Consider the following 143,845-nt stretch of genomic DNA (forward strand, 5'->3'; position numbering starts at 1 on the left):
TTAGGACAATAGCAAATAGTTGCCTCAGTTTAGGATGGCAATAGAAGTTACCTATGTAAAGTCCCAAGTAAGAAGAAGTTGTTGAGTTTCAATCTCTTCTCTACCCATCATGAATTTGTCTATCAGTCCAGTGGTATGACCTCTGTTTCCTTTGTTTAACACCCTTGGTATGATCACTTGGGAAATAAGATGTATTGCACTGGGAAAATCTGCAGTTAGGGACATCTCTAAATTATTGAGAAGTAATGACATCTAAGGTGCATCTATTCAGGCTATGGTTGTTCCAATCATTTGCTATGCCTCTGAGAGCTGGACAATGAATTAGGATGACAGAAGAATTGACTCCTTTAAGCTGTGATGGCTTTGGGCAAGTCCACCCAGGTTGTGTTCTTCCAGGCTGCACCGTGTATGTACCTCAAAGGGCTGCGAGGGTGTTTTCAGCTGACCTTCATGCATGACTATGGCCCACCCTCACCCTGACTCCTCCAGTGACCAATGCAGGTACGCTGTCTGGTGAAGAAGGGAGCATCCCTGACCGACAGATCTCAGCAGTTCCACCCGCTCAGGGCAGCAAAGTTACTTCTTGAGCACACTCCTGTTCTCACTCTCAGATCCTAACACACCTGCTGGAGTACTAAAAGCTTCTGTGCATTTATCCAGATTCTAGGTCTCCCCAGACACCTTCCCCTGCTCCCCAAAAGTAGTACTTTATCTCCTTGTTTATTCCTGTACATATAAAAATAAGGAACCAAGATCTATGGAATCAGCCCAATGTATAGCAATTCTCCATCATTTTTTAAGGCTGTAAATAATTTTGGAAGAAGCTGCTCATCCTTCCCTTTCAGGGCATCTGGTGCATTAGAACTGCTAACCTTTCCATTATCAACCCAATGCATTTCACACTGTGCTACCAGGGTTCCTTCCCGTATGCATAAAAGCCCAATAAATGCTTGATGAATGTGAGAAATAGACTTAAGACCAGTCCATCTTCAGAGTTGTTGTTGTGTGATGTCAAGTCATAACAGACCCCATGGGAAGAACAAAAAACTGGGGTAGTGAGTCGCAAGCTGATCCAAAAGAAACACACTGTAGCCACAGAGCCTCTGGAATGTATGTGCAAACAAGGTAAGTGGGGAAGGGAGAAATGGGGGATTGTAAAAAAGGGGGAGAAATAAGATGTCCAAGAAAGGCAGCTCACCCCCAGAGTAGTCAGTTAGAGAGGCCTAAGGGAAGGGACCTGCAGCCAAGGAGGTCAAACCCTCCTCTGATTATTGAAGGTCTACCAGCCTACTTCTCTGTCAGGAATGGGGCACCCGATTTTGCAAAATGACTTAATAAAGCCACACTCTCACTGAACAGTTTGATGGGATTTCATGAACGCCTGTCAGGTCAACACTCTGGGTAACTTACTGGCAAACTTATCCCGGATAAAGGGGTCGGAATGCACCATCCGAGCTCGTTGGAGGGGTGGGAGGCAATCAGCAGAGGAGTGGGGACGGTGCCCTGGGAACTGACGTTTTTCATGAATAAATGCACAGTGATAGTTTGTGGGTGGGTTTTGGAAGTCAGCATATTAAACAAGCTCCCCCAGCAAGCAAATGTGGGAGTCAGCGTCCTGAATTCCCCACAAACCCCATAACCCAGGAGAGGAGGGACTTGGAGGCCCCAGAGTGACTCTTCTCTCCACTCTAGTGAGCTGAGGAGTCATGTAGTTACTAACTCATGCTGTGCTTAGGGCACCTGAGTCAGAACCATCTCATGGCTCACCCTCCAATGAGTGGCAGCAAGGACATGGCCCATCTTTCACCTGCAGAGCAGCATCAGAGCTCTCTAAAGTTACTAAACAGCTCTGAAATCCAGTGTGCTTCATAGGATCATTGAGAACAGCAAACAAGATGATGGATACCAGGCCCTTGATGCAAGGAAGGACTGCCCCGCACCAGATGAGCCTTACTGGGGTGGGTTTCCTCAGCCTCCACTGTAGCCGTCTTTTCTGTTGGCCTGGCAAGGCTGCTTCCACAAGGGACTTATCTCTCCTCCAGGGTCCCGACTGATGACCACAGGGGGAGTGATGAGCTCAGAGGAGCCAGGTGAGTGCATGAGGGTGCAGGGCAACAGGGAGAGGGCACTAAAGTGGCAGGAGAAACCCAGGGCTCTAAATGTGCCCCTCTCCTCTTGGCACTTTAGTGATACAGCAAAACCTCATCGCCACTGAATCAGAACAGTCATCCCAGCTGACCCATCCAGTGGGGCTCGGAGGCGATAAATCTCACAGGGGACTGACCATCTTTCTTGGAAGAGCTGCTGGTAGATTCAAACTGGTGCAGAGGCACAACTTTTGGGTTAGCAGCTCCGTTCCCTGGGGACTAAGCCCCAAGGTGCTCAGGTAATGAAAACATTCACCCTGACAGGTGACCAGAAACGAGGGAGTCAGGGCAGTGGATGAACAAGAGGCGCTGCTCTGGCTCTGTCATCCCAGGGACCACTCACCAAATCCGCTGCACGACTCCGTGTCACCTTCGTTTTCCAAATGAAGAAACTGGTACCGGGAGGTTAGTACCTCGCTCAGAGTCACATAGAAGTCAGCGGCAGACTTAAGCTTTAAGTTCATGCCTTCCTGCTTCCAGAGTCCTTCCCTGGGTTCCCTCAAAGGGGTTTGGGGTGGGAATGGGGAGTCACACAAACTCCTAGTTCTAAGACTGGAGCCCTGCAGGTTCACTCTCTTTTGTTTATCCAAGGTCTCCTACCATCAGGTGAGTAAACAATTCCATGATATCATGGCCATATCATAAAACCTCTATGGGTACAGGCAGCTTTCATCACCCCTGAATGGCCGCGTGCACGTGGAGACTCTGCCTTCTGGTACCTGTGCAGACACTGCCATCTTGTGGTCATTTCCTGTCAGGCAACACATTCAATAAGCAAGACCAAAGACTATGCCTTTGAACTGTAGAGTTGGAAACGAATCTTGACTACACCATGGACTGCTAAAATAACAAGCAAATCTGCCTTGGACGAAGTACAGCCAGTAATTCTCCTTGGAGGCCAGCATGGTTAGAGCATGTCTCACATACTTTGGCCATATTGTTAGGACAGGCCCGTCCCCGGAGAAGGACAACATGCTTAGAAAGGTGAAGGGTCATTGACACAATGGAATACTATGCAGCACTCAGGAGTAACAATTTTAAAAAATGTTACATAACTGGGGAGAGACTGGAGAGCATTATGCTGAGCGAACTAGCGCAGTCTCATAAAGACAAATATTGCATAACATCATTATTTTAGAAACAGAAAGATAACTAGTAAAACATGTCTGGGACCCAAGGTAGGAAGGGATGGGATTAGAGGGGTGAGGATGGGTAGGGGCAAAACCACAAAGTTGCACAGTTTGGTGGGTGGAGGGAGGTGGTGAAGGAAATGGGAAGGATCCGGGTGAAAAGGCAGGGTCCAACAGGGATTAATTTTATAAAACCTAATGCATGGGAATGATTGTATGAAACACAATGTGAATGAAGAGTATGAAGGGTCAACAAAAGAGAGGAAGACCCTCAGTGACAGGAATTGACACAGTGACTGCAGCAGTGGATTTAAACACAGGAGCCTGTGAGGGTGGCGTGAGATCGGCCAGGATTTAGTTGTTTTCCATGGGGTCACTGTGAGTGGGGGATGCCTTGATAGCACCTAACAACAACAAAAGGAGGGCACGCCGAGAAGTAAGGTATCATCTCTAACTGCTTACCCAGAACTTTTCCATTTCCACATCTAACCACCTCTCTTTATGGGTACTGGCTCAACCATCCCCCCTCATTGGAGCCCCCTTTGGGAACTCCCGCCCTTCATTGCTGCATCTCCACTCCATCCCTCAGGATCCTCTTTCCTCATACCTGAACACAGTTTAGATGCCCAGGCCCATCATCTCACTGTCACACTTACCAGTACTGTAAATCTCCTGGCACCACTGGCCAAACGCAGGTGAATTCATTCAGACCTGGGCAAGGGGACCTCACGGGAGAAAGTCACCATTACAGTCAGGAGGTCTACCCTGAGCTCATGGCTGCCAGCTCTTACAGAAAGAAGCCCTGGTGATGCAGGGGTTAAATAACCAATTGTTCCAAAGGAGAAAGATGGGACAATTAGCTTCTGTAAGAATTGGAAGCAGGAGCGGCATCCACTTCTGAAATAGCTTGCCTCCAGAAACTCTATAATTGTGGAGAAACGATGAAAGTTATACAAGTGTTCATTCAGGTCTTTCATTCATAGGGTCGCTATGAGTCATCTACGACTTGACAGCACTTAACAGCAACAACAAAAGATTTAAAGCCCTGGGATTCCTGTGGGCAGTTCTGTTCCACAAGGTCACTATGAGAAGGCATCGACTCAATGGCTGTGGAACAGTTACGGATTGAACTGTGTTCTTCCAAAATAGACATTGACATCCTAACTGACTGTGGCTAGAATCCCATTTGGGAATAAAGTTTTATTTGTTATGTTAATGTAACCATCTCAGTATAGAATGTGTCAAAACCTAATGATGTTTGAGTCGTGAAAAGAGTGTCTAAGAGGGCGAGGCAGACACAAATGGAGGGAAACAGGTGCCCGGAGATTGGCCAAGGAAGGTCAGTCAGGAGAGCAAAGCTGTTCTTGTCCTGGCTGTGCTTGGGCGCCTTCTGGTGGTCATCTATGTACTCTTTCTCCTGCGCAGTCACAGGAATCAGAGCTCCTGCGTCTGAGGTCTACCAGATAGCAGGTGAACATGAGGATCTTATCTGGGGCTCTATGAAGTCTGTGCCTTAAAGATGCAGTCTCAGTGTGTGTATGATGCCTTGGACTTATTTCTATAGGTTCCTGAAGGTAAAATAAGCTTCTACAGTGAAAGGCAAGCGGTTCAAAGTCACCAGCTGCTCCATGGGAGAAAGATGGGTTTACAGCCTCCCAAACCCCACAGGAGAGTCAGATGGAGTTCTGACTTGAAGGCAATGAGTTGAGAGTGAATTATGTTGTTGTTGTTTGTTGTGTACCATAGAGCCAGAACTGACCCATAGCCGAATCTCTGGCAGGTTTTCAGAGATAGTTAATCACATGGGAGGAGATTGCCCGTCCCTGTAGGGAGAAGCTGGTGGCCTCAAGCCACGTGCCTTCGGGATTGCAGTGTGGCTTCTTGCCACTAGACCACCAGAGCTCCTTGAGAGTGAAAAAAGTTTTAAAAAACAAAACCCCCCAAAAGCCATTGCCATCATTCAGTTCTGATTCATAGCAACCCTCCGTCAGGTTTCCGATCTTAAATGTACAACAAATGCCAGTTATTATCACAGAAGCCCTGGTGGTACAATTGTTAAGTGCTTATATGCTAATGAAGGTTGACCGCTCAAAAGTACCCATTGGCTATGTGGAAGAGAGGGCGGGCTTTTTGGTTTTCTGTGATGATTTCTGTCACAAGGGGTGGCTGTGAGTGGACATCCACTTAACACCACCACCACCACCACCACCACCACCACCACCACCACCACCACCATTTTTATTACAATTAGGAAGCTGTGAGGGACCCTGGCACAGTACTTAGCCGCTTGCACTGTTAATCCAGACTGAGTCTCCAGTGGTTCAAATCCACCAGCTGTTCTGAAGCAAAGCAATCTTCCCCCCATTGTGATTTACATCCAGAAACCTGGTGGAGGGGTGGGTTACTGGACATTGAAAATGACTTGATGGCAGGCAGTGGGGGGGCGGGGGCTGTTGTGGTTTTTTTGCTTGTGGTGTTGTTGGGTTGTTTGTTTGTTGTTTTCTTAAGCAAAAACTGGGCAGGCTCACATCTGGCCTTTTATCGTGGAGGTAAATCTGACATTTGGTGAGGATGGATTAGGTAGTGGCCATGTCTCCCACCTCTGTCACCCGAGGCGTGCACAGAAGGGTATCTGCAGTGATCAGGGGCCCCCTGTCTGGTGCACCCCTTAGGCAATGGCAATAGTTACTGGCATGGGTGCCATGCACCTGTCCCTGGGCAGCTGGTTGCTCACACACTGCTGTCAAGTCGGAACTGACTCCTAGCTTGCCCTTTCAGTGGATTTCCAATGCTGTAAATTGTCTGGGAGGAGATGGTCCGTCTTTCCTCTGGGGCTGTTGGTGGATTTGAACCAGCAGGGAGGTGCCACCCGTAGGTTGGCTGCACAATCCTGTGCACTATGCCAGCAGACTTCCCTGGGTGTTGGTAGCCAATGTGCTGTTGGGGCCCTGGGGCCTGTGGCAAATTCTGGGCTTGGTTTCATCAGGCAGAAGAAAAGGGCCTGCCGGCCACCATCCCACCGAGGGATGACGGGAGAAGCATCTGGGAAGGCCCTATGGTTCCTGATGTGACCAGGAGAAATAGTGCCGAGGCAGGGCCCTGAGTTGTCTGCAGAGAGGGCCTCTGGCAGCGGCCCCTGACCAGGGCAGCACTGAGCCTGGCCTTCCCCTGCTTCAGAGTCTCTGCAGCTCTTCAGTGGCCGTGGCTGAGTGGCTGGGTCTTCTTTTACCTATGCGGTATTTATGAAAGTTGAGCCAACAATTACAACTGAATGACTGTTTGTACTAAAGCAGGGTTCTAGTACACTCCAGAGCACACATTCCTGCCTGGCAGCCATGAGTGAAGCCAAGTGACAAGGCCCTTCCCCTCCAGCGGGCCATGGGGGCTCCGGTTGACCACAGTCTCCTCTTTTCCCTGTCATCATCCCTGACACTGAGCTCCAACATGAGAGGCCATTTCACAGAACATCAGCCTGTCTCACTCAAGCGGTCACACATTTCTTCATGTCCAAATTGCTAATAAAACCAAGAAATGAATGCTGCCCAGACACAGCTTTATGCTTCAAGAAATAGCCGAGAGGGGACACTTCTCTGTGAGGCATCAGTGTGCCTGTTTCTCTCATCCACGCCCAACTCATCCAGAGCCTGAGACGTCTGAGTCTCTGATCACTGGCCTGTGACCAAGCATATGGGGTCCTGGGTGAGGCAGTCCCACCAGCAAGAAGTGCATCTATATGCAGGACTCCTAGGGTTGCCAGGACAGTGGGCAGCTGTCAGAACATACACTTGTTGTCTCATGGCTCTGGGGACCAGAAGTCCAGTTCAGGATCAGCAAGGCCACACACACCTGTTTGCTCTACAGAAGGTCTTTCCATGTCTCTTTCTGGATGCTGGAAGCCCTAAGTGTTTTCTGGCTTCTAGATGCATCTTCACCTGGATGGCTCTTTCTCCTTATCCCTCTGTCTTTTCTCTTCCACAGGGAATCTGTCAGATGGGCTCAAGACCCACCCTACCCTAGGAAAGGTACTTGGGTGGCACAAAAGTCTTACCTGTGACTCTTGGCTTTGTGTGACATTGAGTTGGAATGGATTAATAGGTGACCCAATGGCAGGTTTTCAGAGGCAAAATGCCCATTCTTCCCCTATGGAGCAGCAGGTGGATTTGAACTGCTTGCCTCTGGGTTTGCAGCACAACTCCCTTTAAAGGAAGCTTACATTCACTGAACTCCCTGGCTGCTCAAATGGATAATGACGTTCAGCGTATCCAAAGCTGCCGGGACTGGGTATTGGCGGCCCCTTTGTCTGTCTGCCTTCCTCTAGAGACGTGAGCTGCCCCAGCCCAGTCCCCCGGGGGCCCTGAGATGTGTCTACCTAAAGATCGTTGAGCACAAGCCCAGACACTTCATTCTGCCCAGCCCCACCATTTGTGTTTTGAAAATCCAGGACTTGGAAGTTTCTGATGGCTGATTCCTTCTTTCTGTGGAGTTTTCCATGCAGTGTAGGGATGATGGCAGAAGCTGCGTCCCCTGAGAACCATCCTGCGATTCTAAGGGGCCTGGATTGTTGGTGGGTCCATTCCCCTGTTCAGAAGATGGAATTCACCTGACAGGAGCTCTTCCCATTGGGCAGCACAGGGGGAGGTCAGGTGGAGGAGAGTGACTGCTGTGGAGGGCAGGTGGAGTTGCATGAAGCATGAGGAGGCTGTGAAGAAGTGGGGGTACAGAGGGCAGGCAGCCCCCGCCCTAAAGTAACTTGTACGAGGGGCTCTGAGGTTCCAGATGAGGTTGGACTTCCAAGATGGATGGGCTTAGTAACCAAAGGACCTTCACAGAGACATTGTTAAGGGAGCCAGCAGGCCTGGGGAGGAGAATGCCGGCAAAATGGATTTCAAAGATGTTACTGGAAAAAGAAAACTCTTTCATATTCCTACTTCAAGGAGTTGAAACTTCTGGACTGAGTACATTGTATTTAAATATTTACATGTACAAATATATGTTTGTATAAACACGGGTATTCCTGCAGGATGAGTAAGAAGTGTAATGACTTGTGTATGAAACAGGGAACTTGGGTGGCTTAGTGGGTAAGGAGTTGCACTGCCAACCCAAAGGCAGCTGGTTCAAATCCACCAGCTGCTCGGAGGGAGAAAACTGGACAGTTTCCTATCCTGCAACTTACAGCCCCTGACAACCCACTGGACAGTCAGTAGTCAGCTGTGAGTAGATTCTGACTTGATGGCAAAGAGCAGAGCTGATTCTATGAGTTAGACTGGGGACAGAGGAAGGAGGGAGGGGTCACGACAGGACACGGAGGGCCTTTTCTATTTTTCACCTCTTTCTTTGTGCTTTTGTGCAATATGTGAACCATAGGCATGCATCATAATTTCAATTAGAAGAATTTACTACACAGATCTGAACAAGGTCTTCTTAATGTCTAACCTTTGGCCATTGGCTAGATTGGAGCTGAAGTTCTCGTCTTATCGGTGCCACAAATGGATAATCAGGCAGCTAAAATCTGAGAGGTTGGTGGTTCAAATGCACTCAGAGGCGCCTCGGTAGAAAGGACTGGTGATCTCCTTCCGGAAGGTCACAGTCCTTGTAAACACCACAGAGCACATGAGGGGTTGCCGTGAGTGGGAATTAACACGATGGCAACTGGTTTTAACTGGTTATGGCTCCCTAGTGGAGGAGTGGATAGCCAATTGCCCCTTCTCACCTTCATGAGCAATGCTGATGGCCCAAAATTTGCTCAGCCGTGGTAGGCCGGCCAGCTGCAGGCACGCGGACCCAGCAGTGTCCTCTCAACGCCCTGTTGCAACCGAACTAGAGCTGGGGCAGCACTGGGCAGCCACTGAACTGGATAGAGGCTTGGCCCAGCTCATTATTAACCTTCTCCTGACTCCCCCTGCTCCCCGTGCACAGACCAGGATCCAAGGGGTGGGGTTGCCACCCCCTGCCTAGAACCTGAACCCCCAACCTCAACATTTAGAGGTCCCTTGGAAAGCATCAGGCCCAAGCCCCATATTTCATGGATGAGAAAACTGGGGCTCAGCTCCCCTTGTCTTTCAGATCAGAATCCTTTGCACTCAATCAAGCTGGGTTCAAGTGAACGACCAGGGAGCAGGAGGCAGGGAGATGCCTTGTTGACTAAATAGGCAGGTAAGTGGGGGGATTTAAATGAGCATCCTGAATTCCTGGGGGGACAGTCTGCCATAGGTGGGTGCTGCTTGAATGAAGTAGCTGTCTCCATATGTGACTCTGCCACCCCCTCCCTGGGCCACTGCTGCCACCTTAGGTCACATCCCTGTCCCTTCCTACATACACACACATACACACACGTCCCCTTCCACTATCGCCTACACCCTGTTCCCTTTAATCCAGCTCCCATCCCCTTCCACGTGGCCACTCCACGTGTCCCCGGGGAGCGACAGAAACGGAGCCTGCTGAGTGTGGATATGTGTGTGTGTGTCCTGCCTGCCCCACTCCCACCCCCACTAAAGCCAGGAGCTTCCTGAGGACGTATGTCACAGTTCCAACGTCATGGAAATGAGAGCCATAGACTGATTTTATTAGAATACCGTTTGCTGCCATCTGCTGGAGTCATAAAACCAAACTTAACCCTGTGATGATGTTGTGTACTGTTAAGTCGGATCCGACCCATAGCTGACCCTCCAGCGGATTTTCAGAGGCAGTTAATCACATGGGAGGAGACTGCTCATCCTTCTTCTGGGGAGCAGCTGGTGGATTTGAACAATGTGCCTTTGGGTTAGCAGCACAGCGCCTTCCCACTAGGTCACCAGACTGCTACTGAGTGGATGCCAAGCCCTGGGGACCCTCCATCAGGTTTCTGAGGCTGTAAATCTTGATGTGGGGAGGAGACTGGCTATGCTTCTGTGTAGCTACAGATGGACCACAAACCTTTTTGTTAGCCATCTAACATGTAATGTACTATGCCACCATGGAGCCCAAGGAGGCACATCATAGTAAACACACAATCTACCAAATCTCACCCTCTGACACCCTAACGCCCCTTAGACGCTGGGCCCTTATCGCGTGCATAACCTGCTCAGCCGTGCAGCGCATCTTCAGGACCAGCCAGGGTGTATATACCTTTTAGAATTCCTTGGAAGGAGACAGGGATGCTGGAGGCTTCATCTCTGTACTGTCACCCACCCTCTCACCAAGCTCATGTGGACTCAAATGGCCCCCAATATCTCCTAACTGCTCATGCACCATGGCTCTAACTCCCTGGGTGCTCACGGGAGGACCTTTGTCCTCCGAGAGGTCCCCCTCTGTAAAATGAGGCAGTGGAGTGTGGCCATCCCCAGGGCCCACTGACAGTGACCGTCCACCCAAAGAACTCTGACAAGGAACAGAAGGCCATTCCTGATGGGAAGACAGCTAAAAACACAATGCAATCTGGGGCTTTTTAGACTAGGAAATATAATTTATTTCATAAAAATTAATTTTGTTACAATAGGAATGCTAAACGTTATTTACAGGTTGTAGTTTACAGAATAAACAGGTGGAGGTGAGGGCCATCCCCAGAGCCCCTGGACCTATGACCATGTCCCAGGCCCAGGCAGGGGTCAGCCCTTGAGCCTCAGGAGAGTTGCTCCCTGCACCCAAGCTCCTGACCACCTTCCCTCAAGGGCCTAAGAGACCCAGTTCAGCTGTCTGGAGCTGAGGGTCTAGATTTTCTAGGAGACAGGGAGGTTCCCCTATATTCTTGGGGGACTCCTATCCCTCAGTTCTGGAACTTGGGGCACCGTGAGAGGGAAGGTAGAGAGAGGCACGTAGAAGATACAATGACTGACCCTGTGGATCCAGAGGGCAGGGCACAAGCACGCCAACCTCCAGGCCCCCGAACCTGGGCACAACAGAGGCCACATGCCCCACACAGGTGGAGACACACCCATGGTCCTAGAGGTACATCTGGCATGCCCATGAGACAAGCACACACATAGCATGGCACGCACGTACACACACACACACATACGCATGAGCAAACACACTTCAGAGATCAGAGACCTAAGTCAGCAGCCCACACAACTCCAGCAGTGCGGAAATCACAGTCCTCACGCCCCACAATGGGGTGAACGGACTCCCAGGTCTGAGCAGACAAGGAATCGCTGACCGCACCACTGAGGAGGCAGGCAGCCTGAGGACGTACAACAGCAACCTCAGCAGATCGACAGAGCCAGGGAACCCTCTCAGGGCTTTTCGTATAAAGCTGGATGATCTGAGCCTCCCAGGAGGCTCCAGTCAATTGTTCTGTGCTCTGGGCCCTGGTAACATGATTTCCTGACATCACTGGGTGACTGACACTGTCTGGGTGGAGCTGGGAGGGCACAGGATAGCAGACTGGCGTCGACTCTTTGAAGGGAAGCAATTAGGGGTCCCTTCCGAAGCTAAAAATCACAGCATCCAAACCCAAGAGGGGCTCAGACAGCAGTCATGGGGTCTCCTCTGTAGACCTGAGGCTGGAGGAGGTGATGGCGTCCCCCAGGCCACACAGAGTGGTTTAATCAGTGGCAAAGCTGAACTCAGTCCTCATCTTCGGCCTCTTAAGACCACACTGCATCTTTAGCGAGTGATGAGAATGGCACCAGTAAAGACCCTCTCAGTGCAGCCCACACACTAGGTTAATGTGAACAGAGAGGGTGGACATGGAGGAGGGCTCTCTGTCTAAAGTGTGCCCACCAGGTTCTGGGAGAAAAGACCTTGTTCTTGGCCTCAGTGGCCCGAACAGGTCCCAGCCCTGCTGAAGGCCTGGCCGCTCCACACTCCTGACAGGAATATTTCCTCAAACCTTCTGGCAGGTGGCTCAGGCCAGCCCCCAACTCCCAGAGCTAAGGGCTAGTGAGAATCCTCATAAACTCTGGAGCATAGGGCAAGGAAGCCAAGCACTGGTTGGGACTGCAGCTTAAAACCTGCTCTCCTCTCACAAGCCAACTTTCAAAGGCAGGATGTGCCCAGGCTGGTCCCCAAAGCTGCTGAGGGATCTGCTGAGGCAAGCACTGGGGTCAGTGCCCAGACTGTGGGGAGCTGGCACCCGCCCTGCCCAGAAGCCAAGGAGAGGCCTTTGATGAGCTCCCTATACCAGCAATCAACCCAGAAAAGGGATAGAAACGGACAATCCTTACCCCCCATGTAAAACCCTACTGGCCTCTCAGAATATTCTAGAACAGGGTGGTCATGATGCCAGCTCTTCCACGCTGGCAAACCAGCTCAGTTGAGAAAGTTTCTTCAAAGCTTCCCAGCCCACAGAGGGAGGGTAGGGAGAGGATTAAAGAGTGGTGCCTGTGGAGATGAGAGCAGGAGAGTGGAGAAACAGCTCTCTACCCTTCCTCATCCAGGGCTGTAAATGCAGCCGGCCGCCCACTTCTCAGCCTCTCACACTGCAGGGCAGACAGGTCCTCAAAGCAAGGACTCTCCATCCTGCTTTACAGACACTGAGGGCCAGGAGAGGGGACCTGGGATCCCTGAGAAAAGGCTCTGACCTCCAGCCCACCTGGCCCAGAGGCTGCTGGGGGAGGGGTGTCCTGGCTCCAGTGGATCCCACGAGAGGATCCCATTTCTTCTCTCTGCTCCAGCCCCACTTATGGGCCACACTCCCTCCCCAGGGTCCAGCCTTGGGAACATTCTCCCAGGTTCAGAGTGGACCAGGCCCACCCACACCTTCCATTCCAGTCCTGGGCTTCTTAACCCGAGTTCCCACGTGTTTCTGGTGGAATCTGAGGGCCTCTGCCTGAGGTTACCGGAGGGACCCCACTCTAGCCCCAAACACTCCTTTGTTTTACAGATTCACAGTGTGTGCTTAAGATTTTAGAGGGAAATGTGCTACTATACTGAAAACCCAGTTGGGCCTACTCCCCATTAAACCAGGGAAACCAAGGCATGCCCAAACTGTAGTATGAGGACTTCTACAAGCAACAGTGTGTTCCCTGCTCAGTCTCCCCCTCCCTGACACACGTACACTCACGTGCACACTCACTCACTCGAGGCCAGAACCAAGTCCATCTCCATTCATTCAAGAAAAGAGTTTTCTAAAATTTTTGTGTGTGTTGTTTTTCATTGTCTTTTTTTTTTTTTCTTAAAAAGGACTTATCCAAATATCTGGATAATAAATCATTTGCGTTTCCTAGGAAACTGGGTTTTCTTTTCCCTTGTAGTTCGGTGTTTTTCTTCTTCTTCGAGCCTTACTAGTGGTGTGAAGCCTTCTTTCTTTTTTCTGTGCGGTTTTTTTTTCTTTTGGACAGGAGAAAGCAGTTTGTCTGTACTTAACTCTTCAAAGAGCAAAACTGTGTGAAGGAGGTGGGGAGGAGGAAGAAACGGGTAATGAAGGGAGAAAATGAAGAGGGAAAAGAAAACAGTGTGAAAGGAAGTCCCCGCAGAGGGTGGGGTGTGAAAAGGAGAGTGGCCTCTGTCCCCTATACCTGCCACCAGAGGCCTCTGTCTCAACCCTGTCCCCGCAGAGAGGGCTGAGGCCAGAGACGTGTCAGGGGACAGAGATGGTCAAGAGAGTACATGGATTTTTCTAAGGCTGGTCGTGGTCAGGGCTGGGCAGCGAGGAGAGAGCTGCTCCGCTGTGAGCTGGTGGCAGCAGAGGCTCAAGGTCCCCTTAGGAGGCTTCCCCAGGCCTCTCATGCCTGCCTCCTGCTGGTCCCGCTGGCCTGTGTCCGAAGGCAGCTCAGCAGTCCCCGTCAGTGGCCATGGCCACCAGCATCTCACTTTTGCCCATCTCCTCCAAGGCACTGGCCAGGCTATTGAGGTCCCCATCGTCCTGCTGCAGAGCTTCCCAGAGGTCCAGGATCACGCCCGTGGGGCTCGCTTTGGTGGCAAAGTAGTTCAGGTACCTGGCAGGGAGGAGGGAGAGTGATACTGGGTAATGAGAATACTGAGCACCTCTCGGGAGCCTGGAGGCAGAGGAAGGAATGGGAGTGGGGAAGACTGGTTCCTGGGGCCCTAAAGTCTTGGCTGTCAATCCTGGTGCTACTGTTTCCAGACTGTGTGGCCAGGACAAGGCTCTGAACTTCTCTGACCCTCAGTCTCTTCTTCTCTAGAAGAGGATGATGCTTCCAACTTTATAGACGGGGTCTAAGATCATTTAAAGTATACAAAGTAAGAGTCTACAACGGTCTCTAGACTCTAGGCCCTGTCCTGTTCATCTTCACTATTTTATGATCATCATAATTACCAGGAGAGACTGCCCAAGCCTAGCACGCCATTCTTTTCTCTTCCTCTCACTTCCATCCTCTGCCTGGTCCTACCCCACAAACTCCCCGGATGCAGGAACCAGGCCCCTGACAGCTCTGTAAATCCCAACCTATCTGTGTAAAGTGTCTACACATGGCACGCACACAATACATCCTGTTTTCCAAAAAGTGTAACACGTTCCCCAGGCTGTGCAAATGGCAAACACACTTGGCTGTTAACAAAAAGGTTGGCAGTTCAAGCCGACCCAAAAGCTCCGTGGAAGAAAAGTATTTGACAATACTCTGGCAACTTATTTTGACAGATCAGCCATTAAAAACCTAATGGGACACAGAACACTCTCACACGCGTGGGATCATCATGAGCTGGAGATGACTCAATGGCAATAGAGGTTTTTTAAGTCATAATTTCCATTTTATACGCAGTCTTCAATATGGATTGAAACAACATCAAGAAGACAAAGATTTTCACCACTAAGTCAATTGGTGAACCAACTGACAGCTTATGACAGATGGAGAAGAGATTGAAATTGTTCATTTCAGCTTGCCCGGCTCCATAATCAACACTCGTGGTACCAGCAACCAGGATACCAAAAGATGAACTGCATTAAGGAAACTGGCTGTCAGGAACCTCTCCAAAGTTCTAAAGAGCACTGTTATCAGTCTGGAGACTAAGGTGTGTCTAATCTGGGCCATCATCTTCACAAATTATTTGCTATGCATCAGAGAGCTGGACAATGAAGAAGAATGAGAGAAAAAGAATCAATGCCTTTGAGTTGTGGTGCTAGAGAAAAGTATTGAACATACTGGACTGCCAAGAGAACAAACAGGTCCCTCCTAGAGAGGGTGACACCAAGCTGCTCCTCAGACGCAAGGATTATGAAGTTTTGTTTGATATACTTTGGGCATGTTTCCAGGTGGGACCAGTCCTTGGAAAAGGACATCATGCTTGGAAGGATGGACAGACAGTGCAAGAGAGGAAAATCCTGGATGAGCTGGACTAACAGTAAATAGAGTAATGGGGGCAGGTATGTCAGAACAGTGAGATAGGCTTAGGATAGGGTATGGTTCAGAGCTATTGTGCATATGGAGTTGCATTTGACTTGATGGCACAAAACAGCACATAAGCATTTTGTCTAGCTAGCATTTTGAGTTCTATAAAAGAGCTGGCATTACTCTTTTATTCAGCAAGCACTTGTAGAGTTTACTGCTCTGTCCTGGCGCTGGTGGCAGATGTGGCGGCTCACAGTTAGTCTGGGCTTTATCTGACCCTCACACTGTCCGGATGTGGGAGGGTAAAGCATTACTCCCTTGGATTAAGGGGAGGGGACAGCCTGAGGAATGTGGCAGCCTCTCAAAGCTGATCTGACTGATGGCCACTGTGGTGAAATTATGTGGCCTTTTGCCTTCTCGCTCTCAAAAACTTTATGTGGCCTTTTGCTGTAGCTCTTCAGAAAAACAGCTAGAGAGATTTTCCCCGTAAACCCCGAAGAGTCACGTTTATCTTAATTTTCTAACCAGGGCTTCAAACCAATTCAAAATGGTTTCGTTATAGCCATGGCTATAGCTGCATATCTTGGAAGAGGAACTAAATGACATGTTCTTGGATTTTTGACACAGGTCACAAAGAGGTCTCGTTGCCACTTCCAACCATCTCTGAGCTGATTCAAGGCTGCTTCTAACCCAGAGGGTTTGTTACTTCTGTTCAGGTTGACTGACAATTGCTGTGTAAGCTATAAACAACCTGAGGTTTGATGAGCTCAATACAGCTTTTATCTGGTCCTTTGCTATAGCCTGTCCTGCTGCTGGTCTACTTAATGAACTTCACAGGGACTGGCCAAGAGATGTATGCAAATTCAGTGACTATTTCCTACCTTGCAAGTTCCATGAAGTTTCTGCAAAATACCAAGAGTATTTTGGTCAGTTCCTGATCCTGGTAGGCAGCCAGGCCATGCCTTAAAACTGACAAGGAGTTTGCTTATATGTTCAACAACCCCACAGAAGTTGGTAGAAAGGAAGAAAGGAGACAGAACAGTTTCAGCATGTTTTTTGAGGGCTGGGACATTGAAAAAGTGAGTGGTCCAGAAGGTGCTACACAGCAGAGCCTGAAGCAACAGGCCCCAAAGGGGTGGATGGTGACAGCAGAAGAATGGTGCGAGGAAGGCAACTGAGAGAGCCAGAGGAAATCACTACCCAGGCAATGAGCTGGGCCAGTCTGCAGCAGAGAGGCAAAGGACAGGGATGCTGAAGGCAGATGGGCCTGCAGAGGCGAGGGGCATGCACAGAGAGAAGGGCCTGACTGCTTGTACGGCCACAAGGAGTGGAGAGGGCTGTCTGAAGGGAGAGATTTGCTTTTCTCTACAGGGGACTGTATGCTTCCTGATCCTGGGTTCTATATTCTTTCTTCCTTAATAAACCACGTAACTACATGTACAGCCTGTGAGCTCTATGTGGCCACTGCAACAAATTACTGAAGCTAGCAGAGAACCACAAAGTCTTCTGCTGTCCCTCCAACACAGCAGGCTCACTTCTGCCCTAGGGCCTTTGAACTTACAGCTTCCTCTGTAAGACTTCTTCAGACATCTGCATGGGTCCCTCTTCTCACTCAATGCCCCTGATGTTTTAGTAATGTTACCTTCCCAGCGATGCACGTTCATTCACAACTGTAATCCTCCCATTTCCCATCCCTTCTCCCTGTGCTATTCTGCATGAAATCAAAAGACATACTGTATAGAGCAAACCTCCTATCAAGGTCCTCTGTAAAGTGCTAAAGAGCAAGGATGTCCCTTTAAGGAGTAATGTGCACCTGACCCAAGCCATTGCATCTTCAATGGTTCATAAACAGGTGAAAGCTGAGCAATGAAAGAAGACCAAAGAAGAGCATAAGCCTCTGAACTGTGTGCTGGTGAAGAGTTGTGTGTATCCCACAGACTGCCAAAAGAACACACACACCAGTCTTGAAAGTAGTGCAGTCACGGTGTTCCCTAGAGGCAAGGATGGTGACGTTTGTGTCTCACATATTTTGGGCATTTTGTCAGGAAGGACCAGGCCTTGGAAAAGGACATGATGCTTGGAAAAGTGGACGGTCAGCAAAGCAGAGAGATCCTCAAGGGGATGCACTGACACAGTGACTGAACAACAAGCGTAAGCATGGCAGAGATGTGAGGATGGCTCGGGACTGAGCTGGGTTGGGATCTGTTGGACACATGGTGGCTATGAACTGGAGTCAACGCCGGAGCAACCACCGCGACCACCACCACCACCACAACCACCACCACCACCAGTCCTCCCCACACCTTTATCTTCATCTGCCATGCTTATCACCTGTCTTCCTGCAGTGGGATGTGATGCCCACAAGAGTTAGAAATGGATCTCGTTTTTTCACTGCTGTAAACTCTGTGCTTAAAGCACTGAACGCACTGGAATGCAATGTCCACAGGACCTGGGAGAGGTTTCATTTGTTCACTGTGGTATCTTTCATGTCTACGGCTCTGCCTGGCACACGGTTAGTGCTCGGCAAATAATCTTCAGAGAAATGCCCTGCCCTCAGGGATGTAGCAATGAACACCCAAACTATAAACAAGACCATGAGAAGCACAGCCAGGACTCCTCAACCATGAGAGGCCTCAGAAATGAGAAGAGAGGCCAGCAGGGTTTGTTGTGGGTGGCCAATGTCCAAGAATACCTCTCAGCAATCAATAATGGTGGGCACAGGTGGGTTTTATGCATTATTATTTTTTGGAAAAAAAAAGAACATCTTAACATTGAGCCCACCTTTCTGCTGGGAATGAGAAGCAGCACCACTTTCAGATAGGGAGTAAATCCTGGCAGTCACCAGGACACCAGCTCCCAACAAGGACCCCCAACAGCTCTTTAGCTCCCCTGCCCTGCATGCAGACTTTGATGCTGGTGAACCTGTCATCCAATCTCAATGAAAGATTGGAGCCCAGCATGATGACAGCCACAGAGGCTAGCCAATCAGAAACCAAACTGGATCTGAACCTGGGCTCACTGGCTGCTCATCCCTGCCAGCCTGTGAGTGGGAAGGGAATGAGTGTGGTCTGTGGCATGGGAGGAGGCAGACACTCACCGGTCCATGGAAAGCTTCTGGGCCAGCAGTCGCCAATCGTTGCCCCGAGAGTTGGGGGCGTCAAGGCTGTTGCATATTTTCTGACGAATGGAGAGTGGGATCTTGAAGGCATAGGGTCCCAGTTGTGTGGTAACAGTACTATTGGGGGCAGAGCAGAGGGCATCCAGGGAGCCAGCAGCCGTCTGGAAGGGCAGAGCACATGAATGGGAGAGGAGAGCATTACCTGAGGTGGCTCTGGGCATCTTCCCTCCATCCTGGCTGCTCTGGAACCCTGAACTCACTGAAGCTCAGACACCCTCTTTACCTCTCCCAAGCAGCCTTCAGCATCTGCCCAGTTAAATTCCCTGAGGGATTTGCCCCAGGACCGGAGCCAGGGAAGGTTCCAAGGCTTGGGTCTGGAGGCGCCAAGAACACTGGTGCAAGCCCAAAGATGACAGAGCTCTGAAGCCTCAACCTGTCTCAAGAACATCAACCCATTTTAAACATGAAAAAATGGGGTCTAATTATTGTAAAAATAGAAGGCTAACTAGTAAAACACATACGGGGACCCAAGGAGGGAAGGGGTAGGAGCAGAGGGGTGAGGATGGGTAGGGGTGAAGCCACAGGGTTGCACAACTTGGTGGGTAAAGAGATGGGGTGAAGCAAGTGGGAAGGATCTGGTGACAACATGAAAATACAAGGTAATGATGGGCAAGGTCCAATGGTGATTAATGTTATAAAATATAATGCATGGGAATGATTGTATGAAACACAATGTGAATAAAGAATAGTGTGAAACACAATGTATATGAACTCAGTAAGCAAAAGAATATAAAATTTTAAAAAATGGGGTCTAGAAAGAGGAAGTGACCCAAGCCAGACACCAGGTTAAGGGCAGGGCTGGGCCTTGAACCTGTATCCAGTTCTTTACATTGCACGGCGGAGAGGGTGCAGCACTCGTACCTAAACCGCCTGGGCTCACAGGTCTCCACCTGTAAGGCTGCAGGCTCAGGCCTTACACCTGTCTCAGATCAAATGTGGGTCTTGTCACTCACTTGCCGTGTGACTCCAGACAGACCTGTCTTCCTTAGAACCCCCTTCTCATCTCCCAGCTGGGGATACTCATGTCTGCCTCCCTGGGTGGCTGCACTGATTCAGTGAGGTACAATAGTGCCAGGAACATGGCTGGCACTCAGTACCGGTCAGCCGGTCAGCCAGCTGCTATCAAGTCCATTCTAATTCATGGTGACCTTGTGTCATAGCAGAACTGTATGTCACAGGGTTTTCAGTGGTGACATTCTGGAAGGAGGTCACCTGGCCTTTCTTCTGAGGCACTTCTGGGTAGACTTGACCTTCCTTTCATTTAGCAGCCAAGTGCATTAACTATGTGCATGACCTAGGAACCAACAAATCATGGCTGGAAGGGAAGCATGCCCAAGTCCCAGTGCAGCCTTGTGAGAGGAGATGTGTTTGGAGAGGATATTTCTGTTAACCAGGCGAGAAGGCCAGTCAGTCGGCATGCTGCATTCACCCAGACCCCCAGTCAGAGCCTCTGGGCCTCACCTCGGCCAGCGTCGTGTGCAGCTGGAATATCTGGCCCTCCCCTTCCACCTGGCGCACACAGATCTTACAGGTGAGCTCTGTGGAGGCCAGGCTGAGGCGCTCCAGGGTGAAGGTGCAGTGAAGGGCCTTCTGGCTGCCGCTCCAGATGTGATAGAACGGGATCTCCTGTTGGGGGGAGCAGGCCAGGGACATGGAGGTGAGGTCCCTTCTGGAACCCACCCAGCATGCCCTGTCTCACAGGGAATGGAAAGGAAGCATGAGGACATCGTCAGGGAAGGCTGCAGCAGCCACTCACAGGGCCAGTTCAGACCTCTCCAACCAGAGGAACAGAAACATTGTTAAGGTCAAAGTCAAGGGCCCTTTCACTGGCTGACTGGGCTCATGACAGTCCCTCAGTTCCAGAAGGGAATTAGGGATGGGGTGAGTATGGAAGAGGAGAAGGCATGAGCCTGATCCCTTGTGTTTGGGTTGTGAAAGCCTCGTGGATACAGTGGTGTCACATGGACGGCTGGGCAGAGGGGCACCCCCATCCGAGCTCAGATCAGCCAGCCAGTGTACAATCTTAGAGATGGGAAGGCTTCTCTGAACATGTGGCCCCTGGTTTCTGTGCCCGAGACTGTGGCAGGGTGGGAGTGAAGACATGACCATTGGTGGCACTTAATTAAGAGATGTGCCTGAGGATGCCTGGAGCTGGGGAAACGGTGGGGGCATGAGACTGAGAGGTAAAGAGAGACTGCAGGCCAAACCCTAGGACAGAGGCAGAGGGCAGAGGCTGGGCACAGAGGGGAACTGGTGTGCCCTTCCACTCCTGCTCCTAGGCCCGGACCTCACCTGGTACTTGGCCAGCAGTTTGCTCCTCCAGTGGGCATGGGGGATGTCGTGGAGGGAGAGGCGAAGGTTGTGGTAACTGTCCTTAAACAGCAGGGGTTTGGGTTCCTCCACCAGGTAGCCACCCAGTGTCCGCTCCAGCTCTAGCACCTCCTGCAGGTCAGGGACAAATCAGAAGGGACAGGAAATTAAACAGATGGATGGATGGACAAATGGGCTTATTTTGTGTACTGTCAAGTCAGAACCAACCCATAGCAGACCCTCCAGTGGGTTTTCAGAGGCACAGGGGCAAACTGCCTATCTTTCTCCAGCAGGTGGATTTGAACCACAAGTTTTCATGTTAGAGGCGCAGTTCTTTACCTCTAAACCATCAGAGCTTGGAAATGATGAACAGGGAGAAGGGCAGATGAACTCAAGAATGCTTAGATGAACAGATGAGTGCACAGATAAATAGGAAGAGAGACGGATCTACAATGGATGGGTATACAAATAGATGGAGGTGGGGAAAAGGTGAGATAAATGGATGGACTGGTTATAGCTGAATGGACAAAAGGACTACTGACTGAATTAGTATATGGACAAATGGATATAAAGTTGGATGAACGGTTAAGTGGCTGCATGGGGGGGGGGCTGAATAAACACAGATACCAAAAAACTAAAATACGGCACTCAGTTTTGAGGCCAAGTCCACACTTGGGCCAATGCCTTCGTACCAAGCGATCACAGCTGCATTTTGCAGGTGCCTGAAAGTCCCTGGGGGCGCCCTGGAATTCCAGGCCAGCCAATCCCTGCAGGAGACAGACTCTTACTCTCTCAATATGTCTTTTCACTCATGCTACATCAGCCTGTAACGTGGAGGTTGAGAAGCTATCTGAGACAGGGAGACAGAGCTGAGGGGCCACATGGCGTGAGTGGGAGGAGGAAGAACGGGGCAAGGGTCATGAGGCACGAGAGAAAGGATGGAAAAGAGGTTTAAACAAGCCCATGCGTTTGCACTCTCCCAGTATTAAGTTAGGATGGGCCTGTGATCCTGGGAATGGGCAGAGGGCGGAGGACGGGATGGGCAGGTGTTTGAGGCTGCGGTGTGGAGAACAGGTAAGGGTAGTTAGACTGGGTTCCACAGCCGGCCGTCATCAACTCTGGATGAAAACACTTTCCTTCCTCACTCCAGGACACAATTATCTTCCTCCTCTGCATACACAGGACCAGGACTCTGGCTGCCAGCTGGTCACTTCCCTCTTCCACGGCCCTTCCCACCAACCTCTGGTTGTGTCCATTATACTGTCAGCCCCTCTTCTCCTTGCCACCATCACTGTCTACTGGCCAGGGCCCACCCAACTTTCCACCTTGCCTCCCCACCACTTATCTCTCCACTCACAGGGGGCTCTCGAAAGGGCACCACCTGTGAGCAGGTCCCTTCTGATCCTTTCCCATTCAGCTAAGTACTGTGCAGCTGGAACCGACCCATAGCTGTCTCTTCAGAGGGTTTTCAGAGGCAGTTAATCGCATGGGAAGAGACTGCTCATTCTTCTCCCAGGATAGCTGATGGATTAGAACTGCGAGCCATTGGGATTGCAGCACAGTTTCTTACCACTAGGTCACCAGAACTCCCATTCCTTTTGGAAAGATCCAAAGGGCTTGGCTTGGTCACAAGGCTCTTAGGAATCTTAGGAATCTGAGTCCCTCCGCTCTCCCTGACTCTTTCTTCCCATATACGTTGCTCCATCTGCCAGAAATCTTCTCCTCTTTCTCTTCCTGGCCTCCTGCTGGCCCTTGAGGCTTAGGATAAAGGTCAGCTCCATTTGTGCTGGGTCAAGCTGTCTCCTGCCACCAGACACTGAAGGTCCCTCCCAGAGCATGTCCTTTCTTCCCACTCTTCAAGGAAGATCTTCATCAGAGCACCCATGATCCCCTGTTTCCCACACCCTTAGCTCCAGCTTAGAGAGGACAAGAGGCACTGATTCATCTATTGAGGAGCAGATTAGACTGGAAGAGATTACGAGCCTGGGCAGGGAGCGAGGGAGGGAGGATGGAAGGAACCACGCAGGTGTGGGTGTTGGAGTTGTAGGGCTCAGCCCTTCCTACCTTCAGTGCTACGGGGGTATCCTCCAGGCAGTAAACCCTGAGACTGTACTCGAGGGAGGTACAGAGGGCGGGGGCGAAGATGGCCAGCTGGAGCCTCTTGACCGCAGAGCGGGAGTAGGACTCTCCTGTGAACACGTAGGTACCCAGCTGGTCCAACAGGATGTGGCAGGACCTGGCCTCCAGCTGGCAGTAGCAGGGGGTGTTCAGGGTTTCTTCATCCAGGGTCACCACCTCCTGAAGGATGTGGGCGAGGAGGTTACAATTAAGGCCCAGGAGGGCCCCAGGCAGACTCCCTCTTCTGCCCGCCCTCCACCTCCTCATGCTGGTGGCAGGCCTGCTGTGTCCTGGGGCAGATTCTGACAGCTGGGCCTGGCCACCCCCACCCCCAGGAGAGCTGCCTGCTCCCCAGCCTTAGCCCTCACCTCCCAGTGGCCCTGGTGGGCTTGGGTCTTGAGCTGGAAGATCCAGTCACCAGCATTGACTTCTGCACAGTGAGGCACAGTGAGGATGACTGGGCGGCACAGGAGGAGGCCAGTGGGCCCACAGGTCACTGAGGGGCTCAATACTGTCTGGGTCCCTTCCGAAAGTGGGCTGTGGGTAGGGCAGAAGGGAGCAGTGAGGGGGTGTGATGTTGGCCAGTGGAGGCCAGCAGGGGCACAGGGCTACCGCTGGATCCCAAACTCAGAGCTAGGGTGCTGTGTGAAAGGCAGGCCCCTCAACTAGCCAGAAGTCCTGGGGACAAAGGGAGGCAAAGAAAATGGTGTAAACCTTGCATTTTCCTAACCTCTGTTATCACACAGCCATGCTCTCACAGCCCGATCTTCGCACACGTTGTTAAACACTCTGCACTTTCTGAATTCCGTCTCAATAGGTGTTGCTGAGCTGCCCTCCGGAAACGGCACCAATTTACACCCCACCCAGCATGCAAGGCCTCGAGATCCCACGCTGGCACCAAGGTATTATCATTTGACAAAGATCTTTGCAAATTTGCAAGCAAAAAAGTGCTGGTATCTCAGCTCTTTTAATTAGTAATTCTTTTGACTTTTAATCAGGTTGAACTTTCTTTTAAAACCTAGTAAGTCATAGTGTGTGGGGGGAATATGTGTGTGTGACTCACTTATTCATATCCCCTGCCTGCTTTCCTCCTGGGCTGTTGACTATTTTCTTATTGGCCTGTAAATCTCTTTTGAGGGGAAGGCTATTAACCCTTGGCCAGACTCAGTGTTGTTCTATTGTACTTGTTTTGCAAATTTTAAATATGGAGTTAGTGCAAACTCAGTATTTTCCTTTGCAGTCTACTTTGAGGCTTTAGATACAGGCTTAGCAGGCTGACCCAGCCAATCCACCTGCCACGGAGCTGACCGTGCCACAGTGACCGTGAAGAATGGCTTGTATGGTTTCCCAGGCTGCAAACATTTACGGAAGCAGACGGCCACTTAACTGCTTACCTGCATGTTAGCATTCAAATTCTTTAACTACCACACCACTAAGGCTCTTTGGCTTAGAGGAGACAGTAACATTAGAACCCAAGTGGACATGCCGGGGCTAGAACTCACAGAGGGAGCAGAGGGCTGAGCAGTCAGGAAGGAGAGAAGAGGGCGGGCAGAGTGGGACCTGTCTACTCACAGGGTGTTTTCTGCCTTGTTTATCAGCAGGTAGATCTCGTAGAACTTGCCCTGGGGAATGGCTCCATTGGGCACCAGCAGGCTGACCCCTACAGGAAGAAGGAGGTCAGCAGTTAGGAGCTAGAGGAAGTCTAGCTGCTTAGAACACGTGATGGGGAGGGCGTGACTGGCCCCAGCTGGGGCAGGGAGACAAAGGCATCTCCTGACCTCTAGGAGTCACCAGCAGGCTTTCCCAATAACACAGAAGTTTCGGATACTTCCATGGGACATTCTTGTTGGGTGCCATGATCCCATGTACACAATGGAAGGCAATGACGCCCAGAGACCATCCCTGACATGGGCTGTGGGTGGGACTATTGTGTTCCGCTGAGAAAAATCACATTGGAAACAGCTTGCTATACATTTCTTCCGAGTCTGCCTTAGACTAGAAACTGCTCTGAAGCCTGCTTCTCCCTCCTCAGAGCAAGCTGTAAGCCTCCAATGAGAGACGGTGGGGACTGTGCATGAGGTGGGTTGTCTGGGGACTGAAACTAGGTCTCTCTTGTGAAAGGCAAGAATTCTAGAGTCCCCATGTCCTTTCCTATGGGGCAAAGACCTCAAGTTTGATGAGCCCAGTGTTGGCTCCATGCATGACACTGGGAAGCTGTAAAGTGCTGACTTGGCTAAGCTGAGCTGGCCTATTCTCTCTGGACACTAGAACCTCATCTAGGACAGTGTACTGTATGTTGGCTGACCTGCACACTACTTCCCACTTAATAGATGGAGAAGCTACGACTGCAGGTGGTGGGCTTTCCTGCCCTAATGAGGGACAGGCTGAAATGAAGTTGCCTCGCCTCATTTTACCTCCTCCAAGAGTGAGAGTGTGTGTGTGGTGTTTGTGCACGTGCTATAGCTACGACGGAGTCATTCCCTGAATGGGATCAGCTATGAGCAACCAATGGGTCAAAGGAGCATTTCACCAGGTATGTGGCCTCTGTCGAACATAAGGAAATCTTGCTTCTGCATCAAGTGCTTCAGACTTGGACTTGAGCGAGCGGCCTGCCTTCCGTATTGACCTTGGATTCACCAGCTCCGCAGCTCCGTGAGTCAGAGGGAGCCTCTCTCCTGAGGTTTGACCCAGGGACCTGGGACCTACCCTCCTCTACAAAAGGGTGAATCACTTCCTTCACATAAACATTCAAACTCGCCGTGGAGTCGGCTCTGACTCATACAGACTCTTCATAAGGTTTCTGTGGCTGCAAATCATAGTGGACAGAAACTGCACATCTTTCTCCCAAGGAGCCAATAGTGGATGCTAAGGAAAGGGTCTGTGGGTTAGGAGGACAATTCACTATGGACTAGGCCACGAGAGCCTCCTTCCTCTACATAAATCTAAAGACACACATATATACACACATGTACAGCGTCATCATTCCTTATGAGCTACATCACCAGGGCTTTACACATACCCCTAAGCATGAATACTCCCGTACACGCCCATATACGTGCACAGCTTCACTGATTCTGTGTCTCTTACAGAACTCAGCCTGACACAGGGCACATGCTGAGATGAGGCTGCGGGGCCAGCAAGCGAGCACTCACCTGTGCCGGGGATGCTGAGTCTCCCACCCAAGCAGCCGAAGGTGCTGCTGACGCTGCTCCCCGGGTCCCGGGGCAGGCCTAGGAGCTGCTGGGAGCCGAGGCTGGCACTGCGCAGGTGCAGGAAGTGGGCATCTCGGGGGAAGTCTCCTGGGTAGGTGCCAGGTGGGAGGACCCCCAGCAGATCAGCCCCGTCAGGCAGGCCTGGTGCAGAGCTGGTGGTGTTGGAGTTGTAGACCTTGATTTTGAGGCTTGGCAGAGGGTCCAGCAGAGGTGAGTTCGTCATGGGGATCTTGTCAGCTGAGTCCTGCAGGGCATACACGGGCCCACGGTAGATGCCAGCGCTGGCCGTCAGGTCGGGGGGCACAGAGGGGTGAAGGAGCTGTGGGTTGTCTGTGAGGAGGGGCTACAATTAGACTCAGCCAAGTGCCACCAGCCTAGCCCCCACCCTCTGCTTCTATCGTGGGGTCTTCCTGTTGCAAAATCCCACCCACAGGTACAGCTGCCAAAGGCTCAGCTGCCACCTCTTGCAGGAAGCCTTTGGGGATTGATTCCTCCAGCCTGAGCTTCTCCTCATGTCTCATTTTTCTAATCCACAGACACACATGGTTACTTCCAGAACTACCACGTCCTAAGAGGGCCTCTGGCGCCTGGGCTCCGGCCTGACTGGCTGCCACACCTCTCTGGATGTCCCACAGCCACCCCAGGTGTTTGTGGTGCTTACTGGGCCTTGCAGTCTTGAAGTTGACAGGGTGGAAGCCACCAGTGAGGGCAGCAGATGAGTCAGTGATGTCAGTGTCGAAGTCGCGGCAGCTGCGGCGGTATACCACCACTCCCACCACCAGGAGGACCACCACGACCACGAAGACGGACACCACAAGGCCGGCGTACAGTGCCACGTCCCCAGAGGGCTCCAGGACTGCAGGGACATGGAAAGGCCATGAGGGACAGGCTCCAGGGAGCATTAACACATCCTGGGCTCTCCCAGACCTTTACCAGAGAACACCCAGCACAGACAGGAAGGTGGACAGAACACTAAGATGGCTCTATCCAAGCTCTGTGATGGTAGGTTGTGTAACCTCTGCCAAGGCTCGTACCTACTCTCACCTTTAGGATCTTTCTCAGTGAAATGGTCTCTACACCCCTGCCTTGCTTCTCTCCAGCATAGCAACAAGAAATAAATGAACAAACATCATGGCCCACATGATGAAACCTGTCACATTTTCAAATGTGATCCCTCTCGCGAGTTAACACCCTGAGACACAAGAAGCTTTAGCTCAGAGTCCCATGGGGACAGGCACTTTGTCCTTCTGAGAGCTGGATTTAACCTGCAGAGACTCATTGCTAGCCTGTAACCACTTTAGAGGCACCAAAAGCTCTAACAAAGGAAATCTTTGCCACGAGATGTTCTGAGCACTTTTTCTATTCTGTGCTCTGGGGTCTGAGATGGAGGTGGACAGGCACAGTGGAATGAGATACACAGTGATGGGGTGAAGAGAGGTGAGCAGGACAGGAGCAGAACAGGACCTGGAGGCAAGGCAACCCCAGCCTCGTGTGCTTCATCAGGCAGGCGGCTGCGCAGTGCGTGGGACTGTTAATGGCTGGTGGGGAAATGCCAGGACCAGAGGCAGGTCTAAATGACCGACTCACAGGGTTCTGTGACGATGGAGAGATTCTTTATCTGCACCAGCTAATATGACAGCCACTGGCACATGTGGCAACGTGGCTGGCGTGACTAAGAACTCGTGTTTTAAGTGGATTTAGTTTTAAATAACTTAAGGACAAATTTAAATAGCGATTGACTACCATGCTGGATGACTCTGATAAGAGCAAGATGGCAGCCATCAAACTCCTTCCTTTGCTTCTTTCAGGGCTCCAGGAAGTACCCATCCACTTCCTGGCAGCCCCCGGAGAGAGGCTGCTTCCAGTCTGGATTCCTCTAAGCTCCCACCCCTGTAGTTCAGCAGGGGCTGGGCATCAATTTTTTTTTTAAAAAAAAATTTATATTTGTTTGCTTACAAAGTTCATATACATTGTGTTTCACACTAGCCATCATTCACACTGTGTTTCATACAATCATTCCCATTCACTATGTTTTAGAAAATCAATCACCATCTGGGCATGGATTAGGACCACCTGACTGGTCCCCTCAGGCTGAGTGCCTGCCTCTGAGGGGACATAGTAAGGGCTCTCCTGGCCTCTGCACAGCCCCCTGACCTCCTCTACCACTGTGGCTACTTGCTGGATAATTTGCAATCTCTAAATAGTCATCAGCCGGCTCCCACCCCCACAAGCTCGGCCGAGGGCCCCACTGCTGATTTTATGGTTCTAGAATTATTGGGAAATTGTGGCTTCATTATCACAGGCCAATCTGCTGACGGCAGCTCTGCTGCTCTGGTGTCGCTGCGTTAACAGCAAGGTCTTCAGGGCTTGGAGAACAAGGACCCCCCCCCCCCCCCCGGGGGGAACACTGGGCAGAGGACATTCAGAGAGAATCTGGAGACTTCACCTCAGCCACAGAGTCCACTGAGGGGCCTGGGGCTGGGCCTGTGGGCTGACCCCGGCCCTGTCCTGGCAGAAATGATAAAAGGACGGGATTAAGAGCAACAGCTTTGGTCACAAAACCAGCTGGGTTCAAATCCTGGCTCTCCTACTTCTGAGGTTAGGGACTTGGGTAAGTCCTACGGCTTGAAATGAAATTTTCCTTCCTTGAGGGGAGGGTCAGGATGATGATGCTCAGGGCCTGTCTGTCTGTCTGTCTGTCAGTGTATGATGGAGGACACGAGGACAAGCAGCATTGGGTGCCAGGGTGGTTGGTGGGGCCCTCGGTTCTGCCCATCCCTTGCCAACCCTATACCTCAAACCCTGAAAAAGCCAGCTAAGGAAAAACCAGGGGTCCCAGAAAGAAAGGAGAAGAGCCGTGAAATGAGACTTACGGTGGCTTTTGGGGTCACTTAGAGTTTTCTTATCTGTCAGGGGAAATAAAGGAAAGACAATGACACAGGTGACAGGATGGCAGAGCATACGATGGGTAGATGAGATGACAATGCGGTGGCAGAGTCCCCCAAGGGAGAGCCCAGGAAGGCCGGCGCGAAGGCCTGTGGCTGGGCTGAGAGCCCCCCACTGTCACGGGGACTCACTCTGCATGCACAGCCCGTCGGTGCAGTTCTTGGAGTCAAGCAGCGTCCCACTACAGTCTCGACCGCCGTTCTGCGGCGGGGGCGCCATGCATTCACGGCTGCGCCAGTGGGCACACTCGGTGCTGCAGGCTGACCACTTGCTCCACTCGGTCCACGCTCCGTCCACTGTGGGGGCCACAACACACAGGGCCACACACGTCACACAGACGTGTGCACAGACCGAATTATGCATGAAGACAGGCAGTAAGTGAGCGAGTGCATGTGTGCACACACACACACAACACCATGCAAACCCACGTCGACACAGACACACACACACACACACACACGAGCTAGAAAGCACAGACAGTCCAGAGCGAAGACTACATAGTAGAGTAGACCTGAGGGGAGGGATTGTAAAACAATGAGGGAACTTTTCTTCTACTTTTCAAAGAGTGTACTGAGGGGGGAGGGGTGGGCAGGGAGAAAAGTGCAACAATGAATGAATGGAAATCCAAAGTCTCTGCAAATTCTCATTAAAATTAATAATAATAAAAAAAGAAAGCACAGACAGACACAGTCCAGTGGATGATTGCACATGCCAAGACATAAGTCAGGGAGGAAAAAACTCCACACCATTCACACAAACACGTAGTCACAGGAAAGAGACCACAGCTCAATGGCCAAGGGCACATAAGCAGATGGGACACACACAGTGAGATGAAGACAACAGGAGAGGAGAAAGTTTCAGGACTGGGGTTCATGACCAAGGCGTCAATAATCCTGTGCAAGCGTGCACACCCTCCCAGGCCCTGAGCAGCTGTGGGACCCTGGGCTGCAGAGCAGCAGGACCTGGACTGGGAGGTCAGTGAGCTCAGAGCCTCTGTCTCCAGCTCTCCAGTCACCAGGGCAGGACTGAGTGAGTGGAGGCCAGGGCTGAACATAAGGTCAGAAGAGGTCAAAGCATCTGGTCTTTGAGGATGAGGAAGTAGACTGGCTATGGGCACGTGTGCCCAGCAGCCTCCTTTACCTGGACACACTGTGGTGCAGGCGGTCTTCTGGAAGGCCTGGCCCTCACAGAATGCTCCTCCATTCAGGGGGGCTGGGTTGGTGCAGGTCCGCGTGCGCTTCTGCCAGCCTCGACCACAGCGGTTGGAGCAGGGTGACCACTCTGCCCAGCTGGACCAGCCACCGTTCACTGCAGGGGCAGTGGGCAGCCATCACCTGGCTGACCAGGCTCTTGGACTCTCCTTGCCTGGCCCCAGTCCCACCCTCTCCCTGGTGAAGCCCCCACTCAGACCCTGTACCACCAAGTTAGAAGCCTCCTGCTTACAGGACTGGGGATTCAGACACCAGAAGGCAGGGCAGACCTGGAGGTCACTCCTCCAACCCCTCTGCACAATGGAAACTGGAGGTGCAGGGAGGGTGTGAGACTCACCCACAGCCACCTGTCAGTCACGGGGGGACTGGGACCACAAGTGGAAAGTCATCTCAGGTGTGGCCCTGCCCAAGCACCCACAGGGCTCACAGCTCATGGGCCTGGGGCAGCTATCCCTAACTTTGCTAGGACAATGGGTAGGTATGGGCACTTCCCCAGTCTTCTGACTTTAAGGAGAATGCCATTTCTCCTTTAAAGAGAAGCAAGGGGCCTGGAGAAGGACTCGGAACTACTGGCTAGGGACTCAGGAGTGCCTGACCTGACCACTACTAGTTTTGCTTGAGCTGTCTCTCTAAACTGGTTCTCATGTTCCGCACCTGTTCACCAGGTGGCCAGGTTGCTGTGCCCCGCAGGGCAGGGCCAAGGGAGATGATCGCCTGGGGACACTCTTCTCCCCAGCTGACCCACCGAGCCCCTCTCACCATAGACGATGATGGTGGCTGTGGTGCTCCGGCGCTTGGCCACGATGTTCTTGGCCACGCAGGTGTAGTTGGCTGTATCCGACAGGCGGGCCTGGCGGATGATGAGGTTGTGGTCGATGGTGAGCAGGAAGTTGGTGTCCTGGGTAGGGTCGATGACATCCTCGTTCTTGAGCCATTCCACCTGCAGGAGTGGGTTTGGGAGGGACGCGGTGAGGGCCCTGTGCCTGCTCACCTGGAATCCCAGAGGGGAAGGGAGGAGCAGCTCTACCCATGTCCACCCACGGCAATTTGCAGGGAAGGGCACCGTGCTAGGCGAGTTTCCGCCCACAGTGTATCCACTACGCAGCTGTGCCACTTGGGAGGCGACGTAACTGTTCAGAGCCTCAGTTTCACCCACAGTAAAGTGGAATCTGAGGCCATCTAGCCCAAAGGCTGGGGAGAGCTGAATAAGAGCTGCCTGCTGGTACCAATTAAGCCGTGGTGCGTGCCTTTCTCGTTAACTTTCCAAATCAACTCCACCAGGCAAGGCTAGAGGCCCATTATGGTGATTAAGGACATGATCCCCGAGTGTGAGTCTGGCAACCGCGGATTCAAATATCAACTCCCCTATTCACTAGATGGGCCTCCCTGCATGGCCCCACCACCTTATCCAGTGCTGTCTGCCCAACACCTCAGGGCAGCTGTGGGCCAAATGCCTGGTGTATGTGGGGTTGCGAAGAAAAGCCTTGACGATATGGGATGTTGAACCCATTTTCCCACATAGAGTGTGGGCTGTGGGATGCAAAGTGAATAGTGTCAAGTTTCAAGTTTGGACATGGGGGCTCCTAAGCTGAAGCCCAGGATTTTGCTCAGAGGGTTCCATGAGCTTCTCAATGCCTTGTTCTTATTTCTGGATTCCCCAGTGCAGTCCCCTGAGTGGACAAGGGGTGAAGGTCTGGAATGGTGGGGAGAGGAGCAGTCACCACAGGCGGGGTCCACACACGTGAATTCCTCTGGCTTTCATACAGCCAAGGCTAGAGAGCCAGGTAGGGCAGGTTAAGATGGAGTGCACAGCCCATGGGCATTGCCCTGAGGATCCCAGCGCCTCCTATCCTAATCTTCCCTGACCCTAACATGCCTCTGGGAACTCCATGAACTTTGATAAATGACGACAGTTATAGAAAGGTTTCAGGCCCTTTGTTCACAGGGCTGCTATGAGCCGTACTCGACTCAACGGCAATCAACAGCAGCTGGGTTCTGCAGAGGTGGCAGTTCCCGTCTGCTCCCAAGCCTGATCTTCTGGTTGATGAAATGGAGGGCACTGGAAGGCTGTGGCACGGATCTCATGGAAATAAAAGGTCCAATCAGCCTCTGTGCCCAGCAGTCCACACACTTCACTCACCTCCGCTACAGGCACCCCCTCTGGTGGGCGGCACTGCAGGAGGACTTCATGGTCCAGGGGCACCTCCTTGCCCAGAGGCTCCTGATCAAAGTTCTTGCGCAGGTCTGGGAGGGGGGAAGAGGCCAAGGTGGTCAGGCAGCATAGTCGACAGCAGAGCGGGAGCCTGAAGGGCCCCTCTCTAGCCACTAGGTGGCAGTGCGCACCGATGGATCTTTCCATGGGGCCGCTTGTTCTCTTGGGCATTTCCCTTGCTCCAAATGAGAGGAGGGTTCACCAAGTAGAGTTGGGGTAACAAGGTTCCCTCCCTGTCACAGGTCAGGACTGGCGAGGAAGCTAAGGTAGGTTTAGAAATCCTGGGGCAAGAGGCAGTCTGTAGTCTGGAGCCACCTTCTGACCCAAGATGTCTCTGGGGGTTGACTTCATCCAGGGATGCTAGAGGCTCCTACAGATGTTAAACCTCATCACCAGGATGTGAGAGGAAATGGTCCCCCCCGGGGAGGGTGTCAGGGGCATACAGGCAATGCGGACGTAGGCCCGGCGACTCTTGGTGGTGCCCGCTGAGCTCCAGGCCACGCACTGGCACCAGTAATCCTCCAGCCCGAACAGCTCCTCCACCTGCTGCCGGGACACCTCAATCTGCACCTCTCGCAGCCTCAGGCCTGGAAAGAGAGGGTGGATGGCTTCAATGTCAACGCTGGGAGAGGATGGATGCTTTCAGTGTCAACTCTGGGGACAGGGCTGGGCACTGGCCCAGATGCTCGCTCCCTCCAACCTAACACCTCCTGAGCGATTGCTATAATTCCTCATCTCCACCTGGTCCAGGTGCTGTCTCTGCTCAAGCACTGTGGCCCTCCAATTTATTTTCCACCTGGTAGCACTTCTCAAAAGGTGTAGGTGCATACGATCCCCCAAGGCTCTCGACAGAGATCCAGACCCTCCAAGGGCCTCAAGCCATGTGAGCTCCTGAGTGGTAGGTATCTTGTACACATTGACTCCCTGTGGCCCTGCTGGCTGGCTGGTCACCTCTCAACACTTGCTGGAACCCTCTGGTAACATGCAGTTTCTCCCTCATCTATGCCTGGAACTAGCTTCATTGCCTTCTTTGTCCAGTGATCACCCCTCAACTCTCAGCTGGTCCCCACTTCCTGCGGGAAGCCTCCCCTGATCCCGTGCCCACCCCATCCATCTCCGAACCCTGCTCAGCACCGCTCAGCTGTGCGTCTGCATTTACACATCAACATCGCGGAGATCTTTCCCTTACTCAGCTTGCTTTCCTCACAACACTGGCCGTTACTGGGACTGTACTATTTAGTTATGTGTTAATTATCTAGTTCCTGCAGGAGAATGAGGTGGGTGGGTGGGGCTTTGCCACGTTTATTGCTGGGGCTCAGAGCCGGCACAGAAAAGTGACTCAACAGAACAGACTGTGGCAGAGGATAGAGCCAGCCTGTGTGGGGCAGGCCAGGGATCAACTTCCACAGAAAGGACCATCTCCTCCCCTCCCCTCTGCCTGCACAAAGTCCTCTGTTCAGAAAGAGTGAGCCGTCCTGCATTCAGGTCCTCATCTAAAGTTTCTTGCCAAAATTTGTGGGCACAAGGGGGCCTTGAGAATGCCTCCTCCAGGAAGCCCTAAGTGCCAGGTTTGCTTGCCTCAGAATTCATAAAGCTTTTCCTCTTTGCCACAAAGTGTTTCAAATCATCATCTCACAGTCACACACAGATTCTGTGAAGTAAACTGAGACCAGGACTGTCGACTGCACATGAGGCAGTAACATGGCACAATGGTTAAGAGTGGCTGAAGAAGTGAGTGAGTGAGTATGTTAATTATATATTGTTGGTAGATGCCATGGAGTTGGATCTGTCTTACAGTAACTCCATATACATATAAATTAGAATAAGATACTGCCTGCTCCAGCAGGAAAAAAAAAAGAGTGGGCTGAAGACCCAAACAAATTTCAATCATGACCCCATCCTGTGTGACCTTGGCTAAGTTACTCAGCCTCTCCAGGGAAGTCGTCAGGATTACTTCTCCTACTGCGTTTAGTCCAGGCTGCATATAAAACTACTCAGGCAGGTCAGCTGGACCTCATCAATCTCTTTAATCCACATTTGGAGAAACTGAGGCCCAGAGAGGAGAGGACTCAGGGCCTCACAGCACAATGCCAAAAAACTGACATCCACTATCTGGTGACCTGGGTTGACGTTCTGCCCCCTCAACCATGAGGCCTCTACTGCATCATTCTCAATGAAGCTACTGCCTTAATTCTCCTGCATCTGTGCATGCAGACCAACCTTGACAGCCAGGGATCTCAGCAGGGGTCCTGGGGGCTGCCACTGAGGAGGACTAAGATGAAGATGAAAGGAGCTGCTTCTGGGACAGAGCCCCTACCCATTCACAAGAGAGGGCCTCTCGAGGGGTGATGCCACCACAACCAGGAGAGGACAGCACTGGTCCCTGCCTTACTTCCCACTATGGGCCAGGATCTTCTAAGTGGCCCGACCATCTAAGGGGGTTTAAGCAGTAGCTGACCAGCTGGAGAAGGGGGAGGCCATTATCCCGGGAAGCCCAGCATCCTGTCACTGGTCACAAGCGCAAGGACATGCAAAGGATGAGGACGGATGACGTCCATCACCCACACCCAAGACGGGCTGCCTGTCCCAGACCTGGCATGAGCTGGCCCATCTTCTCCTCTATTGTTTATTCTCTGTTTTCAAGGTCTCAGTGGGTGCTGGAGAGGCCTGGGGATGGAGCAGGGCCAGTCTCATCCACTGCTGCCAAGGGAGTGGCCTGAAGACCCATTGTCCAAGGTTTGCCACCAACAGGGACAATAGTGCCCCAGTTTCTAGGGCTGGCAGGGCCTGTGTGCCTGTTGACGGGAGAGTCAGAAACATGCTGTTGCCATTACCACTAATCACAGGGCTATGAAGGGCACCAGCAGGGCACACTGTCCCCACACTCCCTGATACTTGGTTGAGACCAAGAAAAACCCAGAAAGAAGAAGGGAGGGTAGATGTGTACTGAGCACCTACTGGGCCCTGGAACTGGACTCGGGATACATACACCCCCTCATTGCTTCCTCTCCAGGGCTTTGTTAACAGGCCCCAGTTTACAAACAGGAACTGGGTTCTGAGAGGCTGCGTGGCTTCCCCATGGTGACACAGACAGAGAGGGGGCGGCAGGGGTTTGGCTTCAAGCCTAGGTAGGTCTGCAATCTGAGTTTTTCAAAGCAAAACAGAAAGAATGAAGCAAAGGCAAGAGAGTATGCAGGGAAATCAGAGAAAGAAGGAGAGAGAGAGGAGAACAAGAGATAAACTATGGAAAGAAAGAGATACGATGAGGGAGATGAGTGAACGGAAGAAGCAGGAAAGATGGAAGACAGGAAGAGAGGGCTGGGGAAAGAGGTGAAGAGGAGCAGGAGGAAGGAAAAGGGAAGCAATGATAAAAATAAAGTCACCCAACACAAGAAGGCAGGCTGAGGGGTGGAAGCCACTCTGAGACTGAAGGTCATCTGAGGTTCCCCCACACTCCCGCCATCAAATATTAAGGAACAGGTGGCCCTATCACCTGCCCTAAGCCCTAAACAAGGCTTGTGGTCCCTGTCAGTTCTTCCCTCAGGGCAGGTCCCCCGCACTCAGCCTCCCAGAGAGAAGGGCCTGAGCTGAAGAGACGGGACCTTCCTCTGGAGCTGACAGAAGGCCTAGCACCCTGAATAATCTGGACTTCCAGTCTCCAAAACTGTGAGGAAATATATTTGTTTATTCAGGTCAAACTGCGAGAAGATGAATTTGTTCAAGCTGTCTACCTGGTGTTTTCTATTACGTCAACACAAGATAACGAAGATCTTTTTCTTCTCTACCTTTTTCCAGTTCCACCCACCATCCACCCTCTCTCTCAGGCTTTACCTCAGCGTCATTGGTACTCATCTTTACTCAATAAATTTTATTTAACTCTTTTAAAAAACCCAAAACTATTTTTATTAAAGGAAATGCTGTATTATTATTGTGAATGGAAAACCATTTCCTTTCCACAAATAGAAGGAAATTATAAAAACAACAGCACTGAATTCTGGTGAGAGGGCACCACGGCAGTGTGGCTGGGGCTGGCCCTCTGTTAACACAGGAAGAGGAGCAGGTGGGGAGAGAGTGAAAGAATCCTAGCCCAGAACTAGAACTTTTCCCCTTAGAGGGAATGAAAGAAATGGAGGAAGGAATATTACGCAAAAGCTACATGTTTTCTACTGTGAGGGCACATGGGCACCCAGTCAGGCCAGGCCAGGGGCCACCACTATGGTTAGGGACCTCCAGTCAAGGACGACTCATAGTGACCCTATGAACAAAAGATCTGAACCCTGTCCCATCCTCTGCCGTCCTGATCATCTCTGACACACGTGAACACACTGCTGCTGTCACTGTGTCAATCCACCTCACTGAGGGCCTTGCTATCTTTCGTTGACCTTCCACCTTTCCAAACACAATGTCCCTCTCCAAGGAATAGCCTCTCCTAGCAACGTGCCCAAAGTATGTGAGACGAAGCTTTGCCATCCTTGACTCTGAGGAGCACTCTGGTCACATATGGTCCAGGGAAAATGCTAGAGGAAACTGAGGCCGGAGGGGTGCCATCGGTGTGGGAAGTCCCACACGGACAGAGCAGCAGAGCCAGGCTGGGGACCTGGTGTCTGGGGCACACAGTGCCGGGGGCCAGGCTCACCGGTGGCCTCGTCCAGGCCCTCCTGTGTGACGTGGTCATTCTGGCTGACCCACTCGCCATTGCACTTGAAGTAGATCTGGGTGGCGGGAAAGGCACGACAGCGCAGCTCCACAGGCTTGTTCTTCACGATGTAGGCGTCCTGCGGCTCCTGAAGGAAGTGGGGCAGCGGCTCAGCCGGTGCTGAGGGGAAGGAGTCGGGAAGCACCTCGCTGCCAGAATCAGGGCCTGTGGGAGACAAACGATGTGTAAGGGCCAGTGCATGTGGTACAGGACAGTGGGGCAGTACTGCAGTGATGCCCTCTCTGACCTGCTGGGCTTTGCAGACGTCCTGTCTGTGGGAGAGGGCAGAGGGGCCAGTCCCTGCTCCGTGATGACTCTCTACTGCTTTAAGCTAGGGAGGCCCAGAGAAGTGAGTCACCTGGAAGAGCAAGGATACCTCTGGGCCTCCCCAAAGGCCCCTGGCCTGGTCCCACCACTCCCTGCCCAGCCTTGCTCAAGTTCCCATGACGATGCTGAGGTATGTGGTGGGTGAGCTGGAGGCTAGGCTGAGGGTGCAATTCTGCACATGAGTCACCACTGTCCTCTGTAGCCTAGCTAGCCAGGTAGGTAGACAGAAGGGCCCACAGGCAGAGGCATGGGGTGGGGTTGAGGTGTAGCCCTCCAGGCCTGGGCTCCCTAGTGCTGGGCCCCTTCTTCAGGTAGCATTAAGGGTGGTGGAGATCACCAGGAGGAGCCGCTCCCCAGAACCTCCCACCTCTCCATCTAATGCTGTGCTCCATCTCTCGTCCTTCCTCGCTCCCTCTACATTGCATGCTCTGCAAAATACTATGTCACACAGCACCACACCACATACACAGCACAACACACTACCACACCACATAGCACTACACCACATATACCACACCACACAGTATACAACACCACACAGCATTACACCACACACACCACACAGCACAATACACAACACCACATAGCATTACACTACACAAACCACACCACACAGCACAATACACAACACCACATAGCATTTCACCACACACACCACACCACACAATATACAACACCACACAGCATTACACCACACAGCACAATACACCACAACACCACATAGCATTACACCACACATATCACACCACACAATATACAACACCACATAGCATTACACCACACACACCACACAGCACAATACACAAAACCACATAGTATTACACCACACAAACCACACCACACAGCACAATACACAACACCACATAGCATTACACCACAGCACAGCACACAGCACCACACCACATCACACAGCACCACACCACACACACAGCACAACGCACCACAACACACATCCCACAGCACAGCACAGCACAGCACACCACATAGCATTATACCACACAGCACCACACTACATCACACAGAGCATACTATGCCACCACACCACATAGCATTACATTACACGACACCACAACACACCACATCACATCACACAACATCACACCACACCATACAGGACTACAGCATACCACACAGCACCACACTACACCACACAGCAACACACTACATCATACTGCACGACACCACATACCACACTAGATCAAGACACTTTACAGTTTGGGAACACAAGGAGGCTCCACCCCAAAGCCGTTCCCCTCCCCACTGCTAAAAATAATAAAACCCCAAAGAAATTATTACACAGGGTTTATTTTGAGCAGTTAATCTGTAAGTACACTGGGACATCATCTTATTTCTAAAAACAAGTGGGCGGCTTGTAATTGTTAAAAAATAAACCTTTTAATTAGCTTGAAACAACAATGCACTATTTGATTGCTCTGCAATTTAAGAAATAATTTTCAAATTAGGGGAGTATACAGATCCTTTTAGGAAAAGAAAAGAAAAAAATGTTCTCAAGGTCCTGAGATTTTTTTTTTTCACTCTCTCACTCATTCTCACTACTGTGGAGTCAGAACTGACCCACAGCTGACCCTCCGGTGTGTTTTCTCACACAAGGGGAGACTAATCTTTTTCCCTTGGAGCTGTTGGTGGATTCGAACTGCCAACCTTTGGGTTTGCAGCACAGCTCCCTGTAAAGAAGCTTATCTGCATGCCCGGATCTCCATGAGTGGGAATCCACTCACTGGCAGCTAACACTGTTTTCGCAGTGACAATGTGCTCAGAAATTGTCTAGCTGGCATTTTAAAAAGTTGTCTCCAGAAAGTGTAGCCCTCAAACAGATATATCTTTGAGATAGTGTGGCCAGAGTGCTCCTTAGAGGCAAGGATGACGAAGCTTCACCTCACATACTCGTACATGGTGCTAGGAGAGGCTGTTCCTTGGAGAGGGGCAGTGTGCTTGGAAGGTCAGCGCAACAGAGAAGGAACCTCAACCAGGTGGACTGACACAGTGACTGCAGCAACGGGCTCAAGTGTGTCAGAGATGAGGACGGCACCGGGCAGGACAGGGTTCAGGTCTGTGGTTCACAGGGTCACTGTGAGTCATACATGACCTAATGGCACCTAACAACAACAACAACGACGACGACGACGACGACGATGACGACAACCTACGAGACCCAAGAAATGAAAATTAAAGAAGCACACAATCATTTTCACTAGATCGCACGGTAATCAGTTTGTTATTAACTACCCTTCCTGAGATAGAAAAGTCAAATTGACAATGTTACATCTCTTGGCTTTTTCTAAAAAAGTCAACAGTTGTGCAGTCTAGGCTAGGCTTTTATTCCTAAATGTGGGCTCTCGGGAAAGTAAACCCATGAAATCAAAGTAAGATGTCTGTAAATTTTTGACATCCCACAATGGGGTCAAATGGAAACTAGGGTCTGTGAGCCTCTCTGGAAAGAACAGCTCTCAGGAGGTGAGACAAACAGGAAGGGGGAGGGGTGGCCTCCCTCGTGCCAATGGGAGGGAAAGCAGGCCAGGCCACACAATCACTTAGGAAAATTGACTTTCCTATGCCAAACGATGGGGCAGCGGAGGACAAACAGTAGGGGCTCATCCTCCTCTGCTAACTGCTCCAGAGGAAACAAGGAATTAACCTGCAGGAGTGAGATGCCAGCCCAGCCCTTCCTGCTGGCCTCGACTCTGTCACCGCCTCCATGGCCCAGAACCTTAAGTGATGTTGGGGTCCTTGGGAGTCTGACATGGCACTGGGATCCTACACTAGCTTCTTGGGTCTGGGAGCCACAGTGGGGCACAGCGAGCCCTTGGGAGGATCCTTGTGGACAGAAGGGCCACGGACCCTGGTCTTCCAGGGGCTGAATGAACAAACATGCCTAACATGCTGAGGCTTCACCAGATCTTTTCTGTGCTGAGACTGGTATTGGGATTGGGGTGAGTGCTGAGGCCTGGTCTTTTCCAGCCCTGAGCTCTGGGCTGCCACCTAGGGAGATCAACAAGTGAGGGTGTGGATCCACCTCCATCCAGGATGGTCCTGAGTCCTTCACTCCGACCTTGATGCTTCATCCTCAAAGAAGGCAGCAGGCAGTTATTTTCCCTTCCTTCCTCTGACCTGTTTGAGGTTTATGTGACAAGGGTCTTTAGAATGGGGCCCAGCATTGGAGGGAGCATGGCATTTAAAAACCAACCAGTCAGCCAAGCAACCAAGCAACCAAGCAACCAACCAACCACACACATCTAATCTCCAGTAACCTAGTGGTAAGAAAGAACCTGTGATGCTATCCCAAAGGCACATGATTCGAATCCACCAGCTGCTCTGCAGCAGAAGGATGGCAATATCTTCTATGCTATTTACTCTCTCGGAAAAAGTACTGTTGGGTCAAAAATGAATTAATTGGTTCTGGCTCGACAGCACACAACAAAAACAATGCCTTCTTAAAATTTAAACCCGTTGCTGATTCTCCAGTGGGTTTTCGGAAGCTGTAAAATCGCACGAGAGAGACTGTATCTTTCTCCCAAAGAGCGGTTGGTGGATTCAAACCCCCAGAAGGTGCCACCTTTGGGTCAGTAGGGCAACTCCCTGTGGCTTAATTAAACCACTAGGACGCCCAACTTAAATCTAGGTGCTGTCTTTCAGTACTTTATTCAGCCCATCTATTTCTTGTAACAATCTTATATAGTGTATCTTTGTGTGTCCCTATTGTATTGACTGGAAAATTGTGCTGAAAATGTTAAAACACTTGCCCAAGATCATACCCCAAGAGAAGCAGCCATGGTTTGAACCCAAAGACAGACTGTGGAGTTCGAGATATGCTCAGGTTTCCACTCTGAATGTCACAGGTGGGTGTCTCCAGACCTCAGGATCCCAACAGTCCTAGGCTGGGACTCCAGCTTGCACGGGCTGGGAGGACTGAGGCTAGCCTCACCTCAATGCTGAAGACCAAGCAGGACAAGTGACTTGTCTAAGGCCACCTGGGAGTAAACCCCAAGACCAGGCGAAAGCTCTCCATCCCCACCTCTATGCCTGTCAAGGAGGCGTGTTCTCTGTGGGTAAATTGGCAGGCTCCTAGGATCCGGAAGACTGGGGACTTGGTGACTACTTGACCCCAACCTTGAGTGCTGGCTACAGAGTCCACTCTGGCCTAGCACTGTAGCCTCCTTGTCAAGCTGGGAAGCTCCAGGGAGAGCAGGGTGGGCCCAGGAGGGCATCTGGGCAGTAAAGAGCCAACCAGGCTCCATGCCTACTTCACTACCCCCAGCATGTCTTTCTGTCTCAACCCAGAAGGGGTGGGGCATAATCTAGTCTTAGTCTCCAAAAGCCCTGGACAGTGGCCTCTGTGAAATGGTGACAGAGGGCTTCCTGCAGGGCTAACGGCCATGATAGGAGACGCACAGTGCCAGGTATAAGAAACATGCACCCACCCCCACCTCCTGTCTACACCACTCCAGGCCCCAGGTAATACTCTGTGGTACTGCTGACTATATTGTGATGAAGACTGTTTTAAGAACAAAGATTATAGACTTCAGGATGGATTAGATCTCAATGTAAAGGAATAAAAAATCCTCCCAAGTAGCCTAAAAAGCAACAACAGGATGCCTGTTGAAGTAGAGTCAGTGAAAAGAAGAAGAACCTTAAGGAGACAGATGGAGACCATGGCTGCAGCAGTGAGCTCACAGACAGCTGAGCGTGAGGACAAGCAGGGTGGCGCAGTGCGTTATGCACAAGGTGGCACTGGGTCGGGACCAACTTGTTAGCACTTAACAGTAATGGGGCTCATTTATAAGCAGGCGGAGAGTTGACGGATGAAAGCAAATATGGAGCATCCCTTAGTGCCGCAAGGCTTGCTTCTGGCAATCCCTCGGCCCTGCTCTCAAACCAGTCCCTCCTCCCTGCCAGCCTGGGCCAAATATCCCAAGTGGTCCCTGTGGACCTCCCCGTGAGACAGGGCCAGCTGGCTCCTGATGCTGCTGTTGCCCCCTTGCCAGTGGCCCCGCACTTGTGGAGGCAGACGCTACAAGGGAACAAGGAAGAACTACTGAAGGCAGACCTGTGGATTCTCTGTAGAGGAGCCACGGGGCAGAGTCTGGCTGGCTGGCTGGCTGGCACGTAGTAGGTGCTTAATAAAGGAGAATTAAATCCGTGTGGGGTGCTGGGGGCATGTGGCGGCTGAGCTGTGTCCTAGTCACACACACATGCACACTTCTCAGCTTCTCCTTGGCCTGGACTTGAGCCTTCTGATGGAGGGAAGCTAGACAGGTGTAACTGAAAAGGGCCAACCATGCCAGGTCCTCTGGCACCAGCTTGGAGAGAGGAGAAAAGCAGAGTCCTGGGACTCCTGGGGGTTAACTCTGCCACGCAGTACTCAGAGGGCAGTCATCAACACATTTCACCCCGTAACAGTGTGAGCTCAGCAGAGGTTCCCAAATCTCTTTGGTCATTTGGTCTGGATGAAGGGTCTTCATGATACAGCGGTTAAAGAGCTTGGCTGCTGACCAAAAGGTGGGAGGTTTGAACCCATCAACAGCTCAGTATAGAAATCAGAAAAACCTACTCTGTAAATATGAAGCCTAGGAAACTCTGGAAAGTTTCTACTCTTATGAGTGGTCTCTGTGCATGGGATCCACTCAATACCATTCAGCAACAGCGATGACATGATTACAGTGCCTCAGTAATTATGGCCTCTCAAGGACAAAACTCCCCTCCCCCACAACCAAAAACCCAACAAAATCCTAATCGTTCTGTTTATCAAGCAGTTTGGTCTAAACAACTTAATAAATATTTATTCCCTCACAAATTGTTGTTTTTAGGTGCCATTAAGTCACTCATGACTCATAGTGACTCTGAACAACAAACCAGAACCAGGCCCAATCCTGCACCATCCTCAGGACTTCCACCACGTTCAAGTCCACTACCACAGTCACTGTGTCAGTCCATCTCATTGAGGGTCTTCTCTTTCTCTGATCCTCCTCCTTTCACAGCATAATGTCTTTTTTCCAAGGACTAGCCCTTTCTGCCAACATGCCCAAAGTATGTGCAGCGAAATTTCACCATCCTTGCCTCTAAGGAACAACCTTGTTGCATTTCCTCCAAGATGGACCTGTTTGCTGTTTGGCATTCTGTGGGATATTCAGTACTCTTCTCCAACACCACAATTCACAGGTAATGATTCTACTAGCGTTTAGAAAAGTAAATCACACACACAGATAGCCAAAATCTCCCAGGAGAAGGCCTCTGCTAGAGTGTATCTAGATTTCCCCTAGAAAGTGTTTTCTCTAATTATAGAACTCATTTGAACTTACTGTTGCAACAATTCAATGAGTCTCTAAATAAAGCATTATATAAGAGCCAGGGAGTTCTGGTGGAATCATTTGTAGAGAGCTGCATTGCTAACCCAAAGGCTATACCTCTCTGGGGGTTCGAATCCACCAGCTGCTCCCCTGGAGAACCATGGCTCCATTGGCAAAGTTCTCCCACATGACTGACAGCCTCGAACCCCAACAGAGGGTCAGCTGCAAGTCAGTCCCATTGATGTCAATGAGTGTGAGTTACACAAGATGGTATGGTCCTGGTATCCCAATGGAAAGTATGAAGAGGACAATGCCTACACAGCAGGAACTACAAGACAGTCAAATGCGACAGCAGTCCTGGGCTTCACCCCAGCTGGAGGCTGGCATGGCCATGTGGCCTCTTCTCTGAGTCCTCTAGGCCCCAGGAGGACGTTGGCAGAGACAATCTCTCCAGCCCCACTCTACTGCTAGGAGAGGTTTCAGGATGTTTTATGGAGAATATGGAAACTTAGCTAAGTGTTGTGTTGAGTATAGCTTCTTCTTCTTCAAAAAGTAAAATTGCTTAAGCTGAGGTCCCCTTTTACGCCCTAGCTATTGCTGGCTCCAAAATCCAACAGAGGTCAGGATCGTAAGGCCGTGTGTGGGTAGAGTCCAGGGAGAGAGGAGAAGAACCATTTGCAGCTGGACTGTTCTAACCAGGTCCAGCCACCTACCCCAGGCCTGAGACCAAAATGGCCTAAAGCCCCTGGACAGGGCCTCTTGTGGCACCATTAAAACCCTCACTCGTTCAGTTAGTCTATTTTCTCACTTGGATGCAGAGATCTGCAGGATAGGCCTTTACTTACAAGGTATTTCATTTTACTTTCCCCAACAATGCCCTCAACTCTCACTCGCATGCCTCCAGTGATGGGGAGCTCACCACTGCACTTCCCAATCAGGGTCTGCTTTGGGCAGACCTAACATAAAAGCTTCTCATGCTTCCTGCTGGAATGTGCTTTCTGAGGTCTGTTTATTGCTCTAATCCTAACCCCAAACCAAGTGCCCTTCCCTGTGACAGCTTTGCCTGCCCGCCTGGATCTTCTCTTCATCCTTTCAAACACCCTCCACATTGCAGTTTTGTAGCTGCTCGCCCCATCCTGGCTTCCTTGTGCGTGAGACCCATTTTGCTCCGAAGCCACTTTAAGTGCAGGAGGTGAGGTGAGCAGGGTTGGGCTTGTGGGCACCTCAGCTTCTGGGAAGTTTATTTCCAGTCAGGCAGCTCTCTGAGGCTCCTTAGTAATTTTGGTGGCTGCTTGTGGAAAGCAGGGAGCACACCACATCCTCCGTGGTGACCCCTACAGCATCTAGGACACGGGGCACCATTCTCTGGGAGGGGAGAAAAGCTTGCAGGGCTGGAAAGGGGCCTGATCTGCCTTCACCCCATCAACCAACAAAACTAAACTAAAAAGATGTCTGTTGTTTGTGGAGTCAATTTCAACTTATAGTGACCCACAGCACATGAGACGAGAGCCAAGCTCAGCAAAGGCTCAACGGCTAATTCTTCCTCCCAGGTGCCTCTGAGTGGTCTCAAACCGCCCACCTTTCAGTTACCAGTTGAATGTTTGTCTGATCCACCCTGGGAATCCTTTACACCCCATGACAGGACTCTATCAGCTCAACGTCTCTTGCCAGGGCAGAGCCCTTTGTGGAGACACAAGCTATCACTTGAGGTGGGGAGACCTCGTGGGGATGAAGCTGGGGTCCACAGATTTGTTCAGGAGTCCTACAGTCCCAGCAGGGAGCTCCAGTGGCTTAGTGGTAAGTATCTGTGCTGCAATCCTAAAGGCCTTCTGTTCAAATCTTCCAGCTGCTCCATAGGAGGATGGGCAATCTCCTCCCATGTGATTAAAGGCCTCAAAATCTGACAGAGGGTCGGCTATGGGTCAGTTTTGACTCAGTTGTACACACAACAACAGTCCCAGCAGATTTTCAGAGGCTGTAAACTGCACAGAAGTTTATCCATCTTTTTCCAGTAGAGAGGCTGGTGGACTGGAACTGTCTACAACTCCTTCTCCACTATGCCACCAGAGCTCCCTTGTTTTGTGGTTGTTTAAGAATCCACACGGGGTAGTGTTTTGTTCTTTTATCCACAGGATTGCTATGAGCAGAAGCAGACTTGACAGCGCTTAACAATAACAGAGTCCACGCACTGGAATGAACGGGAGCAGGAACAAGGGCCTTCAAGGAGCAGAGGGTTCAGGACAATGCAGAGACTCAGTTTGCCCTCAGTTGCCCTTCAAGGAAGTAGAAGGTTGGGCAGGAGACAGGAACTGGTTACTGGGGGAAGCCACAGAACTTGACCCTGAGACTGGGGTCCAGTCTACAATCAGGTTAAGGGGTTCGCTGTGCCCTATGAGACCTTGGGAAGACCACTCTACCACTTGGGACCATCCCCCTTATAAAAAAGGAGGTAGCTGATGCTACCCTGTTGACTTAGAGGTGGTGGTTTGAAGGTCAAAAGAGTAAAAGATGAAGATGTTTTCTTAAGTGGCCCATGGTGTGCCCAGGAAGAGGCCTGGCAGGAATCTGGGCCCCTGGAACTGAGCAGGGATTTGCTCTCTGGGTGAACTGTGTGGGGAGCCCTGAAGCCCCACACTGGCATGTCCCTTAGCCTCTAGTCACCTGAGACCCAATGGTGCAGAAAGCCAGTGCTCAGAGGGGCCTGGGCACCAGAGCAGCTCCCAAAGGGATGTGACTCATGCAGCATCACACAGGGTGGACAGCTGAAACACAGTTTGTGATTTAGGACTTTTGGGGGAGAGGGTGATGTCCCAGAAGGACAGTCAGCCCTAACAGGGCCACGAGGGAAGGCTCAGGGTTCCTATCCCCCTATTGGGGACAGGAACTCATTGCCAGCCATCCAGGTTTGACTGGTCAACCCTGGTTCCTAGGATAGAAGTCTCAGCCTGAGGCTGCCACAGGGTGGAGGTGAGAATCCAGTGTAGAGGGGAGAATCCAGCGTAACTGTTCCCACTGCTGACTTTAGTACCTACGTGGGTGATAAGGCCAGGGCTGGGATGTCCAGGCTCAGCACAGGGCAGGGGGTGTCTGGAGCCGGACAGGGTCTATGTGTCTAGGGCAGGCACTGGTGCGAGGCAGTATCCACACAGAGAGGCGGGATAGAGAGGGAAGAGGGCTGGTGGGAGGGGAGGGACAGAGAATCGCCCCACGCTGGGGACATTCATCATCAGCAATCACAGCCTTTTTCTAGTCCCTGGACACCGGCTAATTCTCACCAGACTTGACCTCCCACTGCATGGAAAATCTCTCCCATTCACCATGCGGCTGATGTGCGCAGTGGGAAGTGGAGGGAGTGGGGGGAGAGGAGCCCATTTATTATTATGTTTTTTAAAAATACTCAAACATCACATGGAAGGACCCTTTCCTGCACACAAAGCCCTTCTTCCATCTGGCCTCGGCGCCTGGCGGCTGGGGGTTCAGGCTGGGCCCCCCCTCAGAGACAGTCACAATGGCCGTTACTGATGACAAATGGGGGCTGGCAGGCTTGGGGGATGCCAAGTTACTCCTAACAAAGGAGGCCCCTTGCACAGCCCTTTTCCCATAGCCTCTGCAGACCGACCTGTGTCCATGACATCACTTCCTGTGTTGGCCATAGGAAGTGGTCTCCTCAAGTGACCAACTGGGCAGGAGTGTGTACTGTGAAGGGGGCGTCAGGCTGGGCCTGTGGAAGAGGGCCGGGGGTGGACACAGACCTTTTGGAGGGAGCCTACACTCTGTTTTATAGAGTCCCCTACACTCCCAGTGGCATGCAGGAGGACAGGGCTCAAGGGGAGCTGCAGGCCACCCTCCTAGGTCCAGGTTCTCTCTCTCTTTCTCTGTCCCTCCTCAGACTGCTGGGGTCACTCAGCTAAACCTGGGTGCCTCGAGGGCTAATTTCTTTTTGGCTTCTAAGTCCCAGGTCTGGGAGAGTGAGTGTCTAGATGCCCAGATCCTGAGGAGGGAGGCATTTTTTGTTGGGTTTTTTTTTTGAGAAGCTCAAAGCTGCCTCGCACATTTCACTTTGATAATGCTGTTTGTTGTTGTAATTAGGTGCCGTCAAGTCAAGTACATAGCAACCCTGTGAACAGCCAACCTGAACCCTGTCCTGTCCTGTACCATCCTCATCCTCTCTGATACACTAGAGCACATTGCCGAAGTCACTGTGTCACTTCATCTCATTGTGGGTCTTCCTCTCCTTCACTGACCCTCCCTTTTCCCAAGCATGACGTCCCTTTCCAAGGAATAGCTTCGCCTAGTTTTATGTCCAAAGTATGAAAGACGAGGCTTTGCCAGCTTTGCCTCCAAGGAGCACTCTGGCTGTACTTTCTCCAACACATATATCTGTTTGCTGTCTTGGCAGTCCACGGGGTATTCAGTGCTCCTCTCCAAGACCACAGCTCAAAGGCATCAGTTCTGCCATACTTATTCATTGCCCAGCTCTCTGATGCATAGCAGGTGACTGAGAAAACCATGGATAATAATCACTACAATTTATCCCAATCCCAAACCAAACCCATTGTCATAGTTAATTCTGACTCAAAGTGACCTTAAAGGACAGAGAAATGCCCCACAGGGTTTAGGAGGCTGTACCCTTTACAGAAGCCCCACATCATTCCCTTTGGTTTAAACCACCAAGCTTTCAGTTAGCAATGGAGCACCACTTGGGCTCCTTTCTCAGTGATCCAGCACCTGGTCAAGAAAAGGGTTTCTAAAGTGATAACACACTTCATCAGTCCACACAACGCTGCCAAGTACGTGTTCCATTTCAGATGAGAACACAGACTTAGAGCAGTGCGAGGATGTGCTTACAGTTGCTGCTACAGATAAACCCTTAATAAAGTTCTATTCAACCATGAAGACTCAACTTAGGTCCACAGTGCTCCTGAAGGGTCAGCAGAGTGACTACTTTCTTCCTTTGGAAGGAGTGGACCCATTTAACAGATGAGCAAATTTAGTCATTTAGGAATTTACAAGCTTGCTGGAGGGCAAAGGGCCAGGCATTCATAAGTTTCCCCTGGGGACCCTTTGAGCCCCAGATAGGATGCGCAGGACTGCTTTTCAGGGCTACTTATGTCAAAGCCATTGTCACCTTAAGGCAATGCCAGTCTCCTCACCTGCAGCTCAGCCTGTGTGACATCTGCTTTTTTGTTTGACTCTTTCTCTTCCCATCCAGAGTTGGGATGGGCAAGTTTCACCCGAAATTTCAGACTCCACCATCCATCTAGTTACTCGGCTCCTGGTACCTCTTTCCGCATCCCCTAGGCTATTCAAAGACATTGAAAAACGTTGAATGCTGCAGACAGAAAGAACTCCCTGACATGCCTCAGCCATGCAGATGACCACTCACCACCACCACCGCTCGCTGCTGCACTCCCAGGTCCTCCTGCCTGGACCCCTCCTCCCTGCACTACCAACTTTCCTCTCCCCTCAAATCCACTCTCCTCACTGTGGCCAGAGCAACCTGTTTAAATGCCAATCATTCCCCTGCTTACATCCTCTAAAGGCTTCCCTCTGCATGTGGAATGAAGTATGAATTCCTCCTAATTCTCAAACATCTCACATTCATCCAATCGTATGTTGTGTCCAAGTTACCTTTCCCCTGTCTCTTGAACATGACGTGCTTATTTCCATTTCAGGGCCTTTACTGCTTCTGGAATGTTCCCTCCCCCGAGGTCCCCAAATACCCTCTGGGGAAATCTCCGCTACCTCCCAAGGGAGGCCTGCCCACCCACCCAATGTATATTCATTATTCTTGACTCTCCCTCTACCCTAAAAACAACATCTTGTTTTTGTTCTGAATAGTCCTCACTTCCCTATGGAGTGACTCTGTTTATGAATTGGATATCTACTATCAGGTCAGACTTCCAGAAGGTGAGCCCTCAACAGCCTGGAAATCTTGTTTGTTTGTATACCTGGGCTAACTGGGGACAGAGGACTTTCTCTAGGATGCCACCAGTTCTTCCAGAAACAAGTGGCAGGTGGAAGCAGAAGGGGACAGCCAGAGGGTACAGAAACAGGTGGGGCTGATCTGGCTCCCAGTGCCCTGTGGCTGTCGCCAGCTGATGTGGCGGTTGTCATGAGCCATTGAATAGACTATGGCTCACAGTGACCCTGTGAGTAACAGAACCATGCCCTTATCGATGCCTTCGTCACAATCTCCATCATACTCAAGCCCACTGTTGCTGTAACTGTGCCCCTAATTTTGATGGAATCTCTAAAAAGACCAGTTGTCTTTTTCTGGACAGACATTCATAACGGGGCCAGGCCTGTCGGTGTGGAACTGTGTTCCAGAGCGTGTGGAATGGCTGGCTTTTGGGTAGCAGTCACCAGACTTTTCTTCTGAGGTGCCTCTGGGTGAACCTGAGCCTTCTGGTAAGTAGCTGAATGCACGGATAGTTGACTCAGAAACTACCCAACTCCTGGGGCAGAGACCAGAGAGGGTGTAGACCAGCCTTAGATCACACAGCACTGCATCCGAGCCATTAGCCAGGAAGAGAAACTGGGTGCCAACCTCCCTGAGTGTGACCTTGTTGAAAAGAATCTTCCTTCGCCTTCTAAGAGACATGAGCTTTCTTGTTTGGGGGTTTGTTTGGGGTTTTCTTCGTTGGTTTGTTTTGTTTTTTTTGGGGGGGGGAGAGTTCCTTTCTGATGATAAAGGGAAGGATCTTCATACTATAAACAATTTAGGAAAACAAACAAAGAGGATCTAATTCATCCCTTTCCTATCCCAGCTTCCCAGCACTAACCCTCCATGTGGGTGCTCTCTGACTTCCTCAGACCCACAGTATTTTACTGCTTTGACGGGGTTTTGTCAGACCCAGTTTTGCAGCCCAAGTTTTCCTTTCAAGGCTGTTAACTGAGGACAAACCACAAGGAAAATGCACCAGGCATCTCCCTCGCGCAACACACGTCAGACGGATGCGGGCCAGCTGGCCTTCCTGGCCCTGGCACGGCATCCGGGTCATCGGAGGGGCGCGGACGCCAAGCAGGTGCCTGGAGCCGGCGCAGGAGATGACATCAGGCTGGCTCGGCACGTTTGGCACTGGGCAGAAGGACGCCCAGTGTCCGCTCCCTTTCTCTCGGAAAAGTCAAAATGTCTCTGGGCACAGCTTTTGGCGCAGAGGATGCCCGGCCCAGCCAAACGGGTCAGTGGTTACGTCTTTGCTGCCCTCCCAGGCCAAGTGTCCCCATGCCGCCCTGCAAAGTCCACAGTCGCTGGTCCTCAGAGGCCCCAAGGAGCAAATATTTCCTGCCTTCCTCTCAGCATATATTTCCTTCTTCCTGCTCAGGGACTGAACAACCTTCCTAGCAGAAGACAGAGGAGACATACCACCAAATACATGCAAAATGGAAAGACTTCTGAGATCCTTGACTACTGCCATGTGCATGGCCTGGGCTGGACCCTGCCTGGGTGCTGGATGAGGGCCTCCTGGCCATCATTAGAGGCCACGCAGACCAAGGCCTTGTCAGGCGGGTCTGCAGGGGACCTTTAACTCTGAGTTTAGCTCTTCTGATTCCAGATGGGGAACCCTGAGGCCAGAGAAGGATGAAAACTTGGTCAAGAGTACAGAGCCAATCATGGCTGCAGTGTGTCACATCATGCTGGCATAAAAGGAGCCACTACAGGGAGATATCAGAGGATGCTTAGATTCCTGACTTTGCCAGTCTGTGAAATGGAGCACATTGTTATTGTCATGTGCCATCGAGACAACTACAACTCATAGTGACTCTATGAACAGCTCTGACCCTGCCCTGTCCTGAGCCAATCTCACCATCTCCAACACACCTGACCCCATTGCTCGAAGCAATCACTGTGTCTATTCATCTCATCAAGGGTCTTCCTCTCTTGGCCTGATCCTCCAACATTTACAAGCATGATGTCCTCCAAGGACTGGCTGCTTCTGATAATCTGCCCAAAATATACGAGACAGTTTCACAGACCTTGACTTCAAGGAGCACCCTGGATTCACTTATGAGGAAAGAACAAATATGAAGAGACAAATCCTCCAGAAAGCGCTTGGCAGTGGTGAGTGAGTGGAGGGGTTCTCGGGGCTACGTAAGGGCCTCTCCCTGGATTTTCTGAGCCTGGACTCTAGCTGAGTCCCTGCTTCATCCCTAGAGATGAGAGAGGAAGGCTTCCACCTATGGCCTTCATCCACATTTCTGCTCTACCTTCCTTCAAAGTGTAGGACAGGAGTGAAGGTGCATGGGCTCCATCGAGGACAGGTCATGTAGATGCAAGCTCTCAGGAATACCCTGGAGAACAGAGTCTGGAGTAACTTTCTGGAAGCAAAACTAAGGCCAGAATGTGGGCACCCTGGGACGCGACCCTGCACTCTAGGCCTGATCTCCCTCTTGCTCCAATGATGGGAGAGTTTTGATGGCCAGCTGACTTCTTAGCTGGTGGAAGGAGGGACAAAGGTGACAATGGTCAAAGCTGAGGGCTACAGGGCTGCTCCAGTGCACCACAAGGAGGCTGGGACTCAACTCCATTAGTTCACCCATTCATTCACTCATCAAACATCTCCTCTTGACTATGAATGTGTAGGATCTAAAGAGCAATGGATAAATCTCGGTCCTGCCAATGGGAAGTTCACAGCCAGGGTTCAAGGTCTGCAAGCATCTTGCCTCTCCCAATTCCTACTCCCTCTTACAATGATGGAATGGCTGGAATAACCACTGCCTGGTGGCCAGTTCAGTGCAGAAATCAATCTAGCCGTGAAGTCTGTAACTCTCTCTTCCCCACAGTCAAGGAGCCAGCACATCTCCTTGAGGAGACAGGATGTGACTACTCCCGCCTCCACCACTATGGGACTTTCACATTCTCCAGGTTCCCATAGTCTCATGTATTTCCTGGTCTGAAACCTGCATCATTATTACTGATTCACAAGGTGACTTGAGTGAGCCATTTCCCTCAGGGTCTCAATTCTCCCTTCTGAGAAAAGGGGTCACTTTTACTTGCTTTGCCCCTGGGGCTGTTGGGAAGACCAAGGTCTTAACTATGAAATGTTTTTGCCAACTGGGCAGCCTTGTGCAAACGGTCATTTTGTAAATGGTCATTTTTCTGACTGTGCATTTGTAATCAGAAATGGTGTTGTGCCAGGGGCAGTGGTCCACACCTTAGCTCTAGAGTTTTCTTCTAGAACTGTAGTGTCAGTAGGTGTCCCGGGTCCCCATCCACACCCTGCTCCAGCAGCAGCACCTGTCCCGGCCTCGCTGCTGCTGTCCTGGCCCACCTTGTGATGACAAGGAGCTGCAAAAGGCTGATGCAAGTCAGAAGGAGGGAATGAAACAGACTCGCGTGGGGCCGGATGGCCCTCCATCACCATTCCCTGGGGACCCTATGCCTGCTCTCACCTGCTTGTTTGCACCTGCTGATGTAATCACTGGGCCACCTTGGCTCAGGGCGAGGTGGCAGAGGAAGGGTGCAAGGGCAGGGAACAAGGAGGCTGGGGTATAAGCACCAGGAGAAGGTTCTTCTGCAGAGAGGAGCATATGGAACTCAGAAAGGGGTGCCTAGGGGATGAGAGAGCCTGGGAAGCTGCATAACGGGATGGGAAGAGCAGGTATCTCAGAGCTAGAGGGATCTGGGTTCACACCCAGCTCTGCTACTGTGTCACTTCCAGAGACTGTTCCTTATCTCTCTCCCTGCTTCCCCTTCACAGCTGCAGAAACCCCAAGGAACCTCAGGAGCACAGTGTCCTGCTCAGAGCGTAGGATGTAACAGACACTTATAATCCAGTTCCCTTCCAGGGAATTCTGGAGAGGAAATAAGGAAATGTTTCATGGTTCAGTGGGAGGAAAACCCTACAACAGTCCTGGCCAGCCACCAGCTCATGAGGTGACTCTGGGCTGCCTGCCTCATCTCCTCAGGTCTCAGTTTGTTTTTCTGCAGAGTGGGCAAGATGTCTGTTATGCCTCTGTTGCAAGACAACTATGGGAGTCAGAGATGTGAAAGTGTAGCCGGGCACTAAAGACCATAGTGGATCTGGGGATGCCATGCCAGGGGCCTGGGGCTCCCAGAGGCAGAGTGTGTCCTGCTCAGGTGCAGTACTAAGCAGCTGCTGCTGGGGAGGTGGGGCCTGTCAGTGGCTGTCTCTGCCTGGCCTGGCCCCAGGAGCCGCTGCCTGGTGAGGAAGGCCCGGAAGAGGAGTGCACAGCTCTCCAGAGGCCTGTAGAGCTGTCAAAAACATGCAAGTGGAGGAGTAGGCGGGCAGACCCGCATACAGGCTAGGATCTGAACCAAGAGCCCAGGGGCTAGAGACTGGCACGCCGGGGTCCCACTGACAATTCTCTAAAGAGAGCATGTACATGATTAGTCACTGCACCTCCGCCCTTCCTCAAGAGCTCTGTGGCCAGCATCAGCTCCGAGAAGGATAAACTAGGAGGCTGTGCTTGAAGGGACTGGCCAGGTGATGAGGAGATGCCATCTCATCCTGAGTAGGAGTGGGGTGACAGTCCCTCACTGCGCCCCAGTTCTGCGAGGCTGTTCTGGAGGAAGGTCTTCACTCCAGCTGGAGTTCATTCCTGGGCTTCCATGTGCACAACGACCCACTGTTCCCATTAGTACGACCTTCACTCCTAGCAGGTAAACCGGGCCCCACTACCAACCATAAGCACTGACTGCTCCCAGGCACGGCACTGGCAGCTGGCACACACTGCCTAACTGAATCCTCCCAGCAGCCTTTGAGGCAGGGGCCTGTTACCATCTGCCGTTAGCAGGCGAGGACACCGAGGCACAGGCGGGGTAAAAGCAACGTGCCTCCAGCCACAGCGGCAGAGATCTCGGCATCCCTGACTTTAAGCCTTTGCCTTTGGTGGTGGTTCTCAACAAGGAGCTCCGGTCGCCGGCTGCTAACGAAAGGTCAGCAGTTTGAATCCACCAGCTGCCCCTCGGGAGAGAGATGGGCCTTCTCCTCGCATAAAGACTTAGGTCTTGGGAATCTGATGGAAGCTCCTCTGAGCCAGCACCAACTTGATGGCAGTGGATTTGGAGTTATTCTTTAATTGTTTGGTGCTTCTCAACAGTAGCAAGCACCAGAATCGCCTGTTAGAGCTAAACCCATTACGTGCACTCCCCTCCCCTTCAGGCTGGGGCCTGAACGTGTACATTTCTAGCAAGTTCCCAAGTGTTGACATTGGTCTGCTGTGCTATGTTCTCCTGCCTCCTAACAGAAATATGAAACACTCACAGTACCTAACAATGTGTCAGCTCCCCTTCCCTGTGATGTCTGTGGGTCAGCTGGGGGGGGGGGGCTCTGCAAAAAGAAGCAGAGGAATTATGGCAGCATGGTGCCATGGACCCCCTAAGTCTGAATCAGGACCCGACATACGTTAACAGCACTAGTGATGGCATCACCTGTGTTCTTGCTACCTGCCCGGCAAATGACTACCCTCCCTGGGCCTCAGCTTCCTTATCTGCAAAGTGGGAGTAATCATAGTATTTATCATAAGGATTAAACCCACTATCACACATAACTAAAGAGCTAGGAACACTGTGTGGCACATTCAAAGGGCTTAATGAGTTAGGCCACATCATTATTGATGCTGTTATTGCCATCATTAATATTTGCAATGTCTATGCTATCTAATTTAACCTTCACAACAGCCCCGTGAGCTTGATATCACACCCACTTCCACTTAGCTAAAGTCACTCAGGGGAATGAGTTACTTGCCCAAGTCACATGGTTCCCAAGTGGCAGAGGAGAGAGTTTAAGCTGGTTGGCTAACCTGGGTAGGGACTGTGGGCCATCAGGAAAGAGACAGCTAGTTCTGTCACTTCCCCCGGGAAAGATGGGAAGTTATTTTCTTACCCGTTTCCTTTTAGAACCCCATGCTTAGCCCCAGGTACAATAATGTCACTGGTGAAGGGGAAGATGTCTCAAACGGGGAACCAGAGGCTACGTTAGCTACTGACACTTGTGGACTGTGGGCAGCCAGAATTCCTCCCTTCTGTCTGTCTGTCTGTCTGTCTGTCCTTGGCCTACTCCTCCTGACCAGGCACTATGCTCACAGGCTGGCCCTGTGCTAACTGTCCTGGCCCAGCCCCTGGGAAAGGGACAGTCACTTGCTTCTCTCGAGATCCCCTGCCCCCAAATCCCCAGGGTCCCCCAGTTCCAAACAATAGACACTTCAGGTTTGGAAGGTGGCTAATTTTAGCTGAGAACAACTCGGCATTTTCCCAGCCACCGTCACTGCACTGCCTGCCGCACTCCACACTGGACAAATGGCCTTGGTTTTCCTCCCTGATTGTTCATGGCTGGGGGCTGGGGCTGACTCCAGCAGAGGACAATTCCCTTTGTGTCTGCTTCCGGGTGGCTCTTAATAACTCCTCAAAGGGAACAGGCCAGCCTGGAGCGCCTGGTCCGCAGTACCAGCCCCACCCCCTGCCCCAGCTGTGCAGCCCCCATACTCCACAGAGGCAGAGAGGACTTGAAAAATGGCATTTGAATAGGATTTGGGGGACCACAGGCTCCTCCTTATACCCTGAGGGGTACAGACAGAGAGGGAGGGCTTGTGACCTTGAAGGAGCCTCTCTGTGGACAGATGGAGAAGATGATGCCCAGAGAGGGTGTGAGCTGGGTAAAGTCACACAGCACCGGGTGGCAGAACTGAGCGTGGAGTGTGTACTTCCAGAATCCCAGTCCAGTGCTCTCCTCACCATCTGCAAAAGAAAGCTCAGTCCATCCACCACTTCTGCTCTGGGTGGGAACACTGCACAGTTTGAAAGCTGGGACTGAAAGCTCCTATTCAACCTCAAGACACCTGGAGTATTGTCCTCACTCCCATTACCTTGTGTATTCCTGCTCCTTTTGGAGATGTCCTCTGAAGGTCACTCCCTTTGAGAGCCCTGCATGGCTACTAATCTAAAGGTCAGTGGTTACAGCCCACCAGTTCCAGCACAGGAGAAAAGACCAGCTGATATGTTCCTGGAAAGATTTCCTGGAAAGAAATCCTACGGTGGCTCTACTTGGACACACAGGACTAGGGGTTGGAAATAACTTTGACACACATGTAACAATTAAGTACTAACAGATGAAGGGGGCTCGGGGCAGGCCCTGGAGCCCCTGCAGGACTAAGCAGGCCAGGGAGCTCTTTCAGGAGAGATGGGTTTCTGGGATGACTTGGACAGTTTGAAGCTTCCAGACCTTTCTGACCACCAGCATGGTGGCCTGCCTGGTTCTTTCCACCTGCAGCCGGTCCAGGTTTGGACAGCATGCGTTTGTTCACTGCTGAACCCCGAGTGCCAGACTGGCACATAGCAGACACTTAGAAAGGCTTCCTGCACTTATGTGGTGTCCCCTGTCTCCCCTTCTTCCTGAGTAAGAGGCCTCAGTTTGACCCATGCCCCACCTTTCCCATAGATGATTCTAGAAGCAGGAGGAATGGGGCCTCAGCCCTACCCTGGAGGTGGCATACAGCCTCTCCACTCCTAGCTCTGCCCTTGGCCTTTCAGGAGCTTGGGGTCCCTCCCTGCCTCCACAGGCCTCCTCCCTGGTCTCCCTTGCACCAGCCTGAACCCAGTACACTATAATTAGAGTCCTCCTTCCAGGCTCTGGTAATGAGGGGGTGTCCACTGCCAGCCGTAATTACAGCCTGGTTAAAACGAACAGGAGCCGCCTCCAAGCCAAATTACAAAGTCTGCAGCCGGACTCCCTCTGCTCCGCTCCCTTTTTATGGGGCTTGTTAGAGGGAGGGACTGGGAGTTTATGGAAAAGTCAGCTTGGGCTGAAGCTGCAGTCTCAGGAGAGTTGAGGGCTAACAGTCTGGGCCTGTGCTGCTTTGAAATTGTCCTCCCACCACCCCATCCACACCCCCGTCAAAATTCCCATCCAAAGCCGAGGTCAGGGATGGGCAAGGAAACCCAGAACGTTCCCTTTCATGTTGTTCCCCAGAATCCCCGTCCTGGTGCTATGCTTCCTGGACCAGGCCAGGATCACAGGCTATTGAACTGACTGATGTTCAGCATTTAAGTAACTTTCCCAAATCACACAGACCTTGAGGGGCAGATGCAGGGCTCGGCCAATGTGTACACGGAGTTAGATTCCAGAGAGCAGGTACATTCTAGCTTGTACCTCTCAATGACTTGAACATAGCAGTTAATCCTGACAATTTTTAGGCCCCAGTGGCCTAGCTGAGTCCTTCTGTCCATTTTAGAGATGAAGACATTGAGGCTCAGATTTCAACTGGCGTCTCAGGGTCCACAGAGGCACAGCCAGGATGTGGGAGGCCTTTTCCACACCAGCCCAAGCCCTGCTGGCCACAGTCTGAGAGCACTGCAAGAGCTACAGGGAAAATCTAGTCTAGAAGAGCGGTTTCTTCCAAGACTGCCACAGACATCACGGATCAATCATGCCACGTCCGCAAAGGGCCTCACACTTCTCAGCACAGGATGACACTCAGTGACTACCACTCACGTGGTAAAGAAGAGATGGAACCATCTTTAGCTAATTAGAAATGTCCCGGTGACTTCGTGGTTAAAGCGTTCTGCAGGAGAAAGGTGTGGCTGTGTGCTTCTGTGATGAGCTACAGCCTTGGGACCCGGCGGGGTAGTTCTCTACCCTGTTCAATAAGGTTGCTAAGAATTAGAATCCACTCAGCATCAGGGGTGTTTTTTGGGTGTTATCTGATTAAAAGAGCCCTGGTGTCACAGTGGCTAAGTGTTTGACTATGAACCCAAGGGTCAATGGTTCGAACCCACCTGCTGCTCTGGGGCAGAGACGAGGTGCCAGTCTGCTGCCATGAAGGTTAGGGCACCGGGAACCACTGGGGCAGTTCTACTCTGCTCTACAGTGTTGCTATGAGTCAAGACTGACAAAACAGCAATAAGTTTAATTTTTTATTTTAGTGTCTGATTAATTATCCCAACCCACCATGACCTAATCCCAGGGGAGCTGGGGAGCCTGCCTTGGGAACTGAGTGGCCCTCACCCCTGGATGCCAACTTGCCACCCTCACTGCACTCCAGCCATCCCTGTCCACTTGGGCTCCCCTCATGACTGACGCCAGGGCCATCCCAGACACTCAACACTGAATGAACGAAGGTTCAGAAAGGGTCTGCTGGGCCACAGCTTGCTCATCAGCTGAGGGGTCCTTCAAGGTGACCTGCAGCCTCCTGCACGTGTGGCTCCGCACACCCCCCTCCAGAGGCCTCCTGGCCGGGCTCTCCTCCCAGCCTGGAAGCTGGCTCCAGCCACCCACTGCCCACTCACCACAACCGGTCATGGTGACTCACAGTCTTCACGCTCCCTCCTCCCCCCAACTCTGCCCCTGGCGTCCCCCTGGCTCTAACAAGCCTCTTCAATAGTGCTTTGATCCCAGCTCTTATGGCGCTTTAACAAGGATGCCCGCTGTCTTTACTGTGGGGTGTGGGTGAAGGGGGAGAGGTGTGTCTGGTGGACAGTGGAGAAGAGAGTGGGCACAGTCCCAAGGCTTCCCACCCCCATTCCACTCCCTGGCCCATCTCAGACTTGGAAGAGCAAAGGTCCCAGCCATGGGGCCTCCAGGGTAGGAACAGGCTGCGCAGAGAGTTCTGGGAGGTGCCTGCCTCACCCTGCAGAGCCAGGCTTGGACCAGAGGGCATTTTCAAAAGGACACTTTAATTAGGAAACAGGGCAGCCAGCCAGCGGGCTCATGGGCCACACCCGATGCCATCAGAGGCTGCTCTGCAGCCAGGCCCATGCAACCCCTTATGCTCACCCCTTGCACTTCCTCCTGGAGCTGAGAGGCAGGGGTCCCAAAGCACCCTGGTATATGCCCTCTCAGAGGGGAGCTCCTGGAGAGGAATAATAGTGTTTCTCAGGTATGGCTTCTTGGGCTGGGTCTGAATCTGAGGCCTGGAGATAGGCAGGTAGAGATAGTACATCAATGCTGAGAAGCTGTCCTCTAGGTAGGAGGGAAGCGACACGAGTCTGTGTGTCCTCCTCACCTCCCCAGGACAATCGTCCTTCCTGCTAGTAGGGTTGTTTATGTCCTAGGGGCTTTGACCCAAACCCACACGGTGCTGTCCCAAGATGGGCTGATCTGGAGCTGCCTTGAACTGCTTGTCCCCTAATGTCAGGCTATTGTTGTTAGGTGCTGTCGAGTGACCCTATGAACAAGAGATCTGAACCCTGTCCTATCCTCTGCCACCCTCTTCATCTGGGACATTCTTGAGCCCAAATATCAGGAGGGGACCAAAATGGGTCCCTGAGTTGTGATCAAGCTTGGAAGGGGGTCCTGAGCTGGAGAAGAGACTCTGTGCTCACCTCCCCTCCCTACACAACTCTGGACAAGTCACACGTCTCCGCGAGATGTCCTAATCTCCTCCTCTATAAGCTGGAGAGAGCTGTGCTAACTTCCCAGGACTGTAGTAAAAGGAGACAGAGTCATACATATATGAAAGTAATGCACACACGCCTGCCTGGGAAGCCTAGCAGACACACACTCATAAGCTAAGGGGCGATGTGACTTCTGGGTAGGTTACTTTTTAAGCTCCTCATTCAATCTATAGATGAGGTAAATGGTACTTTTAAAAAAATATTGGTTTGCATACAAAATTTATACTTTTTAAATGGACATGAAAGTGCTTCATACAAAGTAAAGAGCTGCCTAGGTCTAAGATTAATCATTATTATGTGTCCGATAAACAGCTACACTGGCCCTTAAGGTGAGGCTAGTCCATTTCCATCCCAGACCACCCTGGGGACTCCTTTCCCCAAAGAACGAAGCATCTAAAGTCCCACTTCCTCTCTTCTGCCAGGGTTCTTCCTGGTCAGGAGGCAGCTGGTGGATAACAGGGAGAACAGGCTGAGCCTCAGGGTGGGCTGCCCTGGTGAGCCAGGTAAACCCAAGGTCTCCAGACTCCTGAGAGACAAAACTTTCTATCTGAGAAGGGTTACTTGGGGTGACTTTGGATAAGTCCCTTCCCTTCCTCTACAAGGATCCTCTCCCAGAACTTGTCTAGGTCCTACAAAAGGCCCAAGGCAAGGGAGCTGGCTCCTCCACACAGCTTCCTAGAAATACTGCAGGGCTGGGTTTTCAAGAGCTTAGGGTGACCTGTGTACCCTCAAGAATCCTAGAGCATCACCTCACGGTCCCCAATCTGCAAGTCCTTCTCCTCCTCCCCTCCTGGGTTTGGCCAGCAGGCAGGCAGAGACAAGCATGGGGCAATGCAAAGATTCCACCAGCAAGGGCCAAGAGGTGGGAGCCCTCCCTGCTCGCCTTGCCCAGGGTTGACAGTACAACATGCCTCCCTGGAAGGGAAAAGGTGGCCTTGCTCTCAGTGACAAGAGTCTGGCACATTCGAGACAGATTCTTGGCATAAACAGCTGTGGACTTTAGGTAATAATTCTGCCTCTCTGAGCCTCAGTTTCTTCACCTGTGAAATGGAGCTATGAACAGTACCTAGCCCAGGTGTATCTGAGAGCTGGACAATGAATAAGATGCTTCTGAGCTCTGGTGTTGAAGAAGACTTACGGAATACCCAAAGAACAAACAGATACATCTTCAAGAAAGTGCAACCACAGTGCTCCTTAAAGGCAAGGATGGTAAAACTTCGTCTCACATATTTTGGGCATGTTGTGAGCAGATGTTATTCCTTGGAAAAGGACATCATGCTTGGGAAGGCGGAGGGACAGCAAAGAAGATCCTCAACCATGTGGACTTATACAGTGACTGCAGCAATGGGCTCAAGGGTGTGTGCAGATGGCACAAGATAGGTCAAGGTTCAGGTCTGTTATTCACAGGGTGGCTATGGGTCATACCCGCATCTATGACAACTAACACAATAACAACTACACTGATTTATACGGAAATTATTTTAGTGCCTTGTTGTTGTTATGTGCAGTTGAGTCGCTTGCTACTCATAGTAACCCTATACACAACAGTCCTAAACTCTGCTCTGACCTGTGCCAATCGCACTGTCACTGATACACCCATCACGATTACCCCAGTCACTAAATCAATCTACCTCATAGAGGCCCTTCCCCTCCCGCAGTGTCCCTCCATCCTCCCAAGCATGATGTCCTTCTCCAAGGACCAGTCTCTCCTTACAACATGTCCAAAGTATCTTAGACGGAGCCTCAGAATCCTTGCCTCCAGGGAGCCGTCCGTTTTAACTCTTTCCAGGATGAATCTGTTTGTTTTCTTAGCAGTCCGTGGTACTCTCAATACTCTTCTTCAGCAAGTGCAGCTAGAGCACTCCCAGAGGCAAAACCGGCAAAGCTTCGTCTCACACACTTTGGACGTGTTGCAAGGAGAGGCTATTCCTTGGAGAAGGTCATCATACTTGAAAGGTCAGTGAAAGAGAAGATGACCCTCAATGAGACAGAATGACAGTGACTGCTTCAATGGGCCCAGGTATGTCAGAGACTGTGAGGATGGCACAGGGTAGGACAGGGTTCTGATCTGTTGTTTCTAGGGTTGCGATGAGTCGTACATGCTTGGACAGTACCTAACAACAACAGTGAGAACAAAGCCAGAGATTATTGGGAGAAAGAAAGAGGGCCACACATGGAATACTCAGCTCCTGGCCCAGCACAAACGAAGCTGCAGAAGCAGATCCCTGTTAGAGCCGTCCGTAGGCATACCAGTTCAAGTCTCTGGGCCTCTGTTTTCTCATGCATAGAGTGGGTATCAGAGCACTGCCCACCTCCAGGAGAGGGCAAACATGAAAAGGTTTCAGCACAGGGCTGGTGCACGCTGGCACTCTAGGTGTTTGTGGAAGCTGCAATGACCTGCTGACCTGGCAGAGTGCCCGCACACCTGGCTGCAGCCTGCCCCAGTTCCCAGGGATGAGCCCAAACCTCATCTCTCCCTGCAACAGGCTCTGGCTGTTTCACACTCCTTGTCGGGCCCTGGATGGCTGCTGGGCCCTGGCCAGGGGCAACATCCTCCAAGCCCACGCAGCACCTCCACACAGCACCTGGTGTGAGGAGGAGGGAGCTCACCACAGAGTGGGGTGACTTCTCCTCCAAAGCCTTCCTGCCTGGGGAGGGGAGCCTGGAGAAGTGGGCTGGCTTCTGCCCATTTCACAGATAGAATAAGTCATGGAGGGATGGACTATCTATGTGGTTGAAAGGGGGCCAAAAGAAGTGCCAAGGGTCCCTTAGGTATTCTCACTGCCCAGACTTCCACAGTCACTGTCTTGTTGGTACCTCCCATTGCCCTTGAAGGTGGGCATATGATGTCCATTTAACAGATGAAGAAACAGAGGCTCGGGAGAGGTGGGTGGCTATCTTGACTCACCTGCTAGGCTGATGGAGGAGCTGGGGTTCACTGTCAGGAGGACACCCTGGTTGGCTGCTGACAGTGGAGGGGACAAAGTGAGACTGGGAGGTGATGCTGACTCTCCCTGTTCACCACAGAGCCTGGCAGAGGCCTGAGGGAGCCCCCACTGATGAGCAGTGGAAGCCCACTGGGAGGTGGGTTTCCATCTCTCCTGACTCCTCCCAAGATGACCTACAATGACAACTGGACCCCTTTCCTAATTGTGCTATTGGGCTGCCTCAATTCTCCTCCTTGGAAAACTGAGGAAGCTTTTCCTTAATCCCTGTGGCCCTCTTCCTCCCCAACACCACCCTCCTGGAGCTGCCCCCCAATATCCACTCTGCCCTTGTCGGGATCTATCCTCTGCCGCATGCTGGTCTCTGTGTCTGTGAAGGCAGAGAGGGACAGTTGATCTGGCTATGTCTCAGCTTAGTTACTGACATGCTGTGTGACCCTGGGCAAGTCTCTGACCCTCTCTGGGCTCCTGCTTTCCCATCTGTCAATGAGGAGCTGGATGAAAAGCCCCGATGTTCCATGAATAACAAAACCCACACGCCACTTGCACAGGCTGGTGTGCTGGCAGGCACACCTGGGATGGCAAGCTCCTGGCTCACCTCTCGGCTTCCTGCTGGGGCCCTGCAGACGCTGGTCTCAGGACTGGACTGCCAGGCGGAGCCACCTTCCACACCCTGAATTCCCTGCCCGGGCGCCATCTGTTCTCAAAGAGACTCCTGGACCTCTGGCTCTGGCTTCTTCCGAACTCCCTCTGTTCCCTAACCCATCCTTGCCCTGAGGCAGTGGTGGCAGCCCTGTCACTGGAGCAGCTCTTGGCAGAATGATTTCCCTCTGTGTTGTGTTTCCATTAGTCACTAAGTACATTGGTCCAGGCGGGGTGCTGGGGGGATGAGGTGGTCATATATCACCTGGACTGTCTTTCCCAGCCCTGCTGCTGACAGCCTGGGAGGTCTACAAGGAGCTGCTGGTTCAGCTTTGTCTCCTTTCCTGGGGAGCTGGGCCAGGCAGGGAGTATGTGAGAAACAGTGGCACCAGGGTGGGGCCGGTGCAAATCCACTCACCTGGTCACTTCTCAGGTAGATGTCACAGCAGCAGTGTCCCAGCTCCCTACACTGTGTCACCTTGCTGTTGTTAGAGAAGGCTTTGACTCAACATTGTGTACAACAGAACTAAGAGAGCGTGTAGGAACATTGGCAAGAAATTGGGACTGAGAGCCTCAGTTTCCTTATCTGTAAAATGGGTTAATTATACCAAAGATTCACAGAAGGATTTCTTGAGATGTCTTCCATGGCCCACCTCTCACCTATTCACCCCAAAATGACCCAAGGCAGTCCCTGCCTGCCACAGTGTACGACTCAGTAAACAATGGATTCCCTTCCCTCTGTGGGGGCCTGGAGTCAGCTATGGCCTGCTCAGCACTGGAGAAAGCTTCGCCTTTTACACCATACTTTTATACTGGGCAAGGACAGATGGCTTTTTGGCTTGGGATCCAGGTGGTCAAAGGTGACGGGAACCTCAGCAGAGCTTCCAGAAGGCCTCAGAGGCAGTTTGTAAAGACTAAGACTTGAGCCTGGCTGGGGAATGCAGGAGCCTTTGGCATCCTTGGTGAACAAAATTTGGTTGAGAAAATTAAATGAGATCACAGGAGTGATATTAAAAGAGCAAATTGCTTTAAAGGGCTTCCGCTCGTTCCAGATCTGACTGCAGATGGATGGCGCTAATTGCCAACGAGGAGTGGCCTGCTCAGTAAAGCGGGTCCCTCGGGGCCTCGGGTACTTCTAAGTTAAGGAGCGTGGACGTGAGAAACCTAGGCTCCTTCAGAAGCCAACTCACGTTAACGTCCCCTTGCTGCTGGGATGGAGAGAAGTCTGGAAATCCGTGCTGTCTGGAAAAGATTTTTCTACCGTATCTGGGGTACATGCCTGTCTGCTGGGGTGACTCTCACCATTAATCCACAAAGCAATCTGGTAACCCACCTCCAGACCCACACAGAAGGGTTTGCCTATGCACCTGCAGTGCTATCTTCCAGAGCATTCAGCACTGAGGGTGTAGCCCCCAGGGAGCTGTGCTAATTAACTCAAAGGCTCTGTCTCTGCTGGTTCGAGTCCACCAGTGTCTCCTAGGGAGAAAGACAGACAGCCTCCTCTTGTGTGATTTACAGTCTTTGAAATCCCACTGGAGGCACAGCTAAGCCTCCGTTCTGACTCATGGCAATGAGTTAGCTGTGTTTGGGTTTTTTTTTTTTTTTTAAATCCAGCATCAGAGGCACTGACTGAGTAAAATCAAAGTCTATCTGCAGGGTGGACTGTTCTGTCTGTTTCTAATATTGTGAGATCTTTGGTGGCATGGGACAGTTAAAGTAGCACCAAGTAAGAAAGGCCTGGAGACGTGCTTCTGTGATGACCACAGCCCACCAAGTAAGGAAGGCATGGAGGGGTGCTTCTGTAATACCACAGCCAAGAAACCCCCTGAAGCCATTCTGGCTCAGGTGGCTGTGATCCAGCTGGCTGGCGGCAACAGGTTTCGTTCTGGTTTTTATTGACAGGACTACTTACAAGGGCTAATCATGAGGTCTATGTAATTACGTGGGAAAGCTTCAGGAGCCCAAGGTGTAAAAGGAAACACAGAACTTGATTACAACATGAAACAAACCCAGGCCTGAATCTGAAAGGCTGTACGCTGTGAGATGCCGAAGCAGCAACTCCAACCCAGAGCAGCCTACGAACTGCACGATGCTCGGTATATTCCCCGAAACACCAAGCACGCTGGGGGCTAGCTGATATTCCGTGTTGTGGGCTCACTGAGGACTAGTTGATTCTGAGTTGTTGTGACCTTCCCCCAGGCAGCTGAGGCTATGTATCTTAGCGGGAGGAAACGGCCCATCTTTGTCCCATGGAGAGGCTAGTGGATTTGAGCTCCCAACCTTTTGGTTATCAGCCAAACACTTAACCTACTACACTGCCAGGTCCAGTTGGGTCCGACTGAGTGATTATTTCTTAGATATTTATTCTTCACTATCTGTGTAATGATGGAGAGAGAGATCAGCTGGCCCAGCGGACAGAAAGAGATGCTACCAAGCCAAAGGTGGGTGACTTTTAATCCGTGACCCTCGGGCCTGTCTTTCATTGTTTTTGTTCAGACATTCCTCTAGGTCGTATAGCTCTGGTGTACAAGTTGCCGTACCTTGTAGTTGCTGTGAGGATGAACATTGTGACACTGATGTGTCAAATGCGTTAATGGTTGGTTACCCAGTGTGGACAGAGGGTGGGGTGGAGCTCCCTGATTAAAACAAGCTTGGAAAGAGGAGTGGCGTCCACTTCCATAATAGCTTGCCTCTGGAAACCTTATGAACCTGGAAAGAGGATGAAAGGCACCCAAGAGTTGAGGACTCTCCTTCATAGGGTCGCTATGAGTCACCTGTGACTCGACGGCACTTAACAACAACAACATTTGGGTAATGTGACAACATAAACTGAGATGCCTAGTAAACAAAGAACACCTTCTGAACCCAGAATACTGGATCCCAGTACCATTTATTTCAAAGACTCCAGGGACCAGAGTCTGCTGGTCTGGCAGGAGGAAGCAGGCTTGGCTCATCAAGTGTATAACAGCCTCAGGCTGGGAGCGTGGGGGCCAGGGTGACCAGTCATCCTGCCCTGTGCACCTGTTGCCACTGGAAGGCCTCTCTGGGGATGTGTCATTGTTCTCTGGTCAGGAGGAAGGTGGGGGCAGGGAGAATGACTGGTTCCAAAGCCAGGAAATAAATCTTACCTCCTCCCATCCCAGGCTTTCCATTGAGGTCATTTTATGGATGGCGGCTCAGGGGGCCTGTTGAGAGGCAGCCTCCCGGCAGTGCATGAGAAACACTTGCCTGCAGTGGCCCCACACTGCCTGAGAGACTCTCTGGTGCTCAGCCCGGAAGCTTTCCTGAGGTGTTTCCTGGCATTGTGGGCTGTGTGCCCCCAACATGCACAGGATGCCAGGCGCCCACTGTCCCTGGGTCACCATGCAGTCTATCTCCCATCACCACAGCCAGGGGGGTACAACACATAGGTGTTAGGGTGGGTGAAATGATGCCCACTTTTCAGATATGATAGTCGCTAAAGATGGGAGACACCAGCAACTTTCCTAGGATATACCTCTTCCCTGACTGTAAGTGGGGGAAGCCATAATTGGCCTAGTGGTAAGGAGCTGCACTGGTAAGCCAAAGGCATGCGGATCGAATCCACCAGCTGCTCCATGAGAGAAAGATGGGCAATCTTGTTCCATGGGATTTACTGTGCTGGTGAGTTTCATCTCAATGACACATAATAACAATAACCCCTGATAGCAAGCTATGTTAACTCAAAGGCTGTGGCTATTTCTGCGATTTCAAATCCCCAAGAACTCCTTGGGAGAAAGATGGGTGGTCTCTTCCTTCTGTGATTTACAGCCTCTGAAATCCAACAGGGGAGGGTGTCACTGTGAGTTCTGAGTATGGGAAAAGAAGTATGGGGCTGGCCTTCTGTGCTGGGCAGGAAGGACACACCTGGGGTAGATGCTCCCCTCACGGGGGCCATCACTGACCCGGGTTCTCTGTCCTCGTGGAGCCTCCCAGCCCGGAGCTGCTGGAGCCCAGCTTTCCTGCTCCTCCACCCCTTGCCAGTTCTGGAGATGCCAGCAGCCTCCAACACCCTGGAAAGGTTTTCTGCAAGGTGCCAGGGAGCTGGCAGGGCCCCAGGGAGGGAGCAGCAAAGGCCCAGGTTATGTAGAGATCGGGTGGTCCCTGGACACCCTCACCCCAAGTGGCCCAAAGCAATGACTTGGGGGAGCAGTGACATCAAGTCCTGGTACACAGCACCTGCCCGTGGCCCTTCCTGCAAGCCTGCCTACCTGCTCAGGTATTTCCCCAGCAAGGAAAAAACAGGAGGTGGAAAGACAGCCTCATGCCTGAGACACTCGGCAGCAGCGTTGCGGCTCCTTGCATCAGGATCTCTAGGGCCCCATGCAGGGGGAGGGCAGGCAGCATGCCTGTAAGGCTGCCACAGTCACAGGTGCCTGGCCATGCAGGGGTGGCTACTGTGGCTGCCACCAGGTATGGGAGAAGAGCTGCAAAGACTTCACAGCAGGGCTGTATGCCACTTGCTCAGGGGCTAGGTCTCTGTAATTCTCTCTGAGCAAAATACAGGGTCCATAGTCCATATATGATGGGGAGGGGGGGAGATGTGAGGTAGAAAATTAGGGTAGGAGCTGCAAGAAAGCAGAGAGCTTAAAGGGAAAGGATGGGACTGGCCTTTAGATCCTGGGACTTTGCCCTCTCCCCTAGTACTCTTTGAGTTCTCCAGGGAGTCACCTCACCCCTCCCCATCTGCCCTGGGGACAAAGAGGCTGCCAGGCCCATGAGTCAGACCCTAGGAGTCTCTGGAACTCCCTCAGAGCCTCATCCTCCTCTCTGGAAACACACTTTCATGTCACCAATGCCTTCACTCTACCCATGGCTCACAGCGCTGCTTACAAGGCAAGTCCCTTCACCCCCTGAGCCTGTTTCCTCTGCTCTGAAAGAAACAGTGTTGAACTGTTGCAAGGCTTCAGGGAAGCAATGGAGAAAACCAGTTTAGCACAGGCCTGGCACCTAACAAAAGCCAACAAAGTGCTCATGGCTATTATTGTTAGTGCCTTCATTTCTTCTTTTGTACAATGCACAGGTTAATCACACCTTCACAAGGTAATAGTGAGATTAGAAAAAAAGATGACAGATAGGAACCTAGTCAGCAAACAAAAAAGAGTGGTGGAGTGCTGGGTGTGTGCTACTTTTATCAGCACTGCTTAGAGACTGGCTAGGGTCCAACCCTGCCCCACCCCTAATACACAGGCAAATGGGAGGCTCCCTCCATAAGCTGGTGTCTATCAAGGTGTCTATCTTCTGCTTGGGGCTCCAAATCTTCCCATTAGACAGATGAAAACACTGAGGCTCAATGGGCAAGCAACCAGTCTAAAGCCAGTGAGTAAATCTTGAGGGTAGCTGAAAAGCACAAACTCTCAAGACTCAGTCACCATCATAAAGGAAATTAATTTTCCCCCTGTTTTTTTTTCTCTTTTTTTTTTTTAAAGGCACAGATATTTGGAGAAATACCACATAATATACATGCATTTTGGGAGAAGATCAGTTACTCTTCATCCCCTATTTTCCAGGCCCTGGTAAGCACTAATGTACTTCTGTTTGTTTGCTGTGTATGGGTATTTCATGTAAAAGGGACCATAGAGTATTTGTCCCTCTCTGAATAATTTTATTTCACTAAGGAAAGTTTCAAGGTTCATCCAAGTGATAAGATATATTAAGACTTTGTCTTTATGGGTGAATCACAGTCCATTGTCTGAATAAATATGCTTTTGCTTAACTATTTGTTTTGTGTTTCTTAAAAATTTTTATACAGGTTTACTTACAAAGTTCATATACATTTATTTTTCACACTGGGTCTTTTCTATTTCTTTAACCACTCCACCCTCCACCCTATGATTATCCCCTGTCCATCTTCACCCCTCTGCTCCTACCCTCTCCACCTTGGATCCTCACACGTGTTTTGTTAGTTATCTTTCTATTTCTACAATAATGGTCTTATACAGTATACGTCCTTATGGGATAGAGTTACTTCACTTAGCAAAATGCTCTCCAGTCCCTCCCAAGTCAGGTAGTGATTTTCAGTCTTTGTTCCTGCATGCTGTGTAGTATTCCATCATGTGAATTTACCATAATTTCTCAATCCATTTGATTGTGGTTGGAGATTTGGGCTGTTTCCATGTTCTTGCGATAGTGAATAATGCTGCTATAAACACTGGTGTACAAATCTCTGTGCCTCAGTTCTCATTCTCCTGGGGTTTATTCGAAGCTGTGGAATGGCTGTGTCATATGGAATTTCTGTGTTCAGCTTTTAGAGGAAGTGCCAAACTGCCTTCCAGAGTGGTTGTACCATTTTACAATCCTACCAACAGGGTATAAGAGATCCTATCTCTGTTTATCTATTTGTTTTGTCCTTGATATTTACCTTAACACAGATCTGTGATCACTTTTATGCTGAGAGAGAAAAGCAAAAACCAAATAAAGCCACTATTTATCACTTTCTTTGCTTATGAAAAGGCAGATGGTTAAGCTCTCAACTATTAGACAAAAGGTTGGTGACAAACCCACCGGTGGCACCACGGAAGAAAGACCTGGCAGTCTGCACCCCTAAGGATTACAGAGAAGACTCCCCCCCAGAAGAGTTCTACTCTATAACACACAGACCAGTCACAGCCAGAACTGACTCACCAGCACTGGGTTCAGTTCCCTTGGGTCCACTTACAGATGCAAAGCCCCAGAAAAGTGAGGTTGATTTAAAAGAAAATGAAATAAGTGGCTGGAAATATACAACCCCAGGGTCATTAATTTTTTCAGGGGAGGAAAAAAATCCAAAACCTGCAAGGAAAAGAAATATCATTCCGAATCCCTCCCCTTCTGTGCCTGTGCTGCAGTGTGCAGCTGAGAGGCTCCCACAGGACAGGAGCTATTTCTCGGTTCATTCATTCCTTTCTCCACCCAGTACTGGCTGTGTGTCAGGGTTTCCAATAGAGACAGAGCTCAGGATCCTGAGGTGGACCATGTACACTCTAAAACTTTAATCACTTTGTCTGCAGGCATGAGCGAAACAATCTGGAGAGACAGAGAGCATTTAAAAGCAAACATTCAAGTGGAGGCCACCCTCCTGACACCATGCACGTAACAGGGTCTCATTTCCTAGCGGGGGACAAATGGAAAACGGCTCTCACGTGGCAAAATAACCTGTGCTCTGTGGCCTGGAAGTCTGCAGACCAGGGCAGCTGCCAGAAGAAAATCCAATTTGCCTTTAAATGTCATTTACTGATTGTTTCTATCACAGCGATGTACGCTCTTAAAGAGTAAAAGGTAAAAATCATAAAACTGCATGAGGACTTAAGAAGAGTATAGCTGTAGGGACCAGCTCAGTCAAACCAAGGAGCAGAGTGGTTTGTTCAAGCATCTTTTGAGTTCTGCTGTGTCTCACTGATTGACAGAGGATGGGTGAGGTTTACTAGGGGAGAAGGCAAAGTGGCATGGGAGTATGTGCGTGTGAGAGAGTGCGTGTGTACACATGTGCATGAGTGTGAGACCACAGTGTGTGTGCTAACAGAAAGCCTGCACGTTTGAATTCACCTCAAAACAAAGGCCTGGTGATCTACTTCTGAAAAACCAACCACTGAGACTCCATGGAGCACAGTTCTACTGGGACACACGTGGGGCCACCATGAACCACCTGATAAGAGCTTAAGCCCAAGTAAGAATTCATGAGCATGTGGTCAGGAGTTCCTAACTCCTTCCTAGGGCATGTCCCCTGGCAAGAACTGGGGTCATCCAATCATTCAACCACCAGCCCGTGATGGAGTGACCTTTGACCGATTACTCTTTCTGGGTCCTGGTTTCCACAGCAGTACATTTGAGAGACTGAAATAAAGCAGAGACGGCTATGCCATGGCTGAAGGCCTGCCGGGCAGACACCACTAATCGATCACCTTGCTCTTTCCAGTTGAGCTTAATCTTGGTCTCAAAATCAACACAGCTCCTGAAGTCATTACTGTTTGTTCGCAGTTGGGAGACAAGAGGAAACCAGAATTCAATTCTCCCAGAATTTCCTCAGCATCTAGCATGTAATCAGTATTCTTATGTATCTAGACCTGTGTTACAATCTATGGGTAACAGAGCAGTACATACTTGCTCACAAGGAAAGCTACCTATCTTGTGATGATGGTAGCTAGGTGGAGGGAACCCTCTGTGAAACTGCTAGGAAACAAAAAGAAAACTTCACTGATTTGGCCTTGGATCCGTGATGGCAAATACTTGGCATCGGTGCCACCAGGTCCTTATCCCATGCCCACAGCAGTTATCACTAATTAATGTTGACATTCTTTCCACACGAACCCAGATGCGGCCCTCAGAATTCATCTCAATCAGTAGTTGCTCTCAGGTTCTCAAAAGGAATGAACCATTGACCATCGCTCCCCCTGATATCAAGCCAGACTATACAGGCCCACAGAGGCTGAGGTTATCAGGAAAGACTTCCTAGAAGAGTCAGAAATTAAGGTAGAACTTAAAATTTCACCTAAATTGCCATGCCAACCCAGAGAGATAGGATAAGGAATAGGCTCGAACTGGCAGAGAGGCAATGGTGGGGATTCCCGGGCTGCGGGTCCAGAGCAAAGATCATCTTGCTTGTATTGAGAGTAGGTTTGGAGGTGTCCAGGTCATTCCTAGGAGTCCAGGGCACCCACACGATACGAGGCTTTCAGTAGCAGAATGGCCCAGGCTGGTGGGGTTTCACCTAGACCCCCAGTATCTCTGCCCTGGTCAAGGATGGTAGATACCTGTTGCCTGAGTGGGCTCATGAGGGGACAGGAAGATAAGAACATGTGTGTGACTTCCACACTTCCCACCTGGCTCCCCTGAGCTGTTCTCCTGAGCCCCAACACAAGCCTGGAGAGGGGAACATCATCACTCTGCCCAGGCAACAGGGTCACAGTCTGAACTCCAGAGTGGGGGCAGGGGGTGGGTGGGTGGATCTAGCCCCTGAGGAGTCCCTGTGGGCACTGGGACACATGGCCAGGGCCCCAGGAGGGAGTCTCTGGGCATTCTGTATTGTGGCCAAAACTTCTGAAGCCTTAGGTTTTTCTCTGTATAACAGACCCTCTGTAAAAGACGTGCTGCTGGGAACATCTGCTGTTAAATACCTCACCAAAGTGCTAAAAGAGCAAGGATGTCGATTTAAAGACTAAGGCTCACCTAATCTAAGCCATGGCATTTTCAATGACTTGCTATGTAGCTGAAAACTGGACAAAGAATAAGGATGATGAAGAAGAATCAATGCTGTTGAGATGCTGTGTTAGAGAATAGTCCTGAATTATCCCATGGACTGGCAAAGGAACAAACAGATCTGTTTTGGAGGAAGTACAAACACGGTGCTCGTTAGATGTAAGGACGGTGAAAGACTTCATCTCACATACTCTGGGCACGTTGGTAGGAGGGGTGAGTCCTTGGAAAAGGACATCATGCTGGGAAAGGTGGAGAGCCAGGGAAAGAGAGGAAGACCTTCCGGAGGACGGACTGATACAGTGACTGTAACAATGGGCTGGAGGGTTTATGAGACTGCAAGGACGGCTGGGAACAGAGCAAGGTTCAGATATGTTGTTCATAGGGTCGACTTGATGGCACACAACCACGTAACGGAGACAAGAGTCTAACCAGACAAGAGTGGTGAGTGGGGTCAAGGACTGCTCCAGGGAGCTTCCCTACATGTGAGACAGTAGCTGGGGCAGTTCTGACTCCAAAGCACTTTGCAAAGAAAACATAGTCTTGTACCTCATGGGGCCAGGGCCCAGCTCAGTTAAGCAAGCATGTGACTATGCACTCGCACATAGGGACATCACCGTCACTTTGTTCCCCCCACTCCACCCCGGGAAGCCCTCCAGTCCTTGGATGCTGGTGCTGGCTCAGCCAAGCTAGGATTTGAGGAGCAGCCAGGCACTGGTGAAATCGAGTGGGCCCCTTTGGCAGCCTTGTCTATCAGGGCAAGCGCTCAGGCTGTACCAGGCTGCTGGTGCCAGCAAGTGGCATTTGAGTGGGCTGGAGATCCGGCCATGTACATCTTCTCTTGTGTGTCTTCAACCCTGGGGTCGGCCAAGCGCCTGTGTGAGGTGGAACGAGAAAGAACTGAAAAAAAAAAAAAGAAAAAAACCCCGACCCATCTTAACACCATCCCACAGTCCCTTGCTGGAGGGAGCTCTATTCGAGACCACCTGGCTGGCCAGCCTATGCAAACTCTAGCAGATATGCCCGCCAGAGTGTGCAGTTCCATGAAGGGGTCTACAAACAGGAGTGAAGCTGGGGGGCTGAATAGGTGTGCATCTTTACATCATTCTGTTTATGTGATTGTGGAGAGGATGATAATAAAGAAAATTGCACCTGACAATGTTACCCAGGCAGGATCACTTAATTCCATGCAGTGGGGTATCTATGCCCATTGCCAACTGTACCTGCCAACGTGCCTGAGGCTGACAGGCACCCCAAGTGCACACATGCATGTGTGCATGGGTTTGCATAAGGGAGAATGTACAGGAACCACTTTTAAAACAAAGATCTTGGGCTGCAAAGAAAAATGATGAGATTCTTAAGAACATCGAGTGCAGGCAGATATTAGCTGGTCCACTGGGGGCTGTTACACTAACCCAGTGTCCATTCTGCCTAATACATAAATTACTAATGTAAATTAAAGGATAATTGAAGCCCTTTAGGCTTAAATATTTAAATTATTTAACAGGCAGTCAGGAATGGGAAAAAAAGGGGAGGAAGAGCTAAGTTTAACACCCAAAGAGCAAAGTGCCAACTCAGGAGAAGGAGGAGAAGGCAGGACCACCCCTCTCCCCTGCCTTCCACCAGGTTCAGTCCCTCATGGTTGGGAAGCCAGAGATCCAGACTTCCAAAGGAGCCCATGGGGAGGCAGAGGGGAGGGAACCCTGGTTTCCTGCCTCTTTTCTCTGGGGTCTGTCAGCGCTGCCTCTCTTCCTCTCTCCATTCCCCCTTCCCGCTGCACAGCCCCTCCCCCTCTCCACTCCTGCTACAGTAAGCACTGCTGAGGCCAGAGACAAGGCTGTTGGCCTGAGGCGTGGGAGTGGGAGCTGTGGTGGCCTAGTGCTGAGGAGTGGTGCTGCCAACACAAAGGCACAGTACAGGTTCAAATCCACCAGCTGTTCCATGGCGGCACAAACACCACCACTCTGTGAGTCAGAACTCAGAGAAGCCCCAGGGCTCTCCTACCGAGGCTGGAAGCTGGCACCACACACCTGGGGTCTCTGGCAGTTCCCAGGAGAAGCCAGTATCTCTCCTCTATGAGATCACAAGGCTGGCAAGGCAAAACTAGATGGGAAACTTTGAAGGGGTTGGTTGGTTCATGCCCATTATACAGAGGAGGCAAATAAAACCATGTAGGAGGAAGTCACTGGGAAACTGGCCAAAGCAGTGGATCTTCCCTCCCTCCATATCTCTCTCCCTCTGAGGACTCAAGATGGCTCTCCCAGTAGAGAAAGAGCCAAGGTTTGCTTAGCTATCCAGACCCCAAGACCAGACAAAAGAGTAAGTATGCCTTCTCTTAGGCTTCTCTGCTTCATTTCAATGCAACATGCTGCCTGGTTGATCCTGGACCTTTGGCATAAACTTTCAACCATGCAAATATCATGGCCTGGAGACACAGAGGTGAGGAAGGTCCTGTCTCAGATCTCTGCAACAACCCTGATGGGCTGGGCACAGGGACCAAGTTCAAAGTGCAGAGGGTCAGGCCTAGGAGCTCCCAGAGAGCACGGCCTCAAGCAGACAGCCTTTGTTGCTCCTGGGAGTTTGTCCAGGAGTGGAGCCATCAGTGGGTGAGACAGAAACAAGCCAGGCCTGTTGAGTCACCTCTCCTTGGCTGTATGTTACCAGGTGGAGGGCGGGGAGATGCCTCTGGATGGGCTGGCTCGAGAGGAAGGGGACAGCATCCTTTCCAAGGATCCTTCATACCGGTACAAAGGCACCGGCTCCAAGAAGCTTCCCCTACTGTGCTGAGGAAGTTCTCCCTGGCACCAGAGCTGCCCCTTGACCCCTCTGTTCTTATCACACAAGTGTTCGGGGCTGAGAGGGATCTACACCATCACCGTCCCAAGGAACCCTACCTACACTGCTTTGCCAAACAGCTGGTGCTCAAGAAGTTACACAAAAAGCTTCCTGGACAACCTTGCTGGACCCGGACACGCCACCAGTGGTCAATCAGGACAACTGCTTGTCTCTTTGGGTGTGTCCTGGACCCCCCCCCATGGGATCTGACCTCATTCCAACCATCACTACACACACCCCCCCACCCACACACCCTGCTCTGGCGAAGGCTGGAGGCTGGATGTGGCAGAAGCTGGTGGTCTCCCAGCAGGAGACAGAGTGCCCTGCTGGTGCGGGTCCCTGGTGACACAGTGTGAAGGATGCAGTGCCAAGCCCGACATGCTGGAGAGGACATTACTATGCTGCAGTGAGAAAAGCCAGCTCTTCAGATAAAGCCCTCTGGGTTCGGTGACATTGGGAGGCACTTGGTCAGCTTGGCCACTGATCCTTAGCATTCCTATAATCCTATACGGTAGCTTTATTCCCATCAGTGAGAGGGTATTGGGATCAAAAGGCTGATGGGCATGAAATGTGGGAAGTACTGATCCTTCACCCCTCCCTCCCACGTCTCTCCATCCATCCCTTCATTTGTCCTTTCCTCCTGCCACTCACACATTCATCAACTGATTTATCAATAAATCTTATGTACCTATTCCGACACATAACCTGGTCATCTTCTTGTGGAAAGAGCCCCGCACCAAGTGGGCATTTCTTCTCCATGGCCCTCACCCCTTGAGGACACCTCTCAGACCACTCAGACCATCTCTCCTCCATATTCCACCTTCCTCTGGGGGTGGACATCAGGAGTCACCCCTTTACAAGGAACTCATTAGAGGCTCTACTGGGGTCCTCCACACATGCCCCAGCTCCTCTCAGAATCTTCCCCCTCCCAACCCTGCAGAGCTCACCTTTATCCCTGAATGAACCCCACCAGCCCCATGCTCACGATATGCAGCGTTCACTGACTGGTGGTCTCCTGAATGGGGGTCTGAGTTTTATTTAACCTTCTTGGGCAGTAGCCCAGCTCCCCATCTAAGCCACCAGCTGCCCAAGGTCAAGTCTGGGTCTCCTTTCTCTCAAGGGCATCTACCGCTCTACATGAACCAGGAGTGCCAAGCCTTCTGCAAACCCTTCTTAGAGGAGAAGTGGAGAGGAGAGAGCACCCCAAATCCGGCTGCCTGTGTATAACACACACACAGAGCTCACGACTTCTTGGACCCCAACCAGGCACACAGCCTCTGCTGTTTTAACAGGAGGAAGGTGCACGGGCCATCAGATGCGGGCAGAGGACAAACTGTGGCCTCTTGGCAAAATGAGGCCACAGCAAACTTTAGAGGGCAGCTAGGGACAGGGCAGGGCCTCCAGGAGCCAAGAAGCAGAGGGCAAAGCTGACCCTGACCTCTAACACACAGTGTGGCTGTGCTGGTGACACCTCAACCTGGTTAACCAAGAGTGGACAGCAGGTTTTCAGAATCGGCCCACTCCCTCACCCCAATTAGGGGCTGGCTGTGTCATCCCTCAATTAATCCAGAAGGGAAGGTCAGCCTCCCAATCTCCCAAAGTTCAAGATTTGCTAGCAAGACCCCTCACCCCTGGATCAGCCCCATTATCCCATTAACCTGGCTGGTGGTGCCTGGACCAGCACTTCTCAAGCTTAAATGTGCATATGACTTTCCTGGGGTCCTGCTACAAAGCAAATTCTGATTCTGGAGACTCAGGGGTGTAATAACTGTAGAAATCGCATTTCAAACAAGGTCCCAAGACGCCAATGCTGCCCATCCATGGACCACATTCCAGTGGTCTCCCTACTCTGCCATCCAGCTCTCATCTAGCCTCACCCCACTCAGCAAAATACCCAGCCCCTGCTTCCCAGGGAGCGTGCAGCACAGAGAAGACATGTCCTGTAGGATGAAAGCATCTTTTCAAGAGCAGTCCCTAAGGCTGAGGGCTGGTGAGGGACAGAGAGAAGGGGGCGGGGGAGGAGGTCAGGGACAATAGTGAATAGAGTTGGGATTATTTCCTGAACTCTGACTCCTCGTGGGAACAGGGTTAAGAAAAGCTTTTCTTAAAATGGTTATTATTTAGTGGGCTGTCCAAGATAAACACACACACGCACTGGACGGAGCCAAGCAGGAAGTGAGAAACATCTGAGAGACATCTGGCTGCCCCAGAAAGGAGAAGTGGGATGGGGAGGGTCAATGAGAGCCGGGGAGTCTATGGGCAGTGACTGCACCAATGCGCTCTGCCACGGTGGCACAGAGCATGTAAGCACAAGGGATTAGGTGTGCATGCGCGCGCGCGCACACACACACATTTGCACAAGGGAGCTGGCGCATGTACACACAGGGAGCACGGGGAGGCGCACACACGCATGTACACACAAGGGAGCAGGCGCAAGCGCACACATGTACACGCGCATACATTTACACGGGAGTGCGCACCGCCCCCCAAGTCCAGAGAATGGGACATCCTTGCTCTTGGCATCCATTTGTCCCCTCCTTTGTCTCCTGCTCTTGGATTTCATATTTACAATTTCCCTGAGTTACGAAGGCTGAGTGTTCTCGTTCCACTCGCTTGCATGCTTGCTGTATGCAGAAAATCAGCACTCTGGATGGGAGAGCATCCTGGAGCAGGAGGAGTCAGGAGACTCAAGGGTCTACCAGCTCTGCCTCGAGGATAAGCACGGCCTCAGGACCCCCCAGGGATTCGCCTCCTCCTCAGTAAAATGGGATGAGCCTCTCCTGGGATAGACTCTTCTGGCTGCCTTGCCTGAGAAAGTTCATTCAAAGGATACCCAGGGCAAGCATTCCTCAGTGCCAGACAAGGTGCTAAATGCCAGGAGTCGCATTGAGAGAGACTGTGAGTCACACCTGAGCAAGCAGGTGTGCCAGGCAGCCATAACGCCGAGTGGTCTCAGGGGGCTGGCTCTCCCCTGCAGAGCGTGTTCTGGACCACTTACTATGGCCAGAGTTCAGAGGGCTGCTTGTGTTCTGGGGTCCCTTCACCCTTTCTGAATAGGGTGTAGCATATGTATGCGTGCTCCTTCATAGAGCCCTTCACCAGACAGGGACCTTTGTAGTACAATTTCATGTTCCCAAAGATGCCTAGTTCAGTATCAGGTCCAGCAAACTAGGTGGCTGTGGCCATAAATAAACAGAATTGACATGAAAATGTGCAAGGGACAGGGACATCCAGTGTAGATCCTGGGGCTTCTGCACATGAGCTGTGTAACCTTGGACAAGTCACTTCACCTCTCCGGGCCTTCATGTCCTCATCTGTAAAATGGGGAAGCCAATGCTTAACTCCAAGTGTTAATAGCATGACATATAAAGCTCTTTCCCTAGTACCTGGTGCTTGGACAACAAGTTTGTCCAACAAATGTTGGCAATAAATGCCATTTTGAGATGTAGAGATTTTAGAAGTAGTATGTGTTCACCAATGATTGTGCATGACCACTACTGTTGAGCTGTTATATCCCTTTGCTATTTCCCACTAACTAGGCCAGTCTGGACTCTCAGGCTTTGGCCCTGTAGTGAAGTGCGGTGAAGCAGGCTATGAAGAGGTGGGGAGAAGGTTTCCTGAGCCCTCAGGGGAGCATGGAAAGGAACTGACACCCGCCGAATGCTCTCTCTGTGCAGTACTTGATGGACAGTCTCCTTTCAGAAGCTTCTGAGCTTTGCTGCTTAAAATGGCAGGCACTAAGCACTTGTAAATGTTTAAACATAAATGAACAAAATGAAAAATTCCATTCCCTAGGTGCGTTTGCCATATCTCTAGTGTTTAGTAGTCATGTGGGCCTTGTGGCTACCGTATTGGAAAATGCAGGAACTCTGCATTCTCAACATCAGAGAGAGTTCCAGTGGACAGCACTGCTCTGAAGGAGGTATGATGTCCTCCCTGTAAAGACGTGGAAGCCATGCCCTACACCTTGATCCTCGGAGGGTCCAGGGGCCTCATCCACCTGCTGCTCTGTTGCTGGCAGAGCCAAGGCCAGGATGGAGCACGTGGTACACTTGCCTTCTACGGTCCCTGGGCGGCCACCTCCCAGTTCCCTCCTAGAGATGTGTGAGTGTGAATACAAGTGTATGTGTTTTCAAGTGCTCAGAAGCAGGGTCACACAACAGCATACATGGCATGAGGGGGCAATGGGTGCTGTTAGCCAGTGTAAGGAAAAAGACAAATTAAAAATGAGACATTGTAATTCTCCCACTTGAAAACTAAGGAAGGGGGTAACCTCTCTTCTTATTCTTTCAGATTCTATTTTAGAAACAACAATGTAACTGTAAATTCTTTGTCTCTTTGACAAATATGTAAATAATGGATGTTTCCTCAAGTGCTCGGGAACCATCCTTTTGAGTTTCCTGCAGGTTTACCGTAACTTCTGGTCACTCAAAATAATATTAGTGGCATTATCTTGAGAAAAGAAAAAGTAGCGAGCTGTATCTGATTAACTATAGAGAAGGTATGACGTTGTTCTCTTTAGTGGATTGGCTGTGATGCACCATACTGGTTTACTGCTCATTTACTAACAGAACTTTTCCATCGCTCCTATTTTTGTGGAGGTGCTAACTGGGTGGGGAGTACATTTTGTTTTCCTGGAGACCCGCCAGGCCAGAGGTCCAACCCCTGCAGGGCCCAGCCTGGGCCTCTCAGGGACTAACTGCTGCCTGAGGGCACAGAATCCAGCTGCAGAGCCGCCCGGTAGCTTGGCATCCACACTCCCTGGCTGTGGAAAGGCTTGAAGAGATAGACAGTAGCCCGCCCCTGCACACACTTGCAGGCAGAAAGGGGGAGGACCATAAGCCACAAGACATACAATCAGGTGAAGATTCTGCCCATTACTTGGGAGCCTCCTCTAGTCCAGCCTCTCTTCATGGGCTCCTGCCTGCAGTGGAACTAGCTCAGAGCTCTCAGCACCAGGACTCAACTAGTTCTTTTTGTATTGCTGTTGTTTAGATGCTGTCTGGTTGACTGAGAATCACAGAAATCCTATGAATGAATTACAGATTGGAACTGGACCCTACCCTGCACCATTCTCATGATTTCTGATTTGTTTGAGCCCATTGTTACAGCCACTAAGTCAATGTGTTTTGTTGAGTGTGGGTTTGTTTTTTTATTCTTTCTCTGACCCCCCAACTACTCAAGCATGATGCCTTTTCCCAAGGACTGGCCCCTCCTGACAACAGGCCCATAGTATGTGGGACCTTCCCTCTAAGGAGCATACTGGTTGCATTTCCTCTAAGACAGATTTGTTCATTCATTTTTGGCAGTCCATGTAGAGTTGGGCAGGTCAGTTAACCTCTCTGATCTTCAATTTCCTCATCTGCACACAACAGTGCATCACACCCACTGGCAGCACCAGGTGAGCTCATGTGTGATACAGCAAAGCATGAGGCTGGCACGTGGTCAACAGAAGCTACCAGGAGCGGGCATGGCAGGGGCCAGAACAAACCGGTCAACAGAACACCCCTTACCCATCCCACTCTATGGTCAGTGCTGTCGTTGGCCCAGGAAGGAGGGCTTCTCTCGCCAGGCCTCTCTGCAGCATCTCACAAAGCCGGAGCAGCAGACCAAGAGTCAGGCGCTCTGTGACAATTTTCACACCTTGCTCTGTGACCCTGAGCCTGGCTCACGGCCTCTCCGCGCTGCCACCTCCTCTGAGGTGATGCATGGGATAACAAGGCAGAGGCCTGGGCTGTTATTATCCCCATTGCGAGAAGTTTATTATTCTTATTCACGTTAACCTGGCCTTCACCCACACTAATGGCCGAGAAGCCCAGTCAGGATCTTGTGGCCTTGGGCGGCACTTAGCGGCTCCAGGCCTTGATTTTGGGCAGTGGTAATGGGAGGCTCCTTCTAGCTCCGACAGCCTGTGATTTAAAGATAGAGATCTCCTGGGGCCAGGCCAAAAAGAAGATGAGGCTGTCTTTCTGCCAGTTACTACTGTTATTGTTCAAGTCCAGCCCATTCTCCCAGGGCTAGAGCTAGATATGCCAGATAAGCACATTTGCTTTGCTTCTGCGTGCTCCCCTGCTCAGATAATACAGGGCTACCTGGGCAGAGCGCTGCAGGGCAAGGACAGCAAGGCCGCTCTCGGCTCTAAGGCTCAAGCACGCACTGTAGCCTCTGGCGTGTTCCCTGAGCCGGCCAGAAGCACAGGAGACAGACACCAACCTTAGATATGGCCGTCCAGCAAGTGCCATGATGCCAGCTGCCTCTAACTCCCAAGCGGCAGTGCAGAAATGGTGTCTTCCTGCAGCCCACCTAATGACAGGCTCCTCCCCTGAGGGAGGGGGGCCCTTCTAGAGTGTCTCTGACCCCTCCAGGTTTCTCAGGGCTGCCTGAGCAATTGTCCTTCAGCTGGAGTGAATCCGAGCTAACTCAGTTTTAGAGTAAAGGCTCAGATAACCATCTAGATAGTAAAAAACTCAAACTTGTTGCTGTGGCGTTGGAACCAGCTTACAGCTGACCTTCCAGTGGGTTTTTTGAAAGTTATAAACCGTATGGGGAGAGACTGCCCACCTTTCTCTTGCAGAGCCACTAGTGGATTCAAACCAGCAAAAGAGGCACAGTCTTTTTTGGGTGTGACTCCCAAAGACTACACCATCAGAACTCCAAATGGACAGTAGCCAGGCACAATGCAGGCTTCTCTGAGCCTTGGTTTCCTCATCTGTCAGACAGGGGGATACAGGTCTTCCCTAAGTGGCACTGGGGATCAACTAAGTCACTACAATAGCAGCACAGAACAGTTCTAGGCACACACAGAGCTGATGACTAGCAGATTCCAATTCATGGAGATGCCACAGTGTTAGAGCAGAACTGTGCCCACAAGGTTTCCAATACCTGATTTCTTGAAAGGGACCAGTCTTCCAAGGTGCCTCTGGTGGGACTCAAACCTTCAACCTTTTGGTTAACAGTGAAATGTGTTAACTGTCTCTACCACCCACCAAGAATTCCATTATAATGAAGGGATCTTAGAAACATCAAGTCCAGGGCGAGGGGAGGGAAATCATGGAATCTTGGATTTTCAGACTGTTAAATTTTAAAGCTGCCTTCAGAGGATATCCCACCAAGTAGCCAAAGTCTTCTTTTGGGTTGTATTACTTCTAGGAGCTATCAAGATGCCCTATTCTTGTTTCTCAGCCGGCACACAATGGCCAGAAACAACAGATGCACCTGCAACTTTCCCCTGCCCCTTCCCCTCCTCCTGGCCACTTAAAAACAAGACCAAGTGGAGAAGGGGTAGTGGCTGCGTGTATGAAGGGGAGGGTATCTGCCTTGGTCAAGAGGAGCAGGTGTCCACCGGGCAGGGAGGAAATCATTGCTGCTGGCCTCTGCTGAGCAGTGACCCCGACAGGAAATGACTCCAGGGGCTGGAGTCAGTGGGAACAGAAGGCAAGCCTCAAAGATGGAGGCTGGGCCTTTGAGGACTCACCACCCAGCCCCACCTCGTCTGCCTCAGATAAGCTACCCTCAGCCCCTCATGGCAGGGATCCCTGGTTCTCCCATCCATCCTGAGTCTGCCTTCCTTACAGGGTCCTGAGGGATGAGGAGGAAAGACTTAGGGAAGTTGCATCAGAAGAGGACTCCATGTGTTCTTGGTAGCGATGGCTGCTGGCCCAGGGCCAGGGGTGGAAGCCAGAGGAGGCAAATCTGGACTGGACTTTAGCAGCTTTCCAAGTCATCTAAATACGGCTCTGGCGGCCGAGTGGTAAGGAGTGGTGCTGTGGTTTGAATCCACCAGGTGCAGCTCAGGAGAGAGAAAAGGACTCTCCTGCTGTGTGATTCACAGCCTCCGAAAACTCACTGGAGGGTCACCTATGAGTCACTTCCAACTAGACAGCACATCCAAAGTGGGAACAGGTGGCACCGCAGCAGAGAAAGGGGAAGCTCAAGGCTGGGTGAGGCGCAGAGAGGGGCTCATGCCAGGGGACCCTTGATGGGTAGAGAAATGTGGCTCAGCCTCAGCGGGTCTTAACATGGAGCAGCTCCTGGAGGAGGGGACCCAGTGTGCAGGTGGAAGACAGGGATCTTGGTGAGAGTGGAAGAGGGAAGAAGTTTATGGGAGCCCAGCTCTTCCTGTCTCCAAACACCCCCAAATCCATTCTATCTCCATGCCTACTCTGTCCACAAGTCCAGGGCCATAAACCCCCCAAAAGGGCAGTTCCTGAGATCAGGCCTTGTTTATATTGTTAGGAGCTGTTGAGTCGAGCACGACTCATAGTAACCCTGTGAACAAACCCAAATTCTGTCCTATCCTGTGCCATCGTGATACACATCCACTGTCTCTGATACACCTAAGGTCAGGATGAGCAGCTTGTATATACAAGGTTGATATTTTTCACACCCCAAATCCAGGTGCATCATGTTTATGGAGATAAATGACAGAACCCTGTGATGCTGACCTTTACTAACAGCAGTCCAGGCACCTCACTCAGCAGGCACCTGGGCCCCCCATTGTCCCAGGGGGAGGCACCCTGCTCTCTCACTGCTGAGGAGAACTGGAGATGGAACAGGGTGACCAGGCTGAGACCATTCCCAGTTAGTACCAAACACTACTGCTGCTATTAACACCTCAAGGCAAGGCATGCATTCTTCTGAGCATTTCCAACTGACCAGAAAATGTTAGTGGTTCCAACCCACCAAAAAGACATGGCCGTCTGCTTCTGTAAAGAGTCAGAGCCTCAGACACCCTACAGGGTAGTGAGACTCTGACCCTGACAGCAGCAAGTGGGTTTTGTTTTTTGGGTTTGTGGTTTTTTTTTTTGGTGCTGAGCACCGCACAGGGGACCCTTACTGACCTTTACAGCCTTTATGTGAGAAGCACTAAGTGACATGGAAACTGAGGCTCAGTAAATTATCTTCTCAGTGATATAAGTGAGGGCAGCTGACAACTACTCAGGGATGTCTGAAGCCCACCTAGTCTTTTCCATCTGCCTTGAAAATGAGTAGGTCACTGCCCCACTCATTCCCCACAGGCAGGGCATCCCACAACTTCCGGGCTCTCTGTCTCATAATGCATCTCTCCCAAAGAAGCTGGTCTTCTTTTCTGGGGGTGAAGGTAGGGGTAGTAACTGTTAACCTTTTTTTCATGAATGATACTTTCCATTTCCTGGGTTTCTGTTAAAACCTACCCCTTCCTTTCCCTCTTCCCCCTAAAGCTTGTAAACTTGAGGCTGCTAGGTGCTTCCTAGGTGAGAGGAGTTTAGGATCCACTTCCAGGGAACAAGTCACAACACTTCACTTTACCTCACCTTCCCAACAGAGTGGACTTAGGGTGGCTGGAGGGCGGGCCACTGGAAAGCAAGCCTGCCCTCTCTTCAAACACCTCAGGGGGCTCAAAGGCAGGAAGATAGGGTTCTCAGGCTGGGTGCCTTAAGTCTGCCCCAAAAGTGGTCTGAATTCTCTCGCGAAAGCCTCTGAGAACATGGAGAGACAGAAAGAAAGAACAAAGTAGAAGTATCTACCCCTGGCAAAGCCAGCAGGCAAGCTGGAATGAAGACAGGAAGCAGATAAACAAGGAAGAGTATGACCAGAGGAGCCTGGGGTCATCAGAAGCCTTAGGAAGAAAATACCAGTGCTTGGACAGTGATCCAGGTACACATCTGTCTCTATGGTCCATGACAGGTGTCTTGTGGTGGATTCTGCTTGACTTTAATGCCCCCTTTCTTAATGGCCGGAACTTTCCAGAACAATCTATCCCTGAGTTCTATAAGCAATCCCTTCCTGGGCCTCCAAATCACCCAGAGGCTTGGGTTTCCAACAGAAAGCAAGCAGGCTTCCCACCTGGGGTGAGGGGCAGTGCAGTCAGCACCTTCTTATTTTTAATGATCAAACTACTATTTATTTAGTTTCTGAATGGTCCCAGATTTCTGCCTGAGGGAGTTACAGGCAGTCAGGCTATTTGTGGTGAAGTTAATGAGGCAACTCTGTGGAAGCCGCCTTCTCCACGCCCCCCTGTGGGAAGACAAGAGGCCCCGCTGTCCCCAATTACCTGCTAGGCCAGGGGGCCTCTCTCCATCTTCCCAGGTCCTTCCCAGCTCAGGTTACCACTCCTCCTCCCCCAGACCCACCCAGCCTGCCACTTGAGAATGGCTTGGGCTGGTGTTTCATTTGTTCTTACTTGCCTTAAAGTAAGTATTAAAAGTTTCTTATGGAAGGAAAAAAAAAAAGACTTAAGAAGTTCCAGTCAAGAGCAGGCCTACTCCTAATAAAAGGACCCTTTATGGATACTGAAGAGGCCCCAGGCTAAGGATGGAGGGAGCAGGCTGTCAGCACAACCCCAACTGTGCACCTAATGTGTGCCAGACGCCAATTAATAAATGCCACACAATAACTGTCTCTTAGTATGCGCCAGGCTTCCTGCTAAGGGATTCTCACGTATTCCCGCATTCAACCTTCTATCTATCGTCCTCATACAGATGAGGACACTGAGGTCTCAAGAGGTAAATGAATTATCCAAGGTCACGCCGTCCATGAGTAGGAGGGCTGAGGGCAGGCTCTAGGCTCCCTGACTCCACAGACCCAGCCCCTCTTGCTGATAAGTCCAGGATGACTCACAGGAGCCTCAGGAACAGGCGATCTGAACCCTGTCCTGCACCACTGTCACCGCCCCTGTGCTCTAGCCCACTCTTACAGTCGCTCTGTCAAACCATCTCCTTGAGGGTCTTCCTCTCTTTCACAGAACTTCTAACCCTTTCCAGCATCATGTCTGTTTTTCTTTTTAAATCAATTCCACTTATGGTTGAAATGCAAAGGCTCAGGTGGTCTGGTCGGGGGCTGGGTCACTTGTGAGGACACACACACTCACACACACACACACACACACACACACACACACACACACAGTGAGGGTGTGGGGAAAGAGAACTTGCCATTCAAGTCTGTTGCCCTAGCTTCGTCTCATGTGTACATGCCTCAGCCTCTAATCAGGAGGGTTCTTGGGGAAAGTTCTTTGGTCTGTAAGGGCATTTAAGATTTCCACATTCTCCTCTGGGCAAAATCACACACTTGGCCTGTGCTTGGAACCTGTACATCTCCCAGGTCCCCTAACCCCCCAGTCCTGGAACCCCAACCTTATCCTGCCTCACTGGGGAAGCCTTCCCTCACTGCACCCTTGGAGATACCAAATTTTTTTACTCTTTGGAGGGCATTCATCTCCTCTCCCATGAAACTTTGTGAGCTCTTTGGGGCAGTTCTAGGTCCTCCTTGGGCCGAAGGACCAGTTTTATAAATAATAAGAGTGAGGCTTAAGGTCCCTGGGTGGCATAAGTGGTCTGTTCTCAGTTTCTAGCCAAAAGTTCAGCAGTTCAATTCTACCCTGTGGCACAATGGCACTAGGCCTGGTGACCTACATCTGAAGATTACAATCACTGAAAACCACAGAGCTCAGCTCTACTCAGATACACGTGGGCTGCCAGAATTGGAAATGACTCAAAGACAATGGTTTTTCTTGTTTTTTCATCGCTCTCAGGGGAATTCTGGAGCAAGGTGCTCCCTTCCCCACCATGGTCTCTTCAGGTCTCCACCAGCTTCTAAGAACTACAGAGTCTTATGATCCAGGGTGAGCACCTCCTTCACCCAGGGGCATAAACCTTTGTACAGACGGGAAACCAAGGCACAGCTAACAGCTGGAGCCCGGAGGATTTCATGCAGGTGGTGGTGTGTATCAAGTCAGACCCATAGCTGACCCTCTAGTGGGTTTTCAGACGAAGTTATACATGGGAGGAGACTGCCTATCTTTCTCCTGCATAGCAGGTGGTAGATTAGAACCATGTTCCTTTGAATTGACAGTGTAACTCCTTACTATTACGCCAACAGAGCTCCTTCATGCAGGACTGTTGTTTTATACTGGTGAATCAAAACCAACTCATATCATAGCTGACCCTTCAGTAGGTTTTCTAAGGTAGTTAATCACACTGCTGATCCTTCTTCTATGAAGCAGCCGGTAGATTCGAGCCTTGTGCCTTTGAGATTGCGGCACAGCTTCTCAGCACTAGGTCAAAATAGCGGCTTGGACAGGGGAAGCCCAGCACCCATACGTGAGGAGGCCACGGATGGTCAGGTGGGGGTGGGAAAGCCCTGGGCCCAGCTCCGAGGAGCTCCGAGAAACGCTTTATGACTTTCTAAGTAGGAGCTCTGCTGACAGCTTAACAGCCGGCTCCTCCAGGGCTGGGCTTCATATTTACGAGCTGAAAGGCTCTGAGGGGGAGGCTCAGGAATCCGGCCCACACCGCCCAATCCTCAGCCCTCTGGCTCCAGGGCCAGGAAGCCATAAAAAATGATCTTGCATAGTTGCCCTTCCCCCAAATGGTTTCTGAAGGTGGGTGGAGGGTGGGAATGACAAACTGAGGTTGGGGTCAGGGGAGGTATAGGGGGTTTTTCAGAGTCTGTGCAAGCAAAACTACTGAACCCTCACAAAGAACTGCCCAAGCTACTTCAGGATCTGGGGTCCCTGGCCAAAGCTGCTAAGAGTCTCACATGCCCATTTATGAAGCTTCCACAAATCAGGACCTCATCTCCAACTTCTCGTTTAATCCTGACAAAACCCAAGAAAGTTTTAAAAGACTCAGAAAAGGTGGTGTCCCTGGGCTCTGGTCTCTGTTGTCCTCACCTGCCCTGTCAAGGGAAGACATCCTTCACCAGGCTATCCCGGGACCTGGCATACCTGTATTGTGCAGGACCCCTCAGCTTACAGCTGAAAAGCGTGAGACCCACTGGGAAAACAGAAGGAACTTGTCCAAGGTCAAACTGCCTGTAAGTGGCAAAGCACAGACTCATCAAATCTAGGCCTCCTAACTCCCAGTGTGACAGGGCCCAGGATGTACCAGGAAGAGAAGATCGTCGCAGGTGGGCCAGATGGAATGACCTTCATCTTTCTAGAACTGGGTCTCTATCTACACACTGACTACTGATTTGCTAGGAACAGATGCACCCCAGGGCCTCAGGCAGCTCTCACTCTAAGACGGTTCTATTACTGTGTCTGGTCAATGTCCCTTGTCCAGGCTCCCAAAGCCCCAGAAGCTGTTCCTCCTTTTTAGCCTGAGGTCAGGGGTCTATATCAGCCGTGGTCCTCTCAGACCACTGCCCAGAGCTGGAAGCTGGATCCTGGGAACTCTCTTGCACAAACTCCCCCTGCCCCTCCCACCCAAGTGTCCTCAGCCTGTCTGGCTTGGGAAGGGCCAGCGTCTCCAACAGGATGTGGCTGTCTGGCTGGCTGCAGCCTCTACCACATCCCCTCTGGGCACTGTCCAGTCCTGATGCTGAGGAACGCTGACCACGGAAGTGACCCTTCCCTGTGTCCCCAGCCTAGCTCTGTCATGAATGGCTTCCAGCCCACGTGGCCCTTGGTTCCTACTGAAGTGTGTCAGTCCCACCTGGAGAAGCCAGGCCTCGGTTCTCCACTGAGCTAGGCTGGGTTATCAGGCTATGAAGTTTAGTACATGGACCTCAAGCCATTCCAGGGTGAAGGGCTGCAGGAGCTCTGGGCAATGGGGCATGCTGGTGGCTGCAGGCCACCTGGTCTGCCCCCCTGGTGTCTCTGTGGGCTGGGCCCCTCCCTGGCAGCCCTCCTAGTGAGGGGCTGTCTGCAGATAATCAGGGAACAGATTCAGAAAGGAGGAGGGGGAAAAGCACTCAGGCGCCAGACAGGATCCTTATCTTCCAGGGCGGAATGTCAGAGGCAAGGCAGGCACTGGGGCAGGGTGTTCTGCAACCCAGACCCTGCATTTGCAGCTCAGGGTGGGGAGTGGGGCTGCAACCAGAGCTGGAGTGTGTGTAGGACCTGCCAGGGAGCTGTTGTGGGGTGGGGAGGTGGTCCTGAGGACCAATAGGAAATCACGCCTGATTGGGGAAGGAGCCTAACACCAAAATTCTCAAGACAGCCTCCCCCAACTTCCTAGCTATGAAGCAAGCCACACACACACACACACACACACACACACACACACACACACACACACACACACACACGGACAGCAGCCCAGGCACTTGGCTCTGCCTCTAGCTCACACACACACACACACACACACACACACACACACACACACACACACGGACAGCAGCCCAGGCACTTGGCTCTGCCTCTAGCTCAGCTCCATGATTCCTGGCTGCTCTGAGCCTCAGTGCTCTAGACTGTATAATGGGGCTAAAACTCCCACGTGGCCTCCTGCACAGACTCATGGAAGTCCTTGGAGAGAGACTAGCTGTGAAAATGACAACGTGCCAAGTAGGGGTGTGTTCTGAACTTCCTACCCCTCTGCTGGCTCTCAAAGAACTAGAGAAGGAATTCAAAGGAACCTGAAGAGGGCCATGCCAGGCTGGCCTGCCAGTGGCACCCCACGACATAAAACTGATCCCTTGAACCCTTGGATTTGTTTTTTCCCCTGAGGGGGTATGGAAATGGGATGAAACCCAAGATCAAGGTGTTCTCTTTGTGGGGGGGGCAATATCAAGTGGGGGCTAAGAGTCAAGACTCTAGGTCAGGCTCCCCCATTCTGACTGTAGAACTCTAGACAACTGATCTCCCTGGCTTGCCCTTGGCCTCAGTTTTCTCATCTCTAAAATGGAGATGCGTGTCCAGCTCTGACAACCTGCAATCTTACACTTGAACTGACTTGCAGCTGGGTCTTTTGGCCCCTGAGAAATGTGACCCGCAAGCACAGCAGAGGCTGGGAACACATTCACAAGCCCACATCAGTGAGAAAAACAGCAGACTAACCCTCAGACTCTGGTCTGCTCTCTTGGAGCACTGCTCCCTCGCTGAGGTTCACCTTCCCCGGAGGGAGGTGGAAGGGGAAATGCCCCGACAGCGTCTTGACAAAGAAGGAGGAGACTTGGGGCTGGGCTGGCGCTGGGGATTAAAGGCATGCTCCCCTGTGTCCCACTCCCAGAGCAGGCGGGCCTGGCTGGCCCGTCCCCCAGCTGTCATCTGCGGGCGCTGGTCCTCATTAGCAGCTCAGGCAGCTGAGCGGTGGGGGGGGGGGTGGCTGGGCTGCAGAGACTGGTATCTCTGTGAACTGAAGCCCAGTCTGGGGCAGTGCTGCCTTCTGGGACTGGAGGGATGGGCATTTTGGGGTGGCTGCAGGGAGGAGGTACAGAGGCCCGGTGTATGGGAGGGGACAAGGGAAGAGTGTGCTGGAGTCTTCAGCCTTTTCTGGGTTGTTATTCTGGGCAACTTTTTATCTATTCAGAGGCTTGGGATGCGGTTCAGCATCTGTCAGCTCAGTATTTATTACAAGAACGTTGGCCTGGGACTGTGGACACCACAGTGGGACCACTCCAGGGCCGTCCTCCCTTCATGGCCCGGGCAGAAGGCCTGTAAGGGCCCTTACCTCCCTGACCACCAAATTCAGTTCTTTCCATTTACAACTGGGAAACTCAAGGACGCGAACAAGGCACACTGGTACCTGAAAACCATCTTCTCAGCTTTCAAGGGCATCAACAAGACAAAGGGCACGGGGGCACAAATACCCTGAGCCAGGTTCAGAGATGGCACAAGAGCCTCTCCATTAACCCCTGCAAGCCAGGTGCAGACAGAGCTAACAGATATTCTAGGGTACGTGTGCAGCTCCATCACGAAAATGCAAGAGGCTTGGACACGGTACTCATACTCCCCTAGCCTAAGATTCCCCTTCTGCACAAACTCATCCAATAAGCAGAGATGCTGGAGGACAACTGGAGGACACCGGGAGACGGTTAACAGCCCTGGACAACGGGATTGTGTTGGCTTGTGTTGGTTTCATTACAGGCTACAAGGTAGGATGGGGGAGAATCACAGGCCAGACAGGATGGTCCTGGGAGGAGAGTGTTCCCAAGTCCCTTCTTCCTCTCAGCCTGGGAGGCAAGGCAGGAGCCGACGAATAAATGAGCAGCAAAAGCACCTTCTTAACCAACCGAAGACAAATGACCTGGAGGAACACTGGGGGTGCCAACTGGCGGAGCGTGAGGTGACATCACATTCCCGCCCAGCTCAGGCTGTCCAGCAGCCATGAGGTCAGCTGGCTGATCGGTGCCACCTCCCCCACCAGCCACATGCAGAGCCAAGAGGAGCAAGGCGCTGCCAGGACTCGGGCAGCGGGTGCCGGGCACCAGCTCCATCCAGCCGATGAGAGCCCTTCTCTCCCTCGGCACTCCTTCTGCAATCACTGCTCCCCCACGTGGCGTCTCAGAACTTCTCCCCCATGAACGCAAGATTGCAGCTTCTCATATAACACATGAGCGGTGGTGTGAACTTTTGGTAAATGAAGATCTTATTTAAAACTGTGTGCTATCAGGGGAGGAGAAGAGACAGGTTCTAACACAGCTTGGCTGTCTTGCCAGGAAATCCAGGAGGCGGTGGGGACAAGCAGCCTGTCTCACTGGGAAGTCAGCGGACAGCACCCTGCAGCAGCACTGGCTGCAGGCAAGTAACAGCCCTTTCTTTACCCATGGTTACTTACTTCCCTTTTGAGGCTCAGTTTGCCACATGGAACAGGGACTTAACCTCGCAGAACTTTGCAAGAAGGAGAGAACGCTGGCCCAGAAGAGGCCCCAGGGATCATCTGATTGTAGACTGGATTCTCTATTATAGCTACACAAATGAACCACCTAGGAACTTTGAAGAATTCCAACACCTAGACTCTTGATCAATAAAAGTGGAACCTCTAGGGTGGGACCCAAGGCAAAAGGGCATTGCAAACTCACCGGGTGATTCTTGTGTTTAGCCAAGATAGTTTCTTAAAGAGCCCTGGTGGCTTAATGCTTATCGTTTGGGGCTGCTCACAGCAAGGCTGTCAATTCGAATATCTCAGATGCTTAATGGGAGCAAGACTGGCAATCTCTTCCTGTAAAGATTTACTGCCTCAGAGACCTGATGGAAGGGTCACTCTGTCAGAGTCGACTCCAGAGAAGTGAGTTTGGGTTTGGGGTGCAGTAAAATCACCGGGGGTGATTTGATATAAAACCCATGCACTTGAGCTCCACACAGATTTACAACGAGAACCTCGTGTCATGAAGGCTTGAATGTGAATCCTGACATACTTCAGGAGAATATATACAACCCTGATTATTCCTTATTGAACATCAGTTTGAGGGCCCCATAATGGCAGCTGCTGTCAGCAATAGGTAGGGTGAGTGGCAGGCCCTGCTGGTATGAAGGTTACTTTCTAGTGGGATGATAATCTGACAAACACATCAATAGATACACAAGAATATTTCCAGATGGTGACAAGTGCTTTGAAAAGAGGTAGAGGGATCAGAGCAGACCACTCTGAGGACAGGACATTTGAACGAAAGCACTACCAGTCAATTGCGGGGGGCCGGGAGGGAGGAGCATTCCTTGTACAGGGCTTTGTGCTGACATGGGGACGATGACTGCAGAACCCACACTCTCGCCAGCCCCAGTCTGCACTTGACTATCCTATTGCCAACCCAAAGGTGTGAGGTTCTAATCCATTAGTTGCTCTGTGGGAGAAAAGTAGAATTTACTGCCTCTGAAAACCTGCTGGAGGCATGGGCTGGTTCCTATACAAAGCAACAACATTAACCTGAAGGTCAGTGGTCTCAGTTCTCCTAGTTGGACTGCAGGACAAAGGCCAGGTGATCTACTTCTAGAAAGATTAGAGCCAAGAAAACTCAGAGCTCAGTTCTGTTCTGTAACACAGGGGGTCGCCAGGAGTCGCAATCAACTGAACTGCAATGTTGTTGTTGTGTACCGCAGAGACAGAACCCAACCACAGTCGACCCTTGGGTTTTCAGAGGCAGTTAATCGTACAGAAGGAGACATCCCATCCTTGTCCCGTGGAGCAGCGAGTGACCTCAGACATGAAGTTGGTGGCCTCCAGGACTGCAGTGCAGTTCCTTGCCACTAGGCCACCAGAGCTCCCTAGATCTGGTTTTGTTTTGGGTTTGACATAGTCAAGAAAGGCCACTTGGAAAACTATACACACTACTGGGTTGAGAGGATGATGGAAAATGTCTGAGAGTTTAGTAAGGGATCCCAGAATTCAACCCTCTTATTTAAGAGATGAAGAAACTGAGGCTCAGAGTAAGAAAGTGATTTGCGCTGGAGAGCTCAGCTATGAAGGGGTAGGGGGGGCCAAGGTCCCTGTGGGCCTCGATGCTGTGGTTTAGTCCACAGTCTTCTCCCTTCTCCACCCCCTCTCCAGCACCCTGTTGCTTCTGTTCTCTGTCCACAAACATGAATGTTTCTGCTGCTGTCCATGCCTGCTGCCCCTACACACCCAGGGAGTTTAGGGGCTGTACAGTGGGAGACCCTCAAGCCCACAATCTCTCTGAGGGTGGAAAGGTCCTTCCTCCCATACCAGGAAGCCAATCAAGGGCAGACAGAATGGTGCCAGATAAGGCTGTGGAATTTGGAATTTGGTGAGATCTGGAATTTCCCTCATGGGGAATGTTAGCCCAGGTTGTCCATGCACTATTAGTACATAAAGGGAAGCATTACACACTCTTGGGATGGGGCCGCAGCCCAGGTACTCAGGGCCAGAGGCTGGGTATGGGAGGAGCAGAGAGTGGTTAGAAAGCATGGACTGTCCCTGTCCTGGAAAGGTAATCTGGGTCACTAGGTGACTTCACGGACGGGGCACTGGAACTGGTTTCCAGTTCTGTCACTGCCTTGCTCTTGTTCAGCCCCAGCCCTCAGGTCCACCTCTGACTGTGGTCTAGTTAGAGGTGGGGGTGCCCAGACATCACCTTGCCTGGCCCTGCTTTGCTACTCTTTCTGGGGATCAGCAGCTTCCCTTGCTGGGCCACAGAGTGTGGAGTGAGTTCCTGAACTGGAGAGTATCCTTACTCTCACAGCTAAGCTCTAATGGCCCCACCCTTATTCCCCATGGAGGTCTGAGAAGCTAAAGGTCTATAGGGCCCTTGACCGACAACCTAGGACATTCGCTGGAATACTTCCTGTCCTAATCTTCCTCAGCCACCAACCTGAAACTAAGAGTGGAAAGGGAGTGTTTTCTATCAGGCAGTGACAGAGCAAGTGGGGAGAATACTAGGGCGAGTTGCCTCCCCCTCTGCCTCATTTTCCATTTGCAAAAGGATGAGCACACTGGTTACATTCTGGTTACCTCCTAGGCTTGTTAAAAAGCTCAGAGTCATAATGTGAAAGCGCCTCTGGCATGTGAAGTGCTCCGAGCCTGATCAGCACCTTGACATGTGATGGGTCAGTAAAGCCAGAAATGGCACAGGGTTGCCCTTGTGACTGGCTCCTGCGCAGGCAGAGGAACACTGAGAGGCCCTGAGGACAGCCCATCCTCCCAATGCTCACAGTCCCTGGAAGGAGCCTTGGGAAGCATGTCCAGGGAAGAGAGGAGGCGCTGGGACTGTCCCAGAACCTCTTTTTTTTTTTTTTAATAATTATATTTTATTAATTTTCACAAACATTTACAGAGATTTTGGGTTTCCATTCATTCATTGTTGTACTATTCTCTCTACCCTCCTCCCAGTTTGTTCTTGTCCAAATGCCACAGTGCTTGTCAAAGCCAGTTCTGATTAATCTTCTTTGTCAGTGTGTCCTTTGCCATTCCCTATCACTCCTCCCTGAGAGAGACTTCACCCTGAGTCATAAGGAAAAGAGGATGGCATATTCTTTTAGCTACTTCCTGCTGAAAAGGGACACTGTGGGTTTCAGGGTGAAGATCTTCTGTCCCAGAACCTCTGGCCCACTTGTTTCTGCAGTGGCCAGGCCTCTAGGAGGACTGGGTCAGCGTGCCAGTCAGCAAGCCAAGACAGAAGGGCAGGGGAACTGGCTTGCTCCAGGCCAGTCAGCACAGGTGTCCAGCCATCTCTTCCAAGAGGCCAGACTCTCCACCGGCCCTGCCCTTCCCTCTGCTAGCTCTCTGAGTTCCAGGAGGAGGTGGATATGGAGGACACTGTCAAGGGTGTAATAAACGACTTAGTGACTGGTGAGCAGAGTTATCAGGGCTTGGAGCATGACCTTCCGGCAATTATGGCCTCCATCATCCCACCCAAGGCCCCTCCATCAGGGAGAGGCTGTGGCCTGGCCTAGCTTTCCCCTTACAGGCCTGCTGATCTGCAGAGACGTGGAGACCTCTGACAACTTCCTGTAGGACTCTGAGGGTGCCCCTAGGGCTGCCCATGCTCCTCTCTGGCTCCAACATAAACACACTTGCTCTCTGATGAATTCTTAAAACGGCAAAGTCTGGGCAGGGAAGACTGCCTGATGCTGGCTGTGACAGGCTTGGCGGAACAGCCTTGTCCAGTGCATCCCTCAGCAGCTATTTACTAAGACCAGAATTGTACCTTGAATTCGGCTTTTACAAAGCAGGTCCAAACTCTTGCACTTGTTCACAACCGCGCAACTACTGCATGTTACTGAGCAGCCCATTCACCTGGCATGGAAGCAAGTGCCCAGGGGAACAGTAGCCACCTGGTTCTGCCGGGGATGGGGGACTGGATTAGATGAGCTTGTAGAAGGAGCACTGATTCTGGAGTCTGGCGACAAGCACTAACCCCTGAAGTCACTTAGTTTCCTGAGTGCCAATCTGCTCCTCTGGTAAGACCTTCCTCCCAGGCCATTACAGGGAAGAAAGTCACTATCCAGTTGATCCAATGTGATAGCAAAGAGCTCCTGTATCTAATGTGTAAGTATATATTGTTGTTGTTGTTATGTGCCGTCGAGTTGTTTGCGACTCATAGCGACCCTATGCACAACAGCCCTAAACCGTGCTCTATCCGGTGCCAATCGCATTGCCTCTGACACACCCATCCCGAGTGCCCCAGTCACTGAATCAATCCACCTCATAGAGGGTCTTCCCCTCCTGCGTTGTCCCTCTACTCTACCCAGCATGATGTCCCTCTCCAAAGACCTGTCTCTCCTTGCTACATGTCCAAAGTATGTCAGACGAAGCCCCAGAATCTTTGCCTCCAAGGTGTAGCCTGCTTTAACCCTCTCTAGGATGAATCTGTTTGTTTTCTTGGCAGTCCATGGTACATTCAATACTCCTCTCCAGCACTGCAGCTCAAAGGCGTCAATTCTCCTTCTGTTCTCCCTAGTCGTTGTCTAGCTTTCTGATGCATAACAAGTGATTGCAAAGACCATGGCCTGTATCAGGCGCACCTTTGTTTCCAAAGAGACACCGTTGCTCTTTAGTACTTTAGAGAGGTCCCTAACAGCATATATATATATATGTATATGTATGCATATATATACACACATATATATGCACACACACACACACACACACACACACACACACACATGCACGCAGACTGGCCCCTCCTTACAACATGCCCAAAGTATGTAAAACAAAATTTCACCATCTTGCTTCTAAGAAGCATCCTGGGCAGCCATGCTCTATTACTAATCTTTGTAAACACATCTCTAATGTTTGTTTCTTTGTTAAATATACTGGCTTTAGGACCTTATGTCTTTTACTATGTTAAAAGTATTTCTTGTTTTCTATTTTGTTACATGTTTATACCATGAACGGAGCCTAGTGGTAAGAAGCTGTACTGCAATCACAAAGACACTCCGTCTTATCCACAAGCAGCTCTATGGGAGAAGGATGGACAATCTCCTCCCGTGTGATTAACTGCCTCTGAAAACCCACTGGAGGGTCAGGTATGGGTTGGTTCTGAGTCGACAGTACATAACACCGCCACCGCCATGAATGAGTGTTGAAATTTGTCCAAGGCTTTTTCAGTGTTTATGGAGCTAATAGTATGATTCTGTTTCGTTGACATCATAACTATGGCATATGATTCTAATAAGGGATATGTTATTAATATTAATGTAATAATTTTGAATTGACCTTACATTCTTGGAACAAATCTCATTTGGTCATGATGTACCAGGAAATTCAATACCAATGATCACAATTACCATGTGTTCGTATGTGTTCTTTCTCTGTCCTCTATATGCATTCATTGATTTAATTCTCAAGGCAGCTAAGTGAAGGTTCATTTTCCCATTCTATAGATAAGAACACTGAGGGAGCAGAGACAAAGCAGCCTGGTTAAAAAAAAAATCACACAAATTAACAGAGACAAGATTGCGTGTTGGGTCTTTGAGATTCCAAATGTCCTAGTGATGTGTGGGCTGTGCTGTCTGGCTATGACAGAGCCCTGGTGACACAGTGGTTAAGTTCCCGGCTGTTAACTGAAAAGTCAGCAGTTTGAACCTACTAGCTATAATGTAGTAATTCAGAATCACATTCATTGCCATGGAGTGAGAACTGACTCGCAGCAGGAACCCCTGTGGGTTTCTGAGGCTTGGGAGGAGCCTGCCCCTTTCTCCTGTGTAGTCACTGGAGTATCTGCGCTACCAGAGGTGTGGTGTCGTTGGGTCAGCAAATGCACCTCTCTACATATCAGGTCACCAGAGCTCAGTTCGGTTATTAAAAATGCTTCTTTTAACAGAAGATGCTAGAAAAGGAAGACTGGTACAGGAACTAGGAGCCTCTCTCCCTTCCCTTACTTCCCTGAAGCTTGAGCTGTCCTCTTCACCCACCTCATTCAAGCCTGGCACAGGGATGGAGTGAGGGCTGGCAAGGGGCAGCGTGACAGGTGTGCAGTCAGCAAGCCATCTGCAGGATGCCCAGGGTCGGCAAGGCAAGGTGGCCACATCTTCCAGGCCGGCCCCATCTCCTGCCTCGCTCAGCCTCACTCGGCCTTGGCATTTTTATTCTGGACTCTGGACAAGTGTGGGATCAACTCAGAGAATGAAGACTAGTCCCAGGGTGGTGGGTCTGAAGGGAGCAAAGTAGAGAGAAGACAAGTTCCTGCCCACTGCCCGCTGTCCTGCCTGCCCTGTTTTCTAAGAACGGGCAGCCGGCCGAGGGCTTATATAATTTCTGGTAAGCATGGCAGATGGTAAGCTAGCTCAGACAGCATCAAACTCAGCACTAACACTAACCTTCTCTGACATGGCGCCGTGGCCTTCTCTGTTCTGGGGCGTGGAGCACGTGGCAGGGACTGAGGCGCAGAGAGGGATGGGAAACGACCCAAACTCTTGTAATTTAGCTCAACAACAGCCATGGCTGGCTGGGACATGGGGAGATGCCAGGGTCCAACTAACCAACAGGCATGTTCCAGCCAGAGAAACACAAACGTGGGGGCTTCACCTCTCTGTACTACAGTGATCCTTCCTCAGGACACACCTCTAACCTGGCCCTGCCACCTGCCTGCTGCCTCAGAAGGGTGGCCCCAAGGAGTCTGGAGAAGTGTCCAGCATGCCACTTCAAGCATTTTCTTTCTTTTTTTTTAAATTCAAAACTCTTCTTTTTAATAAAGTTTTTATCTTATTGGTTTACTTACAGCTTGTACACACTGGATCTTTCCCATTTCCTTACCCACCACTCTCTCTAGCCATCAGACTGTGTGACCCTATGATTAACACCCCCACAACCCCACCCATCCTCATCCCTCTGCATTTTTGAACTTGGCCCTGTCTTGTTCTTTTCACTAAGGGGAGGCTCCAGGAGGGTGATGGCTGTGCCTGTCACATGGTGACAGAACTGAAGCTTTCTGACTCCTTATCCAATGCCCTTCAAATAGTACGACAATGCAAGTGACAACTCTCCTCCAGGGGGTCCCTCTATGGCCATGCTGAGTCACCCACAGAGTGGCCTGATAGACTTAAATGGCAGATGGAAATCTCAGAATTCATGGGACGACCCAGCCTATTTTACGCTGAAATCCTCTCTATGTCAAGGAGAGGGAGTATCAGAAAGAAAGGAGGAGAAGTAACCAGGAACCTGTGGATTAATTTCTTTCCAGGTGAGGAGAAAAGAATGTTGACCTTCAGTAACTATTTACTCTTGCCAACAAGCAATTAGGGATCTCATTTGCTAGGAAAGAGACAGACTCAGAGGATCCCAGGTAGTGATGGAGCCAGGTCATGAAGCCAGAATCTCTGATTCCAGAGTGACTCTTCAATTAATCAGGTGAAAGCACTGAGGCTCAAGAGGGAAGGGGGTTAGCCCAGCATCACACAGAGCATTGGCTTCATGGCTATGACTAGAATCCTGGCTTCCTGATGTCAGCTCAGGGTTGTGTGCTAGTGTTGCGTGTGTGTGTGTGTGTGTGTGTACACATGCATGTGCAAATGCTCACATGTGCACACAGAAGTGGGATGCCCAAGAAGAGAATACAGAGTCACACCACATTTGCAATCTTCAGGACTGGTGGAAGATCTATTAACAATCTGCATTATACAGATGACACAACCCTGCTTGGTGAAACTGAGGAGGACCTGAAACGCTTGCTGCAGAGGGTCAAGGACTGCAGCCTTCAGTATGGATTGAGGCTCAATGTCAAGAAGACAAAGATTCTCACCACTGGACCAATTGGCAGCATCAGGATGGATGGTGAAGAGATTGAGATTGTTCACAACTTCAGTCTGCTTGGCTCCACGGTCAACACTCTTGGCACCAGTAGCCAGGAAATAAAAAAAACGTATTGCCATGTGAAAGTCTGCTGTTAGGGACCTCTCCAGGGAACTGAAGAGCAATAGTGTCACTCTGGAGACTAAGGTGCGTCTGATACAGGCTATGGTCTTTGCAATCACTTGTTATGCATCAGAGAGTTGGACAATGACTAGGAAGGATAGAAGGAGAGTTGATGCCTTTGAGCTGTGGTGCCGGAGAAGAGTATTGAATGTACCATGGACTGCCAAGAAAACAGATTCATTCTGGAGAGGGTAAAACCAGGCTGCTCCTTGGAGGCAAGGATTCTGGGGCTTCGTCTTGACATAGTTTGGATATGTTGTAAGGAGGGACAGGTCCTTGGAGAGGGACATCATGCTTGGCAGGATGGAGGGACTGTGCAAGAAGGGAAGACCCTCTATGAGGTGGATTGATTCAGTGACTGGGGTAATTGGGATGGGTGTGTCAGAGGCAGTGCGATTGACAGAGGATAGAGCAGAGTTTAGGGCTGTTGTACATAGGGTCGCTATGAGTCGCAAGTGACTTGACGGCACATAACAACAACATCAACAACAACAACCACCGCCACATTTGCAGCAGGGGTCACTGTGCCAACCAGCCATGGCTGTCCTGGCTGCCAGGCCGGAATTCCAGACCAGTCTATGGTGGCGGCTCCTGGCACAGGCCAGCTACCCAGCTGTGCAGATAGTATCTGGCCCAGGCCTACTGCCACCTCTGCCAACAGCCTTGGGATATTTAATCTCCCAGGACGCTCCCTGAATGTTCACACTGGACATGGTGCCAGGGGGCAGCCTGGTGCAGCCAGACCCTGCGGCTGTCCTGCTACTGCCAAGAAGCTGGCAGCAGTTGCTATGGGGGGTGGGGCAAGGCCTGGGGTTGTCCTCACACCTGCTTCCAGGCCTCAGGGTGTCTACGTAGCAGGAAATTATCTCAAACCACCAGAAGGTAAGGTGGAGAAGACCAATGGACTGGGGATGCAAGAAGGAAGCATTTCAAAGGAGTCAGGACCAACTGTGCTTTGCTAAGGCCCCCTGTGCAGAACAGCAGAGTTCACCAGCTCAGCCAGTGTCTGCTGGTCCACCTTCTCCACACAACAGGTCAGGAAGTGGTGGGGTACGTGGCTGAGATGCTAGGTTAGTGCTCTGTGGCTCCTCTGGATTTGATGAGTAATTTCCTACCTAGGGACTGAACACTGAGGCCCAAGCTATCACTGCTACTCTTATTGCTCAAGGACGGGATACTAGAAAGAAGTGGATGAGCAGGGAAGTAGAGGCAAGGGGACTGGAAGCAAAGGAATGGAAATCTCATTAATTCATCCATAGCACAAACCCAATGTGCAGTGGGAACGGAATTACAGCAGCCTCTGGCTGTGAGTCCTCACTCACCCGCTGGACCAGGATTTACTGAGCATCTCAGGCACTACGCTGGGTTCCATGGATACGAGGAGGAACAGCACAGACCCAGCTGCCAAGGCAGCCAATGCCACAGCCATGCCCCCAATCCCTACCTCCTCCCACTACATCCTGCCTTGCACCCACTGATCCTACCTCTACCCAGTGCCCTGGCTGGTTAGCAAAGAAACAGAAAGGTCCCAAGGCTGCCCCATCCAGCATGCCCTACCCAATCCCAGGTTGCTGCTCGCTCTAGTCCTGAGCCTGGCTTTGCCTCACTGACTCAGAACAGCTAAAGGTGGGGTGGGGGAGGGGGTCAGGAACCACTTTCCTGGAATTCTGACTCCACTTCTTATAAGCGCTGCAACCACCATGGGTGCCCAGGCCCTGGGCTGGCAGGCAAGCAGGCAGGCGCCTCTGATCGCATTACAGAAATGCTTCCCTTCGGGTCTGTCTCCTGACGCCAGCAATGCCTCCAGATGCCACTTGGGGCCTCTTGGGACTGCACGTTCCTGGGTGCTCTCAGCAGGAGGCCTTCTTCCTAGACCTAGAGGATATCTCCAGGGTTGGTGCAAGACCAAGTGCACTCCAAGAGCCAGAAAAAGGCAGTCTCTCCTCTTCCTGCCCTTCTCTGGCTCTCTGGACAACCTGGAGCTGCCTCCTGGGGGCTCTGATCCCTGTTCTTCTGCCCAGAGAGGTGCAGGGAGACAAACAGTGCCCAGACCCAGCCAGGGTCAGCCAGAGTAGAGAAGGGACAGGCCCCTGGGCTAGGACGGCATGCATTATCTCCTGGACCAATCATGACCTGGTGCAGAAGATGGTCTTACCCTTACCTTACCAGATGGGGAAAGTGAGGTTCAGAGAGCGTGAGCCACCTCATCCAGGCACTCAGGGCTCAGACGCTCTGAGCTCTAAAGCCCCTGCTCTTTGTACTGTATAAGAAGGGATTCCTGCCTACCACCTCCAAGTCTCTTATTTTACTAGATGCTCAGGTGGCAGGCAAGCCCTGCTTATTAGAATTTGTTTCCTGGGCTGATGTGCAAGGTCTCCCCACTTCACATCTGCAGTAACACATTCTCTTGCTAGAAACACTCTCTCCTCTGCTTAGCCAAATTCTGTTCATCCTTTTAAAGACAGCCCAGTTCTACCTTCCCTTCTATGGGGAAGCTTTCCCTGACGGCCTTGGGTCACCAAGACTTCTACTTCCTCTGAACACACTGACCACTTGCCAATCAATACCTAATACTCATCACCAATAATAAGGACAATAACAAGAGCAATGCATGTGATGGAGTACTCTGTTGTTGTTAGGTACCACTGAGAGGGAATCAACTTACAGCAGACCTCCAGTGAGTTTTCAGAGGCTGTAAATCACAGGGGAGGAGATCACACATCTTTTCTCCTGCAGAGCATCTTGTGGATTTGAACCACTTGCCAATGAGTTGGGAGCACAACTCCTAACCTTCGGAGCTCCCATGGGCTACCTCAGAATGGGCAAAAAACCCCTGAACCTTTTTATGCATTATCTCGTTCATCCCCACAACAGCCTGATGAAGCCGCTGTTATATTCATTTCACAGATGAAGATACAAAGGCTCAGAAAGGGCAAACCTGCCCTAAGGCACACATGCAGATCCGAACCCAAGAGCTTTGGATGTACAGCCTGTCCTCTCTGCACTACTAGACCCCTCCCGGGGTGTACGCGTCTCAGCTCATCCTTCAGTGGACTCCTCTCTGCTGCACCATCACATGCTTCTCTTGTCCCTGACCCCTGGCATGTGAGTGAGGCCTATCTCCAAGAAGTAATACAAAGTCTGTTAATTCCTTAAGGGCTAGTCCTGTGTCTTGCCCACTTTTGATACTCAGGGCCCAGCATTTACACATGTACTAGTTTTTAGGGCGGGGCCTGGTGTTCTGGTACCTGGTGTAGCAACAAAGCTTCTCATCTTCAGGCCCCAGATCAGCTGGCACAGTGTGTGGCACGGGGCCAGGGCCAGGCAGTCTCTTCCTACCACACCATCCTCAGGGCCCCACCTTGAGCCTCAGTGGGGCGGGGTCGTGGGGATGGCAAGGGCTTCTTTCCTCCCAAGGCCAGGGTGCACTGCTGAGTGGGTTCCTCCTCTGCTTAGCATCTGAGGCAGGAGATGCTTATGGAGCAGGAAAAGGCATCGTGGTCCTAGAGAGTGATTTATGGCTTCAGAGAGCGACCCAGGGCCGCATAATGTACACAAGGGCATTCCAGTCGATATATTGACTTTCTAGAGGGGCCTCTGTAAACACAATGAAGGGCTTCTGGGCCTTGGCTACCTGTCTCTCGTTGGTTGCTGGAGGCTTCTTCAGATGTACCCACGGGGGGCAAAATGCAGCCCTGAGGGGTCACCCATTCACCCTCTCTCACCTCAAACTTACAAATGGGAAAACCAGCCAGCACACAGAGAGGGAAAGACTTGCTCAAGGTCACAGACTAAAAGGAGACCAGCCAGTGTCTCCTAATGCCGAAGCCAGAAGATGCTCTGTGTGTCGTGCTTTCTCCACCCCCTCTTCACCCTCCAATGTGAGAACATCTCTGGCATTGCAAGGTTCTCTCCGGAGGAGGCTGGCCGTACCAATTATAATCTCTGAGTGCTCAGTAAGTGCCAGGAACCGTGCTGACTATGCTACTGTACGTCAAGTCATATAATTCTCAAAACATATATTACTCCCATTTTACAGATGAGCAAGCGGAGGCACAGCAGTTACCTGAGCTGTCCAGGGCTACAGAGTTAGGAAGTAGCAACACTGAAGGGCTATTTTAACTTCATAGATGCAGCTGGCCATGCCAAGTGCCCCATGAGGACAGGTGTGTGATGGCAAAGGGCTTCAGAAGTGGAGATAATTGAGCCTTCTGCCTCTGACTGGCTTGTGTCTTTCTTTTCTTATCTGCTTTGAGGTCTCTGGGGGTGCTACAGAGCACAGAAAAGAATACCTTTCTATGTCACAAATAATGCCAAAATAATATCTATCAGTGCTTAGAAAATACTTTGTAAAATGGGGAGGGAGGAAATGTACAACACTGAATGAATATTTGAAAAAAAGAAAGAAAGAAAATGAACTGGGAGGGGGAGGAAGGAGGAGAGAAGAAAATGTGTAACACTGAATGAATGAAAATCCAACTTTTCTGTAAACTTTCATTAAAATCACAAAGTTAAAAAAAACCCAATACTTTCTGGATTTGCCTCTTCATAGTCGTCATCTCTGCTGAGTCCCAACCCTGAGCTGCTACTCTCCATTCAGATGCCACCAGTCAAGCCAGGCCTTACTCCTCCAGTCGATTGGAGAAAAGGCCTCAGATGAGGGAAGAAGCGGGAATCTCACCCAGCTCAAAAAACGTGAGCACTAAACCACAGCTCTTCCCCTTACTCTGGGTAAGCAGAAGTTGAGTGAAGGGACACAGCAGCCTTCCCCCTTTGGGGCAGCGGCACCCCCCTCCTGGTCTGGCTGAAGGCCCATCTTTGGCTACTCTTCCTCCAGGACCCACTTGAAGGCAAACCTGCCCCATCAGCCCCAGCATCTGGCACACAGCCAAGCACTGCTCACCACCCCCCACCCACTGCAGTCTAGTCTGTTTTGACCCACACTGACCAAGCTCTGTGCTTTTTCTTGGTGTTATCCTCCTGGAAGCAGACTGCCAGGCCTTTCTTCCTGTGTCACTGGATGGGAATGATACCTAACCTGTCCATTAGTTGACAAGCACAAACCAACAGAAACTGCCCTTGAAGGACAGCTCCCAGGGCAGGGCTCGATGAAGTCTCCTTTAGCAATGAAAGGCTGGATCCCGCGCTGACATGGATCCCCACCACAATATGATAGCTGGAGCCTCCCTTGCTCAGTGGTGACTCACTCACTGTCCACATTACACATACCTATTTATACTCAAGCACACCAGACTCGCCCACGGGCGTACTGAAAACGCCCCCACACCCAAACACATACACATATGGCCATATACACCACACATCCCCATACACACAAGGCACAACCCCCTCAGCGCACACACCCCTTACACCCATCCCTCCTGTGTACACCTGTGCACACCCACCTCAACTCACCCAGCACTTCAACAGGCCACCCTCTCTCTCCTCACCTCCCATGGCTTACTCCCACCTCCACCCACCTCAATACGCATTCTCACCCTTCACCCAACACACACACACACACACACTCTTAATACACACTCTCACACCCACAACCTGCTCTGAAGTGAGAGGTGCAAGTGCAGGGGTGGGGAAGCTGTAAGGCTCTGGGAGCCGTGAGCTCTGGGAGGTGAGAGGAGGGGCAGCCTGGTGCACACCCTCACTAGGTGGTGCTATGAGAGGTCCCCAGGCTACAGTGGACTGATCTGCTCTACTGGCAGCGACAGAGCCAGCAACAGGAGGGGCAGAGGCAGGGCGGGGACCAGGAGGTGGAAGGGCGTTGTGTGAGTGCCTGTGGACAACAAGTAACCACACTCAGGTGCAGCGGGGCTGAATGAAACCCCACGCGCTGCAGTGATGCTAATCAGGCTGCTTTGTCGAAGAGGGTAAATTCAGGAACTTCCAGCAACTCGCTGCTTTTGGAAGAGAAGGAAAAGGAAACAAAAGGGACTGGAGGGAGGCGGCTAATTTATGCTTGCTCTTCAGTAACTGTTCTCGCTGCCAGTGGCCTCATGGATGACCAGCAGCCTGTAGGAAGGAGCACCATTAGGACTGATGGCTGAGCACTGGACCTTTCTTTCCTCCTGCTTGGTGGGGGACACGGGGACAACACCCTGTGGCAGGAGAATCCAGCGTCCCCACCCAACTCACAGTAGGTAGCCCAGGCCACCTCTGGGATGCCAATCTTCTCAAAAGTGCAAAGGATGAGAGAGTTCCCTGACCTGTGTCAACAAAATGCATCCTAAGGTAGCAACATTCCCACAGCATCCAGAGGGGGTGCACCAACCCAACTTCAGGAGCAAAGCTGGAAGATGAGGTGCGCCCCCTCCCATCTTCCACTACACTAATGATGGTAATTTTCATTTGCTTCCACCATACTTATTAACGCACACCCTCACATCTGTGTGCTGGGCAAATAATGCGAGAAGTTGGACTCTATGAGAGAGGCAGCATCAGGACTGCAGAAAGACTCATTAACAATGTGCCATGTTCATATCACACAGCCTTGCTGGCTCTAAGTGAAGATCTGAAGCGCTTGCTGGAGATCAGAGATTACAGGGGGAAAGTCTGAAGTTGTTGTCAGGAATTTCATTTTACTTGGATCCACAACCAATGGCCACGGAAGCTGCAATCAAGATATCAAACAATGTACTACATTGGGCAGACTCGTTGCTGAAGAACTTTTAAAAGTTTTCAAAAGCAAAGATGTGGACATTGACGACTGAAATGCATCTGACCCAATCTATAGTAGTTAAAATCATCTCACATATATGCAAATACTAGACAAGGAACAGAGAAGACAAAAGAAATGATGTGTCTGAGTATTAGAACTGATCAAAAATATTGAACATACTATGGACTGCCAGAAGAAAGAACAAATCTGTTTTGGAAGCAAGAATGTTCTTTAGAAGTGATGAGGGGGACACTTGTTGAGGACACTTGTCCCAAGTACTTTGGACATGTTATCTGGAGGAAAGATCACTCCTCCAGGGAAGAATGTCATGCATGGTCAAGTTGAAGGTCAATGAAAAAGAGAAAGACCCTCCACAATATCTCTGCCATCAGTCTCCAACAGCAGCAATCAAAAGATGTTGCTGGATGATGGGGGGTAGTGTTCTGTTCTGTTTTACACAGAGCTGCTATGAGCTGCAACCGACTAAATGGCACCTAACAATTTTCCTTTTAAAAAAAGAAACAGAAAGGCACAGAATGCTCTTGTTTGGTTTCATTTTGCCTTCACAGCTTTAATGACTCCATTTGTGGAAGCTGTTGAGGAAACTGGTGAGGAGGAGGAGGATGCCAGGAGAAGCACAAGCTCAGGGCCTGCTGCTGCTGACTCCTCCCTACCCAGGGCCCTGCCAAGGCCACTGAGCCCCTCTACTCCCCCAACCCACTGGCAGCACCTCAAGCCCCAACCCCCAGCCAGGACCACACCCCTTCTCCCTTTCCTGCAGGCTGCAGGGGGCTCAGCCGCCAGCTTTCCATATGCTTAGCAAGGGGTGGGGCTCCCAGGACTGCCCAGTAGAACCACTAGCCTTGCTCTTAAGCACTTGAAATAACGCATGCACCCCCCTCCAGTCCCGAAGTCTAGGGGGTCCAGCACCATCTCTACAGGGCTTCTGAAACTCTGAGGAAGAGAAGTAGGAGGCAAGAAAAGGGTCCTCAGAAACTCAGCAAAAAGTGGGGTGGAAGGAAAATGAACAAAAAGGTTCAAAATTAAGAGTGAAAATACTTAGTGTCCTGGACCCCACAAATGGGTGTGGGGATCTAAAATGCGAATGGGGAAGCTTGGCTTGCTATTTGTCTTGCTAGCTAAGAGTTCGGTTCTGTCCCAAAGTTTCACCTTCCAAATAAGTGAGTTAGGGAAAAAAGGAGGTGGGGGTTGGGTGGTGTTTTCTTACAGAATTCCATGCTTGGGGAGGAAGACGTGAGATTACAAGAGGCTATTCCATTCCTACAGCGGTGCTTTCACTTTAATGAGAAAACCCATTAAGATGTTCTTGATTTTCCATCTGTTTAAGTGAGATGGGTGTTTGCTATGGCGTGGAGGAAGACAAGAACAGAGCAACCAACAGACACAGCCTCAGCAGAGACACTAGGAAAAACTCTGATTTTAATTGCACTTTAAAAAGAAGTGCTATCTATCGCGACACCTCAGCTCCTCCTCAACCAGCCCAGCCAGAGGCCAAGGAAAGGCTCATTAAAAGCTCCAGGGAAGGCTGAGAGGTAGGGGTTGGGGGGCTTTTGAAGTGGCCTCTCCAGGCCAGTCACTTGCTGACATCTCCTTCTCAGTGTCTGGGGTTTTTATGGTTCCGGTTTTGATTTTTTTTTCGTCATCAAACTTTATGACCTAAAAAAATTCCTCAGTGCTGTAAAGCAAACTCATTCCCATATGTATGGGGGAGAGGGGAAAAAGGAGGGAAAGACACTGGCTGCTTGAGAGGAGCTTAGACAGCCCCCAAGAAAGGGTTCTTTCTGTGAGTACAGTTTTGCCTGCTTTCACTCAATCTAAAGTTTGAGACAGAGGTGAATCTGTGGAGAGAAGGTCCCATAAGGGCCTGAATCAGCCTGGCTATTTGGCAGGGGTCCTGCATACAAGTCCATGACCTGCCCTATCAAGATTTTGGGGGAAGTCCCCACGCTGACCTTCATTTTCGCCATCAGCAAAATGGGACTCTAGAATAAAAAATTAGTCCATTGGGAAATTTAAAACAATCTAAAAAGTGCACGAAAGATTCTCTGGGTCTGAGGCATTGGGAAGAAGGGGCACAGTCTTCCTCCCCAAGGTTTCCAAGAGTTTCGTTCTGGGCAAAGGGAAAGGGCAGCAGGCAGACCCACCAGCTGGCCCCCTTTACTGGCTGGTGGGCAGGCAATCCCTGCTGCACTGAGCACAATTCCAACACCAATTCTGCTCACTAGTGAGAAATCAAAGCTGGTACTACAGGCCATTCCTGGTTGAACACCATCCAGGCCCAAATTCATCAAAGTGCTAGACCTGGGGTTTCTTCTGGGTAAAGTGAGGGCTGGGTGTTTTGTGAAGCAGGAAAGGCAGGCCACCCATTCCCAGCAAGCACTCCCTGAGAAGTTCAGGCCAGCCAGTCTGTCCTTCTAACTACTAGAAACCCCATCCAGTCATGTCAGTGTCACTCCTGATTCTACTGGCATGCTGGCATGAAAACAGCTTCCCAGGACCCAAACCAAGCCAGTTACAGAAACTTCACCCAAACCTTCAATCATCCCCCTCCCAAGAAAAACACCCTCAAACCAGAAACCAACACCCTAGCACAGGGCCTCCCACATCCAACTGCACCCTTTAAAACAAGGCTGGTCATTCAGCAGCCTGCCCCCACTCCCATTATTACCCTCCAACTTCAAAACACTGCTTTAAATACCAGAGTCTGCCCAAATCGTAATTAACTGGGATCAAATGATTGAATGTCGTAACTGTGCAGAACAAGGCTGAGAAAAAAAGCAGGGAGGTGCGCTAGAACCAAGCCCTCACTCGTGGAGTGTGAGAATCACGAATTCCAGAGGGAGAGGGATCTCTGGCTGTTGGGGGGGGGAGGGATGTCAAGATCGCAGTGGGAGGTGCTCCCCTCCCAGGGGAAGGGGGTTGGAGGGCTGCATCACTCAGTACACTTTCGGCATCAGCTTCTCTGCTCCATTCTCAGCCTCAACTCACAAGACTCGGTGCAGGATGTCCCATGCAGGATGTCTCGGGGAGCGAGTTGAGTAACAGGGAGACCGTGCCCGCCGCCGCCGGCTCCCCGGGAAGTCAAACCAAGGTAGCGACGCCTCGCCCAACTAGAGGACAAGCAAGCCGTGCACACACCCACGGGAGACGACATGGGTTAGGGACTTTATTTTAGGATCCCGTCAACTCGGGTAAGCTTATCTGCTCTGGCCAGTAGCAAGCGTACCTCCTTTGATCCTTAGACCCGGAGAATGTCAACTGGGATGCACAGCAGGATCCACTACGTATCCTTTCCCCCTATCACGCAGGGAGGTGGGTTGCTTGAGAATCAATCAACCTTTCTGCCTTCAATTACCAAAGCCCTTCGCTCAGCCTCCCTCCTAGTTAGCCCGCGCCCCGCAGGTATCTCTAGCTCTAGTCTGCGGATTCAGGGCTGAGAAGCGCGCGGGAGCCCGTGCGAGCGGGGACCTGGAGTCGGAAGTTTCGGGCTAAAGGCAGCCAGCGCTTACCTGACCCCGGCGTGCAGAAAACCGAGAGTCCCCGCAGAGCAAGTCCTAGAAGCGCACACCCTGGCGCGGACGCTCTGTTCCCAGGAAAAGAGGCTAACTCAGGAGGACTCAGGAAGCCTCGGATTTACTTTAAAGCTGCGCCACCGCCCCACTCTGGAGGGCCAGAGAAACCTGCCTAACTTGGACGCCCTTGCCGCGTTCCCTGGGCGCATCGGCGCGGCGAAGAAACACCCCAACTTCGGAACTGACCGAAGTGCAAGGAGACCTCGCCCCCAGTCATCATGCCCAAGCGTTCCTTACCTGCTTGGCTCAGCCTCGGGTGCCAGCAGAGCAGCAGCGCCAGCAGCAGCGCGCTCCGCGCTCCGCTCCGGGCCCACATGCTCCCGCAGCCCGGCTCCGGCGCCTCTCCCCCGGGGCTCTCTCCCTGGCCCCAGCCTCGCCGTCGCCGTCTCCGCCGCCGCCGCCTCCTCCTCGCCGTCCTCCCCGGCGCCCGGCCGCGCCAGCCCGTGCCTTCCGTGAGGGCAGCGGCAGCCACGCTGCGCGCAGGGCCGCCTGATGCTCAGAGCCCGATGGGTGCCCGGCGCCTGCTCTCGAGCCAGACTCCGGAGAGCCCTTCTGTGCGCTGCGCGGGCTTCGGGGCTCCAAGCGCTCCCCGGGCTCCGGCGCCGAAGTTGCGCTGCGGAAGCGGAGTGCGCACAGCGGCGCTCTCAGCGGCCGGCGCCGCGCAGTCTGAGCCCCGGAGCGCGCCCCCCTGCGCCTTGCCGCCCCGTGGCTCCGGCGCCTCCACCAGCCCCAGTCGCCGGCCACAATGCCGAGCGCTCGGGATCGCTCGCCCTAGTGAGTTCGCAAGCCGAGGCGGACCGCGCGCAGAGGGCGGGGACTGAGCGGCGGGGGCGGAGCCAGGAGGGGCGCCTGGAGGGGGTGGCCTGTGGCCGACGGGACTGCGCCACGGAGCTGGGGGCCCCGCAGGGAGGGTCCTTGAGAGACGCCCGCCCAGCGCTTTGGAAAACCCGATGAATCTAGATTGGAAACGGAGTCTACACAACTTGGGTTTCTAAAACCAAACAAAGTCAGAGAAACCATAGGTTGTCCCTAATTGACGAAGAGAGTCCACTTAGATTAACGCAACACACACACAACGCACACACATTGCCATTGAGGCGATTCGAATTCAAGGTGCTGCTCTTTTGAGTTTTCCCAGGCTGCAGATCTTTACCAAGGACACTGTTCGTCTTTCTCCCTCCTGGAGGTGGTGGATTCCATTATCAGCCCAACACCTAACTAGCCACCAGGGCTCCCTCCATTTGGATTGTTGTCACTGTGTGTCATCTAGTCAGAGTTCATAGCTGATCCTCCAGCGGGTTCCCGGAGACTCTAAGTGACACAGGAGACTGCCCATCCTGCTCATGTGAAGCAGCTGGTGGTCTTGAACCTCTTGCCTTTGGCTCAGCAGCACAAATACTACTAGGCCACTAGCTCCCTGCATTCGGATTGACGTCGTTGTGGTACCATTGAGTAGGAACAGACTCATACCTGATCCTCAAGAGGTTTCCAGAGGCTTTAAGCAGTACAGAAGATTAATTGGCCTTCTCCTGTAAGTAGCTGGTCGTCCCGAACCTTCTGCCTTTGGGTTGACAGCACAAATATTTACCACTAGGCCACAAGTTCCCTCCATTTGGATTATTGTTGTTGTGTACCATCGAGTAGGACAAGCCCACAGCTGACCCTCTAGTGGGTTTTCAGAGGCAGTTAAATCACTCGGAGGAGGTTGTCCATCTTCCTCAGAGCAGTTGGTGGATTTGAACCACATGCCTTTGGGACTGCAATGCAGTTTCTTACCACTAGGCCACAGTTAAGATTACTCCATGGTAAATCAGTTTTGCCATAGGAAAGTTGCTGTTAGGAACCTTTCTAAAGTACTGAAGGGCAATGGTGTCTCTCTGGTGTCATGGTCTTTGCTATCACTTGTTATACATCAGAGAGTTGGACAATGACTAAGGAGGATAGAAGGAGAATTGATGCCTTTGAGCTGTAGTGCTGGAGAAGAGGGTACCATGGACTGCTAAGAAAACAAACAAATTCATCCTGGAGAGGGTTAAACTGGGCTGCTCCTTGGAGGCAAGGCTTCTGAGGCTTCAACTGACATACTTTGGTCATGTTGTAAGGAGGGACTGGTCCTTGGAGAAGGACATCATGCTTGGGAGAATGGAGGGACAGCGCAGGAGGGGAAGACCCTCTATGAGATGGATTGATTCAGTGACTGGGGTAACCGGGATGGGTGTGTCAGAGATAGTGCGATTGGCACAGGACAGAGCAGAGTTTAGGGCTGTTGTACATAGGGTCGCTATGAGTCACAAGCTACTCGACGACACATAACAACAACAACAAATCAGTTTTGATGTTTTGACATAAATCTAATACCCTTTAAGCATTCCCCCCCCCATTACCCCATATGAGATGGAGTGATACAGTAACTGGGGCAATGGGGGGCATTGGTGTCTTGAAATCAGTGAGACTGGCTCAGGACAGGGCTGCTTCAGAGCTGCTGTATGCAGGGTCACTATGGGTCTCAGGCGACTCAACAGCACATAACAACAACATCACCATTTATTATCAATACTTGTATAAACCCAATTTTCTAATGTCTTCTACTGAATATCTAAGAATAATATCAACAAAATATTCACTGCAACATTTATTAGGATGGGTTAGATGTAAAAAATGTTAAAAGAAAAAGGACCGATTGTAGCTTGAATATGCCATGAATCGGGAATTACCTGTCGTCTTTGCATTATCCTTCAACTTGGCTAAATCAGCTTTATAAGATCAGAACTCAAAACTCTTGCATTCTGCTCCGGGCTGCATTACATTCTTGCCTTCCAGATGTGGGGTTCTGTCCAAAAAACAACTCCCTAAACAAATAAACAAACAAAAAGTTAACACTAAAGCCCTAGTTAAACTAAGATTAACAACTATGGATTTGGGCAGAGTTATGACTGTTAAGCGTCTCTGTGATCTTAAACTAGCTGTTTGCCATGCTTCCTCTGAATCCCTCCAGCTCCCAGAATCTAAGATGTTGTAAACCCCCTCTCTCCCCTAGGTTACTGTGGGGTCAGGGGGTGAAGACACATATCAAAACAGATGCCGTGTGAACAGACTCTGACTTAGAACAACTTGGCTGTTCCAGTGCTCCTTTCATTGTAAATAAGTCCCTAAAATGGAGGGTGACCGTAATAACTATTTCATGGGAAGTTGTGAACTGAATGTGAAAAAAGTCTGTGTGGAAACCACCTTACAATGCCAACAATCTATCTTTCCAAGATTCTCCCTGATTCCAGAGTCCTGATCACTAGAAATGGACCAAGGTGCATGTGGGGCCAGGTGGGATTTAAGGGATGGTTCTTTGTACTGAAGACCCCTTGATACTGTCTTGGTATAAAAACCTAGAGGTGTTGGAAGGGGTGGGTCAGCTAACCATATCTACTAGAACCTTACTATGTGCTAGGCACTGAGTTAGGTAGGCATCTCTGGTGGCCTAGTGGAAAGAAGTTGCACTGCCAACTCTGAGGCCTGGGGTTTGAATGCATGAGCTACTCTATTGCAGAAAATGAGCATTCTTCTCCTCTGTGATTTAAAATCTCTGAAAACTTGCTGAGGGGTCCATTCTGACTTGACAGTTTATAACAACAATAGGAATCATCCCATACTATCCTTACAATAGCAGCTTGAGGTAAGTAGTATTTCTTCCCATTTTACCAGTGAGGCAATTGATCTGAGCTAGGACAGACTTGGTTTTGAAGATGAAGTCTTTCTTTTTCCTGCCCCCACCAGCCTGCATGGGAGAATGAGTCCCCTGCCAGTGGCCAGCAAAAATATCCCTTATATAGGATACTGATCTGCCCATTACTTGAGATTTTCCTTTTTCCAGAGCTGGGATCTAAAATGACTCAGGGACAGAGCGAGCTGCTTCAGGGAGCTATGGAAGAAATCAGAGCGAGGTCAGGCCAGGCCCAGGAGCCAATGACAGGATGCAAAAGGGTCAAGTGTCCCCAGGGTGGTTCCTAGCTTAAAGCCAGGGGAAGGGAACTAAAGCCACAGGGCAGACAAGGGTCTTGACAGGAAGAACAAAGAAAGGGAGGTCCCAGCTGTTTCCCAAAGTTATTGGAGATAAAGGCAGGGACTGCCCAATGCCTTCCACCTTTGACACCCCACTTCGCAAAAATGGGAGTCTGGAGCATCAAGGAGGGGTGGTAAAAGTATCCAGGCAACCTTTGTAATGTTTTCTATTGGGCAGCCAACATTATTGTTGTTAGGTATGAGTTGAGTACAACTCCTAGCGATCCTGTGAAGAACAGACCTGAACCCTGCCCTTACCCTGTGCCGCCCTCATCATCTCGACACACTTGAGCCCATTGCTGCAGTTACTGTGTCAATCCATCTTGCTGGGGAGGCATCTTTCTCTCCTTCCTCTCCTTCGCTGACCCACCATCTTTCCAAGCATGATGTTCTTTTCCAAGAATAGTCTCTCCTTGCAACATGTGCAAAGTGTAAGAGATGAAGCGTTGTCATTTTTGCTTCCATTTCAGCCAGGAGTAAGAAAGTAGATGTGGGTGGGATGAGTGAACCCAGGGAATGGCTTTGCCAATTGTGAAACATCCCTGTGGGCCAGGGTGGGGAGGCTGTTTCAAACTTGGTCTGAGACAGCTCAGAGGAGGGCAGTAGTCACGAAAGTCAACAGCTCTGCGTACTCACAGTTTCACCCATCCATGAAACTACAAGACTCAAAATTCATATTGCTGTTGAGTCAAAAGATACTCATAGCTGACCCTCCTCCTGGGTTTCTGAGCTGTAAATCACACAGGAGGGGGTTGTCCATCTTTCTCCAGTGGAGCTAATGGCAAAATGTGTGTTTCCTCTCTCTTGAGAAATCAGAGATTTCTGGGGGATATGGGGATTTTTCAAACATGAATCATCCTTGGGACTTGGCGGTCAGGCAGGAATTGCCCTAGGAAGACCTTTCTGGCCCTCGTGTCAGATTTCATAGTTTTGTTTGATTTCTGGCTGGAAAGGAGGGGACTGGGGGGCTGCTAAGCAAGTGGAGGGCTTTTGTTCTGCTTCTCTCTCTGCCGGTCCCTTCCCACCTCTCTCTACAGCCTGAAAGATCTCAGGTTTGAGAAACATTTCTCGAGGAACCAATTCACCTTCTCTCCAGGACTCTAGCATTGAGGTGGGCCCCCTGCCCCACAGTTCTGTTGTCACAGCACCACTCCATGCTCGGTGCCATCCAAGCCTGCCTCAGAGAGAATGCTTAGAAAAGGTACCTTTTCTGGCCACCTGCAGCTAAGAGACTCCCCTGCAGGTGCCAAGCTCCCGCCCCCCCCCGCCCACCCCCCGCCAGCCTGTGCAGGCTAGGCAAAGCCAGAGCCAGGGAGACAGATTCAGAGGGAGGTCAGTGGCCTTGAGTCCATGCCTTCTCCCATGGTGGGTGGGAAGTGGGCCAGGCTCTGCCCTCAGGATGGCACATTGCAGGATCTGGATTCAAACTTACCAGAGTTTTCCCTAACACAGTGCCATCCATTAGACTCTCAGCCCAGGGCTCCTGCTGATAAGAAAAAGAATTAAGCCCATCTTGAGGGTAGAACTTGGTCTTTCCAGGTCAGCATTCGGTACTCAGGACCTAACACAGTTTCTAGGGAGCTTTGGACATTTAGTGGTAAAGAGTTGTACTGCCAATCCGAAGGCACAGAGTTCGAATCCACCAGGTGCTCTGCAGGAGAAAGATGGGCAATGTCCTGTGTGATTGACAAACTCTGAAAACCTGCTGCAATTTAGCTATGATGGCTCCGACTTCATGGCAAACAATAACAAGAAGGTAGTTCCTAGCACACCATCAGTATAGGTGATTGTTGTTATTATGTGCCATTGAGTCGTTTGCGACTCAGCGACCCCATGTACAAAAGCTCTAAATGTTGTTCTTTCCTGTGCCAACCTAGCCATCTCAAACGCACTTATTGCCACCGCCCCAGTCACAGAATCGATCCATCTCATTGAAGGTCTTCCTCTCCTTTGCCCCCCTCTGCTCTGCCAAACATGACATCCCTCTCCAAGGACCAGTCCCTCCTTGCAACATGTCCAAAGTATGTCACATGAAGCTTCAGAATCCTTGACTCCAAGGAGCATTCCAGCTTCACCTTCTCCAGGACAAACCTGTTTGTTCTCCTTGCAGTCCATGGTATATTCAACACTCTTCTCCAGCACCACAGCTCAAAGGCATCAATTCTCTTTCTGTCTACCCTAGTCACTGTCCAACTCTCTGATGCATAGCACGTAATTGCAAAGACTATAGCCTGGATCAGGCGCACCTTAGTCTCCAGCCTGATGTCATTGCTCTTCAGTACTCTTGAGAGGTTACTCACAGCCGACTTTCTCAATGCAATTCATCTCTTGATTTCCTGGCTGCTGATACCAAGAGTGTTGATGGTGGAGCCAAGCAAACTAAAACTGTTAATTATCCCAATTTCTTCACCGCCCATACTAATGCTGCCAATTGGCCCAGTGGTGAGAATCTTTGTTTTCTTGATGTTGAGCTTCAATCCATATAAGAGGCTGCAGTCCTTGACCTTCTGCAGCAAGCGCTTCAGGTCCTCCTCAGTTTCAGCAAGCAGGGTTGTGTCATCTGCATAACGCAGGTTGTTGATGACTCTTCCACCAGTCCTGATGCCACATTCCTCTTCGTACAGCCCAGCGTCTCGGATGATCTGTTCTGCATACAGACTGAAAAGGTATGGAGACAGTATGCATCCCTGACGGACCCCCTTCTTCATTTTGAACCATGTAGTGTCTCCTTGCTCTTCGCCCAAGTATAGGTTTCACATTAGCACAATCAAATGTACTGGGATTCCCATTCTTCTCAGAGTCAACCACAGCTTGTTGTGATCCACACAGTCGAAAAGCCTTTGCATAGTCAATGAAGCACAGATAGACATTCTTCTGGTATTCTTTGCTTTCTGCCAAGATCCATCTAACATTAGCTATAATATCCCTAGTACCACGACCTCTTCTAAATCCAGCCTGTACATCTGGCAGTTCTCTGTTGACATATTGTTCCAAACGTTTTTGGATAATTTTCAGCAGTCTAGGATTAAGTGGATATATTCATGAGGTTAGTGAAAAAGAAGCTGCTGGTGAGAGGGTCTACAGCTGTCGGCAAGTGAGTTCTGGAAGGGGTCTCGCATCTCCTCTCTGTTCTGGAGATTGGAAGGAGGGGGCCTCGAGTTGAAGGTTGCAAGAGTTTTGTGTGACCGCTTGCCCTCTATGACTTACAGCAACCCCGCGTGTGTCAGAATAGACTGAGAGGCTATCCAAGGCTGATTTGAAGGAAGCAGACATCCAGACATTTCTTTGGAGGTGCTTCTGGGCCACGCAAATATTCGACATTCCAGCCAGCAGTTGAGCAAATCGGCAATTTGCGACAGTCAGGGTCTTCTTGTGCATTATGTTGTGTGCTGTCGAATCGGAATTGACTCTGAGCTGACCCTCCAGCAGGTGTTCAGAGGCTGTAAGCTGCACAAGGAGGAGAGTTTGCCCATCTGCCTCTCCTGGAGCAGCGGGGTGGATTCGAACCATGTGCCTGCTCAACCTTACCACTACACCAGAGCTCCCTAGCGCTGCTGTCACTGAGGCACCTCTGACCCTTCAAGTGGCCTCCAGATGCTTCCACGTGGAATGTCTCACCCTGACCCAGGGCTGCTCCTTTACGTGCTGGGAGACTTCGCTCAGGATATCAACCTCTCCGGGCATCAGTTTCCTCAACTGTAAAACAGAAATAATAACAACTACTTCCTGAGCTAAACAATACAAGCAAAACCTCTAGGCCTGGCTGAGTAAAGACTGCTTATTCTCTAAAGATGGATATTGATTGGGCCTGGCATGTCCTGAGTTTGGCCTCTAAGGCCCGCGTGTTCGCAGATGACCACTAGGCGGTGCGCTGCAGCCTAAGCCTCCTCCTCCCTGCGGCCGCCTCTCTCCAAGGCCTCCTCCTTCCAAGGCGTGGTGTCCGCTTGGGGAGCTGCGCCCCTTGCTACGCCTGGTCAGAGCAAGGTCCTGCCCGGAAGCCGCCTGAGGATGGGGCTATTAGGCAGAGGAGGTTTGCAGGATCTCAGGTGGGAATGAGTTCCTGATGCCCCACTCGGTTCTGATAGATCCCAAACCTCAGCGCTGGAGAGGGGAGGAGCCTCGGGTTGAAGTCCTTCGTGCTTCACCATGGTAACACTATTACTACAGCGCTGAGTTTCCTAAGTGCCAGGTTCTGTTCTAAATCCTTTCTGTGTTGACAAAGACCTTATGCGGAAGTCTTGTTATTACCCCCATTTAACAGATGAGGGAACTAAGGTCACACTCCCTACCCCAAGGTCACGCATTGCTTGTAAATGGTGCCGTGGAGATTCAAATCTAGACAAATCAGGTCTCAAAATTGTACTTTTTTTTAAAAAAAAAAAGGATAGAATTCAGATGACATAAAACTCGCCATTTTAAAAAGTAAAATTCCGTGCTTCCTAGTACATTCACAAGGTTGTAGCACCAGAGTTTATCCAATTCCAGAGACTTTCATCACCTGGAAAGGAAACTCCCTGTCCGTTAAGCAGCCATGCCCCATTTCCTCCCCTTCCAGCCCTTTACAACCACTAATCTGCTCCCGTGTCTATTTTGTTGTTGTTGTTGTATACCCTGGAGTCAGAATCCGCTTATAGCTGACCCTCCAGCGGGTTTTTAGGGGCAACAAACCACACAGGATGAGATTGTCCTTCTTTCTCCCAGGGAGTGTCTACTGGATTCGAACCGCTTACCTTAAAGTTGACAAGTCTTCTTACTACTAGGCCATGAGAGCTCCCTCCTGTGTCTATAGATTTACCTACTCTGTACTTTTCATAGAAATGAAATTGCCCAGTATGTGACCTTCTATGTCTGGCTTCCTTCTCTAACCATTGTGTTTAAAAGGTCCACCCATGTTAGAGTATGGATCAGCATTGCATTTCTTACTATAGATGAACACTTTGGTATTCTATGGATATACCATGTTTTGTTTATCAATCATCAATTGATGGACATTTGGCTTGTTTCCACATTTTGGCTGTTATAAATAATGCTGCTCTGAGTACTTGTATTAACTGTGTGTGTGAACATGAATTTCACTCTCTTGAGTATATTTAGTGGGTTAGCTAAATTCTGTTACAGCCCTTCTCCCCCTCCCCCCTACCACTAGCCTCCCCCCACTCCTCCCCCGAAACCCTTCTTTTCTGGGAAGGCCTTCTCTTTGTGTTTAGGTAAAATTAGCAGCGCTTAGATCCACATGGAGTCCCTAGGTAAAGAAAATGGCCAGTTTGGTCTACTGTTAAGAAAAAGGTTGGAGATTTGAGTTCACGCAGAAGTGCCTCAGAAGTCAGGCAAGGCCATCTACTTCTGAAGAGCTAGCCATATGGATATGGAATGCAGCCCTCCGTGACACATGTGGGGTCACTGCGTGTCAGTGTCAACTCCATGCCAGTTGATTGAAGTACGCAGCCTTGAAGGCAAGTCCCTCTGGATTCAAATCCTAGCTGCGTCTTGGAAAATTTACTCATTGGCCCTAAAACCACATCTTCATTTGCTGAACAATGTGCCCACCTCAGAAGGTGGTTGAAGGAAGGCAGAAGCACCTAGTACCAGTGGCATTGCTGTCTCCCTAGACTGTTTCCTGGGGTCCTCATCCAGTTAATGGAGCAAGTTTGTTGTTATGTACTGTCAACTTGGAACTGACTCGGAGCTGAGTCCACAGTGGGTTTCCAAAAGCTGTAAATGGCCCATCTTTCTCCCGCAGAATGGCTGGTGGATTTGAACCACCTGCCTTTGTGTTGGCAGCATACCTTCTTACCACTAATCCGTCGGACTTTCTATGGGGCGGGTTTGCTGTTGTGTGCTGTTCTAATAGGAACTGACCCCTAGCTGACCCTCCAGTTGGGTTTCAAAGGCAGCAAAGCATCAGAGAAGACTGCACATCCTTCTTCCGCAGAGCAGTTGGTGGATTTGAAACATGTGCCTTTGGGATTGCAGCACATTTTCTTACCACTGGCCCACCAGCACTCCCATTGGAATAGACTAAGAATGATGGACAATCAATGCCTTTGAGTGCTGGAGAAGAGTACTGAATATATCATGGACTGCTAGGAGAACAAACAACCTGGAGAGAGTGAAACCAGGCTGCTCCTTGGAGGCAAGGATTCTGAAGCTTCGTCTGACATACTCTGGGCATGTTGCAAGGAGGGGACCAGTCCTTGGAGAGGGACGTCATGTTTGGGATGGTGGAGGGACAATGCAAGAGAGGAGGACCCCCGATGAGATGGATTGACTCAGTGCTCTTGTACATAAAGTTGTACATGAGTCACAAGGGACTCAATGACACATCACAACATAAAGGAATTATTTCTTTTCTTTTCCCTGTCAGGGACTTTGACACTCATTATCATTCATTTTCTCTCAGGCAGCATTCACAAACTGTCCCTCTTAGTAGGGTCTGCTTCCAGGGCTGCAGGATCAGGAAGGAGGAGGGCCAGACGCTGACTGTGGAGCGATCCAGGCTTTCACCATGCCTCAGCACAGGGACCGCACCGGGCTTAATGTTCGTGTTAATGCTGTCTCAAAATGATTCTTTTTCTCTTAATTAAAAAAAAAATCCTAACAACTTTATTCTAGGATAGTTTTAGAGTTACAAAAAAAAAAAAATGCGTTCTTTCATACCCCACACCACGTTTCCCTTATTATTAACATCTTCTGTTAACATGGTACATTTGTTGCAATTAATGAACCAATATTGATTCATTCCTATTAACTAAAGTTCATTCTGATTCTTCAGTTTCTACCTAATGTCTTTTCTTTCCGGGACCACGCACTGCATTCAGTAGTTATGACTCCTTCGTCCCTTTTCAGCTTTGATGACCTTGCTATTTTGAAAATTATTGGCCAGGTATTTTGTAGATTCGTCCATCTCAAGAATCTTTATATATGTAAGTATTTTCCTTTTGCCCTGACCTTGTGGTGTACTGCTGAGTTGATTCCAACTCAAAGCATCTCCAGTGCAGAGTCCAATAGCCCCATTTGACTTCCTAGGCTGTAATTTTTACATGAACAGAATACGAGGTTCTTTATCCTATGGAGCTGGTAGGTGGGTTTGAACTGCTGACCTTTGGGTTAGCAACCAAGTGCTTCACCATTGCACTATTGTTCTGTGCCATTGAGCCAATTACAACTCATGGTGACTCTATGAACAGATCTCAACCTGGCCCTATCCTCTGCCATCCTCGCTGTCTCCAATGCACTTGAGCCCATTGTTATAGTCACATCAATTTATCTTGTTAAGAGTCTTCCTCTCCTACACTAACCCCTCCACCTTTCCAAGCATGATGTCCTTCTCCAAGGATTGATCTCTCCTAACAAAATGCACAAAGATGAAACTTCACTTCTGAGCACCATGCTCTGTAGAAGAACTAAAAGCTGCACTTTCTCCAAGACACACTTGTTCTTTTGGTAAACCCTTCACATTATGTAGCTGGCCTTGCTTGTGGCTTCTGGGACAAAGAAAAGGTAAGATCAGCAAGAGTGGAGCCATCACAGACTGGGTGGCAGACCTCAGTACTGCATAAGGGGACTGAGTGCTCTGAAGAAGGAAATCATAAACACAAAAGAGTGAGTTAGGAATGTGGGCAGTGCGGTCAGGAAATATTCAGGGACATGTCCTTCCATTAGAGTCCCAGCTTGGTGCAAAAAGTTGACATGCTCAGCCACTTAACTGAAGTTCAAATCCACCCTGAGGCACCTCAGAAGTAAGGCCTGTTGATTTGTTTACATAAAAGAACCATTGCACATCCAGGGATGAGGGGGCAGGTAGGGGGCTGAGGGAGGTGGTACAGTTGTTCTCTGACACATGGGAGGTAGTCATGAATGAGTCAACTTCATAGCAACTGGTTTGATCAACATTCTACTAAAAAGGCAGATGAAAAAGTGGCAAAGTGGGAGGGGAGGGGAGATTTCCCAGAGGACTGGGGCTCCTGTGCTAGAGATGAGATTTGGTTTTCTAGGAAATGAGGAAAGACTACAGTTAGGGACCTCTCCAAATTATTGAGGAGTAATGATGTCAGTTTGAGAACTAAGTTGCATCTGATTCTGGCCAAGGTCTTTCCAATCAGTTACTAATGTATCTGAGAACTGGTTGGAGAAGAGCACTGAACAACCCATGGACAGCCAAGAGAACATATAAGTATGTCATGGAGAGGGTGCAGCAGGAGTGCCTTTGGATGATGAGGCTTTGTCTCATAAAATACATCAGGTATTGGGCTAGAAGGGTCTACTTCTTGGAGAAGAACATGATGCTGGAAAGGGTGGAGGGTTGGCAAAGGAGACAAAGACCCTCAACCATGTGTATTGACACAGTGACAGCTGCAATGGGCTCTTGTGTGTCAGGAAGTGTGAGGATGGTGCAGGCGAGGACGGGGTTCAGATCTGCTGTGCATAGGGTCACTATGAGTCGTACTCGACTCAATGGCACCTAACACAACAACAACAACAACAAGGAAATGGGGAGCCATGGTGCTGACTGAGCTGGAGAGAGCATTGTTGGAGTTGTGTGGGGAACTTATTTTGGACTGGGGGTGACAGGGTATACTATGGAGGATCATGTAGGCTGGGAGCTGCTTCTTCAAGGTCTTGAGCAGTAAGACCCTGGCCCAGGCTTAGGAGGGTGGGGCTTGGGAATCTCCTGAGGCTGGAAGAGGTCTCTGGAATTCTGGAGTCGTTGACTGTGGAGGTGAGCAGAGAGGAAGCTGGGAGCTGAGAGCACAGGAGGGATTTGTGCTGAGATGGGAAGAGAGTAAGGAGGAGGTGAGGAAGAGATGCGGAATTGGTTCAGGACTTGGTGAGTTGGAGGTGCTGTCCACTTACCAAGGCACAGCCCTGAACTCGGGACTGAGCGGTGCTCACCTGCTTGGCCATCAACCTAAAAGCAACAAGGCGAGCTAATGTACAGCAAGCAATTACCGAGATTCTCTTCACCATGAGTTTTACAGGAACCACCTCATTCTTGCTCCAAAATAGCTCACAGAGTCGATGGACGCTGTCATTATCCTCATTCTATGAATGGAAAAACTGGGGTTCCGGTTTCCACCCTTATCTAGAGGGAGAGACAGGGTTCATACCCAGTTAGCCTGGTTCAGAGCCCTCACGTGCCACAAATCCATGACTTGGCGAGTCTGTCTCTGACCTCTGACAAGCCCACAAACAGCAGAATGAATGCTGGTCAGTCCTGCACCGTCCTGTGGTCAGCTACCAGCTACTGACTCTCTGAATCTCTTTGTGTGGTTCTCCTAACAATCATCTCAGAGGTCCTCAATTATTACTGTTGTTGTTAGGTGTCATTGAGCCGAATATGACTCATAGTGACCCTATAAACAGCAGATCTGAACTCTGTCCTATCCTGTGCCGTCCTCATAATCTCTGGCACACTTGAACCCATTGCTACAGTCACTATGTCAATCCACCTCACTGAGGGTCTTCCTCTCTTTCACTGATCCTCTTCTAAGCATGATGTCCCCCTCCAATGGATAGCCTCTCCTAGCAACATGCCTGAAGAATGCCCGGCGAAGATGTGTCCTTTTATCTCCCAGAAGCACTCTGTCCTCAGAGGTGGGTATAAATCATAATCAGGGGCTGACCTCTTGCACATGAGGATCAGAAATGGATGGAACAACCCAGGGGCAACTGGTAAGTGCTGGCCGAGCCACACAACTAATCCCTTTCAGTTCCTGTTCAGAGTTTTGGGATGTCGGAGTGAGGAACAAAGAGGAGGGTGCAAGTTAACAGTTAAAAATACCAAGATAAAGAATCTAAAGCATATTGTATTTACTAGAGCATTCCAATTAAAATGTATTCAAGTCAACCCCAAGTTATTTTGTCTTATAAAAGCATCAGTGCACTTTCACATATATTGAAAAACTATGGTGAGTGCAACTGTTGGCATTAGAAGCTTCCTTTTAAGATTCCAAATACATCCGATTTCAGAATTGCTCACATGGTGCTTCTAGTATTATTTGTATAATAATGGACTGTTAATAAAATTAAAAGAACTATGCTATCCAGAGAGCACATAATTCACTCACTGAGATTAATATTCTAATCAACTTTATTTATAAAACACTATCTTGAGAATTATAATCTGAAAGGCTTTCACTCGGACAGAAATATAACCACTTAAGTAAGCAGTCTCTTAAACTGAAAATGAGAGAATGCAAAGTTAATTTTGAAGAGCAACAAAACACTCACCTTCCTGATCAGGTCTCTGGGCATTCAGCAGTTAGTATGAAGACTGCCCCTTCAGACGGTTAACGCTGGAGATAAAACTTGCTACAGACCACGGAAGAGGGTAGAAGTGACTCCGTGGCAGAATCTTCCCCTTGGCCAGTGTCCCTCATCTGTAGCTACTTACTCCTCTCTCAGGCTCTTTGGTGGCTTATAGTGGTAAGGAGTTGTGGTGCCAACTCAAAGGCATGTGGTTTGAATCCACCAGATGCTCCAAGGGAGAAAGATGAGCAATCTCCTCTTGTGCTACAGGGAGCTCTGGTGGCCTAGAGGGTAAGGAGTTGTGCTGCCAACACAGAGATGGTGGCTCGAATCCACCAGCTGCTCCATGGGAGGAAGATAGATGGACAACCTCTTCCTGTGTGATTTACAGCCTCTGAAGACCCAGGAGGGTCAGCTATGAGTGGATTCCGACTTGATGGCACAGAAGAGCAGCCCATCTTTCAGTGGAGATTCGTGTGTTCCTATGACGCTCGAGAGGATCCAATGGAGCTTCCAAACTAAGGTAGACTTGGAAGAAAGACCTGGCAACCTAGCTCTGAAAATCAGCCAATGAGAACCCTGTGGATCCCAATGGAACAGAGTTACACTTATACTGAGGTTGCTCAGGGGCGTTGACAGGGGAAAGGATCAGTTCTAAGGACATAAAAGAAACAATACAAAAGAATAAATATGAGATATAGAAAGGACAGGGATCGAGAACTGACCATGTGTGGGCTTTGAGGAGGAGGAAGAGGAGGGCTAAAGCACTTTCAACCGGAAGAAGGAACATGTTATTGGAAGAGACTGAGATGATGGGAGAGATTTGGGGAAACCACCTTGTTAAGTTCCACATTGAGTGTGTGAAGCATGAGGGCTTGGGGATAGTTAGGTCCCCTTCCAACGATCATAAGAGTAGAGGAAAAAAGGTAAAGGAGTGGAAGTTAACACGCATGAAAACATGCGAACAGACAATATCATGAGCACAGCCATGTTTCTGATGGCACAGAAGAGCAGGTCTGTGCAGATACAGAAGCTATCTGATGATGTGGTGTAATTACGCTCTGTGAAAGACACAGTTTTTTCCTTCAGTCAAAACCTTACAAACCACTGACTTTAACTCAGCCATGCACACACTGTTTTATTTCTTCAGTCAAAAGCTTACAAACCACTGGCTTTAACTCAGGCGTGCACACAGTTTTATAACATTAATTGCAGTTGATTAATTAATGACAATAGATCTTAAGTGGATAGTTCTATGAAATTTGACAAGTGATGACACCCAGGAACCATGATCTCAGCCAAGATATGTAGAGTCCCACCAGCCCAGAAAAGTCCCCTGTGCCTCTCTCCAGTTAGTCCTGACCATGCAAAGGCAACCAGGGTTCCTGCTTCTAAAAGCCTTAATTAACTGTGGCGATTCCTGACTGACACGTGAATGGAACTCTTCTGGGACTGACGTAATGGCTGAGATTCACCCTCACTGTTGTGGGTAATGGAGGTCTTGGTTGCTCGTTATCAAAACCAGTTGATATTAACTCATAGAGACTCCCTATGTCTGAGTAGACCTGTGAGCCCTCGGATTTGCAAGGACTGATTTTCCCAAGTAGATCACCAGGCCTTTCCTGCAGATTGTGTTCCCTGTATTTCTTATCGGTGGACATTGGGATTGTTCTCTATTTGAATTTATTATGACTAAAGAGACTAAGAACAAGAAAATATCTGTGGACATGTGCTTTCATTTTTCATCAGTAAATACCCAGGAAGGGAATTCTTAGCTTATCAGGTTAAGTGTATGTTTAACTTTTCCAGAAACCATTAAAATGGTTTCTCAAATAACTGTAGAAATCTTACAAGGTCTTATTAAATTTTAGATGCTCTCTGCTTCTTTAGAGACAGTGCGATTGGCACAGGACAGAGCAGAGTTTAGGGCTGTTGTACATAGGGTCGCTATGAGTCACACTCGACGGAATGTAATAACAACAACAGCAACTCTGCTTCTTCAAAATGGTTTTACTCCAACTTTTAATTATTTATTTATAAATATTTATCTAGACTTATTAGAACTGTTTTATATCTTAACTTTGTCTTGAGACTTTTTAGGTTCATGTATTAATTCCAAGAGGACTTTTTTCCTTCTATTGAATTCCTTTGACTTCTGTAGCTGCACAAACATGTTATGTGCTGTCAAAGTCGCCTTCAATTCATAGTGATCCTGTGTTCAACAGCTCTGAAGCCTGTCCTGTCCTGAGCCAGTCTCACTGACTCCACCACACCTTTCCCCATTACCCCGGTTACTGTGTCAATCCAGGTTTTCCTCTACTGTGCTGTCCCTTTTATTTATTTTTTTTTTAGTTTTGTTTTGTTTCCACCCCTAAACATATCATTTGTGAATGATAAGGTTTTATGCATTCATTTCTACCAATAGTGTTGAACACAAGTGGTGAGAATGGGTATCTATGTTCATCCTAGCTTTTAGGGAGAGAGCATTCCAATGTTATAATTTAAAATATTATGTCAATTCTAAGTTCTTCCAGACATCCATTATCATAAATGAGGATTTTTTTTTCCTATTTCTGCTTTGCTAAGTGGTGTGGTTTTGCTTTTTTTTTTTTTAAATCATGAATAAGTACTAGGATTTGTAAAATGCCTTTTTTTCTGTATGTATGAAGAGAATTCTATGTGTTGTCTTCTTTTACCTATATTTATTATTATGGTGAATTACAGTGAATATTTTCAAATGTGAAACTAGCCTTGAATTCCTGGGATAGATCACATTTGGTCATAATGTGTTATGTTTTTCACAATGTATTTGTGTTTCTCTTCTTCCTCCAAGAGATTGGCAGAGTAGACAAAAGTGCATTCTAATGATAAGCTGTTGGTAAAAAACTAATTTCAAATAAAATAATAGAGGTAGATTGATAGTCAAAATATTGGGAAAATATACTATAACAATGTATTTTTTAAAAGCAGGAAAGCCTATATTAATACCAGATAAGAACACTTTAGAGCAAAGAAAATTATCATGGACAGAGAGGGACATTAACTATTGATAAAAGGGTCAATACAACTAAGTAATCATGGAAATTCTAATTGCAACAAACAGCAGAGCTTCAAAATACATGAAGCAAAAAGGATAAAACCTAAAGCAGACAAATCTACAAATATAATTAGAGAAATCAACATCCCTTCTTTAACAGTAGTAGAATGACCAGACAGAAAATCAACAATGATATAGAAGAATTTAATGGTGTCATCAAGAAATGGGATCGAACAGACATTTACAGAAGACTCTATTCACTGTTTCAGATGAGAGGGTATATCTAGTACCTCTTATTCCATCTCTTTTAAAAGGAGAATTTGTAATTATTAAGAACAAAGGGAAAAGAGTGTTTTATGTTTACTCTCCAACTATTCTTGCAGATATGAGTTCTATTGGCTATTGTTTCCTGCCTGAAATACGTCCTTCAGTGTTTCTTTTGGGATGCCTATAATGGCAATCCATTCTTAAAGATTTTTTTACTTCTCTGAAAAATTCTTTGTTTTGCAGTCATTTCTAAAGTCCATTTTTGCTTAATATAGAGTTGGAAGTTGATGGTTTTCCTTTAAACAAAGCAGAGCGTTGCCTTTTAGCTTGCATTGTTTATTTTTAGAAGTCACTGCCAGTTCTTATGGTTGCTCCTTTACGTGTGTTTTCTATCTACTTTTAAGATTTTCTTCTCTGCATTGATTATCCACGGTCAGATAACAAGTTATTCCAAAGGCAAGTGATTTACAGTTGATGTCATTATTAGGTGCCATCGAGTCGAGTATGACTCAGAGACCTTAGGAACGAAGGATCTGAACCCTGTTCTGTCCTGTGCCATCCTCTCTTCCTGACACACAAGAGCCAGTTGCAGCAGTCACCATGTCAATCCACCTGGTTGAGGATCTTACTCTCCTTCACCAACCCTCCAACCTTACCAGTATCATGTCCCTCTCCAAGGAATAGCCCCTCCTAGCAACATACCCAAAGTATGTAAGGCAAAGCCTCATTATTCTTGCCTCCAAAGAGCACTCTGGCTGCATCCTCTCCAAGACATATCTGTTAGTTCTCTTGGCCATCAGTGGGATGTTCAGTGCTCTTCTCCAACACCACAGCTCAAAGGCATCAATTCTTCTCCTGTCATCCCTATTCATTGTCCTCTCAGATGCATAGCAAGTGACTGGAAAGACTATGGCCTGAACCACACAGATCTTGGTCCTCAAACTGACATCAATACTCCTCAATAATTTGGAGAGGTCCCTAAGTACAGATTTTCCCAGTGCGATGTGCCCCTTTTGTTTCCTGACTGCTGGTACCAAGGGTGTTAATTGTGGATACAAGCAAGATGAAGCTGGTAACAGTTTCAATCTCCTCTTCATCCATTATGATGTTGCCTATTGATCCAGTATTAAGAATCTTTGTTTTCTTGACATTGAGATGCAATCTATACTGAAGGCTCCATTTCTTAATTTTCTTCAAGTGCTTCAAGTCTTCCACACTTTCAGCCAACAAGGTTGTGTCATCTGCATAATGCAGGTTATTGATGAGTCTCCTTCCAATCCTGATGCCACAGTCCTCTTCATAGAATCCAGCTTCTCGAATAATTTGCTCAGGATACATAATAAATAGGTATGGAGAGAGGATATAACCCCGACACACTCCTTTCTTAATTTTAAACCAAGCAGTGTTTCACTGCTCTGTTTGCACAACAATATCCTGTTCCAGGTATAGATTCTGCATGAGCAAAATTAAGTGTTCTGGGACTCTCATTCTTCTCAATGTCACCCACAACTTGTTATGATCCACACAGTCAAATGCCTTGACATAGTCAATAAAGGATAAATAGGCATTCTTCTGGTATTCTTTACTTTCAGCCAGGATCCATCTGACATCAGCAAATGATATCTCTAGTGCCATGGCCTCTTCTAAATCCTGCTTGGACTTCTGGCAGTTCTCTATCTATGTTCTGTTCTAGCCGTTTTTGAATGATCTTCAGTAATATTTTTCTTGCCTGTGATATTAATGGATTGCAGTAAACATTATTTATTTGGTAGTTTATGTGACTCAGGAATTTAAGAGCCCTTAATTTTGTGGGTTTTGTTTGGGGTCTTTCATGAAATGGCTGTCAAGATGCTAGCTGGAGCAATCAATAGTCACCTGAAAGCTTCACTAAGTTAAATGATCCCCTTTCAAGAGGCTCATTCACACATTGCTTGACATTTGGTCCCTGTTCCTTTCTGGTTATTGACATCATGCCTCCATCCCTCACCATGAGACCTTGCCATGGGTCTGTGTTAGCCTCCTCATGACATGGCATTTGGCTTCTGTTAGAGTGAATAATAAAAGAGTGATCACAGAGAAAGGTCCAGTACCTATTATGGCCAAGTCTTAAAAGTACTGTCCACTCTGCCACATTCTAAATAGTGGAAGAGAGTCATCAAATCTAGCTCTGACTTAACTAGAGAAGAATTTGGCATCATCTCTTGTAAAGAGGAGTAGAAAAGAATTTGTAGATGTGCTATAAAAGCACCATGCCCTTCATTTTGAATTTTTATATGAGTTTGATTATAAATATGTCTATCAGGGAGCTCTGGTAGCCTAGTGGCGAGAAGCTGCATTGAAGTCCTGAAGGCACTCGTTTTGAGGCCACCAGCTCCTCCTTGTGAGAAGGATAGGCAATTTCCTCCATGCAATTAACTGCCTCTGAAAACCTACTGGAGGGTCAGCTGTCGATTCCAGCTCTATCTTATACAACAACAACAACAACGTGGTGTCTGTGATGGTGGTGTGTGTATGTGTGTGTGGTATGTTTGTGGGTACTTGTCCTGCATAGTTTATTGAGCATCATCTACCTATAGGTTGACTTCTCCCCCCATTATTGCTTTAAATATATATATTTTGCACTGCTATCTATTCTTTCTTACTAGAACTCTAAATGCACAGGGCTGGTTATTATACCATAGATAAATGTTGTAGTGGTAAAGAGCTGTACTACAGTACCAAAGACATGCAGTTCGAGGCCACGGAACATGCAGTTCGAGGCCATGCTCCACGGGAGATGGATGGGCAATCTCCTCCCGTGCGATTACTGCCTCTGAAAATCCACTGCGGGGGTCAGCTATGAGTCGGTTCTGACTCGACGATGCACAACAACAACAACAACATCCAATATGTCTCCAGGTTACATGTAAAATTAATTCTGCAAAGTGTCTTTAAGTGCGATTTGTGAGTAAGTCTGAACAGGTGTATACAGTTCTTACTTAGACTTACTTTAGTGCAATAAAGAACTCAAAGCCTTTCCAGTAATTTAAAATATGCATGAGCAGCAAGCAAAGGTGATTGTAATAAATAGTCTGTTGCAAGTAGAGGTTGGTTGGATTATTTCATCTGTAGGTCTGTTCTATTGACTATGATTTTTCTTGATGATGGACCATATTTTCAGTTTTATGCTATAAATATTTTAAAATATAATGAGAATTTTAAAATATAAGAAAGAGTATGTCTTGATTTTCAGTATTTTCCATCTTGCATGATGTAAATACTTCTACTCTGATTGAGTTCAAGCTGCCTGAATGTGGAAGTGGGAAGAGACCTGCACAATTAGTTCTGGGAGCTGAGACTGGCCAGCTTCTTCTCTTATATCCTTTTATGTTGAAAAAGTTAGAAATCCAGGTTTTCTATAAACTTTCATTACCATAACAATAAAAAATTATTTGTAAAAATGGTTAATTTTTTCTGGGAAATAATTATATAAAAATGGAGACTAAAAATAATTTTGCACGTATTTACATGTAGCTTTCACAGAGGTTTTAAGTTCTTTCTTCTGTCTTGTAGTCAAGATGAGGGACTGATCAATCAAATTCTAAATTGAGCTGATTGGTGTCAAGACTCAGACTTAATCAGATTGGGTTCATCAGTGATTTACCTTTAGCCATGAACACAGGTTCTATGAGCAGGGTTTTTTGTTTGTTTGTTTTGTTTAAATCTTCTAAGAAAGGGTTTGGCTACAACCTTTGGTTATTTTTAGATTCAATTTTGGCAGGGTCTTGGAATTCAGGTGCTAGAAGAATGCAGAGTACCATATAATTTTTTTTTTCATCCTCTTTTTTCTCAGGAAAACTTGCCAATTTTGAAGAACTGCTGATCAAAATTAATAGTTTTGGCATTTTAGATTTTAATCTGTTCTTATTGTACAGATTATTATTTACATCTTGGCTCAGTTATCCATGTCCATGTCTATGGTAGCCATCTCCTCCAATCAATGATTTGCAGACCAGACATACCCCCCTAGATTTATTCATGTTGTTGTTGTTATGTGTTGTAAAGTCACTAGTGACAACATGTACAACAGCCCTGAACTCTGCTCTATCTTGTGCCAGTCTTTCTGTCTTTGATACATCTATTCTCATTAACCCAGTCATGGACTCAATCCATTTCATTGAGGGTCATAGCAAATATATTTTTAAAGAAACACACAGGTGGCAATTATACACATGGATTTCACCTAATGAACCGCACAGGAATCAGATTGACTATATCTGTGGAGAGAATCATTGGAGACGCTCAGTCTCAGCATTCAAAACCAGGCCAAGTGCTGACTGTGGAACAAACCATCAATCCCTCATGTGCTAGTTAAAACTGAAATTAAATAAAATGAAAACAAGGCCACGAGAGCCAAAATATGACCCTTGGTCTAACCCATCTGAGTTTAAAAATGATCTTAAGAATAGGTTTGAGGCCTTGAACACTAAATGATTAAAGATGAGATTAATTGTGTGGTGACAAAGATATCGTCCATGAAGACAGAAAAAGGAAATTACAAATAAAGGGAAGAAAGACCAAAATGCATGTCAGAAGAGACTCTGAAAATTGCACGAGGTCATCGAGAAGTAAAAACAAAAAGAGAGATGCTGAAGCAAAAGATGAACAGAAGGAGAGCTTGGAGGGCAGCATGGGAAAACAAAGCACAGCAGTAGAATGGAGTATTCAAAGAGCTGGAGTCCGAGAATTAAAGGGAAGAACTCAGCATTTCTCAAGTTGAAAGAACTGAAAACCAAAGTTAAGCCTAGAGTTGTAGGACCAAGAAACACCATGAAAAAGTCTTGAATGATCCAAGAAGCATCAAAAGATGAAGGGAATATATACCAAAAAGACACTGAAAAATTTCAGGAAATAGCATATGATAATGGGCCAATGATGTTGAAGGATTAAGTTCAAGCTTCACTGAAAGTATTGAAATAAGAAGGCTCCAGAAATCCATGGATACCAATTGATATGTTCAAATTAACAGATGCAGCCCTGGACATGCTCACCAGACTCTGCTAGGAAATTTGGAATACAGCTACCTGGCCAACTGACTGGAAGAAATCCATACTTGTTTTCATTATTAAGAAAGGTGCCAACACAATGTGGAAATTATTGAACAATATCATTAATATCACACACAAACATAATATTGCTGAAGATCATCCAAAAATGACGAGTAGAACCCTAGAATTTCAGACTAGGTTTAAAAGAGGCCATGGCACTTAGGATCTCATTACTGATGTCAGTTGGATCTTGGGTAAGAGCCAAGAATACTTGAGGAATGTCTACTTGTGGTTTATTGACTATGCAAAAGCATTTGATTGTGTGGGCCCTAACAGACTATGGCTAACATTGAGAATAATGGGAATTCCAGAACACTTAATTTATGCTTACATGAAACATACCTAGAACAAGAAACTGTTGTCTGAACATAGCAAGAGAACATGGCATGATTTAAAATCTGGACAAGTGTGCGTCAGGGCTGTATCCTTTTTCCTTGTCTATTCAATCAGTATAATGAGTACATTATTAGAGAATCTGGATGTTATGAAGAAGAGAGTGACACCAGGATTAGAAGAATACACATCAACAACCTGCATTGCACAGATGACACAAACTTCCTTGCTGAAAGCATGGCGAACTTGAGGCACTTGCTGCAGAAGATCAAGGACTGCACCCTTCAATACAGATTGCATCTCAATATTAAGAAAAAAAAATCCTCATGGCTGAGCCAATAGATGACATCATGATAGCTGGAGAAAAGATTGAAATTGTCAGTGATTTCACCGTTCTTGGATTCACAGTCAACACTCTTGGTACCATCAGTCAGGAGATCTGGAAATGTATAGCATTAAGAAAATCTGCTGTCAGCAAGCTCTGGTAGCCTAGTGGCAAGAAGCTGCGCTGCAATCTGAGAGGTGAGAGGTTCAAATCCACCAGATGCTTTGCTGGAGAAGGAGGAACAATCTTCTTCTATACCAGTGAAATTTGATTTGATGGTACACACACACACACACACACACACACACAATAAAATAAATTAAAAATAGAAAAAGAAAATCTGCTGTCACAGGGGACCTCTCCAAAGTCCAGAAGTGCAATTATGTAAGTTTAAACACTGAAGTGTACCTGATTCATGACATAGACTTTGCAATCACCTGCTATGCATCTGAGAGCTGGACAATGAGTAAGAATGGCAGAAGATGAGTCAATGCCTTTGAATTGGAGGAGATCACCAAGTATCCCATGAGCTGTCAAAAGAACAAGTAGGTTTTGGAGAAAGTGCAGAGTGCTCTATGGAGGCAATGATGATGAAGCCCCATTTCTCATACTTTGAGCATGTTGTTAGGAGAGGATATTCCTTGAATAGGTACATTGTGCTTGGAAAAGTGGACAGTCAGCGAGAGAGAGGAAGAATCTCAGTGAGATGGATTGATACAGTGGCTGTGGCAATGGGCTCAAGGATGTCAGAGAGGAGCATGAGGATGGTGCACGATAGGGCAGGGCTCAGAGCTGCTGTTCATAGAGTCGCTCTATGTTGTACCTGATAAAATGGCACTTAACAACAACTGAAACGCTCAGTACTCTTTAGAGCAGTTTACGAAGGCCTGTGCATCTACTGCTCTTATCCTACAGAAAGTGGGCTTTTTATGTTTTTCTTGCTGTTGTTATGTGTCATCGAGTTGCCTGTGACTTATAGCAACCATCTGTACAGCAGCCCATAAGCCTGCCCTGTCCTGAGCCAGTCTCACTGACTCCAACACATCTATCTCCATTGCCCCAGTCACTGTATCAATCATCTCATCCCTGAGTCTTCCTCTCCTGTGCTGTCCCTCCACTCTTCTGAGCATGATGCCCTTCTCCAAGGACGAATCCCTCTTGCTTGCTGTTAGGGGAATAAAGTCTTTAGCAATGCAGTCTGTAATAAGTTGCACTACTGAAGACCAACAAAGACCAAATGTCTCCATTATTTTTTCCCCTTTTCTTTTTTTATTTATTATTAATTTCAATGAAAATTTACAGACTTTGGATTTCCATTCATTCATTGTTGCACTTTTCTCCCCTCCCAACCCTTCCCCCCCCAGTACATTCCCCTCTTGGAAAAGTCTTTCATTGTCTTACAATCCCTCCCCCAGATCCACTCCACTATGCAGCCTTCGCTCTGGACTCCTGTCATGGCTTACCTGCAGCTCCACTAGAGAAAGATAGGTGATTATCTCCCCCAGTTACAATTTACAACCTGCCAATAAGTAATAGTTACTCTAGAGATTGGCACAGGATAGAGTAGGGCTTAGGGCTGTTGTACATAGGGTCACTATGAGTCACAGGCAACTCGATAGCTCATAGCAACAGTCTTCTATGGTTCAGCTACCCTTTCCTCTTGAAGCGGCAACTCCTATCCCCATTTCTCACAAGTGACAACCCAAAAGAGATTCCTGTAAGGACTTTAGTCCCCTCATAATTACTGTTTACCCTCCTCTAAGTCATAATCCAAACTGCTATTGGTTGGTATAAACAATTAACATTTCTTGCAGTTTCAGTAAATACATGATTAAGAGCATCTTTAGAAACTGTTACATGTGTTGATTCTGACCTAAGACTTTTGTAATTCCTCTGCCTTCTTTCTGTCCTTCTTCAGTTTGAATCACTTCCCTTACACTCTCCTAAGTAGGAACTCCGAGGCTCCCACTGCCTCTGTCACATAGAAGCTTCCATGTCACCATCCCCTCTGCTTTCCCCTCTAATCCAGAATCCATCGGACACTCATCTTCCACACCCTAAAGAAGGGCCTCGATCGACAAGGCAAAACCAAGCACTAGATCCCTGCTGTGTGCTTGGTCCCTGGAACATGTGGTCCCATCTTTACCAGAGGGAGGCTGCCTGGCCCTGGGCAATCCCAAACCCCACCACTCCGGAGTGGATGCTGGCAGTCAGGCTCAGCTCCATATTCTCCAAAGCCTTCCTCTTTCCAGGCCCCAGGCAGCACCAGGCTGGCCTCTCGCCCAGGGCTCCATCCCTCCCCCAGCCTGTCCCGGTCGGTCGGTCTGCCTGGTGTGCCTGCACAACTGTCCCCAATCTCTGTGCGTCCTAGCTGGAGCAGAAGCTTCCTTTCCTGGTAGTGCTGGGAGGGCTGCCTGGGACTGGGGTGGTCTTTTCCTGTTGCACATTGACTAACTGTGTCTCCTGCTGAGCTCACCTCAGGGATAAACACATTGGGAAACCAGAGAATTGCAGCTCATCAGGACAGCATGTCCTCGTAGGCACTTTCCTCTTTATTATCCCTTGTCATGATGTTAGTCTGTTGCGTAACATCCTACTAATTTCACCCCCTCCCCCTCCCCCCTCCTCCATCTGATCTGGAACTTCTGCTGAAAGCTTCCTGGTAAGTGGCAGGGGTGGGAAGGGCACTGGGAGGCTAGGGGTCCAATTCCGGCTTGTCCCCTGGCTCCCTGGGTGACCTCGAGCAGGTCATCTTGACACTGATGGTGGCAGTAAGGGTGCCATTTACTGAGCATACTCTGGGCTCTGGACTCCACACAGGTCAAATCACTGCCCTCCCAGCTCCTTGCAAGGCCCAGTGGTGGAGCCATGGTGACTGTAACAGTGAACTCAGTGTCCTGGAGGTGGTGAGGCAGGCACAGGACAGGGGCAGGCACAGGACAGGGCCAGGCTCAGATCTGTTGCTCGGATGGTCACTATGAGTCACGGTCCACACAGCAGCACACAACAACAATCTTATTTAGCAGACGAGGTGGGCGAGGCTCGGAGAGGCCGAGCCCTTCCACCTGGCTGCCTGGTGAGTAATGCTGGCAGGTGGTTTTCTTGTACCGTGCACTTCCTGCATCTGGACCACAGCTTCCCTGATTGTGAAATGAAGAATGGAACTGGATGATCGTCAGTCCCTTTTATGGCTTCCTGGGCAAATGTTTCTCTGATAAACAGAAAACACACAGAACTGATTCTGTTCTCATCTTCCTAAAAAAGTCTCTTTTCTGCCCTGCAGCCAGGGACCATCGACCAGATCAACCCCTTGTCTCCATTAAACACCTCCTCAGGGTCTGCAAGGGCCTGGCTCGTTGCTTGTTTATTTATTGTGTGTCTTCCTCTGAGGGCAGGATGGGCATTGTCTCTTCACGGCTGAATTGCACCCAGCACATGGAAGGCACAGTTACTGATGAGGATGTTCCGACAGGGGTGACTGGGTTGTGGGGCAGGAATGGGACCAGGGTGTAAGGTGAGTTTGTAGGGAAGCTTGGCTGCATTGGGTTGGCCCTATAGCTCCTTAGAATCTTAAGTTCATCTGGCCAAGTGTCATGTGCCAAACATGATGACATGTGTGAAGTTGGTTTCTGATTTTTAGACTCACCCCTTGACCTGCTTTTCCCAGATACCAGCTCATTTCACCCAGCTCATACCTGATGGGCTGCTTCTGCTTTTTTGTGCCCTTGTTGCAATGTACTGTTGAGTCAAAATGGACGCAGAGCTGACCCTCCAGCAGGGTGTCAGAGGCAGTAAATCACACAGGAGGAGACTGCCCATCTTTCTTTCATGGAGTTGCTGGTGGATTTGAACCATACATCTTTAGTTGGGACAGCAGCTCCACACCAGGCCACCAGAACTCTCCTTCCAAGTTTAGTTGCCATCAAATCAGCTCTGATGACTGGCAAGGACACATATGAGAGACAAGCCTCTTCATGCTTATCCAGTGCTTGCATTGCTGCAGTCACTCTGCTCAGCGTGTCTTCCAGCCTCAGAGGTCAGCTTTGTGCATCTTGTTGTACAATGTTCTGTTGTGATCTATAGGATTTTCATGAACTAATTTCCTCAGATGTCCAGGCCTGTCTTCCTAGACACCCTTAGTCTGGAAGCTGTGCAGAAATCTGCCCTCCGTTGGTGATCCTCCTGATATCTGAAGTGCAGGTGATACAGCTCCCAGGATCATAACAGTGTACAAGCCCCCATAATGCAACAGGCTGGAGAGAAGGTGTGGTGGCTCTCTTACGGGTAACTGGATTTTAGCCTTGTCTGTGTGGAACATTAGGTACTGGGGATTGAAAGGAATGTGAGTGGAATTCCTGGTGTTACAAAAGACTACAGGAGACCTGTCTGGGGACAATTATTGTCTACAACAGAGCCTTGCTGTCTCCTGGTGTACAGTGACTCCCTCCACAGGGGTCCTGCCATCTGAAGAGTTGTGGTTACTCCCATGCCATCTGTTTTCAGAAGAGAGGGCTGGCTGTTTTATCCATGCTAATGGTAGCTTCTCCCCTGTTGTAGGATTGCGTATCTCTTCATATTTTCCCATTCCAATTCCCTCATTTCATTCCAATTCCCTCATTTGGCTGAAACACATCCTGGAGCCCAGAGAGGGAAGTAACTTGCCTGAGGTCACATAGCAAAATAGAGTCCTGTGCTGTGTCCCAGTCCTTCTGATTCCTGGTCCCTCCTCTCCCTCAGGGGGTTTCACATGAAGATCCAGGGAGTCTGGGGTGTGCACAGGTATCTCAGGAGCTGCTGTTTGGGATCGCCGGCTGAGTCGGAGGATTCCAGATACCAACTTTCATCTTTCACTGTGGATGAAAGCAGACACGTTGGAGGGTGTTTAGAGAAGGGACCCCCAACAGACTGTAGAAGTTTGGGAACCACAGTGTCTTAGGCAAGGAGCAGGAGTCAGTAGAGACTTGGGAGAGATGCAGGAGACGAAGGGGTGGCCCCCTGTGAGGCTATGCGGGGGGGGGGCGGGGGAGGTTGCCTGCACCTTCTCAGAGCAGCTAGTCCGGGCTGCTTACACAGCGCACAGCGGCTTACTGTGGACTCACAGCAACCTCTCAGGGCAAAGCAGAACCGCTCTCACAGGGTGTCCTGGGCGGGAGAGGTGGAAACCAATCCCAGGTGTTTTCTCCTAAGAGTTGAAAGTGGATTTGAATTGCTGACCTGGTTAACAGCTGAATGCTTAACCAGTGCACCACCAGGGCTTCTGGAACCAGGGAAGGAACATGAATAGGTGATAGTTCTCAGGGGGAGGTCTCTAGGCCGTACAAGTGGTTTGTGCAAGACTGATTTGGTGGCCTAGTGGTAAGAAGCTGCACTGCGATCCCAAAAGCATGCAGTTCAAATCCACCAGCAATTCCATGGGAGGATGGACAGTCTCCTCCTGTGCAATTTACTGCCTCTGAAAACCTGCTGAAGGGTCAGCTATGGCTCAGTTCTGACTCCATGGTACACATTCAAAACAACAACAACTACCTAAAAGTTGTTGCAAAGCCACTCAATGGTGCTCTGAAAGAAAGGCCTGGTGATCTGCTCCCATGAAGATTATAGCCATGAAGACCTGCCAGAGCAGTTCTATTCTGCAGCAGGTGGAGAAGCCAAGAGTCAGAACTGATACATCAGCAGTGTTTCTTGGCTTTTGTTTTTAGTTCCCAGAAAGGAGCGTGCTTAGCACCTAGTAAGGAAGGAGGAAAAGAGGAGGTAACATGAGGGTTTCTCAATCTGGGGCCTAGGAAGACCACCTAGGTGTCCCTTTCCAAATGTGTGTTCCATTTCTTTTTTTTTTTTCCTTTTATTTTTTTTTTATTATTCGCCTTATGCTCATGCATTCAATTTTTTTTTTAAATTTAGTTTATTTTTCATTTCAATGAACATCTACAGAGATTTTGGAATTCCATTCATTCATTGTTGCACCCTTCTCCCCGCACAAACCCCTCCCCCCCCCTTTGCTCCTCTCCTTGAAAAGCAAAAGAAAAACTCCCTCATTGGTACACAATCCCCCCCGCACCTCCCTAAACCCCACCCCCTACCCCCAAATATAATCCACTCTGCAACCCTCATTGCGTACTCCTACGATAAAAATAATGCCCTAAAATATAATACTTTTAGACTATTCTCTCCCCCATAGACTTCAATGCCGTAAACATATTTCATCCAGTTTTTCTCAGTCTTACCCCCACCCCAATGCCAGCCTCATTCTACAACAGTTGCACCATATAGCATTTGTCCCTTTCCATTTCTAACCCTAATACTTGTGGAATGCAATCCTGATTGGAAATAGGATCTCCTTTACTATGTTAATTAGATCATATCCATGAACTCTTTTTTTTCTTATAAAATACTGGTTTATTTACAAAGTTTGTATATATTGTTTTTCATACCATATCTTTCTCATTTCGTTCATGCCCCCCATCAAATTGCACAACCCTACGATTACCACCCCTCACCCCTCTCTCTTTGCCGTTGAGTCAGAACTGACTTATAGCTGACTCTCCCCTGGGTTTTCAGAAGCTGTAAATAGCGTGGGAGGAGATTGTCCATCTTTCTCCGGAGGAGTTGCTGGGAGATTTGAACCACCAGAGAGGAGCAGTTTTAGGGTTAGCAATACAACTCCCTACAGACTGAGCCACCAGAGGTCCTTGTCCAAATGAGGTAGATGCTGAATCTAATCACTTCTGAGTTGAGCAGATTAAACACTGAAACCACACACACACACACACACACACACACACACACACACACACACACATTGGAGGGTTGCCTAGGAACCAAGGAACTGCTGAGAGTACCTGCAAGGAAGGGTTTGACACAGTCCAGATCTTTTCTCCAGACCTGTGTAATTTGTATGCTGAGAAGATTGTGAAGTTGGACTCTATGAACAAGAATGTGGCATCAGGATTGGAGGAAGACTCATCAAATAACCTTTTTATGGGGATGATACAACCTTGTATGCTGAAAGGGAGGGGGACTTGAAGCACTTGCTACAGAAGATCAAACACTGCAGCTTTGAATATGGATGATGTCTCAATGCCAAGAAAACAAAAATCTTAGTCACTGAACTGATAGGTAACATGATAGATGGAGGAGAGACTGAAACTATCAACCGACTCATCTCACTTGGATCCACAATCAATATACTTGGTGCCAGCAGTCAGAAGAAGATCAGGGACAGAGTACACCAGTAAAGTCTGTAGTTAGGAACTTCTCCAAATTCTTGAGGAACAGTGATGTCAGTTCGAGGACTAAGGTGTGTGCCATTCAGGCCAGGGACTTTTCAGTCACTTGCAATGCGTCTGAGAGGTAGTTAATGAGTAAGGATGACAAAAGACAAACTGATGCCTTTGTGTTGTGGTGTTGGAGAAGAGTACTGAATATCCCATGGGTTGCCATGAGAACAAATAGATTTGCTTTGGAAGGTGCAGCCAGAGTGCTTTTTGGAAGTAAGGATGATGAAGCTTCATCTTGCATATTTTGGGCATGTTGCTAGGAGAGGTTATTCCTTGGAGGGGGACATCATGCCTGGGAAGGTGGAGGGATGAAGGAGAGGAAGACCCTTAACCAGGTCAATTGACACAGTAACTGCAGCAATGGGCTCGAGAGTGTCGGAGAGTGTGAGGTTGGTACAGGTCAGGACAGGCTTCAGGTCTGTCGTTCATGGGTCGCTGGACTTGACAGCATCTAACAACAGCAACAAGAAGAAGATTCTGATTTGGACTTTCAACCTCCCGAACCATGAGAAAAGAAATATCTATTGTTCATAGTATTTGTGTAGTATCACAAAACAAAAGCATTGGACATTCATGCTTGAAATAATAAAAATAGTTATTTTAATGCTAACTGTAAGCCAGCCCTCAAAACCTTTAACATCACTCAATAAAAATATAATACGAACCATACGTGCAACTGAAAATGTTCTAGCAGTTATATTAAAAAGTAAGGAGGCCTCTCTGTGTATTTCCTTTCCATCAGGGAGGTCCATCCCTTTGGGACGTAACTTTCTAATAAATCTATCTTCACTATTTTACCTTCACTTATGCCTCCTCATCCCTGTGCTGTACATTAAAAATTAAGGAAAACAGGTGAGATGGCTTTACTTTTGGCTTATTTAATTCAATACACTCCAAGTATCATCTCAACGTATAGTCAAAATAAAAACTTTTAATAGTTAATACATTCTTTGGCTAAGACTGTCTTACAATCTGGTGTGTGTTTTACCCTTAGAGCACATCTCAAGCAGGATGCAAAATTTTCATTGGAAACACTTGATCTGTATTTGCATTTCATAAAATTTACAGTGAAAAATAGATGCACAGATAAACAAACTGTGTCTCAGTGCAATGGAACATTATTCAGAGATAAAAAGAAACAAGCTATCAAGCCATAAAAAGACTTGAAGGAACCTGTCATGCACAGTGCTGGATGCAAGAAACCAGTCTAAAATAGTTACATACAGTATGATTCCAACGATATGACATTCAAGACTAAGGAATAGAGATCGTAAAAGAAGATAAGTGGCTGTTAAGGATACGGAGTAATAAATAGGTGGAGCACAGGCCATTTGGTGAGCAGAATTATTCTGGTAGGAGTCAAAGTGGAGTGTACTGGGTCGATAGCCAGAAGGTCGGGAGTCTGCTACTCAATGAAGGAAAAACGGGCAGTCTCTACTTGTAAAGATTTGCAGCCTCAGGAATGTGGTGAAGGGTCACTTTGCATTGCAACTGACTTGACAACTGAGTGGGTTTTGTTTGGAACTGTTTTGCATGATACTGTAATGGTGGATGCCTGACATTATGTATTTGTCAAAATGCATACAAATGAACAATATCAAGAATGTGCAAACTGTGGACTTGAATAGTCATGTAATGATTGGAGCAAATGTATCACACAAATTGACTAGTCTTCTGTCAGTTTGTGTACTAGGGTGACTTGTGGGTAGCTGTGAGGCTGGAAGCTGTGACATCGGTATTTCAAAGACCAGCAGGGTCACCCACAGTGGACAGATTTCAATGGAGCTTCCAGACACTAAGGCAGACTAGGAGGCAAGGCTGGATGTGTACTTCTGAAATAATGGGACTTTGAAAAACTGATGTCTGGAAGTAGGACTTTGTCTGATTCAGTAGACAGAAGATGATGCCCATAGGTTGCAAAGCCCTCAAAATACGCAGTGGAAAGGTGGAAATCACTGGGGTGACAGCATTCAGTGGATGGATTAGGGGAAGTTGAGAGAATGGGAAAGATTCAACGGGGACTGGAAAAGATGGTGTGATAATAGGCGTAGATCAATGGTAATTCATTATGTGGAATACATTGTACGTGAATGATTAGACTAAACAATGTAAATGAGGGATTGTATGAAACACTATATATAAATGAAACACAATGTAAATGAATTATTGTATGAAAACTAATAAAAATAAAAAAAAAGAATTATGAGGAAATTATTACTGAGAAAGAGGTGCCTCCTTAAAGCAGTTGTTGTGTGCTGTCAAGTTGGGACTGACCCATAGCTGACCCTTCAATGGGCTTTCAGAGGCAGTACGTCACACAGTAGGAGATTGCTCATCTTTCTCCCATGTGGACAGCTGGTGGATTTGAACCACATGCCTTTGGGATGCCAGTGCAGTTTCTTACCACTAAGCCACCAAAGCTCAAAGCAGAGTCTGCCTTAATATCATGGATGGAGTAAAACCCCTCTACCAGTGAAGGA

At 49.7% G+C, this 143,845-nt stretch overlaps 1 protein-coding gene across 2 annotated transcripts; it reads right to left on the bottom strand.

Annotated features, from left to right (window-relative positions):
• Positions 1-13,334: 13,334 nt before the first annotated feature.
• Positions 13,335-111,520, bottom strand: UNC5B (unc-5 homolog B (C. elegans)). Of its 2 annotated transcripts, XM_006888969.1 has the most exons (17): positions 110,976-111,520; positions 37,304-37,528; positions 33,111-33,254; positions 32,596-32,699; positions 31,215-31,395; positions 30,385-30,552; positions 29,376-29,540; positions 29,172-29,204; positions 26,960-27,154; positions 26,239-26,628; positions 24,659-24,746; positions 23,455-23,623; positions 23,033-23,266; positions 20,951-21,100; positions 20,120-20,284; positions 18,578-18,759; positions 13,335-14,130 (listed from the first exon to the last, which is right to left on the bottom strand). In XM_006888969.1, exons 1-17 carry the CDS (start codon positions 111,052-111,054, stop codon positions 13,965-13,967), a joined length of 2,838 nt encoding a protein of 945 aa, XP_006889031.1. In that variant the 5' UTR covers positions 111,055-111,520; the 3' UTR covers positions 13,335-13,964. The 2 variants fall into 2 exon arrangements, with proteins under 2 accessions (XP_006889031.1, XP_006889032.1); XM_006888970.1 differs by lacking the exon at positions 29,172-29,204 and having other exon boundaries at positions 13,965-14,130.
• Between the last annotated feature and the right edge of the window lie 32,325 nt (positions 111,521-143,845).

This window comes from Elephantulus edwardii, unplaced genomic scaffold, assembly GCF_000299155.1.
Source record: "Elephantulus edwardii isolate Elephantulus edwardi_28Jun2011 unplaced genomic scaffold, EleEdw1.0 scaffold00074, whole genome shotgun sequence".
Taxonomy (NCBI): Eukaryota; Metazoa; Chordata; class Mammalia; order Macroscelidea; family Macroscelididae; genus Elephantulus; species Elephantulus edwardii.

What these genes read in the sequence shown, in the direction of transcription:
- UNC5B (XM_006888969.1), bottom strand. Translation starts at nt 111,054, where the DNA reads ATGTGGGCCCGGAGCGGAGCGCGGAGCGCGCTGCTGCTGGCGCTGCTG. An exon ending in AAGTGACCCCAAAAGCCACC is followed by an intron (nt 27,155 to 29,171) that starts GTAAGTCTCATT and finishes ATGTCCCTGCAG; the next exon opens with TCCTGGAGCCCTCTGGGGAC. An exon ending in AACTGCTGGCCAAGTACCAG is followed by an intron (nt 20,285 to 20,950) that starts GTGAGGTCCGGG and finishes TCCCCCCAACAG; the next exon opens with GAGATCCCGTTCTATCACAT.